General features: G+C 37.6%; 3 protein-coding genes across 16 annotated transcripts; 2 read left to right on the plus strand and 1 right to left on the minus strand.

Annotated features, from left to right (window-relative positions):
- The first annotated feature begins 7,876 nt into the window (after positions 1-7,876).
- On the plus strand, positions 7,877-115,975 carry EPB41L2 (erythrocyte membrane protein band 4.1 like 2). 12 transcript variants are annotated; one of them, XM_068677429.1, is made up of 25 exons: positions 7,877-8,010; positions 10,945-11,026; positions 25,178-25,251; positions 52,681-53,156; positions 54,294-54,491; positions 64,581-64,685; positions 70,329-70,371; positions 77,672-77,747; positions 79,271-79,489; positions 79,958-80,045; positions 81,725-81,877; positions 83,500-83,597; positions 87,417-87,589; positions 91,380-91,561; positions 95,882-95,944; positions 98,169-98,315; positions 99,461-99,565; positions 102,271-102,462; positions 103,596-103,649; positions 103,853-104,413; positions 105,962-106,084; positions 106,611-106,709; positions 108,791-108,871; positions 110,821-110,959; positions 114,712-115,975. In XM_068677429.1, the coding sequence occupies exons 4-24, from the start codon at positions 52,695-52,697 to the stop codon at positions 110,926-110,928; spliced, it is 3,330 nt and encodes a 1,109-aa protein (XP_068533530.1). In that variant the 5' UTR covers positions 7,877-8,010; positions 10,945-11,026; positions 25,178-25,251; positions 52,681-52,694; the 3' UTR covers positions 110,929-110,959; positions 114,712-115,975. The 12 variants fall into 12 exon arrangements, with proteins under 12 accessions (XP_068533530.1, XP_068533529.1, XP_068533534.1 ...); XM_068677431.1 differs by lacking the exon at positions 7,877-8,010 and adding an exon at positions 8,179-8,197; XM_068677428.1 differs by lacking the exon at positions 25,178-25,251 and having other exon boundaries at positions 7,883-8,010.
- Positions 93,005-94,765, plus strand: LOC137854256 (uncharacterized; the record flags this gene model as incomplete). Its single annotated transcript, XM_068677444.1, has 1 exon — positions 93,005-94,765. A coding segment is annotated over one exon (756 nt), but the record flags the coding sequence as incomplete, so codon positions are not given.
- A 4,596-nt stretch (positions 115,976-120,571) lies between the features above and the next one.
- Positions 120,572-127,637, minus strand: SMLR1 (small leucine rich protein 1). Of its 3 annotated transcripts, none has more exons than XM_068677440.1 (3): positions 127,356-127,637; positions 125,443-125,490; positions 120,572-122,551 (listed from the first exon to the last, which is right to left on the minus strand). In XM_068677440.1, exons 1-3 carry the CDS (start codon positions 127,486-127,488, stop codon positions 122,439-122,441), a joined length of 294 nt encoding a protein of 97 aa, XP_068533541.1. In that variant the 5' UTR covers positions 127,489-127,637; the 3' UTR covers positions 120,572-122,438. The 3 variants fall into 3 exon arrangements, with proteins under 3 accessions (XP_068533541.1, XP_068533544.1, XP_068533542.1); XM_068677443.1 differs by lacking the exon at positions 127,356-127,637 and adding an exon at positions 126,990-127,348; XM_068677441.1 differs by lacking the exon at positions 125,443-125,490 and having other exon boundaries at positions 127,356-127,625.
- Between the last annotated feature and the right edge of the window lie 16,542 nt (positions 127,638-144,179).

Raw genomic sequence — 144,179 nt, forward strand, 5'->3', positions numbered from 1 at the left:
TAGAAGCAGGAAAAAAAAATGTTAATTTGCTTGCTCAACTTATTTTTATCTAAGCTCTCACAAGTAAGGGGATGCTTTGTCCTGCTTGGTCATTTTTCGATAAAAAATATAAAATTCAGGCCCCAGTGGTGTCAAGAGAGGTTGTTTTTTAGTGATGAAGTGGAGCCATAATTTGACTTTTGTTTCTTTTACAACAATTAGCGTCTTATGTGGAACAACAAGAATTAGAGACAATGATGTAAGTAACAATTTTTTCTTTAAAATATATTTTTCTGACACCTTTTCTGGCAATAGCGCACATGACCTTTTCTCAGGGAGTTTCCTATCAAGGTGTCTAGGACTAACTGGCTGCACAGGAAATCTCTTGTGGGCAAAACTAGCTTCTAGCTCTGCAAACAGACAAAAAAATATGAACTATGTACCTAAAGGTCTGCAGCACTGTGAGGTCTTAGCAGCCCTGGGCCAATCAATACAAATGTTAAAACCCAGTTATAGGGTAACTTGTCAACAACCGGGTTCCCCAAATCCGCTGCGGTTGTAATACAGATGGGACCCTACAAGCTATTCAAAGAAAACATTGCAAAAGCTGCTTGCCATTTCATGATTGCATTAGCACCATTATTTACCACCTAATCGATGCTGTGATTGACAACTTTGCAAATCAGATTAGCTTTCAGTCTGTGTGTAAGAGCAGCATGGCTAGGCATGGAAAATTTTGTGGGCCCCGATTTATGGCAGATGAACAAGAGTTGAAGATATAAAACAGTAAGTGGGTGATATTGCAAATTAGTCTAACAAAAAGCCAGAATATGTTCAAACGGCCCCCAGGATTTATTCACGACTAGCCCCGCATCCCTCCTGCGCTGCCTGCATGCAGCGAGGGGAAGTTCCCACCCAATGACATCATGGCCTGTCTTTGGCCACAGCCAGCTACATATTTTTAAAGGAGTCCTGTTTGTTTCATAACTGAACTCTTCACCTTTTGATTATATGTTTTGTTGGGGGGGTAAAGGGAAAAAGCCTGCTAGTAAATGGACTTAACTTGGCGTTCACAGGCTCAGACTTGGGTGGGCTGCGTTCCCTCCTCTGGGCACACCCTACCTGAACCCGTGTGTGTTAAATCACTTGACTGCTTCACCCCTAACGCTTGGGACACATCCTGGGAAGAAAGTTCAGAGATGCTGGAAGTGTGTGCTTACAGAAACACACAGAACTGTAGAAAAATATGTGGATAAACTATGGGAGGAGCACCGAGACTGCACCGAGAAAAAGGCAGTAACTTGGAAGAAAAAAAAATCTCTTAGTTGTGATGAAGTGTCACTAAATACACAGAACATGCTGTGATTCCAGTGGCATGTTTTGATGGAAAACAAAACAAAACAAAAACGACAACAAAAACCAACAACAAAAAATCTTGCTAATCAAGAAACTTTACATTATTTTCACATACAAACTCCAACCTGAATTTTCTTTGTCATCTGCTACAAATGCACTCCCTATTAATTACCCCTATGAAAAGCTTACACAAATGTGGGACAGCCGTCACATCGTGAGGACTACAGTGCAGAAGGAGCCAGGTTGCCCTACTAATACTATGAAAAAAAAAAAGGAAAAAAAAAAGAAAGGAAATTTCCAGAAATATCTGGATCTTTATCACAATGGAGTTAGATATCGATAAGCTTGAACTATTGGAGAAGTGCTATGTCATGACCAAGTGAAGTGGACTCACTACAGCTACAGAAACGCAGCCTCGCAATGTTTTCTGTAGTAGCAATCTCCAAGATGGGATCTGCAGGCAATTTTCTAATGGTCTGTAGATAATTGATAGGATGCCTAATGCTGCCTTCTTGCTTCCAGATATTATGAGGAGTAGCCAGGAAAAGAAAAATCGGGAATATTGTCTAAGCGCTTGGAACAGGACAGAAACATGTATCTTAATAGCCTCTTGTATGCACTGTTCTCCGGGTGCAAATGAAGGCCAGAACCACAGCTGCAATGGTTAGGAGTGACTCAGTATCTTCTTACGGTTACTTTTCCATTGGAGCAGTTATGTGGTTGTCCCTGCTTGTTCCACGAATGAAATGGGAGGTGACCCACACCAAAATACTCTGTGGCTTGGGAAATCTTGCTGCAGAAGATCCTCAGCACACATCCTGAAGAAGAGTAGCAGAGAGAAAGCAAAAAGGTTTTATTATTATTGTTATATGTATATATATATATATTTAACTTTAGCTCTCAGGAAACAGGTAAGTGGTTGGGTAAGGTATCAAATTTGTATTTTTCCTTCTTTACTATAACTGTGAGGAGAAGAAACATAGAGGTACTATTGCTGTTTGCTTTTTTTTTTTTTTTTACATGGTGTTTTGTTTGTTTCTTCGATTTTTTTTTATTATTTTTTTTTAAGAGGGATCGAATTTGATTTTGAGCTGTTTTTAACTTTTTTGGAAAGTTTCGTAAACTTTGCAGGAAGATAAAGCCAGTGAGTTATAGAAACTTAAAACATTTTAGAAAGCAATAGGAAATGTAAAGAAATATTCTACTCAAAACTCTTGCAGGGACTTGGCTTTATTCCTGCACAAATATTGATATGTGTACTCTGATTTGTTTCTTTGTTGGAATAATGGGGTCAAGACTCCTGTGAAGAGTTGTGGGTTTAAAATGCAACTCATCCAATTAACGTCACTTTCTGCCCTTGCGTGATGTCATGTTGCACTACGCTCTTTTGAAAGCATTCTTTGTCTTCCTAGCATAGGATACAGATCACAAGAACTTCTTTAAAGACTCCTGGGGAGTCCGTTCCTATGAGGTGATTTACACTGAGTTATAATTAGCCTCATTTTTTCAAATTTAGTTGAGTGGTAAGGTTGCCCACAGCTTGGTCACAGATTCTTTAACTCGATGATTTTAGGAATAGGTATAATAGGTACTACGCTGGTGACATCAATTTCTGAGCCTATTTGGTACAGCTCTCATGGGGCTCCAATATAAATAAAAAATCAGACTTTCCAGCATACATTTTTTCCAAGATACCATTTATCAGCCGCATTACATTTTCCTTCAGTTGTAATAATTATCCATAGCTTTTGTCAGCAAAGTGAGAGCTCTCTCACTCACTCTGAAATTGCAAAGTCAAATCAAGAAAATCTTTACCCTCAGGAGGAGAACAGATTAGCACGGTCTGCACGCTTTTACAGCAAAGTACTCTTAAAGCAGGAGTGGAGATCAGAGGCCGTACAGGCACACAGAGATCTGATGAGGCAATAGCAGCTATGCACATCCCTGCACAGAGAACACAGAGGCTGCTTCCTTCTGTTACCTTAATGAGATAACTGTGGGACGTATAGGAAGTCAGAACATTATTATTGTTAACGCACATATATCCATTTCATCTAATCCTTTCCACGTGAACATTGAAGTCTCAAGCAGGCAGCATTTTTTTCCAACTCTCTCTTTTATGTTCAGCTCCTTTCTTCTCCAGTGTAGGACCGAGCTGGCTGTTTTGCCCTCTTTGTGCAGTGGTCATTCACTCATGCCAAATGCCTTTCACTTTATGGCTTTACACCTAATAGCTGCAGCTAGTGTGTATGTGCCAAATGGATCTATCACGGCTTTTCATGTTCTGAAGACAGGCTCTCTCCAGCCAGAGTCCAGAAGTTTTCAGAAGTACTTAAATAAATTAGGTACAATTAGAAGCATTTTAGAACTGTGAGGTGTTAACAGAGATTGTATTTGAACTGAGAATTATCAGGTTTGCCATAGAAACTCCAGATCAGCAGCAATATTTTTACTGAACTACAAAAGACACACATCCCTTGCTTTTATTATTTCATTTATTTATTTATTTTCTGGAGTTCCCATTGTTTGTAATGGTTCGGCTGTGAAATAATTCTTTTCTTTCTTAATGATTTTTCTCCTCTACTTCATTACCACACAAAAATGTTTCAACTACATTTCTTTTGGCGTAGCTGATTCCGAGGCCCAGTTTGCCTGCCAGGTTGGATCTTTCTGTGTGTTGTGGATGTTTGCTTGCAGAACAAAATCTAGGTCTTCAGCGACACTTGCCACTTACCCATGCCAATATTTGTTATCCGCTTCACTACCCGGTCTGTAGCAATGCCAAGCAGCAACATCAAGAGAACACAGGCTTTTCACATCAGCAGTCACTTTGAACTATTACTTGGCTTTTTTACCGTTTGGGGGAATTCATGTCGTAGGGTTGATTTTGACACTTAACAACACTGCTGAATCAAACAAATGGGAAGTCTAGAGATAAAAGACAAATATCACCTACGGGTACCAATTTCACTGACAACATTCAGTTCAGCAAAGGGTTTAAATTAATTGTGTTTAGCTTGCATCACGCGTTGCTCATCTTTTGGATTATTTATTTTATTTTATTTTACTTTATTTTACTTTATTTTATTTTATTTTTCATTTAACACTCGTAACTAACAATTTCTACTGCAGTAAAACACACGGAGTCCCTTACGCTGTGCCAGAGATAAAAGTAAGCTTTTTTTTCCTTAATGGTAGGGTCTGACATTCAACGTCTCCCTTGACAGAGGCAACATGTCCTAACTTGAGGACAGTCCTCAAGGCAGGGTAGCAGTAACCAAAAAGAATCCTAGCAATTCAGAAGGTGCATTCGCAGCAGTGAGTCCTTTAACCAGTCGCGCCTGCAAGATTGGAATCTTAATCACTTCAAAACCCTTCAATTATATTTATCAGTTTCCAATCATCATGTAAGAACTGTCAGGGTGGGATTATTGTATTTGTCCCTCCTGTCAGCACCGCGGCTGGGGAGTGAGAAAAGTCATGCCTTCACAGTAGAGCAATATAATCTGTCTCTTGTTTTGGGCTCTATCTGATGTGTCAAAATCTGAGGCCAGAGTTAATCCACTGCACTGTTCTACTGCCAGAAACGCAAAGCAAGAATCACACGTTTGGAAGCGACATTCCTTGACCAGCAATCAAACGCAGTGGCAACATCCACTCCTGTGATGCTGACGCGTGCCTTTCACATCACTGTGTGAGCGCACATAGATTGTGTAACCCTGAGACACTGCACACACCTCGCGTTGCTGCGCACACAAACCCTCCTGTGCCAATAGGTCTGTCCATGAAGAGCGGCTTCATCAGGAATGCAGGTTTATCACTGTAAAGTTTCAAGTACAATGAACTTCTTTTCCTAGAGCACATTTTGTATGTCGTAGCATGTTTTCTATTAATCACGGAAGATATTTTCACTCAGTTTTATTCATTAAAAAACACTGAATAATGGTGGTGCTGAATAATTAAATTTAAAATAATTAAAAATCAACAGTAGTTACATTATCATCCTAGGAATAGATTATGCAATTTTACTGCTAGTATGTTTACTTGCTTCAGCCATTACTTGGAATATTTTTTCATTTGTTCCGTCTTCAAAATCTCTAAAATGGAGAAATCCCTACATACAACTAAGGCAACATGACTATTTTTCCTTATGTTTTGTTTTCTTTTGACATCATAAAGTTTATAATTGGAAATGAATATTTTTTCCTCATTTATTTTCCCTTGTAACAGATGCTGCTGATGGCTGTGCCGCCAGGCTAATGTGAAGTCTTCGCAGGACAAACATTATAAAGGCGAAGTTAAATTAGTATCATCGAGGTAGAGCTGAGAAGCCTACTGGCAAGAGTTGAGCAAACAGCCTTTTTACTACAGAGCTCTCATCTGTACAAACAGCAGCTCCGATGTGAGGTTCAGAATTTGCTGTTTGCATTCACTTGTATTGCTGCCGTCTTTATTTCTGTTAAATGGTGCTTTGGTTGTATCAGCACTTCCAAGAAATTTTGCATACTGAATGCAACAACAGAGTACTCTTTTCACTGCAGCACCTACACAAAATTTAGATAAAAACTCAAAAGAGTGGAGAGAGGGTAGTGGAGAATATTTAAGATGGTATTACTGACATTTCTCTGGTGCTAGAACTGCAGCAATGCATCTAAAAGTTAGCAGCCTAGGAAAATGACCACCTGTCACGTAGATGGAATGACATTTGACTACCCAGATGTTTCATTACTGTGCTTATGAAATTGCCTACATCCTCTACTCCTTAGGCCATATCCATCCCATAATAAAAGAGCAGACATTGAAAATTGTATTCCATTTTTTCTATGCTGTAAATAAAATCAACATAGCTTTTAAAACCAATGAAGCTGCCAGGCTATTTACTTTCCTAAACTTATGCACCAGAGAAGAAGGAAGTTTGTTATAAGGCAGCAGATTTTTCCAGAAACAAACGGCCTAAAACCAGCGTGAGAATAAACATCAGAGTACATAAACCTCTCTGGGGGGTGTTCCTGACTGGGCTTCTCAAGAGCAGTGTCTGAGGCTGTCTGAGGAAAGCAGCAAAAAGAGGCAAGTCAGAAGCTGTTTCTTTTACAGTCTTCCTGAATTTTCTAATCGGGGCGAATTTCACTACAGGCATTTCCATTAGTTTTAGCAGCACTGGGAACCTTGCTGAAGATGAGATCGTTGCAGGCACAGCTGTTTTTAGTCCTGTGCCAATTAAACTTGCTCAGGCCAATGGTATTAAACGCTGGCAGCCAAACAATTGCTAGCAATAGCGAGAAAAAGCAAACTGGATCATGGAAACTCAGGTAGCCTTAGAAGGCTGCACAGACCAAGAGTCTCCAATTGCATCTGTAAATTAAGCCTCCAAAGGTAGCAGTTGCTGTTTTTATGAAGGCACCTGAAGCTGCCGTGTTACTTTCTTGAGGAACTGGACCATATTCTGCTGTCATTCCTTCATGCTCAGAGATATTAAAGCACGTCAGGAACAGGTCAGAGAAGATCACATATACAGTTTTGGAGACCATTCCGAATATAAAAAGCCTTTAGGAGCGCAAACCTAACCCAGCTGGTGCTATGGTAATTTCAGCACCTGCCATATCAAAGAAAGAACCACAGTGACTGCTTCTCTTGAAACGTTATGCTTTGTCCCCTCTTTGGAAGAGTCAAAGGCTTTTTCAAATTCTGTTTCTGAGTGTGGACCCAGAGATATTGAAAAATCTGAATTTAGCTTTATTTCAATTGTACAGTCTAATAAAATATGAAGATTACAACATCAAGCATCACACCTAGTAATTGCCACAATTCATATTGCTTGTGCACATGCATTAATGAAGCACAGACACCCCATGCTGCTTCCTCTCTGATCATCGGTGGCTCACTGCTCCTCTGTGTGCTCACATTAATTCCCTTTAATAGCAGTCCCATGGGCTGCGGGGTTGCCTTTACTTCTGAAACACCAAGGTTAAAGACAGGGTGCTCATCAGTCCTAGGTGTCTAATTGATTTCTCCATCTTAAGCATTGCAAAACGCCCAGAATTTTTATGGTACATTGCCCATCGACTTAATTTTCAGTAAGCTACTCTAAATGAGATCCTGGCATCCTAAGACTGTCATTGTGAAGACAAATCCCTTTGCAGAGTATGATTCAGGCGATGCGGCGCACAGCACCACACAGAAATCTCCCATAAAGTTGAGTTATGGGGAGTCCTTAGCAGTCCTCAAACAACACTCGGCAGCCTTAGCCGTGATCCTGCTTTCCCTTCCCATCTAATTCTAGTTTCCCCAGCAATGCCACGGGGATGACACAGAGCATGGCTCGTATTTCTGCCCGGCTCTCCCCAGACCAGGGCATCTCCTGTGCACCACAGAGGCAGCCCCAGCCCCGCCCCGCCCCGCCCCTCAGCGGCTTGCAGCCGTTGGGATGGGGCGCGGGATGCTGGGCGGGGCACCTCCCATGATTGACGGTCCCCGCAGCCAATAGAAGCAAGGCACAGGGCGCGGGGCGGCCCCTCCAGCGAGTAGGCGCGGCCGAGGCGTGGCGGGAGGCGTGGCGTGGGCGCTGATTGGCCGGGGGGCGGGGCGCGCGGGGTTTTCTCCCGGGCTGCGCCGCCGGCCGCGGCCGGGGGGATTCTGTGCGGCAGCGCGAACGTTGGGCGGCCGTTGGGCCGGCAGGTAACGGCTGCGCGGGGCGGGGGCGCCTCGGTGAGGCGCGGGGGCGGCGGGAGGGGGGCGCTGCCCGCTCCTCGCTCCCTGCCCCTCCCCGAGCCGCCGGCACGGCCCGGCCGGGCGCTGTCAGAGCCGGGGGAGCAGCGGGGACGGCAGGGGGCGGCAGCGGCCCCGGGGAAGCGCGTCCGGAGCGGTGGGGAGGGGGGGTTTAGCGCGCAGGGGCCGGCTGGAGGGGCTCGGGGGGTTAGGGACGGGAGCGGGGTGGAGGTGGGGGCTGCGGGGTCCTGGTGGCCTGCCCCGGGACACGGGGAGTCGCGGTGAGAGGCTGGGGGGGCTGGGGGCTGCTTTTGGGTGATCCCCGGGAAGGAGTCAGTCAGCGGGGCTGTCAGCCGAGTGGTTGCGGGTTCCAGCAACGGCTGCCGAAATGGGCACTGGCAGGGAGCAGTTAGCGGCCAGCAAGGGAGTAAATTCAGGTTGAGGCGCTTTGATATTAGTGACGGCGAGCAAACAGCTCAATTAGGATGCTCTTTCTGCTTGTAAAGCTGTCCGAGACCCATTTTTAATTTAAAATATGTAATTTATAGCTTTTTCATTGGCATGTGGTGCTTTATTGCCTTGTTTTCCTGCCTGCTAGCATGTGTGCTACCAACCAGAGTGTGAGTACCATGCTACAAGCACGTAGTCCTCCAAAGCCTAGCCTTCAGCAAGCTCTCAAAAACTTCCAGACCTGGAGGGTTTGAAATGATAAAATGCTTCTTCACTTTTTGGCTATTTACTATTAAAGTTGCTTCCTTTGGTGTGATGTTTTAAAGTTTTGAATGGGAGATGGACTCGGCCCTTAAGCCAGCCTGTCGCAGAGCGGGCGCTGTGTGGTGCCGTCCTCCGTTACTCCAGAATGGCCCCAGAAGGGTGCTCAACTGAGGGGCTCTGTTTCACTCACTGCTCTCCCCCTCTCCAACAAGTTTGTTTCTGCTTACCATGCTGTTTTCTGTCTGGTGTTAACCTCCATGGTGAGAAGCTGAGCTGCTTTCTCTTGCTTGAATTGCAGCTTCTGCTGAGTTTGATTCCCTTTGAGCCTAGAATAGACCTTCCCTTCCTGGTTCTCAGAGGCTGTGGATCTCTGTTTACATCAGCAGCTTGTACCTGTGGCGGAGGAGTTTGTGCTGTAGTAACTTCATTTAGAAAGGTCTAGGCAAGACTTTCAAAAGTATGTGTGCTGTGTGTATGCATGCTGGAAGTGAAGGAGTTCAAACTTAAGATATGGAATAGACTTAGAGACTTCATTTCTTTGGAAATATACATTTTGTTCCACCTCTAATTTCATAAGTCTCCAGCAAGTGCAGTTAATCTTGATGTGGCTTTAAAAGTAGGTGCAAATAAATGTGGCTCTTTGTAGCCAGTCTGATCTGTTGATGTCTTCCTGGGGATAAGCTATGGAGAGGGTGGTCGGGCACTGGCACAGGCTCCCCACGGGAGTGGTCACGGCACTGAGCCTGACAGAGTTCAAGAAGTATTTGGACAACGCTCTTGGACAAGTGATTGGATTTTTTGGGTGGTCCTTTTGGGATCCAGGAGTTGGACTCGATCCTTGTGGATCCCTTCCAACTCAGATGCTCTATGAATACTGTGGAGTTAAATCATTCTTATTCAGGGGGATAACCTGGAGAATGATCGTATTACTGTATTCAATATGGTGTAAATCATTTAGTGATTGTGGTAGATATAGACAAAACATGCATTTTTCATGTGGCCCATTCCTGAGTCATACCTTTAAAGATGATGAGCACAGGTCACGGGGAAGAACAGGAAAGCATTCTGGGAACATTTAAAGACTTTCAAAGGTGTTTTTGTGGATTGTTGCTGATAGTCATTTAAGCGTAAGCTCTTTGTAAGGCATTGTTTTTAAAAAAATCAAACTTTTTTTTTTTTAAACAGCATATAAGATATATGACAAAGTAATATAATCTTTCTACTCTGAATTTGGTGCTTATGGGATTACTTTTTGAATTCTGCATTCACTTGTGGCATCAAACTTTTGCAATGTGTTAATATTGTAAGAAAAATTGGAAAGATTTTAAAGTGTTGCAAGAACTGGGAAGCATGTCTCAGTACAGAAGATTGATTTATTCAAGTGTTAATAGGGGAGGGAACAAAATAAAAGACTGATAGACACAGCTAGTAGTGGCTATGAAAGGATTCACTATCTAGAAAGAGAATCTAAACAGCTTATGCTCCTTACAGTTATGTCTATAGTATACAGTATTCCTCTATTAAGAGAGGACAAGTTTTCTACATTTCAGTTTATTGCTTTAGATTTCAGTAGGGCAGAACTGTTATCAAAGGTTGTGTATAGTGTATTCACTACTGTTAGGTATTTTAAAAGTAAGGTTTAATACTGCCTGAGAAAGATGTACCAATTCAAATGGTGGTTTCATTCTGGAAGTGATCTTATGTTGTTGAGGGTAGATGAGGAGGGTAAAGGTGGGTTTTTGTTCTCACTATAAGCAGAATGAACCCAGAAAAAGCTGTACTGGAAAACTGCTCATTGTATGCTTGCACAATTGCCTGACATAAAAAAAAGGGAATGGAAGCAAGAAAAGGGGATGTGGGAATGTGTGATTGTGTTATAGTGTGGATTATACAAGAAGTCAAACTGCATCGTAAGGGCTTATATCCATCTTTCTAAATAGAAGGAAATGTCTCTTGACTTCAAGAGTTAGACTTTATTATTAACTGCCACACTCATACATTTTTGAAAACAGATAAAATGACAGTTCAAGTTGAGTTACCGTTTTTAACCCTCTTAGTATTTGTAGGGGTGTTAACATCTTAGTTATTTCTCATTTAAGCACAACTTCACTTTTCTGGTTTTCGAAATTGGTTAGTGGGGTGATAGTTGGTGTAATTTGACTACAAATCTAATTCCAGATTCTCTTACAGATAAAGAAGATATTGGGCTGTTATCCAGTTGTCATAGTTGATTGTATTTTGCCAGTCTTCAAGGCTTTTATTGGAGTTAAAGGTAACTTGCGACTTTTTTGTTGCTTTTGTTTTTAATGTGAGAAAATTCACTATAGGAATTTTCTGAGTAGCAGATGTTCTGTGTTCTTTTTCAAGTTCCTATAAATGTTTTTGCTGTAAATGTGATAAATTTAAATGGTTAAATGTGTCAACTTTGTAGTATTTCACAGACAAGAACATATTAATGATACAGTAAGATTTTTGACTTTTAGCAAACCTTAATTTCTTAATTATCACAAATGTCTAAACTGCTGCATGAATATAATTTTACTCATGACTGCTTTCTGCCTTAGAGTTCATCATGTCTTGAGAACTTTGTAAAGATTTACAGGCTATGTGAACACTGTATCAACAGGGCATTGATTAATTACTATAGACTAACCTAAAAACTCTGTTTGGCTAGTGAGAGGCAAAAAGCATATTCTGTGTGTAGCAGCTTTTTCCTAGTTCTGGAGGAAAGCTGGGTCTGGATCTGTTCTCATTCTTATCAGAGTAGATGACTGGATTGTAGGTAATCTTTGAGGTCTTGTAAAGGATAGTTTCAGATGCCTACCTTCTGATCTGCATTTCATGAGTTCCTTTGGTGGTGGCATGAGAGTTGCTGACTGGGCTGGAGTATGAGATGCTCTGAAGGCCTGACCTCTGTTAAGTTGGCCTCTTCCATAGAATACCAATCGTCTGTCTCTGAATGTTCTCAGAAGCAGGTAGTATTTTTTAATGTTGGTTTCTTTGTGTTTTTTTGTATTTTTTTCTGTGGAGATAAGATAGCACTGCTGTTCATCTGTGTAGTGCCTTCATTAACAGTAGCTTGGCTCTTCAGAGACCTTGTGCATTGCAGGAGGATCTTTGTAAAACTGTAGACTTCTGACAGTGTCCAGGAGCCTAACCACAAGTGTTTTACTTGATCTAATAACTACCATGGTGCTGATACTCTTCTGTGTCTGTTTCCTCCCTGGATGCTTTCAGAAGGGTGTGATATAGCTTCCCTTTGATTTGCCTAATGGTTATTAAGTGATGCAGCTTATGTGCTCTGTAATGTCATTCGTTGTTAGACTTTGGCATTGAATAGTAAAATAGGGTTAGCTAAGGACAGTTTAAAAGGAACTATGAATTGCCTTGCTAGGTTTGAATCTTCTCTTTTACTTCTAACATTGTCTGTGTGGTTTTCTGTTTGCAAAGCACTATTTCTAGAGAAATGTTCTGTAGGAAAAGATGTTCAGTTACCAGAAAATAAAAATAGTCTCCAAAAGAGAAGTTTGGACTCTCTGAAAGATCAGTTTCAGCTTAAATTGCTTTCACTGATGACAAAGCAGAGTTTAACCAAATATTTATTGTTGAAATTATCCTGTAATTAGTAGTGTTGTACAGCTAAATGTAACACCAGATTTTACTGTAAATTACTGCTATCCCGTTTCTGTGGCTTGAGAAGTATAGAGTGTAAATGCGGTATTCTTTTTAGTGGCCTGGATAAGAATTTGACTACAACATCTTAAGAACATAGTTTTTGTATTTTTAATAACATTCTTCAGTGCATATTTAAAATGCATGATGCGATCTCTTACCACAATGGAAAAATGGAAGATTAGAACAGCTTTTTCTAATTTCAAATGCTCTGTTATCCCGTATATGCGATTTAAAGTATATATTCTTATTGCAAGTTTTTGAATTGGATCATAGGTGGAGCTTTAAATTTTGACTGTTGAATCAGCATGTATACTGCTTCTGAAAATCAAAACAAAATTCAAAAGTGATTATAAATATGAACAGTTGGGGTTCACATTTGTTTAGACATTTTTATTGCTTTCTGTTACTCACAAGGAGGATTTATTAATAAAATATTTTAGAATATATGGACTTTATCCTGCAAAAATTAAAAACACAATACAAGACCACTTCAGTTTGAAGATTTCAGTTTAGGATCTGAAAGTTCTTTTTCAATTTCTGAATACAGCACTTTCTACTTTGCAGACCCTATTTGGAAATGAAAATTTTCTTCCGTTGTTGAAAGTAGCTCTTTTTTGTACTTTTATTCCCTGTTCTGTTACTTCCTTTTGAAGCTGTACTAAGTTAATACTGTAACTGCTGCTCTTCTCCCATCAATCAAATGAAAGTGTGGCAAAATAGTAAGCCTGTATATTATTCATTTTCTTGATTGTTTTTCTTGTATGGCTTTTTGAGTACTCTTCTTGGTAGGATGTTGCATTATCAGACCATGAATCTGAAGCAAATCATGTCTGGAGGGGGTGGGGTTGGAACCACAAAGAATGTCTCAGTATAAATTTTTTATTTCAGGCAGCATTTGGTGTTAAGGCTGCTTTGTCCCCTCTCTAGTCAATGCTTCTGTATTGCAGTAATTTTTGATGAGAGGTTATCTACATAATGGTGAGAGGCAGCTGCTCAGGTCCAGCCTGAGGTTGCTACATATCAATGTTACTACTCCTTTTTTTTTTTTTTTTTTCAAATAAGCACAGAATCATAGAATGGTTTGGGTTGGAAGTGACCCTTACAGATCATCTAGTTCCAATCCCCCTGCCATGGGTAGGGACACCTCCCACCAGACCAGGTTGCCCACAGCCTCATCCAGCCTGGCCTTGAACACCTCCAGGGATGGAGCATCCACAGCTCCTCTGGGCAGCCTGTGCCAGTGCCTCACCATCCTCTGAGTGAAGAATTTCCTCCTAACATCCAATCTAAACCTACTCTCTTCTACTTCATAGCCATTACCCTTGTCCACACTCCCTGACAAAGTTCCTCCCCATGTTTCTTGTAGGTCCCCTTAGGCACTGAACGGCCTCTATAAGGTCTTCCCAGAGCCTCTTCTCCAGGCTGAACAACCCCACCTCCCTCAGCCTTTCCTCGTAGGAGAGGTGCTCCAGCCCTTGAATAACCTTTGTGGAGGCTGAGGCAACAAAGACATATTGCAAGTGTTTAATATTAAAAATAGTATTAAACCTCTTGTGGATCTCATGCTAATTAACTAAAGCTGTTGGACTTACTTTCACACTATTTGTTCTTTGCTTAAGGATATGTTTTACAGAAAGCAGCTAATGTTTATGGAGGTGTTTAAGAACTGTACACTGATGGTTTGCTGTTACTTTTTTTTCTTTCCTCATGCCTAAGTATGATGTACTTGTTTTTGATGAGTATGACGTACTCTAACTTTTTTTTCCCCAAATTTGTTCAAACATTGGTGCTTTTTTAATTCAAAGAAGATGCACACTTCTGAGACTGAAATCCGTACTCAGTCTTCACCTAGTAATTCTTTTCAGGAGGAAAGGTGAAATAAACACCTAGACATATTAAAACATTTTTGTTATGTTTGATCTTAGTGTAGTACCATCCCAGAAACTCAGATGTTGTTTATGGTATTTACTCATGTTGACCTTTGGCTAACTTGATCTACTGTGTAGCATCCCAGCTTATAGCAGAGGGGTTGAAGTTAGATAATTTTGAAGGTCTCTTCCAACCCTGGCCATTGTATGATTTAACTTCCAAGGGAGGAGTTTACAGTATTACCAGCACTTTGTTCTTGCACTGTAGCAAAAATGAAACTCTATACAGAAGTGAATCTGGGAGCACTTCAATCCTGTGTTGTAGATGAGAAAATGCTTGGAAAAAAGGTGTGTTTTGATGACTTAGTGTTATAGATTTATGTTCAAAAACTTCATCCAAATACAAAATGAAATCTTAAAATGAAACATGTTAGTAAACCACAGTGCTCTGACTTGGGAAGAGTATGCATATGATTTATTAAATTAAGCAAGTCTTAAGCAGCCATATGTAACAGATACAACTTGGTATTCCACCTTCTTGAATTGGATGATCTGTTGGGGCTGAAGCCAGAAATGTATTTACCACTGCACCCCTGTATACACATGCACGTGCACTTCTTATACCAAGAGATACATAACCCCATGTTTTACTTTCATCCTTAGAACATGCAAGCTCAGTTATCCTGACAGAAAATTTCAGTCTCAAATAGAGACTAGGTATTAAATATGGGACAAATCTTTCTGAAGGAAAAGTTTGTGCAATTCTAGCTCTGATACAAAAGGATGCCAGAGTTTGCATTGTTTCTGGTCTCCATATGTATCACGGAGTTCTGTTTTGTGTATATTCTATGAATATATTCTGACCTTTGGTTATGTAAAGAAGGTAAAAGCAGAGGCTTTTTGAGGGGGAAGAATGCTGTCTTATCAGCTGATCTTTTTTTTTTTCCTGACTGAAGCTTTGTTTCAGATAACTCAGGAAGCATGTCCATAGATGTGTGTTGGTAGAATGATTGTATAGTTATGATAGCAAGTCAAATTAAAAGAACCTAGTGTACATGCTCTTGGAGATCTTATTCAATGCAACTTTTTCTCTTTAAAAAACAAAAACACCAACCAACCAAAAATAAACAAAAAACAGCTTCATCTGGAGCAGTCAGCACTGTAGAGTTAAGTGTTGGCTAGAGCTGTTCTTGGCTACTGACTTCTAGCAGATGCTGTTCTTGAGGTTCACTTTTTTAAACTTTGCAAGAAATATCAGGGCTCAGGGTTTCAGGAAGTTGTTTTGTCATTCGAGGAAAATCTGTAGTGGAGAGAGTTGTCATCTAGATGTAGGGTAGACAAATTGCATTTCAGAGTGAACAGGCACCTAACAAAAGTAAGTTGGTTAAGGGATTGTATATTATTGCATATTTTATGGTTTGTTATTAGAAGAGATGCTTGTATTCAAGAACTTACAGGTAGTCTGGTTGGTGTGAAGTTAGTGTTGATTTAAAAGCTTTTTATAGAAGATAAATAGGAGGCTTTATACAGACTTTTTTTAATACTTCGCATGTTCGTGTTGGAGGTCAATTCCTTGCTCTGACTGTATTCTTTCAATATTAGACTGTGCTTTTGATGAGCTATCACTTGAAAGCTGGAGTTGCGGTATTTTGAGCAATGATAAAAGTTGGAGCAGGGCTCAAGTACTCCTGTGTTACTGCACATTATATGAAGAAGTTATTCCGATTTTTATAGTAGGCAAAATGCTTTGTTTTAACCATCACAAGATGGTTTAAGGCAGTACTGTGAAACATATTGATGTCCTCATGTGTTTTTTTATTGTTTCTAACTTTACTAAATACATAAATATTTATATTTACATTAAGGATTCATTGTGTTCTTCAGTGTGCATTTTGCTTGTGTTTTTTAATGGCCTCTGCCATGTTTATTATTGGAAGTTCTCTATTTCAATGTGAATTCATTTTGAATTAGTTTTCCTCTTTCAGAGAACTTACTAGTAGAAAATGTATTTTCCTTTAAAATTTAGTGTCCTTGGATTATTTTAATAGGTAATTAGTTGAGCTGTAACTTAGAGCAGTAGGCACCTAGATTTTATTTAGAGGAACATACTGCTTTATCTACCTTTTGAACTAAACTTTGTGTTAGGTAGTACTTTTTTGCCCATGTTTTCTGCAGCTTGTTAAATCTTGTTTGTTCTTACCTCACCCTCGTTTCCAATATAAACTGCAATAAAGAATATCCCTTTTACTTGGGGAAACAAAGTTTTTCTCTTTCTTGGGTATGGCGTTCTTTATTGTTATTACTGAGAAGACAGCTTCTGTTAACTAGTTTCAGGTTCTTCCTCCAGTTAATTCAAAGTCTATATCTGCTGAGCATCTGTTGGAATCAGGGGCAGCACTGTGTTGTGATGGCATTAGCCTGCTGTCAGATGGGATACTTTCAGGAATTCAAGTGCCACCTTGATTTGAGGGAGAGGGCTTCTATATACTGAAGCATTGTTAGGATGTTCCATGATAGATATGACTCATTGTCTAATAGTGTTACACAGATACGAAAATGTCTGATTTCATGCATTTGTTTTTTTGCCAAATGTATTCAGTTATGGGGGGATTCTCTGGCAATTCAAGAATGTCACTGGTACTTGAGTATTTGTGTGGAAATTCTCTTATCAAGTTTCTTGATGTTGTAAAGATTTGAGTAACTTTCACACATGAACAATGCGTAGTTTCTCTGCAAAGTTGGAAAGTTCTGCAGTTTATCTCTTTTGTGAAAGGTAGGAGAAACAGATTTATGAAATTTTACCTGTCAATGCAAAGCTTCTTAAGTACTAAATATTCTAATTAAAAAAGCAAGATGCTGCTCTAATGGAAATCTTACCTATCATCTTTTCAGTTGCTTGTTTCCTAATATTTTTAGAGTATTAGCAGTTACCTAATTTATGTAAAATCAACCATGTTTTGCCACGGATTTTTAAGGCTTAAAGTTATAATTGTTTCTGCTTTTCAGTAGTGTAAAGTAGAATTGTGGATTATTTTTTTAAAGCATATTTTTGCTGAGCTTTATCAGTCTGAGATGATACATGAACTGTGATGGTACAGAGGGGAAAAGTGTGCTCCTGTGTAGGGGTGAATTGGAGATGGAGATACTAGAGGCATTCCTGACTGCGATGTGTTATTCCTTTGTCTGCTGTGTTAAGCTTAAAGAATAGCGTGCCTCTTGTGAAACTTTGTTCATATCTGTCTTGCATGTGCAAATATTTGAACAGCAAGTTTGGCTACTCACAGATGTAATTTTTTTCCCTCAATACTAAACTTGAGCTTTTTATGGTAGTGATATGTGTCCATAGGTAGGTATGGTAGTTTTGAACTGTTTGTCCTATCATGGGCCCTTGAAAATAAGGGTAGAGAGAGAAACCTTTAAAGTAGGAGGATGAGTATCTGTAGTCTGTATGGAGGTTAAGCCAGAAGGTTTTTAAGCAGCTGATTTTTTTATTTTTTTTATTTACAGCAGTAGATGTACTCCTTTGAGTTGGATTTCTTTTCTCACCCCTCCATTTCAATTTATCCTCCAAAGGTCTATTTCCTTGTTTTCTCTCCCCTTCATTCTTTCAGTGCAAGGCCTTCATAATGTTCTTCTCCCCACTTCACTGCTGTTTGTGTTCTCCCCTTGAATTAGCTCTGAAGTAACACTACTGTTGTTTGCAAAGGCCTGAGCTACTGGAGAATTGAAGACAGCTTTTGCTCTGCTAGTCTTAGCTAAAGAAACATTTGTAATGAATTGAGAGTGGTCTGATGTAAAGGTGGGCATAACTTTGTCTCTGCTGAGAGCAGTAAAAAGTTACCTGGCCCACAGCTGGGATTTTTAAGTGCTACACTATTCAAGTATGAAAGGCTTCTTGTTTCTTTATTTGAAGGTGAATGCATTCAGGTCTCTAGCTGGACTTGTAACAGCCAGCTCAGAATTATTTAAGAATGGACAACATAACTATTGCTGCAAATGAGATGATCTAAAATAGGCCTTATATCATCAGGATTACAATTTAAAGGTTCTTCTTTTGCAATATCAAATTAAGCTGAATGTGCTCCAACCCAGTGCTTCTCACCTTTTGTTTTGAAAGGAGTTATTCCTTTTATTGTGCTAGAGGAAAGGGAGATGTGTTATCATTTGAGGTATGTCTTCCTTTCCGTTTAATGACCTATCTCTGTGTTTGAAAAGTACTGCCATAGGCTATGCTTCTTTCTCAAGAGTAAGCAGTTGTTCACATGACAAAACTGTCTTTGATGCTGATACCCCGAAGGGCTGGTAATTCTGCAAAGGGCTAAAATATTCTGATAGAGGTTTCTCAGATATTCGGTGCTTTTCAACCAAAAGAGCATGTGTACTATATTGAGTTCTCAAGATTTGGTTGTAGTTACTTGTTTCAACCTATTGTATGCTTTGTTTTCTATTACTCTTCAAAACACTCCTACAGATTTTAGTGTGCAAATTTGATCTTTCTGTTTGGTTCCTCAAAACGTGTCTTCAAATTCTCAGCTTGCTGCTGCATAGGGAGAGGTGGTAGTAAGAGAAGTAATTAACGCATGTGTGGAGCATACTCAAATACAAGCTCCCCAGCTTTGACTTCCACTAGCTTTCCATTTTTGATTCTCAAATTAAAGAAGGCATAACTTCTGGGGTAGAAGATAGGAATAGGAGGAATCTGAAGTTGCACGATGCCTCCCTCCCCTGTTCTCTAGTCACTTATGTCTTCTGTTCTGCAGTTGTTACTTAATTGTACTTTTTCTACTTCTAGCATAAAAGCTGGAACTCTGTCTTTAGATAGTAGTCTTTGTGGCTATTTGATCAATGTCATAGTGCAAATAGTGATATTCAAAGGTATGACTAGCAGCTACTTTTTGAATAGCATAACTCAGAAGAAGTTGGAAGTCAAAGGGACTTACAGTCTGATGTACTGCAATGACTGCATTATTGTGGTTTTCTGCTCACAAGACAGTTGAGTCAGCAAGCAATGTATGATCTGATGATGCTTTTTTTCCTGTAGATAGTTTTATTTCCTCTTCTTATGTAGGGTATTTTGACTGTTAAACATTTAACTCTGTCTATAAAGCTAAGACATCCTGATGTTTTTGCTGACTGTTGCTGCTGACTTAAAGAATGTGTAAGAAATGCAGGAATATTAACTAGAACTAATTTATTCCTCTTCTTATCATATGTTTCAGCTGTTTGACTTCTCAGTTCAAGAAAGCTCTTTCATCAAATGGTTTAGTGATGTACTGAAATCCCTACCAGCAATTCACATGAGGATGTTGAAATATAGTAGTTGGCAGACAGGTAGAAAGTAGCCTTTTGGGGAGGGGTTTTCTTGTAGTGAAAATTATTTCTCTCCCCCCCCCCCCCCCCCCCCCCCCAATGCTAAGATGAATGCATTAAGAGATTTCTGAAGGTGTTTTATTTTGTGATGTTTTGTTATGTTTTTGTGATATATTTTGATGTGGTCTTATGACTATTATATCTGTTTTGTTTTTTTCTGTAGCTTATGTGAGTGTTAGGAGAGTAGGGTGTCATTAAATATGAGGTATCTCTTGACCTTTCAGAAAAGGTTGAGATGCCATTATGAGAGTCCTAAATCAGATCTGCTGAGTTCTTGTAATAAGATGCCAAAGACGCTTTCCTTTTTTTCCTCTTTCCCTTCGAAAGTCAAGAGAACTGTAACTTGATTTACTCTTTTGTTTCTTCTCCCTTTAAATCAAGAAAATGAATTCAGTAATGTGTTCTATACAGGCTGCAAATGAACTCCTCTGAAGTGTTTTATGATAGAAACAGCTCTAACATAGCCTACTGAACTTTGTATGTTCAAGAGAAAGATAGGTGAAAGTCGGTATAGTCAGTCAGTCTAAGTGAGACCGAAGTGCTTTGGGCACAGGCAGAGGTGTATGTTCACATGTAGACAAAACTATTATTGCAGCTTTAAAATGGCTCATTTGTTCTCAGATTAGATGCAGATGGGGTACCCAGCTGTGAGTAAAGGTCACCTTTTGATTCAGGACGTGATACTTTCTTGTTTCCATGCACGGTGGTTATGATCTCTGCTTCCTGTCTAACATGTCGCCATGCCCAATAAAGTAAACTGCAACAAATTCTGTTGCCCTTGTGATAGTGTGAGGATGAGAAATGATGCCATGGGTTATTTGTAACCTGATGAATTGCTGCTGCTAAAATACCAGAAGGACTGTCTGAAGTTGTCTTCTCAGGTTTGTCAGCTGCAACGTTTGAGGTACATTGATAATCAGTGTGAACTTAAGTCAGTTGGAGTACTTGAAAAAACATCACAAATACTTGACCAAAATGATCAAACTTCCAATTTGGAGAACTGTTGTTTTTTATATATCTTCCTGTAGTACCAGTTCAAATGCCTGCAGCAGTCAGAGCTTCACATCCCTTTGTTTTTGCTTCTATGGTCAGCTGTCTGCATATTTCTGAGTTCAGAAGATTCAGGGGTTAAAGGCATGAATCAGTGTGTATCTTGAGTGTAACAGTGGCAGGGAGACAAGAAAACCAGAAGGCAAAACTCGTGAGTCATTCAAGCTGAATAAACTGGGTTAGAGACCCTATCTATTTAATATCTAATGTTGAAGTTGGCTTATGTTGCTAGATTTGTTTCTGCTAACTTATTTTCGGCAGCTTTCTAATAAATTTAGTAGTGTGAAAAACAATCTGATGATGGTTGGTATCATGGTCTTAATTTGATTAGATTCTTAACTTATTTGAAGTAGGGATTCTAATTTTTTCTTTTGTTTCTGAACTTCACATATTCTTTCTGCTTCCCTTGGAGAACAGATCAGTTATTTTATTTGTGCCAGGAAATTATAGAATCATTGAAGCTGGAAGAGACCTATGGAGATCATCCTGTCCAATCCCCCTGCCTGTTCAAGGTATCAAAGTAGGGTCATGGAAACTTGTCCAGTCAGATTTCAAATGTTTCTGAGGATAGTAACTGCACAGTTTCTCTGGACGGTCTATTCCCAGTTCTTGACCTTTAGAATTTTAAACAAAAAAAAAAAGGGGGGGGGGGGAAGATTCACCTCCCCCTCCCTATTTAAGTAGAATCTTAGAATCTTGAATTTTGATTTGTGCCCACTATTGCTATTTCACTAGGTACCACTGATCCTGACTGTTTTCTTGGCTACCCCCATCAGGTATTAATACACTGTGGGTAAGGTTCCCAGCCTTTGAACATTCTCATTCCCAGGCTAAACAATTGCACCTTTCTCGACCTCTCCTCGTATGCCAGATGCTGCAGACCTTTAAGTATCTTTGCTGGACATGCTTCAGTAAATCCGTGTCTCCTCTGTACAGAGGACCCTAAAACTGGATGAACCTGTGAACCGTGCACGATGCCAGAATTCAATATACAGTGAATCCATTGGTGTATGTTAGAATGAGAGAGGGTCCTACAACTTTGTTTAATGCTCTGCCATGTGTGGTCTGTGTATATTTTGCCAGTGATTACTTTGGCACTCCTCCTAAGAATATAGAGTACATATTTGGTTCTAAAGTCCAGCTTCCAGGCTTGTATAAGGTATTTCAGATGGTAGCAATAGGGTAAGGGAGGATTAGTCAAAAGAGTCAATAAGGAAAATGGGTTTTGCCCTAAGTGTGCATGTGTATGTATGTGTATATTTGTACATACATATAAAATTTATCTAGCATGTGATTTATAAGTCTGTGGTTAAAAGTAAAAGGTTATATGATTTAGTTTCTAAAACGAAGGTAAGAGATTTTCTGTTTTGTTTCACTTTGATCACTATTTATACAGATATGTCCTGAGGAGATGTCAGGTGGAGCTTAAGCTCTGTATGTGATGTATAGTTGCTAGACTTAGGCAGTTTTGGACCAGAAGACAGAAGTTAATGTTTCCAGTTTCAGCTAGGATTTCTGAAGTACTTCAGCAGGTGTTTTTTTTGTTTTTTTTTTTACTTTCGATGAAATTGTTTATCTTTTTTTTTTCTTTTGCTTCAAGAATGGTTAACATTTTTGCTAAAACTGACTACTTTTGAGCTGTGTTTTGCTGTCAGGCAGAATCTCACTGCTGTGCAAACTCTACATTGTTGACTTTTGTTCCAAAAAGCACGTCAACTGTTTTGCTATATCCTTTTGTAAGCTTTTAAGTTCACTCAGCTGAATATATCTTATTTAGCAACTGAAATCTGTGACAGCTTGTAATGACTAAAAGGTCTTATTTCCTCCTTTTTTTCTTTTTTTTTTTTCCAAATAGGAAAAGATGTTAAGTAGCAGAAGGATGTTAGGGAAAACACAGTCATGATCATTACCTTAGTAACACTTAAGCTGAGCATATTTCAGTATGTGGACAACTGTTTGTTTGAGTACCATGACTCCAATACAAAACCCATAGTCCTTCACTGGTATTCCTTTACTGTTTCAGACCAGGAGAGAGCCTAGTAATAGACAACAAAGTAGAGGGGGCCAGGCAGCAACTGGGGCCACATTCACCAAACAAACTTAACAGTCAAGTGTGTTTCCAAGTGTTTCATGAATACTGGGAGACAGACTCCTTATGTTTCAAAGCCTATTCTGGTGGTCATCATCCAAATTGGTAAGAAAATATGAAATATGATTGATCAAGTGAAGCTGAGTACTCCAGGCAGAGAACTAACGGTACTTCTAAGTGTGGAAGCTGTGCTGTTTCTTTTTCTCTGACTTTAAGCATGTGGGAAAGAAGATAGCTTCTAAGCAAAGGGAAAAGGAAATTGTCTCATATTTATTAAATCCTTTTCCTATCAGGAAGTTTGCATCAGGATTATATGTTTGGCAAGCTAGAGTACATATTTTGGCACATGCTTTTCTCTTTGTAACTTTAACAGCCTGCCAACATTGCAGGCAACACTAGCAGCGGTCTGTGTCCCAGACAGTTTTGATTATAAATCCCAGTGCCTGCAGCAGGGGAGAAAGCTCCATGGGGATGGGTATTATTTGGTCTCTTTGGCTTCTTTTCCCTTTCTAGTGCAGTGGGGAAAGAGGGTTGCAAAAAGATGATTACAGCGGCAATCATGTGCTCTGCATCCTAGTTGAATATCCGGTGAATATTTACCTAAATTTGAGAACACTCCAAGCTAGTTATGATGGAACCAATGGTCTGCAATCAAATTGGAGCTGAAAAATACTCTACAAGCCATTGTTTGAGTGCACTGGCCCCCAGAAATACAAATGACATTGCGCACCCAAGCATTCCAGAAGCTTTGTACACAGTCTTTCCTTGCTTATCAAATGCAAGCTTGATCCTTATTCTCTAGTTTTTAAGCATATGGTTAATCTTTTTCTAAGGTTTCTATGGGGTCAAATGTAGTATCACGAATTTTAGTCTTCAGTGACCAGGTGCCTAGTGATAACTGCCACTTGACATCACATTTGACAAGAACAGGTATGAAAATGCAGTCAAGCATAGCTATGTTTTCTGTTATGACTGTGTGATAGTGATGAGCATGCTATTAAAATAGCTTAGGTATTTTAAAGGAAGTAAAACTTCTGAAGTGTGAAGAAAAGCAAATGAAGAGAGTAGCTACACCTGTTTAGGAAAGCTTCTGATGGAAAGACTGGATGTCTTCGGGGAGGTGAATTCCTCTTTTATGCACAATTTTTTAGAAACTCCAAAATATAAATACATTTAATAAAGGTTTAGCTATGTGGATAATTGGTATAAAGACAGCTTATTTTATATGAACTCAAATATTTGGGTAGCTAAAGTGTTATATAAGATACTCAAACTGTAGAAGTAAGCTTGTTCTTCTAAATCATTAGACTAGAATACTGAAGTTTTACAAGAATATTCCATTTACAGAACTGTATTTTATGATAAAATTCATCTGAAATTTTACAGCAGTTTTCTGTTTACACATACATTTTTATCATTCTGTGGAATGAAGTGTATGAGGTCACAGAATTGCATATATCTTTACAACTTCTGGTTTTAAACACTTTTTTTAAAACTTGCTTTAAAATGTCTGATTACATCTTTAGTATTAAAGGGAACATATTTTAGGTTGATTGTTTTGGAGTAGTGGAGACAAATGTGTAAGGAACACTTTGAATAACTCCTTTGACTGGATTTTATGGAGCAGTTGCATGTATTCTGTTTTCGATTAAAATGTGTGTTTTTAAGGCAGATTTTTTATTTAAAGACAGTAATTTTCCTCAAATAATGAGGGGATATTTAGGATGAACTGTATCTTGAAGTGAAATGAAAACTTGTCTACTGACATCCTTCTTAATTTTATATCAGGTATATATTGTGCTATATCTTTTTTTCTGGCATGTAAATTCCAGTTTTCATATCTGCGTGAAGTGCCTGACAATAACAAATTGTTGGTGCTCTTAGTTCAATTTTATCACACCTGTCAGTCTGCATTTTGATCCAAAATGTAGCTTTAAGTTTGTAATAAAGAAAACTGTAGCTGCAAGGAGGAAAAACTCTGATTACTGTGCATGTAGAAGCTACTTTCCATCATGCAAAAGAATAGGATTAACAGAACAATGTATTTGTTTTTCTTTGGAGGGAGCACTGAAGTACTGCCAATAGAACTCGTGAAATAACTGCATAGTCTTCCCTAGACTCAATTATATCTGCTAAATGCAAAGTGTTTTATATCTTACAAGAGTTGAGGGATTGAATAGTTCATTGTGAAGATGAAGTCTTTTTTTTCTTTTCATCTATTGTGAAGTCTGAAAATTAACTTTGTAACATTGCTATGTTTTTGCTGCTCTCTGAAGATATTCATAAGCCTAGAGTTTCTTTGTATAGAGAGATGAGAAGTGGATTACCAAACCCAGTACCACAGCTTGTAAAACTTGATCTTTACCTCTAGGTATCTCCCTTGAGTCAAGAATCCTGCATCTTATTCCTGAGGACTTGGTATTTCACAAGAGATTGTAGTTATAGGTAAGAAAAAAATACACTACTATGATATGGTCAAGGCAAGTAATACAGTTAATTCTGATAAAATGATATTAATTAGCAGAACAGGGCTATTTCTTAATGCTGTAAATGCAATAGAGGCTAAATCTGCAAAAACAACTAAAAGGCTTGGTTGCTTGTTACAATGCTTTTGGCATCAGTTCTCACTTAAGCTTCTGTAGCTATACACACCTTCCCTGTCTTTCCCTTCCCTTCTACTACAAAAGAGACTGCTGCATTATTGTTCTCCACATGTCCTAAGACAGATGTTGTCCCTTCTCTATTTTAGTTAGTAGTTTAGTTGTCTTTTCCCTAAACCTGGTATGTGAAATATTATATTTTAGGCATCAGCTGGGGAGACCCTTTTTAATATAAAATAGTAATGAATGTAGGCAGCCTTACTAGGTAGCAACCTAACACCATTCCTCATTTAATTCAAACCATATTTGTGAAATTTTAACTTGGTTAAGAATGGGTGCAGTAATGTGCACTGCAATGAAAAGATGAATGAAAGCATTTTATTGTATTTTTTCCCCTAGAGGTGGTGCTAATGCTGAATTGGTTGGATATCATAGTTTGAAAGGTAGTCCCATCCTATCTATTAGTGCTATTTACACCTGCTTGGTAGTCCTGAATTAAAGTAACAATGTGTTGCTTTAACAAGGCACAAAAATAAGTTTTTGCAATTACAACTGAAAATACTTTGTCTATGACATAATTGTCATACTTAACCTTGAAAGCATTTGCTTTTTGTCTTTATGCATTTGAAGACCATTGAAACAGATACATTGCTTTTAGTGTTGAATTTATAAAGTATATGCAAATATGTTTTTTCCCCCTTGTATAGTTAAGAAATCATACTGTTAGGGCTGTTTAGATGAGTGGTAATAAGCTTTTGTAGTCATGCAACATTGTTTCTTTTGCAAGTACATGATAAAGTTAGGTAGCCTCTGTGTCCAATAATTATTTTCAAGTTATACCTTTGAATATATGTATTTCTTTACCTTTGTAGAAGGATGAAGTCTTTCATTTCCACAAACTAAAAATGATATGGTGATCCTTGAAAACTAAATGCTCATTATATTAACGCTTAAGAAAAAAATCACCTGGATTTTCATGGGGGGACGATAGTATTTCAGGCTTTCAGTGTTTTCCCCTACTCTGTTGTGTAACTGAGGATTTTTTTACAATTATTTTTAAGCCGTAAACAAAAACAAAATGTCAGACTAAATAGATGTTTTTTCTTTTTAAACTCATGGCCATAAACCATTCTCCTTAGTTTCCATTGAATATCTGGATATGTCTTTCCAATGATCTTGAGTAGAGTTCCAGCAAGGCTAGAAATAAACCAGACTTCTGAATGTGACAGCTACTGACTTGTAGAATTTATTAGTATTTAATTTTTACTGGTGTACAGTGTTGTTAGTTGAAGTACCTGTGCTCTTAATTAGGAAAGTGGGAAAAAAAGTCCTGTTTCGTTCTCAAACCTGGTATTCATATCTTCTGAATTATCTGGGTTTCTAGACAACAGTGTTTAACTGGGAGTACTCTTGTTCTTGTTTCACTCCCTTTTGTGATAATAAACTGTTACGATCTTCTGCTTGAAGGAAAAATCCAGATTCTCATTCATTTTCATTTGTACAGTGGTCTTGCTGGCTGTAAAAACATCATTTTCCAAAGCGACATACTGTTGTCTTTTACATTCCTTTCGCTGATCTCAGATGAAAAAAATGGCAGTACTGCATACTGACCTCTGGATTTTGTGGCATGATAGCTGACCATAGCAGTAAGTAGGGAGGGTACTCTTATTTTTTTTCTGTTGAAAGAAGGTATCAGATTTAAGGGGTAACACTTCCTAGAACATGAATATGCTAATTGAGAGTAAAATGTTAGAATATAAATTGCCATCAACACCTTAAAACCACCATAAATAACAAGTCAAATGAATAGCCTTTGAATTTTAGTCAACATATGAAGTCTTCTCTTCCTACAGGTGCTAAGTCACCTCTGTCCTTAGTTTGGAGTTCAGTTTTGATCAGTTTAGTTTACCCTACCATCACATAAGCTGTCATATACTGAATCTTCATGTTAATCCACAACCAAGATAGGCTTTATTACTAGAAAACTATGTTAGTCATCTAGATAGCATGCAAATATTTTAGTCTTTAGTCCAGAATATCTAGTGCACCTGTTATTTACCTGAGGAAACACATGTGACAATCTAAAGAAGCTGGTAGCCTGTTAGGAACGGATCTGTAGCACGCTTGAAAGTTGTTCTGTTATTTCTTTTATCGTCAGTCGTTCATAAGAGTGTAGATTTCTACAACAGGTTGCTGTTAAGATAGTTTATAAATCCTGTGTAGCTTCTTCGGCTGGGAGAAACTAGTGCTTGTGAATACTGTGAATGGTAATAGGGAGAGTTTATTTTTGTCTTCCTTATGATTATCAATAACTCAGGTGCTTTAAAAGTACGTGCATGAAGGTAATGTTTTGTGTAAATTGTGAAGCTATTAATGACTGACAGATTATGGAGAATAGCTTTTAAACACTTAAGAATGAGTCTCTGGCTGAGGAGACTGTCAATTTACAGAACTGCTGATGCCAAGAGCAATACTGAAGATGTCAAAAGTGCAGATGTTATACAATAACTTTTAAAATACATGTAGCCTGAGTCTGTAGAATACAGGTAGCTGATGGCAGCAAGTGAAGCATAGCTCTAAACAGACAGCTGTAAAGGGATGAAGAATTTACAGGGTAGGTTTGTATAGTAATCCCAAGCCAAACACAGAGGAATGCCTCCTGAGGCAGTTCAGGAGGTTCCAGTGAGATAATTCACATTGAATTTAGCTGTAACTGGAAACAAACTTTTTCAGTAGTAGTAGTGTACTGACTTTTTATTTTCCCTCTTCTCCCCTCTCTCAGTGAAAAGTAAAGTTTACCTTAAATGCCTAAAGTAAACTCATCTGAGAGCTGATAAGAATGACTATACCGAAGTTTGTCAGACAGCTGCTCGTTCTTTTTACCTTATGTTAAAACTGTGGGCAAAGTAATAACTTTTTTTTTTTTTTGAAAAGTGAAAGTATAGACCAAGGCTGCCCTTGTTATATGCTTTTCTTGAGCATCTTGGCATTAATTTGTACATTGGAGGGCCTGTAAGGTCAGTGAAGTCACAGCCTAGAACAGGAGCAGATTCTCTGGGTAGAGGTTCTGGCCCTGACGTACTTTGGCATGAGGGCTGCTGAAATGGCCCAGGGTGCTGCGACTGAACAAGGCTTGTACCCCACTCTGTCTATGCATCTTGCCCCATCCTGTACTTGTATTTATTATAGTAGCAGTGGGTCAAACAGTGGCATGTCTTTGCAATAGCTCCATATTGTGAGAGGCAGAGGCAAGCTAGAAAAGCTTGGCTCTTGCAGCATCCTCATCTGTTTCTTCTGGTTGAGACTGGGCAGGTTTATGGTAGGCTGATACAGGTTGGAAAACGGAGCACAGAGGAACCAGGAGCACACTATGAAGGCGGCAGGACAAGAGTCACTGTGCAATGAGGCTCTTGAGGTCACTGGGACTTCTGAACTAAGCGAGGAAGGACGGAACTGAGAGCTGTTGCTGTGGTACAAATGAATGGGACTGGAAAAAGTTACATCTTGTCTGTCCTGCTGAGTCCCTAAATTGCTCTCTGTCCTCTGCTGTGTATCTGTGTGCTGTTCTGTCCTTGAACTTGAAAATGAATTGAATCACTAATGGTCTTACTAAGTCACATGACTGGTGCCTCTTAATAGACAAATCATGAAAATCTAAGTATCAGCTGCATTTGAAAGTGTCTTTGTGATTTGCTTTTGAAAAATATGTTTATAGTAATGATATCATGCATCTCTTCAGAGAAGCTCACTTTTCTTTAAATAAGCCTCCTTTTAATTCTTTGGTATATTAAGATCCTAGAAATAAGAGAAAAAGTTGGAGGAATATTGAAAGCTTTGTTTCAATAGTGTGTACGAAACGTACCGCTAAGGTAATTTGAGAAATGCGGTGCTTGATCTGTGATACTGCTCTAGCTTGCTGTTGGAATCGGATGAACTAACCAGACCAGTAAATCCACTGTGCAGGAAACAATATTCTGGAAAATCCTCCTTCAACAAATACTTTATAAATCAAATATGTTAACTAGCATGGAACTCTTTGAAAAAACTGGAAGCAAAATAACTTATTTAATGAAGCAAAATAACTTGTTTAATACAAGAATGAAGATGGATGTATCTCAATAACAGGAAAACCTTTTACTACTAAAAATTCCACTCATCAAATTTGCAGTTTTCCTAGTATTGCTTGAGGCCCTAAATGTTCATCTTCAAAAACAGTTTTCTACTTGTTCTATAGTTCAACCATTTGAAGAGAACTTATTAGTATTTTTTGTGCATGATGTATTACTAGGATGTAAACCTTGAGGTGGCCCTGACAGTACAGTCAAAAGTGATCAAATGCATCCTGTTTCATGCATGTGGTGCCATAAAAAAAATTCTCACTTTTAGCCATACCGCATATCTCAAACTTCAATTATATACTGACAGTATATTAAAAAGGCATACTAAGGTTAGGGATATTGCAAATTTGGTCTCTGTGAAGTAAGGTGCTGTGTGATCCAAGGTAGAATACCATTTCCTTGAGTAATTTACTTCCGTGGAATAACTTTTTCACTGCCTTGTGGAGTCCAATACAAACATTTGCATTGCACTGGTCAATTAGAATTCTGAAAAGTAGATTAGGAGACTCTCATTTGTGAAAACAAAGTTCTAGTCAAATTCTTTTCTTTCCCTTACTATCAGAATTCCTTCAGTTATTTTGAAAATTTCAGAACTACGCGGTATGTTAAATAGAACAGACCCATTTCAGTGTCCAACAGGTAAAACTAGAATTGTTTATAGTTGTCTAGGACCATCTTAAAGTAGCACTGCTGTTGAAGCAGCAGTACACTTCTGTGCCCTTTGAGTTCACACCAAAACCTCTGTATGGCTGAGGATCTAGGAGCTGCACATCCCTTCTCAGAGGGAGAGGGAGGCTTCAGCAGTGCCAAATGGATGGGAGAGTGCTGAGTGCAGTGGATCCTCATGGACCCACTCCGCTATTGCTGAGTATCAGGGTGATGCTGTGATGCCCTGTGACTAGCTGGGATTCAGATGGCTGTGTTTGACCCTCTGATAGCACGGTAAATGATGCATTCAGAAAGAGAGCTACTCATTGGCTCCCAGAAGATGCATGGCTGTGACCATGTTGCTGCTCAAGCAGTACAGTGGAGTTAGACTTCTGTTCTTACAAGAATGTTTCTCTGTAGACTTGAGTGCAAGACATTTCTGAAGAACAATGTTAAAATTAAGATTTAATTCTGTAACCTGAGAAATCTGTAGAAGCCAAAACTGCCAGTTTGTGGTAATTTATAGATAATATATATTTAACATCTGTATAAGGGGTATATAGTGAGGTATAAAGACTCATTGCTGGCATTTCTTTCCAACATAAAACCACTTCTAGATCAGGGATCTTTTGCAAGGGTGCAAAACGAAGGATTATTCTATTTTTATTAGAGGCTCTGTTTTTGTAGATAAATCTGATAGCTTAGTTTTGTGGATTATTGCTGCTTGATTTTATTTGTCTGGCTTTTTTTGCATTGCTTTGTTCTGTTCAGAACTTCCATCTATTAGTCTACAAGTGGCAGAACTGCTCTTTCAGTTCACGAGTCTCAAATGTTTCTGAATTAGAGGCTCTAGCCATAGCAAAGGCTTAGTGTATTTGCTAGTGTTGGGTTATTGAGGCACTAGTGTGTCTGACCTAATTGGATAGTAAATTCCAGCTTTTGTTCTCAGCCTTTTCTGAGTTCTCAGCAGACTTTTAAAATTGAATACTGCTTGAAAAATTACTTCTCATTGTTGAACTTTCCAAAGGAGTCAGTAGTAACCTTTGAAGCCTGAAAAGGTTTCCTGTAAAGTATCGGCTTGAATTCAAGTGACTTCATGTAGTGGTGTAACTGCTCTATTGCATTAAAATTTTGACACCTAAAGATCGGACATTATGGTGATTTGTAGTTATACCCATCTTTTTGCTTTGTCAGTCTTTTTCACTTGGAAAAAAAGGAAGTATGTAATTTGCAGTTAATGGGAAAAAGTCATATTTCATGGTACCGAACACGTCTAGAGGATGAATTAAACATTGTAAAATGGGAGAATTGGCATGATGCTATTGATACCAGTTTTTATGCATATATACTTTGTTAGACATGTCAGGTACACTGAATTTATTGTGGAAGCCACTGATTAACTTTCATTGTGAAAGTTGTTACATTCAATGCAGGTTTTCTTCACATAGCCACAACTCTACTCCAAGACAACAGCTGCCCTGTATGTTGGGCCTATTAACTAACTGGATTGTGTTGTATTAAGCCTCCTCTTGGAGTATTAATTATACTAACTCATATTTTCACCTTATTGGACTAAAGATTTGTCCGGGAATATTTTCTGGCCACATTCTGTGCATTGTGAGAATTGCATTGCTGTTTTTGTCCAGTAAATTGTAGAATAAAGCTTAATACAAACCAGAGAGCATTCCAAATTGTTAGCATCTGCAATTTTTCTCCAGAGAAATATGTGGGGCTTTGGCAGAATGTGCAGTGAAATTTGCCATGTCTCTGTTGTGCTGTACCCTATAGCATCAAAGTGCTGCCAGGAGGATGGATGGGTTTGTTCTGTAGCTTGCCAAGGCTCCTCAGTGGCTGAGTGCTCTTCACTTAGATTTCTTTTTGAACTTAGTGGCAGACCACTTCTAGATTTAGTTGCATGCCCTGACTGAAAATGTTAATGCTGGATGTTAGAGCTTTTTTATCCTTTTTTCTAACTGCAAGGAGTAGCGTATTGTACAGGTGTTTTGCATGCAGCACAAAAAGAGGCAGGATTCAATGATTTACTGTATGTGGAGTATTACTTTTCTTCAGCAATTATCAGATGAAAATTCCTACAGAGTTCAAGGATTTATGATAATCTGAACGACTTCCTGTCTAATCTTTGCTAAAATAGACAGGAATTTTTATGAAATCTCATGTAGGAGGGTATTTCCTGTGTAACCATGGGCTGGATGAGACAGCACTATAGTATACATACGTATGTGTGCAAACACACGTTTTAATTAAAAAGTGCGTGCACGTTTCTGTTGTGTATGTATCTTACAGAAATCTTCAGTCTGTTGGCATCTACTCATACATGAAGTTGATTTTTGGATTAGCAAAGTCTGGTTCGCTTAGTACTATGTCATAGCCACTATTGATACTGCTCGCATGATTTCCTTAACTTGATTGTGTAGGTAGGGCTTGTTAAGTGCATGCACGTGTATCTGTCTGGCTTGCTCTTTGTCACCTTTGACAGTTACATAGCCTTACAGCTCCAAGCCTTACTGTAGCTTCTGCTTTTCCAAACAACTCCTACATTTCCAATGACAGCTATGCTTTTGGTGTCTCAGAATGAACAGCTGTGCTGCTTGGATCGGAAAACCTGTGTCCTGTGAGTTACTGTGGAGATACCAGGATGACATTTTCTTCCATGAGCACATGATTTGAAGGACATAGTAACAATAATTGTAACTGTAATTTGATGTTAAAACCTGAAGTTGTAATTAGCCTACTGTCTGTGTAAGCATGTGTCGAACAGTAGGACTGTGGCTTAAAGGCCTTCCTTTATTTCTACTGTGAGAATGACATGAAAGACTGAGAGACTTCTAGATTCAGCCTGTGGATGATGGGAGTAAAGCAACTTGCTTGTGAACAAACTTTCCAGCAGCTCTGTAATGGATCTCTCGTGGCTGATGCATGTGACTGCTGCTCGTAAATTGACCATGCCTGAGTGCACTGATGATAAAATAAATGAGTGGATTATTTTTTCACAATAGCCTATTATGACTGACAGTGATTAAATTATGAAAGATTGCAGAACACATTCTTTGAGTGGCTACAAATAAAGTTGTCTGTTCAAAGCAGCAGAGAAAGTACATTGTGTTTTTGTGTTCCTATTCTGAAAGTAAAACGATGCATGCAGGAGATGCTGAGCAGTAGTGACAGCAGTGGAAGTTGACAGAGGGCTGGTTTCAGTTTTGGTGAGAGAAAGGATGTTTAAATTGTTACCTCTTGGAGTTTGAATAAGTTCCTGGGTCATCAAGTATTTAAGTAAGCACATCACCTGTTTCAAGATCTTTGCAAGTGCCATTGTAAGGTGAGTTTGTTTTTTCATCTTCTTGGAAAATGGCCCAAAATCTCAATCATGTGTTGCATGGAAAAACATTCTATTTCTGGACTGAGTATATTACACAAATTTATACTCATTTGTTTTTGTATCAGAATTTCTCAAGTTGTTTACAACTTCTTCCCACTGTTGGTGCTGTACAGTGTTACTGTATGGTTTGTGGGGAGGGGAGGACATGTGGAGAAGAGGATTGCTCATCCAGTGCTATGGGAACTCTGAGCTAAGGTGTTATTTTGTGCAATAGAACTTGTATTTTAGTTTGGTTACAACATATGATCTTCTACTCAATACTTTTTCTGTGGTGGTAGCTAGTAGAAAAATAACTCTTCTTGACTGATAGGTTACTAGAGGCTTTTTTTTTGAACTACAGAATATGGCAATTCTTTGTTTAACAACCACGGTTTTTATAGTAACCTATACTGTTCTTTAACAACTAATGCTTTGTCAATAAATAAAGTTGGACTTGCCAGTAAAACTTCTCTACAGATCTTGACTGGTGAAGTCAAATAATGAATGGTTCTGAAGAACCTGACCACACTGTAATTTTGTTATGTAAGCAGCAAAATGCGAACTCTTACAAAATGTCTGCGTAGACTCCTTCTGTGAATGCTGCTAGCCAAAAGTTAGCCTGGTCCACCTAGTAAGTATCTCTCGGCATAATATTCAGTATTACAATATGTAATCACCTTCGTGGTTTCCTTCAGCAGACGCATGACAGCTACCATTCATTCTTTACTTCTAGATTTTTATTCTTGTTTGTCTTGTTTTCATAAGTTCCATGGCAAAAGGAGTCCTGCAAAAAGTAGAGAAATACTGTACTGTTATTACTGAGTATCGTATGAGCTAGGGAGTAGATGTTTAGTTGGTTGATACAGTACACCTAGAGTATCATTGCTGGTACAGATATGACTTAAGTTGTCTTTTCAATAAGCAGTTGTAAATGCCTGTCTGTCTTTTGCATGTGTTTTTCTTCTACCATGTCTGCTTTTTTAACCTAGGAAGTGGAGAGAGGTGTCTTGTAGAGACTGATACGAGATGTCTCTTCTAAAGTGATATTTTCTAATGTATAGCTCTATGCTAAATTCAGACTTGTCCAAATTAAGCGGCTCATGAAAGTATACAATACAAAACAATACTGCTGGTTGCTACATGGGGTCTGGCACAGCATGCCGTGTGCTGGCTTCTTCTGAGTGCCAGCCTCTGTCCCCTGGTGAGAGTTGGCCTTTCAATTCCTGTAGCAAAAATGAAGCAAGAGGTAGGCTGTGTGTACATTGCTACCCTTCCCATTTGTCAAGTTCCTTAAAAGTAGTACATGTGGTGTTTTTTGGTATTCTTTTTTTTTACCTTGTTCTCTAGCAAAGTGCTGGAGCAGAGCTCTATGTGTGGAGGGTCTGCCAGCATTGTGAAGGGCTGAGTTGGAGTCAGTATCTCAAGATACTGAAATAGGTAACATAAACACAGGAAGGGTGTAGTAAGGAGAAAGGAGGATTCACCTTGACTAATACTTCTTTGTCTAAAATGTTTAATGTTACTGATCTAATCGTCTTGAAATACATTTGGATACAGCTGTTGGGAAGGTTTACATTGTATTGTGCATCCCTAGTAAATAGGGAATATGTAGTGGCCTGCACTATGCAGAGCACTAGAACAGCTGGGTTGGTTCTTCTAGCTGCAACTGTGAGTTGGGGGGAAAAAAAAAAGGGAGTAGGGGAGAAATCTTTATGGGTGTTGCAAGTTGAGAAAACACCAGCTCATAACAAAGGGTTGTTTGGTAGTATTCAAAGTGAGTTTGTCCTATCCAAAGGGAGTTGCTTGTTAATGAAGTTCATGGGCAAGGTGGAACTACCTTATACTCTTTGAAATGCTCATGGACAAAACCATTCCTGTTTTACTTATGTGGTATTCAGCTACAGACTTGCTATGAAAAGTTTCTTTAGAGGGCATAATATCCTGAAATAGCAAAATCCAATGAGTTTTTGCATGCAGGGCATGAACTAGGAAATAAGAGTAAAAAGTTGTTGAAACTCTGCCCTGCTCACTGAGAAAGTTTCAGAACTGAGAATCTGGTTTAGTTAGTCATAATTTTTTCTTACGTACTTAGTACATCAAAAGTATGTACATGACTTAAGTATGAAAAGTAATTCCTGTATTTAAGGAAAAAAAATCCATGTTGCTGCTAAGCTTATTACATTTATCCAAGGTATGAATAGCGTAATATGAACAGTGCAATGTATACTAGAGCCCTGTTATGTTAAAAGCTTGGGTTAGAATGAGATTTGATAAATTCTGATCCCTATAGGACACATTACTGTATGAGTTTTGGTGTGTGTAATTTGCGATTGGTGATATCTAGGATAAAGCTGGGGAGGGTGTGTTACATATATATATATATATTGGGCCTCTGCTTGTTCGTGCTGGAAGCAAATCTGTTGGTTCACTAATGGCATGTTCTACTTAAATCTTGAGTAAAAATATTCTTTCTTCTTAGAGTTAGTCTTACTGCCTGTTTGCAGATTGCATGTTTGTAATTTCACAAGGTTAAGGAACACAGTTGTGTAAGGGGAAAAATATTTGTCAGAGAACCTCTTTCCAGTGGCCATGTCTACACTATTTTTGGATGTTTTTAGAATGTGCTTTTCCATAGACCAAAACTGCAGCTGCTATCAATGTAGCTAGGTGAACTGGTTGAAATAACAAAAATACTGCAACTTAAGCTACCCACTTCAAAATGTAACTTTGATATCATTCTTATAGTTTTTCCTCTTATCTGCTATCTTCTGAAGTATTTTGGATATGTACAGAGGAATATTTGCTGCTTTGAGATGTTGGAGAAGGGCTATGAGAACATCTTTTAAAGAAAACATTTTAAATAAATCTTTTGATAAGAAATACTTGATTTTAAGTTATTTTCAGCAATAGCATTATTTGAGATATGTTTAGAGCAATGAATTATGTCAAGAATTGCTACTGTTCATTAGGTACTAATCCACACGAGTTAAGTTGTGTGTTCCAAGAAGCATTGTGGATTATGATACAGAATCTTCTGCCTTACGCTGTTCAGAGCTGGGTTTGGGAACTAAATACTTGTGAAGTATTGATGTGAATATCAGATATTTGGGCACAAAACTTAAATTCAGAAGTGATAGCTCAAAATTCTGTTGGTACATCTGTACTAGTAAAACAAATCCCATGTCAAGCTTTCACTAATCCTGGTAGAATCTATAATGCTACATCTTCTTACCCTTCCAAATACTGTGACCTTCTGTTGGGGCACTGCCAAAGCAGTAGAGAACCAATGGAATTGCCTGATGGATGTGCAAGAGACTAGGCAGTAGAAGGGAAAGGAACTTGCTGCTTTGTGCACTGTAAATGACAGTATATTAAAATGCCATTAGCAAATGTGTTGACAGTTTAAAAACATACTGAAAAGCAGAGAAAACTAAAAGCTGTTGCATAATAGTTCTTAAAGATTTTGACCTGTTGAGTTTATCAAAACTAGTTTATCAACAGGAGATTGAGGTGAGAAGATCTAATACATGAATACTAAACAGGGGAAAAAAATACTGTGGACCTATGGACCGCCTCCTTCCTGAAAAGGAACATTGTCCTCAGTCTGGTAAGAAGCTGGGTCTGACACAATTAAGAAACAATGACCAACTTTTTAATTTAGTGAGGACTATTACTTCTGAAATCAGATTTGAGGATAGTGATATATTCTCAGCACATCATGTCTGTAATCAAAATAGGTATATTTCAAAAATTTTATCTCAGTGATGTGGTATTCTATACTGTGCTTTGAAAAAACAAATTTCAACTTTGAAATTTCAATCTAAATAGCATGATGCATAATAACAGATGATGTTCAATAAGTCATTTTTCATTAAGGGAAATAAAGCATCCAAAATTAAGGTATACAATAATTTCAGTATGCGTGAAAAACTTTTTAATTAACACAAAAGAAATAGCAAATGCAATATTAATGTTGCATTGTATTGAAACAAATCTATTTTATCTACTGAACAAAAGGAAGTTCATGATTTTTCTCAAGAAACATTAAACATTTATATGCAGGCATATGTACATGTTTGATAGAACTCTACTGCCAACTGACTGAAATCAGGGAACAGATATTTATATATTTTTAATAGTCTTACCTCTAAACCAGCCTGTGTGCTTAGTCAGTCCTGAGGAATAATGCCCTTCCACAGAATGTGCTGGCCGTAAAGATATCAAGTCTTTCATCTCCCTTATTGATGAATGTGCTCAATGAATACAGGCTGCAGGGCAAGGAACTTAAAAGCAAGGTGTGTAATGTACTGTAATACCTTTTGTAGTTCTTTAAGTTAAGAAACACCACAATAAATTCTGTTTCAGTCAATAAAGTAGTCAGTTCTAGTTCTATTTAGAACATAAAGTTGGCTTCTAACCTTGAGGCTCTTGTTGCTTTGCTATGCATTGAACTCCAGGTTTTGGTGGTTATCCTTATCAAGGCATGGGAGGGATGGTGGGGAGAAAAGTATTCATGAAAGATCAGACAGAATACTTTGGAAGGGTCCCAGACTTCTTAAATGACAACCTTGAACGTTTTTAGAAAGTGGCAAGTGGCTTTATGGAATTTTATGGTCATTTCATTAATAAGCTTGGAGATTATAATTTAAAAGTAGCTGTCAGATCTGTTTGAGGGTCTGCCACTGAAGCAAACTAAAAGAGTTTAAAAAACAGTGATAGCTATTTCTTTACAAAATTACTTTTTTTTTTTCCTAAACAGCATGTGTAAATATTAGCCTTTTTCCCATCAACTTAGTTTTTAAACATTAAGAAGCTTCTCTTGGATCACTGTCAACAAAGCACTCAAAACTAGAGGAAGAAAAACTTGTTCCAGCACAGCTTCTTAAAATTTGTTTGCATTCCTCTTATTCTTGCTGAGTTTCCTGGAGGGATTAAACACTAAGATGTGGAAATATTACAGCTTCCAAGAGACTTGAGTATTCTTTTTTTCACAGGCCCATGATACTAGTGAAAAGACAAATGGTATCTCTCCTTTTGCAGTTTTTCTTTTGAGAATTGATTTTTGTTCCTGCCTGGCTTATTTTCTTTTACTGAAGGATATAGTAAGGATTAGACAGAGCCAATTCATAAGATAGTGTCATGGTCAAAAGTGAGAGAGAAAGAATGTGATGATACCACCTCTGCATGAGGTCTGCAAACAAAGTCAGCTCTGAGTTGAGTAATGCAGAATATATATTTTTCCTGAAACTTCTAAAATCACTCTTTGAACTGGAAATATTTTTCCTCAAATAAAGGTAGTCTTCAATTAGCATGAAGATGAGGGATATTCTTTGCTGGACATGAGCAGATTGCAGCTCTCCGTGTGTCTTATCTTGTAGACAGATTAACATAGCCTGTGCAGCACAGCATGCTGCTTAAAACCTGGCTCAGATTGAGCAGTCATAAAATGGATTGGTGACTTACGCTGGTCATCCCATCTATGACAGTTAAAAGGAGGTCACTGACAACGTCAACAGAGCGTAGAATCCTTTTCTTCTAGATAAGCTTTGTTGTTGCCTTTGGCGTTTGTTGTTTTTTTTGGCAGGTAGATTGTTTCAGAAGCATTGTCCTTCCACTTTCTTCTCTGCTCATCAGGGGTTGTTCTGGAGGAGATTTCCTATGAAAGTAGCTCTGGTTTTTGCCCGCGATCTCTTCAGTTCTGGAGCGTGGAGATCTGTAGAAAATAATATCAATCCATGTATTTTCAGAACAAGAGACGTGGTTGCGAGTTCAGAGCAGAAAAATCTGTTGATTTATACCATTCTCAGATTTGAGTATCTCTGTTTTAAGAGAATTTGTCGTTTTCTTCCAATTATTGGGCACATTGAGAAGGCTAACTGGAACGTGTCATGATACACAGAAAAGAAAACTGAATTCCCTTTGCTTCAGCCTTCCTGGAAATCTGATAGATTAGCTATACTGGTTTCCAGTTGCTTTGGGTAGAAACAAAATCCCTGTACTAGACAGTAGTATAACTGTGTTTAAAAAAAAATTAGCTGTGGAAATGCTTTCTGTATTTCTGAAGCTCTGATTCATATTAAGTATTTGGCTGTGATACAAGTTGTGATTAGTTGTACAACTTTCAAGTACTGTATATGGATTTAACTGTGAGTTAGCAAATGAAAACATTCAGGTAATTTCACAAACAGCTCATTTTGCTTGTTTTCTTATGAATACAATTCAAAAGCAAAATGAAGATTGCATATTGAATCAGTTATTTTCTTATTGTTCAGGTGAGATGATCTAAACTGCTTGGATGAAACCCAGGCTTCTGATATAGTTTGGCTTCATGGCTTTTTAGCAATGTTTATGGAATCAAGAGTAGAAGAATGCTTAATTGATAATTAGGAAGATTCTAAAAAAAGTAAATAAGATTAAGTGAAGGTACAAGAGGAGGGAGAAGAAAAGAAGATGAAAGAGGTGTTCATACACAAAACTAAAATGAAGTAAGAAAGATCTGTTTTGCAAATTGTGAAGCCCAGACCTCACAGTTTAAAACAGCCTTGTTTCTATGTTTTGGGAATTTTAGCGAATCTGTTTCCCATTACTTGACTCTGGAATGCTGTGCTCCAACACAATTATTTTCATCATTTTCCTCTAAGCGTCTCTATCATATGGCTATATATATTTATCTTTTTAGGAGGCTCATCTATGAATCTTAGCATAGAGTAACACAAGCTAGTAATAATACTTATTCAGAGTAAATTATATAAATAACTTCTCAAATATCCAAGTCTTGGAAATCTTTTTGGATACATTGGCATACTTTACACTTTATGTCAACTTTGGTATTATATTTTGGTTCCTATAACCTACAGGGAATGAGAAAATATTTTGCCTCTTCAGCAAGTCAACACTGATTTAGAAGTTGCACCCAAGCATGTTATATTTTATATTAGTATATATTAAAAGGAAGACCTTTATCCTCTGTTTCTCTTTTCCAATAAGCTTATGTTAATCTGCACAATTGTTAGCTTGAGAGTTGCAGTATATTTTGTAGATGTATGCAGTCTAAAATCCATTATCCTTTGTCAGAAAAGACAATGCAACATTGTTTTAATTGACTAAGAAATGCAGGAAAACTGCATATTTTGCCTCAAGTACTGAATTGTGTAAATGTAGTCATGATAATCAATGAAATTGCAGGGAATCTCTTGATGATGGTAGTACCTCATGAAAGGAATTTGCCAAAACAATTCATTTTTTCACTTGATGTAGCTGAGAATCTGGTTCATTTGTGCATAACCCAGGTGAATTTCTATTCTAGTGTATTCTAATATATAGTTAAATAATGGTGTCTGTCTCCTAGATGTGAATTTGACCTCCAGTTTCTAGTGATGTCATACAAGCATGAATTAGCTTGGCTTGTTCAACAGGAAAATGTTATGTTGTGCCCCTCATGAGAACAGGCTTTTAGGTTGTATAATCGTCACTGCAGTGGAAACTGAGCTGGGAATCCCTTCGCTCCAGGTTAGAACTTCAGAACAGAGTAGTTCACTTGGAAGGGACCTACAAGTTGGACCTAGAGTCCAACTGCCTGACTACTTCAGGGCTAAGCACAAGTTAAATGATGTTATTGAAGGCATTATCCACATGCCTCTTGAACACTGACAGACATGGGCATCAGTCACCTCCCTAGGAAGCCTGTCCCAGTGTTTGACCACCCTCATGGTAAGAATAAAGCTACAGTAAAGAATTTTTTCCTTTCTTGTCTGAACCTCGCCTAGTACAGCTTTGTGCCATTCCCATGCAATGTATCGTTGGCACCAGGAGGAAGAGACCAGTACCTCCCTCTCCGTGTCACCTCCTGAGAAAATTGCAGAGAGCAATGAGGTAGCCTCTAAGCCTCCTTTTCTCCAAACTAGACAACTCAAATATCCTTAGCCTTTCCTCACAATACATGTCTTCCAACCCTGTAATAAGCTTTGTTGTGTCTTCTGGATGCTTTCAGATATCTTAACATTATTGTATTGTGGAGTCCAGAACTGTGGAGATGAGTATTTAAGGTGAGGTGGCATCAACTGCTAAATACAGTGACAGAATTGCCTCTTTTGACCTGTCTGTGCCTGTGCTTAATGTACCATAAAACACTGTTTGCTGTCTTGGCTGCCAAGGCACACTGCTGGCTCGTGTTGAGCCTGCTGTCAACCAGCACACTCAGGTTGCTTTCTGCCGAGATGTTGACCAGCCGCTTGTCTCTCAGTCACGTGTCTGGCATTACTCTGTCCCAGATACAACACCCAGCAGTTACCTTTGTTGAATTTCGTGCCACTGATGGTTGCCCAATGCTCCAATGCCTTTTGATCCTTCTGCAATGCCTCTTGTCCCTTCAGGGAGTCAACAGCACCTTCCAGTTTAGTGTCATCAGCAAACTTCCTAAAGATGTGTTCCACTCCTGCATCCAGATCATCTATAAAAATGTAGAATGGATCTGGACCTAAAACTGGGCCCTGGGGAGCACTGTTAGTGACTGCCTGCCAGCCAGATACAGCCCCATTCACTGCAACGTTATGAGCTCTGCTGTCAGCCAGTTCATCACCCGGTGAAGGGGCAGTGAGGGATGATATCAAAGACCTTTCTAAAATCCAAAAATGACATCTGCTGCCTTTCCTTCATCCACGAGGTGGTTGATCTTATCATAGAAGGAGACTGTTTTACTAAGGCAGGACTTCCCTTCATGAGCCCATGTTGACTATGCCAAATAATAGCTTTTATTCTTTAATAAATAAAGCCTTTCAGTATTCCTCGGGGTAATCTTAGTTCCTTGGAAAATTTATGCAGAAGACTGAGATTAAGACAAATAGGTCTGTAGTTCCCTAGGTCTTTTCCCTACCTGTTTTGTAGATGATAACACTGATAACACTGGCTAGCTTCTAGTCCAGCAGGCACCTCTGCAGACTCCTATGACCTTTGATAAATTGTTGTGGGGGTCCAGCTATAATGTCATCTAACTTCAGTACTTTGGGGTGAATCCCATCAGGCCCCATGGATTTATGAATATTCAGTGGATTGCTTACAATTTTGGTGACCACAAATGAAAAGTCACCATTGCCCCAGTTATGGTCCTCCAACAAAAGACTGGGCAACCCAAGATCTATCATAATGGTAAAAAAAAAAAAAAAAAGTGAAAATGGCATTAAATGCTGTTTCTGCATCCTTACTTGTTAGGTGACCATCACTAAATATCAGTCCAATGTTTTCCTTAGACCTCTTCTGGCTGTTAACATGCTTAAAGCCTTTTTTTTTGTTGTTTGACACCACCTTTGTCAACTCAAGGTGAGCTTTGGGTTTTCTTTTCTCCCTACAAATGCAAACTGCAGCTCTGTGTTCTCCCTGAAAAGCCAGACCTTGCTTATATTTTCTTTGTCTAAGTTCCAAGAGGTATTCCCTGTCCAGCAAAAAGGTTTGTTTCATAACTACTCGTAGTTTTCTTGACTTCCATGTAACCCAGGACTGACATTTTATATATCTAACACAATATTTCTGTATGCCTAGATCTAATAACGTAAACATTCCAAATACTTGTCTCCCCTTTTTCTGTACTGGATTGGGAAGTATTGCTATCGTGTGAGGAAAACTATACTTCTGTAGAATGTCACCCTTAAATTCTTGGATTGAAGTGACCTCACATGGAACATCTGGAAGTACTTGATAGGATGTAAGGGAGGAGACCTTGAGACATTTCATTTTGGTTCTACTGCTAGACTAGTGAATGTCTCATGTATCACTTTCTCCTCAGCGTGCCCATGTTTCTCTATCTGTAAAATTATTTTTTGCCAAAGTCTTTTTATAGATTAATGAATCTTATAATTACCACAAAACGTTTAGCTAGTGTCTTTAGATATCTGTTTTAGATCGGTTTTCAATCTTTGAGCTTTTCAACAAAAAGTAAATGAGAATTCATGACCATATATCAGCTTTTAAAAACAGGAAGAAGGTTGTTCTTTAGGAACTGGAGAGCTGAAGATGCAGTTAAATTATTGAAATGTTACACATCAAATCTTGTTATTGAATGGAATTTAAACACTTATGTCCATATCTATATGCCTTGAAAAAAAAAGTTAACTAATCAAAATTCTGTCACCTCAGAGTTTTGGGAGTATAGTAGCCCTATTTTCTTCCAGAAAGTGCTGCTTTTCACTTAATCCATTAGACAATACAAAGCAAGCATTCACTGTTTAAAAACAAATAAATGTCATTACAAGTGTAGTTTAAGGAGCACTCTATTTAAACTTTACACAAGTGGAACAGGTCTTGAGACTTGTCATGAAAATAAGATACTGGGGCTGGGGGGGAGGAGGGGAGGGTAAGTTAGTGATTTCTTTTTTTAAGATTGTATTGCCACTTACGAGGTTGCATAGGAAAGATTTTTAGGCTTCTGAAAACAAATGGTTCTGTGGAAACTCATAAGGGCAGAAATCTTACAAATTCTCTTTTCCTACTCTTTTAGCTGTTCAGTGGCCCTAACTCTTTTTTTGTGCTAATGCACCTTTTACTAGGCAATTTTTTATATGTGAGGGTGAAATCACTGTTGCTATATCCACTGTGGCTGTTCACTCCAGAAGTTGGAGACCTGCACTTGGCGATGTGTTCTGTCCAGTAGTCTCCACAGTGTAATTTCAGCCTTATTTGGTGTCTTCCTCCCCTACCCCCTTTCTGGCCTCACTGAAGTTTTTTGGCTATTACACAAATCATGACCTTTTTTCCTGTTTTGTCTTCAGTGCCTGTTTCCTGTTTTCTTTCCCTCCCCCACCCCATTTTTTACTCCTGGCTCTATCTCCAGTGTTGTCTTAGCTTTGTCTCTTACCATTTATATATTTTTCCCAATTATTTTTTTGTTGAGAATTGAGAGCTATAACATCACTTCTTCCCTTTGCTGTGTGTTTGTATCTGTAGTTGCTGCTGAATGCATGTTGAGCACTAATTTGTGTCATTCCTAATGTTTCCCAAAAGTCAAATCTATCATAACGTAGTTTCAAAGCAGTGAAAAATGTTTCTTATCTTTACGTAAGTATGGATGAACATGTTTTCTAAGTGATCAGTTTCTTTTATTTGTTGACAATCGTATGCCTCAGACTTCTTCAATGTGTGTGTCCCAGACTCATCTGCACCTGAGCTCCAGTTTTTGGTCTTAGACATCGCTCTTTGGGATTTATTGCTCTAGTGGTCTTGATTTGAGAGAATGTGATGTTCTCAGAATTTTATGCAAGTGTCTGAGGCTCTTGTCCGTTTTGTTAGTATATACCAATTTTCCATTTCTCATTACTCTATATTTCTCAAGGTATTTTAGAGGTGAATCCATAGTTAAGGAAAGGCTAGATAAGATGGATATCTACAACTGTAAGCTTAAATATGGTCTTAGATTCAGGATAAGCATACCCATAGAGAATAGCGGTACACTTAAATATGCTTTCAAACGCTTGTTCTGTCAACACCTAAACTGTTGAGCCTAAAAAGAGGAAAAGAAACTCACAAACCTGTGCTGACTGGGAGTTTCATTCAAACAAGTATGTCTTTTTGGCATGTAGCTCGGAATGTCTTGCTATGTCTTTTTGTAATTAAACTACTATCTAATAAGTTGCTGTCATCTCGGGTTTGTGTATGCCTACAATTGTTTCTAAGCTTTCAAGTTTTCTTGCTGTATAAAATGTGGACTGAAAATGTGGCCCAAGAAAGCTGAATAAAGCCTTTACTTAATTTGTTCTGAAAGCTTCTTGTAATAGCATGCCATCTGTATCTGTACATGTTCATTAAAAAGCTTTTCTGCAGTGGGTGAGTCTGCTTTGGTAAACTGTACTTTGTGATGTGTATTTATATGGGAACGTCATTGCAAGTCACCAGCTTTTTTTTCCTTGTCTGAATACTCAGAATACAGTTCTGAATACTCCTCCCCATCCTTTCCTTGGTGTTCACAAATGAATTATTCTTTTAAATTTTTATCTGTCGTCTTTCCCTAACTCTTCAAAAAAAAAAAAAAAAAAGCCACTTTGTTTAAATAGCTGCTCCCTTGAGGCTTTCCTGCATATCCTGTTATCTGTTTTATATTATAATCTTTCATGCTGTGAATGTCCTTCCAAAAAGCACAAAACAGCTAAAGCACTTAGATGACTAACAAATATGTTAAGTGCTAAAGTCCAGGCTCAAAACCACCCCTATTAGCATAAAGCTCTTCTGCAGTTTTTGTTAGTGTTATTAGACTTATTTCTGAATTTTAGAGGGTCATTTTACTTTATGTAGCCCAGAGACATTGCAGTAGTTGAAATATTGTTAATGGTGAAGCAGTTGCCACAAGAAGTGGGAACCTTTTACAAAACTGCTGATATTTTCACTCTGCTAATCAAATACCAGCATTCAAAAGAGCCTATGGGAACGATAAAGTTTTGGCTGCCAATTTTATTTGCTCAGCTAAGAGGTATTTCTCTTTCTTTCCTTCACTGGTTTTTGTTGCTTGGGGTTGGAAACATTATGTTCCCCCAGGAGCAGTAGATACATGCTTTCCTGAAGAGCAGTATTATCTGTATTTTCAATACTTTGTTATATACTGCAGTCAATACAAGCATCTAAGAGAAAGCTTGCAGAGTCCCACTTTAAATATATCATTTTAGGTGCATTATAGCTATTCAGGGAAAAAGAACACTGAGCAGATCAGCCCTGATCTTTCAAGAGAATAACTGTTCCAGGAGTAGCTAGCTTGCGCTAGCTGCAAAATAGAAATTAAAATGTCAGTACAAGACATCTTGGATGGCTTAACTTTGAGGTTTGAAGAAGATAGGATAGCTGGGGAGGGGATATGGGAACAGCATTTACTCAGTGCAGCAGCGATTGTGAATCATTTTAAACTATCCTGTTTGTCTTTATTTTTGATTTGCTATTCTATTAATAGGCTAGGTTTATTTCCTTGAATGTTGTGTCAATATCTCTGAAGGTCTGTCAAGAGTTAAACCACATATTGGCAACAGCATAGCCAGCAGAGAGCTGCAGCTTACCTGCGGAGATCTAGGATTATTTCACTGTATAGTTTGAGGCTTTGTATTTATTTGGAGTTTGGATTAAGATTGCTTAAGGTTAATTGCCAGGGATGCCAAGTGTAAAACAAGTATTTGAAACTGGCTGCTTCCTTCCTATTGGTAGGAATTGGTGGTAGTATCAGTTTTGTATTTCAATTTGCATCCTGATTTGGGGGGAGGGGGGAAATTAGATAATTTTACACCTGTCACCTATTTAAAATCATTTATAATTTTAATGTCATTTATTAAGTTCTTATTTCCCTCAGTTTAACAATACCGATAGAGTTTTACACATTTCTGGCTTGCCAAAGAGAGCTGTTATTTCTATAGTGCACATATTTGACAACAGAAAAAATCTTGAAGCGTATGTTAAAGCTGAAATATAGAACCGATGCTGCCACCTCAGAAAAGGCCCTTCTGTAGTGATGCTTACACCCTGAAGCTTTGTAAATGTTTGTTCGTTGAACTCGGGTCTTGTACATGGCAGAGCAGACTGCCTTAATGTGTTCTCAGTTGGTTTCTGCCATTGCTTATAAGCTGAATAACCAAAAATAAAAATCCAACAGGTGTTTTTAATGTGATCTCAGTAACATCTGCAACTTTGACACTCAACTTTGACATACTGGTGAAATAAAGACAATGGCTGTATCTGTTTAGGAAAGTTGTGCACAAATGTTCTGCTTGTAAGGTCTGTCAGTAGCGTTCTACCAAAAGCACAGGTTGGTCACTTGTCACTTCTTTTTCCTGAGCTTGAATTCTGGTATTATGGCTATTTCCCTTTTTTCTGTGCTTTTATATATTTCCTCAACATGTGAGATAGTAATAATTCTCTATATGACTTCCACTAAAGAGGAAATAGATACTTGTCAAAACAATTGTGCGTGTCTGGGATTCCAGCATCCAGAAGCTTTATTATGCTGGGGCCTCTCAGTTTGCTTGGGGGTGGGAGGGGAAGTCTTGGGTCCTAGTACATCATTTTTCAACCTGAGTTGGCAAGTGCTTTGATCAACTATGTTATTGTGAGTGCCCTGAAAGCATACTTTATGCAAGAGTAGGTTTAATGTCACATGTATAAAATGAAACTGTTTTTAATCTTGCTGATTCATTGCAAATGCAAAGAATAAAAGTTGAAAATTAAAAATTTGTCACGGCATTTAGAGAGAAATCGTCTCTAAATCAGAACAAGCTAGAATAATTTACAGGACCTAAATGGATTTTTTTTCAATTTTCTTTAATCAGAATTGGGAAAACTGAAATACTGCCCGTGCTTCAGTGGAATTGTTGCACTGTCACAGAAACAAAGCCCTTTGGTATGGGATGGGGTTGAAGGAAGGATATGGAGCCAGCAGAGAAAGCGTTGCTCAGAACAAATGATCGCTTACTACTGTCTTTAATCTTTAAAATTGTGGTTCCCATGAGGGGTTAATGTGAATGGTCAAAAACCACTGTAAACTTGCAACTTTGGTTTCTAAGATAGGGAGAGATTTTTTTCTCAAACTGTTGCTTTTAGTTTGTTGGACAGACAACAGGAAAACAGAGCTGTCTCTTGACCCATGTGCGTTTTCTGGCTGCTGGAATGAAAAGATTTGGAACTAAATCCTGGTTTTCCACTGAACGTGCCCTTCTCTAGCAGTGTCAGGGCTTGGGTGGGGTCATTCTTGTTCAATAAAGCTTTTCAAAAGTGTTGGATTCTCATCAGCTTGCAATTTTTTTTTTTCAGCTCTGGGGAACAGCACAAAGCTAACTTGATAAGCAGATTGTATATGTGTGTATGTACTCTGGCAGAGAGATTGCTTGATTTGAATTAAGTTGCTTTCTGAGACTTCTTAGCCTTGATACATCAAAATGTCCATAGATTGTAAAGGCAGAATTGATAGACTCCTGTTGTCTCTGCATGGGAAATGGATAACATCAGCATAGGTGAAAGGCTGTATATTTGCTTAAATTTAATCCCAAAGATGTTCTGATGTTGGCTTCAGAACTTGGCTTTGTGTAGCACTTGGAATGTAGTTACGTTCTGGTTTTATTGAAAACTTTCCTGTTGTTATGAGCTTTGCATATTGTATTGATGCTGTGACATAAATGATGCAGTCTTCAAAGATTTTTATTCCATTTGGGAAGCAACACTTTTCTAAATGTTTTATTATATGTTTTTAGGGCACTAGCTGCTGTCAGTGGACGAATTTTATCAAAATAGTGTTTAAAGAATTTTCATTTGCGTGTTCCATAGTAGCATCTTTCCTTTCTGAGGAGTTATACCCCTTAAACTGCATTATCCTTTAAAATGAATTCTATTAAGATGTACATGTATTGCAGTAAATGACTTATGCACTAGAAAAAAATGATGTTCTGCAAAAGGTTCCTTATGAAAAGCTGGGAGCACTTAAATGGTAGGGAATAGATATGTACTGTTGAGTTGCTTTAACTGGAAAAAGATACTGAAGAAGTCATAAAAACAATTGGGTTGGAAGGGACCTTAAAGACCATCTAGTTCCACCCCCCTGCCATGGGCAGGGACACTTCCCACCAGACCAGGTTGCCCAAAGCCCCATCCAGCCTGGCCTTGAACACCTCCAGGGATGGGGCATCCACAGCTTCTCTGGGCAGCCTGTGCCAGGGCCTCACCACCCTCTGAGTGAAGGATTTCCTCAGTCATATTCACTGATTCCCTCTTGACTTTACGAAGAGGATTTGAGGTAGCTTTAAGTTGTTTTCTAGAAATTTGTCAACATAAGTTTTATTGTGAAAGTCTATCTAGACCGCAGGTACTCACTGTTCAGTTTTTGGCAGAAGTAACTTTCTCTGTCACATTTCACTTATTATCTATATCTTTGTTTTTGTCTTCAGAATAACTCTAATGCCATATTTAGATCATAGATTCAGAAGTATTTCTTAAGCTCACATCTTCTGTAAGGAGTAATCAATCTTTTTCTGATGAGTCTTGGTATTTTGTGTGTTGCAAGAAATGATAACACGCTTGGAATATTTTTCTCATGCTACAAATCTTAGTTCTACAGGCTTAATGTTTATGTTGGGATAAAAAATGTTTTCCTGGCAATACACATAGGCTACTATATTTAGAAGCATTGTATGCTTGCAGATACTCAGCTGTGTGGTGGCATAGATGTGAACGTGAAGGCTGACAAAAATATCTGGTCTTTTGAATAGCGACTTTGCTTATGATGATCATTCCCGTTAACTCTGGGGCTGCTAGCCATCATGCATGTGCCAGGATGTCTTTGGAAACTGGCTTTTATAGACCTAATAACACTGGGAAGGTGCTGTTTTGTGCCTTTTCTGATCTTGAAGATGAGTGTGGAGGCTATATGTATATAATTAGACACACATGCTCATGTGTCCTTAGATATATGATAATTTTTTAGTATCACAGAGTAGTAATTCAGTGTCTGGTCCTGAAGTCCTATATATTTTTGAAAAGTCATGTTAACACTTGTGGGAAAACATACAATTACATGTACTTGCTATAACTTGAACTATGCTTCACACTGAAATATTGTTGCTGTTTTCAGTGTGGTGTTTGAATTGTGCTGGGGATTTTTAGAACTATTATGGCACCATCTGCTGACCGATGTCAAGACTGGCAATGACAGTTTGCTCACCTGGCTGCTACACTGAAAATCCGCTGCAGGTGAAGAATTAAGAGGCAGTTTATGCAGAATCATAAGAAAGGGCAATTTTTAGCTGGCTCGTGTTTGGGATAAATATTTTTATCGGGAGATACTATTGCAAAGGCCGGATGATAACACAGCTTTAGTTGTCCAGTCATCTGGACTATTGCAGAAGGCTTTTCAGAACAGCTATGAAGCTTCAAAAGAAATCAATTTTTTTGTCTATGTGTAGTAAAGGATTGTTCTTGTTACTCTGCCCTTTAGTACTTTATCTTCTGAGTTTGCAGAGGAGAGATTTGAGAGCATTAGATCAGTTTAGGCTCCAGCTCTGGTGGTCTTGTCATAACATGGGAAACTGCTTGACTCTGACTTGATTGTTGCTTAAGTTTAAAAAGCTTTAAGTTTAATAAAAAAATAAGGAAGAAAACTTGTGTTCTCTGGTAGTCAATTCACTTCTTGAAGTCCAAGAACTTCTTCAATCTTAGATTATGTACATGGATTAACACAATGACCAACAAGTGCAAAATCTGCTGAGACTTCTCCTTTTTCAGATGTCAGTAAGCCTGCCACTTGAGTGTCTGCCTAGGGTTTCTTCTCTGTTTGTCACTCTTGCTGCAGGATTCTTACGCTCGTTCACGTTTGTCATTTCAAAATGAAGTCTTACGAATGGTTTAATGCCATCTTGCAATATGAAGGAGGGGAGATGAGAAATTTGTCCTGCTGTAGATGTTTAGAGGGCTTAAGAAATGAAGAAGGGGAGAAAATACTTGATGTGATTGTTCTGTTTAGTAGGAGCCAACCTGAGTTTATGATGCCTTCTTGGAGACAGGAGAGCAAGAAAAGATAAAATTAAAGCTTCAGACCTGTCCGTTTTAAGCCTAAATGGGTTTGTTTTTGTCGATATCTTCTGAGAGAAATGTTACCTGCTTGCTTCTGTTTTCTGTTTTGTTTTTTTCTTAGCTGTTACATTGCAGGGCTGGATGAGACTTATAGAAACCCTTTTTAGCTACTTAGAGATGCATGGGGGGAAAAAAAAGTCATCTGTAACAATGAAACCTCTAATTTGATTTTACTAAGCAGAGTGGATCATTCTGGGAGTATTCTTTGATCAGCAGATGCTTGGACTTTTCTCTCGGGAAAATTAATCTGTATTAGTCATTTTGATTTGGAAAATAAGCTTGTATGGTATTTTATTGAGATTGATACCTGCCACTAGGAAAGAACAGCAACAGTTGAGTTCTCTGTAAGATCTGAGGACGTAAGCAAAATGTAGCATGGCTAGTAGCAACTTCCAAACTGGCATACTAATACGTGGTTTTAAATAGCAAATTCTCAACAGCTAGTCAAATGGAAACCTCCCTTTCAGAGGCTTATTAACTCTGAGAAATAGTGTAATACATAAATGTTAAGACTTTAATGCTATTTATGAAGAATGTTAGATAAAACACAAAGGACTTTTGAAGAAAATGGCTACATAACTAATATTTAAGCTTTAATTATATTCAGAAATTGCTAATGCAGCAGTAGATATACTACCTTTTAATTTCCTCATTACTGAATGCTTTTGTTTGTTATTTTAATAGCCTTCACTATCTAAAACAAGGAAACACCTACCACATGTAGCTAGACATTTGGTCTTTAGATGCTTGCTTAGTATGAATTTGCCTATGGATAGATATATGAAGGCTCCTGTGTCTCTAAGATAATCATCAAGTTTGCTGCCTTTAGCTGAATGTTGTCCATCCTCTTTTGCCAGAAGGGCTTCTCTTGTGTGTTTGGGTATCTATTTCGGGCATCTATTAGCTTCTGTATCTTTTTTTCCTGTATCTGGGAATGGTCTAGATTAAGTGGTATTATTTCTGACTATTCATGAATGTGCTTGGGAATTTTGGAGGTGATTTGTTTTCATACCTTCTTGTGATCTCTACTGGTTTCTAATCAACTTCAAGTGCAGTTTAAGCTGTCACCTCCTGACTGTAATGGCAGGGACTGATAGCAGTTGATTTTAATGCAGAGATTCCAAGTTATGAAGTTGATTGTAACTAATCTGCCAGTCTCAAGGCCAAACAAGTATACCATTAATTTAAAAAGAATTGTTTGAAGAAAGTTGTAAATCAGTGATTTCTGATAGAATCCAGCAACTTTAAACTTTTATTGTTGGACCCTTGGGGCTTATTTTTACTGGTCCACTTCAATAAATTTGAAAGTGTAATGTGATTACTTTTTCTAAGTATCAAAGCAGCAAAATCTAGTGATACACATTAGGGTGGTTGGGGGGGGGTATGAAAAACCAGCTAGAATTAACTATCAACAAATAACGTTGCTACTAAAGATTATTAGTTCATGTCTAATTATAGTATTTAATTTGAGCATTACTACAAATTACTGCAAATAATACGAGAATCAGTAAAAAGGGGTGATGCTACATAACTATTTTTCTTGATACCTTTTTTTTAGCAAAAGCTGTGACAATGACAACTGAAGTTGGCTCAGAAACTGAAGTAAAGAAAGATCCTGAGCAGGTGGGACCAGACAAAGCCAAGGACAAGCCTGAAGAAGCATCAGAGACTGTAGAAAATGAGAAGTCCGGGAAAACATCCTCTGAAGAACCTCAAGATTCTTCCTCTGTCCCAGCACCAGCTAGCCATAGTAGCCCAAGTAGCCAGAAGAAGGAAAAAGATTCATCTGAAAGCAAGGGTATTTCTCGCTTCCTTCCTCCCTGGCTTAAGAAACAAAAATCCTATACGCTGGCAGAGCCCAAAGATGAGGCCAAGAAAAGAGCAGCAGGGGAAGAACAAGTAGTTGAAGAAAGTGAATGCCATCCACCAGAGGGGATGGCTCAGCCAAAAAGGATTTTAGAAGTGGTGGCTGAGAATAATGCTAAAGCAGATGACAAAGAAGAAAAACACTCTGTTAGTAGTGCTGAAACACAGGTATGTGTGAGGCTACTGATCGCTTTGGAGCGATTCCAAGGGGACTTGGTTGATTTGTGTAATTCATGTAAGGCTTTGTTGGCGTCATCATGGAAAGATAGCAGTTATTATCTGGCATTTTGTGCGATTGGATTGATACAGTTATGAGTAATGTAGCTGACTTAAATAGTTCCTGTTCTGTGGCACTATTTATTTATTTTTAACTGAAGTTGTTTCAGCTGTGACTTGAGTGTAACCTTATCATTTGGCGTAGTCAAAAGGGATAGTGAACTGTGCTATTGAGGTAGAAATGAGCAGGGATAAGAGGAGAAGCTTCTTAACCAGCTTTGCCTCTGAAGCCATTGTATTGCACAAATACCTCCTTAGTGACTTAATCTGTTATCTGTTGTAGAGTCCTTAGATGTTAATTTCTGTGTTATGCTTTTGTCGTGGTTCTGCTCGAGTGGAAGCCAACTTTGAAACTATGATTGTAGCTTGTAGCTACTGCTCTTACTGATTTGCTCTGGAGATTGATGCTGAGTTCCAAAGCAAACGCCACATTCTGCAGTGCTCTCGAGTCTTCTCTTTTTTTTTTGATGTGCAAAGTTGCACATCAGGTCTTAAAACTCAAGCCTCATGTTCTAGGGCCACAATGATGATTAAGGGCATGGAGAATCATCTCATAGGAGGAGATGCTGAGAGAGCTGGCACACTCCAGCCCGGAGAAGAGGAGAGTCTGGGGGAATCTTATCAATGTGTATAAATACATGAAGGGAGGGAATGAAAAAGGAGGAGTCAGACTCGTCTCATTGGCATGCAGTGAAATGACAAATTGTCATGACAAAAAGGCAGTGGGGACAAATAAAGAACTCCAATTTGGTGCACGCATCTTTTTTCTCCAATATCTGGTCCACAATGGAAGATTTTAATGCTTAACTTATAGAGGTAAGCATTAAGCTTTACCTTATAAGCATTACCTTATAGAGGTAAGCATTAATCTTTACCTTACAGAGGTTATTGTACTTCAGTTATGTGCATAAATTACATCGAAACTTAATGTCTTTATAAGTGGCTTATAAAAGAAATGAACAGGGTAAAAACATCTAAATGCGGGACTTTGAGTCATTTAACAGAATTGTTTGACTGTATTTTATATAGCCTGCCAAAGAAGATGGTAAAGAAACAGAAGTAGAAAAGGTTGCAGAGGAAAAGGAAGAAAAACAAGAAAAAGAAAAAAGGGAGACAAAAGAAGTGCAGACAGCTGAAGTTATTTCCCAAAAATCTCCCAAGAAAATTAAAACTGTGCAGAGTAAAGTGGTTCTCTTGGATGGCACGGAATACACCTGCGATCTAGAGGTAAGGCATCAATTATTTATGTACAACTTTAATAGAGAAGAAAAAACCTTTCATTGCATTGAGAGTTTAACAAGTATGTTATTGTATATCTAATGAGCTGATTACAAAGTTACATTCCCATTACTGTCATTAAGGCTCAGATAACTTTTCATTTTAAAATTCCATCTCTAAGTATATAACATTAAAAATGCACTGTGAGGTACACAAACAAATGCAATAAAGAAAACTGTTCAAAGGTGCTTTCTCTTGCAGCTCAAACCTTTTTTCCTGCAAAAGATAAAGGTAGTGTCATGTATATTAATACAAGTTGTCTTGAGATAATTAATTTCATTTAAAAATAATCTCAGCTGGAGATGCACACTTCTAAGTTTGCTTCAAAACAAAATTGTTATAGTTACAAAATCCATGTTACAAAAATACAATTAATATTTTTCCTCAAAATTTCATCAAATCTGCCATTCATTTTTGGTGTGCTGGTGCTCATGACTAAGTCCTAATAAAGTTCTTTTTTTTTCCAGCTTATTCCTTAACTTTTCACTTACAGAGTAGCGAATGAGAATTATAGGTACTGTTGATGAATTATTAGGTGGCAGTTTCAAACTAAAATTCACATTTTACATGTAACATGGATTCCGGAAAATGCATTTTTATGAGACTTAAAGCTTCCATGTTTTCAAAAAGGGATTAGATAAATATTTGTAGGAAAAGTCTGTAAGGAGATGTTAAACAGAAAAGCACTTGGGCTCAGGAAACCCTAGAGCTGAGGATTCTAGAAATGTAGGGACAATATAGGGCTTTCTTGTGTCATGTTTCTACTTTCAAATTTCCCCTGGCCTTCTGTTAGATACAGTACTTGTCTAGAGTACTTTTTGAGTTTTTTTTATTTTGAGAATTGGTGTGTGAGGCAGTAAGTAGACCTACCTGATCAGCAGATTACTTCAGGTGATTCTAAGAGTAGCTCCCGGAATGTCTCTTGTTGACTCTGGGGTGTACAGTATTGTGCACCCCTGCATTGTGTGAATAGGTCACAGGCTTATCCCTGACCCAATGAATTAAAGCCACCATAATTAACATATAAAGAAACTAAGTAAATTTAATGTGTTTGCCTGCTGTTGTGTCTGAGCAAGCCCTTGTTCTAGTAGGACTAGTATTAGGCAAGATGATGCTTAGTCAAGTTAGCATACTTCTTTCAAAGGAGGTTCTTAAATTTTCGTTCTGCTTACTGTGGTGTCCCCAGTCTGCCGGATGCCTATTTCTAATTTCTCTACCTTGCTTTTAGCTTTGCGTCAGTCTCAGACTCTCCCTTGCAGTACTGCTATAGTAGTACTGTGGGCCTGAGTTGTGTTGCAATATCCTCGCTAGGTAGGAGATGCTCAGCAGACTTGTGGCTGCTTCCCATACAGGAAAGAGAACACAGCTTCTGTTTGCTAGGTGTTCATTGCCTACTGGCATTGGTAAATCAGCATACTATTGAATTATCCAAAACAACTCTTATAGCTTAAATCAGACGAGAGAGTGTCATTTGTATTGATCATGCAACCTAAAGGTCTGTTGCAGTGGTTTAGTATTATGTATGAAAGTTCCTATGTGCACAGAGAACAACAACAAAAAACAAATTATGAATGTGTTATGAGTGCAATTGGAAAACAAAAATCCCCTGGTTAGGGTGACATGGGAAATTTCTTTGTTGGAAGCTCTGTCATCAAGAATTGATTGATAACTTTTTTGCAACCTTCTTAGTAAAGGTAAAAGAACCAGGTATTTACTCAAGGACATAATGTTAAGTAGCTTGTAAGAATAGCTTTCATTTACCCATTGAAGTGTTTTTTCTAGTTTCCTGTTATAATCTTTAAACCGATGGACAGGATATCCAGGGGTACTTAAAGATCAATTAAAAGTAAATGTTAGGAGGGCACTGCAATCTTCTCCCTCACCTGACCTCTAATTTTAAAGACTTCCGAGGGAAGCCCAGTTTATTCTGACTTATATAAATGTGCTATTAAAACATTACCCTATATACTGAATTTGCAAGATCTTAGCAGGGTGCAGAAGGCTAGGATCAGTGGGATCTCTGAAGAATTAATAATGAGATTGTTTATGGAAATTCGTGAGATTATACTGTTATCAAAACTGATTTTCAGAATAGCATAGAAATGTAGTTTGAGCAGATACTGCATAAAGTTTCTGGATATTATTTCTAAAGCTGAACGTTGAGGACATGGAGAAGCATGTTTTATTGCCTGTTCTCTATTTTGATAGGACAAGGAAACAATTTTTAAAACCCTGTAAGAAGTCAAATATGAAGAAATCTGATTTTAACACTTTCAGGACTGTCATGGTGGCTTAAGTTTTATTTCATTTCTTAGTATATCTTTTTCTTCAAATGTATATTCAGGTAGCTCAGAAAGGCTTATTCATTGTTTGACAATATGAAATGCTCCCTGGGATTACTTGGCTGTAGTTCGCTGGAATTTCTAAAGAGTGTATTTTATAGTTGGTAGTGGTGCAAACTTTCTGGAGCCTTCATTTGTCAAACAGGTCCTATTCCTGATGTTAAAACCAAACAGTTTCAGTGTATGTTTCTTCAAGTACAATATTTCAGCTGTCCAGGGGTTTCTACCTGATGGTCTCAAATGTATGCCACTTAACCATAAGCTAAGTCCAGCTGTGGAAAAGCAATAGGGAAGCCATTGTTGCTGTTATTTGTCTATGTGCTTTTTGAGCTGTGTCAGCAGAAGAAAAGGTTTTATCACAATAAACAAAACACAAACATGAAAAATACTCTACAGAATAATTGTTCTCCAGAACAAATTGTGTAGGGTTTTGCATACCAATGTTATGAAGTTGCCTCTAAAAGCTCTTGAAAAATGTTTATACATATGTTTGTATTTATAGGCAGATAGGGTGTGTGTGTGTATATATTACATTTTTCAACAGATTTCTAAAAGTAAATACAGAAAATTGACACAGATGGTGTAATAACTGCAGAGTTCTTCTTTTGCTTCCACTGAAGCCAGGACGTTTAAGTCTGTTTAAATCTGAATGGTATCTCTGTACTAATCGAAGACTATGAATTTGATCATCCTGGGTTTTTTCACCAGCCAAAAGTGAGACATAATGCATAATGTGATGAGGTTCATCATGATACGTTTAAAATGGTAAACAAGATTTCTAATGACTTTCTAATTCACTTTCACAACTGAAAAAATATTAATTTGCATATTAATCTTGTTTCCTAATTATTGTAATAAATCTTTGCTATAAGAACAGAAGTAAAGATCAAGGAGGGTGGGGGGAATGACGAAGTGGAATAGGAACAACCTGGTTTCTATATTCATTTGAATCATGTTTTATAGGACATGAGGACTGCTGATTGCAATTTTACAAAATATTTTTCTTACATACAAATAGCTTTTATACTTGACTACTGTACCAAAATATTAAAATTCTCAGAAAACTGCTTCAACTTATAACTGAAACTTCAATTTCCACTCTGTGCAGTAGATCTTATTAGATGAGTTTCTGGTACAGATCTTTTCTTTAGTCTTCTTTTAATGTTTTGTGTTTGAGTGAATGATGATTCATTTCTGCTTTACAGAGTAACAGTGTGTAATCATACAAGATTTAAAAAGCAAGTAAAAAAAACTCTGCAGTCTAAATACAAACTGCAAAGTTCAGTTTTCATTTGTTGCTTCTTTATTAAATCAAATTTCAGGATGATTTTCAGAGTTAGGACATTCCATATGCCTCTTCTATTTCTTGCTCTGTACTGTACACAAACTTTAGTATATTTTATTGTTAGAGATGTTTCTATAAATATATTTACTTGCTAAAAGGGAAATAAAACTGGAAAAGTACATTGCTTTTGCTACTCTTGTTTCACAGTCAGAAACCTGTCTTTTTCTAATTGACGTCTCTTCGTAAGCACATTGATAGCATGATGATTAACAATCGGGCTTAAGCTAGCTTGTAGTTGGTGATACAACTGGGAGAAGTGGCTGATACATCAGAGGAGCTGTGATCAGAGGGACCTGGACAGTCTCTAGGACTGGGCAAAGAAGGATCTCAGTACTGTAAATGCAGAATCCTGCATCTGAGAGGAGTAACTATGGGCTGACTGGCTAGAAAGCAGCTCTGCAGAGAGAGCCATGGGGTCCTAGTGGACAAGGGAAGGGACAAAGGGCACTGACAGGTTCCCGGACTTGCAGCAGGAAGAACTTCGCTCAAAAGAAGGTGGTCCTTCCCCTCTGACCGAGTTCTCTAATTGTGCTATAGAAAAAGCCAAAAACATTAGGGTCCTTGGTGGGAAAAGACTCAGCAACCGTGTGGGTTTGTATCACAATACATTGAGTTAATGGTACTCTTAAAAAGCTCTCTCATCTCCCATTGAATAGTTTGTCCCTTTATAGTTTTTTCTGGTGTATTTGAATTGAAAAATATCATGGCTTTTTATACACATATAAAAATACATGTATACAAGTGGTCGCTTATATACATATACAAGTGATAATTCCTTTTCAAAGGATGAGAAAAGTGAAAGGCATCAGCTATGCATAAAGATTGTCTAAGGAAAAGCTACGTTCTCAGCTAAATGAATATTATTGCTTGTCCTGTGACCTCCTATGGGAGAAAAAGCAAGGTTGAATTTTCAATTTTTTTTATTTGCAAGAAAAAAAGTCCAGACTTCATCTTTTTGTTTCCACCTAGACAATAGCTATTACTCACACAATATTTGAAGAAATATGCTTTCCAGTTCAAAGTCTATGCGTTTTGCTGCATCTATGGCTTTGATTTCCATGTAGCCTTCTTTCTTCTGTTATTCTATATGTGTACTTGAGTTCCATCCTTCTCTATGAACTTGGTAAATTCAGAAGTGAAAACTCTTGAGAGTTTTCTCACTTGGGACTCCCAAGAATGCACATATTAGATGTGATATGTGGGGATGAGTGGGAAATAAATTCATCTATTCCAGGTCTCGGTTACAGAGAAAGGAACTCAAATCCTCTTTTTGCGATGCTAGAGACCTGGAAGTTCTGAATCTGGAATCTACATCCCTTAAAAGTTTTCATAGAGTTTTGTGATACCATAATTTGGAGAGAATAACGAAGAAGCCCAGGAACTCTTAAGCTTTGTTTTCAGCCTGTTGCATAGTTATCTGTTATGATTAGCTGCATAACATGCTATATGAGATGCCTTTATGCCTCTATTAGCTTACACTTCTTATAGCGGCTGGTATTACTTATTTCAGCTTGTTAGACTATAACCCATAAGTAATGGCAAATCGCAAAGATATTCCTTCAAAGATTATGTCCAGTATTGAAGTATTTAGCACTTGAGTGGTTGAGACTGACACATCTGTCACTTTCTCCAAATGCTTCTTAAATTACTTTATGTGTGGAAGATTTAATTATATGCTGCAGAAATGTTATTTCTGTATAATGTGTATTTATGTGACATGAAGGATACATTGAGAGATTTCTGAGTAAACAAAATCCTAATGACCTGTTTCTGCATTTAAATGCTTCTGAAAGCTAATTTCTGTATGTCATCTCTCTGTGTTATGTCATTTGCTGGTGAGTACCACAGAATAGAAACTGATATGAGGTGCTCTGTTAGAAAATGTTAGCTGCCTCTGTGTTAAAGCTAACTTATGTTTGAAATTGCTTATGGAGAGGGATGGAGGGAACGGTTCACTTACAGCAAATCAGAGTATTTTTATTATGATACAGAGACTTTGCAAATGACTGTATAATTTGATTCTGTTATATCATAGTTCAGAATTTATCACAAAATGTTGCTCTTGGAGTACACATTTGTACCCTTCATGTTTCTTTGCCACTTTGTACACTTTGTGTATTGATAATTGCTGTAAGTTTTTTTTGCAGCTGCATCGTGTTTAACTAGGGAGTTATTTCTTTTGGCTTGTTTTTGCATGTCTTTCCCATTGCCCAGGGCATACCTGACATGGTAGACGTTTGGCTTCTAACATAAAGCACATCTCAGATATTTCTTTTATTGAGGGTTACTTTGTAAATTAATTTATCATCTTTGAGAATTATCTGTTTGTTCTTTTGCCCTTAGAACTCTTTATTTTGCTGTAGTAGATCTTCTGACTGGTGTCAACTTGCCAGTCTGAACTTAGTTAAGTCAATAATTCTTTCTATAAAGAACTTCTTAAGCAGATATTTCAGCTTCTTTGGTGACACTTTCCTTTAATTTTTTTTCTTTCTATATTCTTTCATTATTCTGCTTTTTTAGATGCAAAATGGAAAGACGTGGTTTATAGCCTGTTTCTTCAGTAAAGCTTCTAGAAACTGGCTTGTCTGAATGCCAGTTCTGACAATCTTTAAGGCTGCTGTCCTCCAGAAAAGTTGGTGTAGTGAAGCTAAGCCTTGTAGCAAGTGAAAACTATTCCTCAGTTCGTTTAAACTTCATACTCTTACTCTTGTGGTGCTTTGTGGTCTTTGATTTTGCCAAAACTGAATAGTAGTTAATTCTAATGCCAGTGTCTCTGGTATTTGTTGGGAGAGATTAAAAACTCTAAGTGGGACCAATGTTCTAGTATTACAAACATTGATACCAGCAACTCTTCAAACTTGCTTAATTTGGGGGAACTAGAAAAGTTTCGTAAGGAAGCAAAGCAACCTCCATTGAAAGGTTATATTTAAGTCCTTTAACTTTTAGTCTAAAGCATATGAAATTGCTTATTAGGTTCCATGTTAATAAAATAGGTTGTTTTTCTGTGTCCTGTAACTTGAAAGTAAAAAATGTCCAAAGGTACTTATCTCTAGGAAATTAATGTAATATATAAGGGAATAATATTCTGTGGAAGCATTTCACTAAACAGAATGAGTTGTCTACACAGTATGTGCATGTGTAGAGAACATGAACAGTTTATTCAATTTATTTTAACCTTAAAACTATCGTAGCTTTTAAGGATAGCTTCCATGTGTCCTCAGATTCTTCATAGAAACCTGTAAATGACTAGAGAGGAAGAAAGGTAAAAACTGTTGTTTGAGTAGTTTTGGAGGAACATGAATTAAAACAATTTTCACAGGTTGTGAACTGCTAGTAACTTTCAGTTACCTTTTATGGCTTTCTTTCAAGTGAATTAAGTTCACTCACAGGAATGGCAACATGTAAGTGGGACAGAGACTTGTGAAAGCATGTGGGGATGAAAGATGTGGAGTTTGTCAAAGTTATAAATCACTGAATCATTGTATTTGAAATGACAAACATTCACTGTCACAGGTTCATGACTCAGTAGTGTAATATTTGTGGGAAGTAACGGCAGTTTAATAGCTTGAGTGAGCAGACTGGAATGCGCAAGATGAATTTTTAGGATGCAAATTTTATTTTTAGCATAGTGCAGATCGTGTAATTTTGATGAACTCCTTTCCTGATAATTGATGTCTATAAGAGCAGGTGTAAGTTCTCATTCTCTTACAGTGGTCTGAGTGTTTGTCTTGCTTTGAGGAGGAAGCTATTTTTGAAGCTTTTTTTCTTTTTTCTGTGGTTTCTTACTTGTAAGGAAACTTCTGTTATACTTGGGATCTGTGATAAAGGCTTGTTCAAATTTTCTTCTGTAAATGTAATCTTGGTTTTAGTAAAGGATAACAGTTCTACTTTCAAAAAAGAAAAGCTATCTGTATAATAACTGCTAGTTAAAAGCAAATGTAGATCATACTGGGTTTGTTTACTGCATTCAATCAGCGGTCTAATTAAATATTTATAACAAAAGGCATTTAAAGGATGCCAGCACTGACCACATTTTATGCACGTATGAGCAACTGAAATACATTGGAGATGACAGAAGGGTCCTATGGTTACTTAGTTTGCTTATACAAAATAAAATTGTGTTTGCTGAATGTACAGTTAAGATAATTTTTTAACCCTGAATTAAGGGAAGTATGACTGAACTTGATATGGATCAGATGTTTAATTGTAGTTGGGCTTTTATTTGCAAATCTTTATTTTTTGACTGTTCAGATGTGTAGACTAGTGTTTGGGTAAACTTAAATGATCTGCTGAAAGTACAAACTTTTTCTTACACAGAAAAAGTAAAACAGGGATGACATAAAATTTCACACATTTTGAGAACTTTGGTCCAGATTCAAGAGATACTACTAAAAGTAATGTTTTTGAGTGAAGTTGTCTCAAAGCCAAAGGAGAGACGTGCCTTGTGTGGAGATCAGTCATTAGTATGGCCTTTCAGGGCTGGCTACCTTGGCACAGGTCCTCCCGTCTTGCTGAGGAGAGAGTACGGCGGCGGGGACACCTGGCCTGCTGGGAGCTGACCACCACACTGACTTTTACGAAGCTGAAGGGGAGGCTGTTGAGCAAACTGGTTACTTCAAACTGCTAGGGGAAGGAGTTACCCGTATTTCTGGAGAGTAAAACCTGTGAGAGTACTGACCAGGCTTAAGATTCCCAGCTCCCTTTTTCAACTGATTTGGACTTTTAAGCCCCACTGACTCTCCGTGATGCTTTGGCAACTAATTGTGCTCATTTTATGAATGTGTCATTTGAAAGTTTTCTGATCTTCAAGACTGTAATGTCTGCTGAACAATGCAGTCCTGAAGAATCAGAGGTTTGGATTGTTGGAGAATAAAAACAATGCCTTCAGTATTTGCTCTGTGCATACCTTTTCTCCCCCTTCCTTCCCCTCCCAGCCTTTAACATTTTGTACAGTGCAATGGGGCTGCAGTGAGAGGCACGCTTGAGGCACTTGTGAGAGCTCTGTCACTGTCTGCAGGACACAATAACTGCAGTGTTGCCAGGGCCTACACAGAGGCAGTTGATGGCGTTTCCTTGGAATTGCAGCAGTGTGTGGCATCTACTGAAATCTGTGGGATAAGCAAATGCAGGAATTCCTCTGAGCTGCCAGGCCTTGGAAAATGCCATGTTGTGGCCTCGCTGGTAAATGCCACAAATAGCAGAACAGTCATGTAGGGCTTGGTTCAAAAGGCAAGACTGCGTGCTGTTCATGTTCAGATGTTCCACCAACAGGCTGTGTTTTAACTGTGGAAAGAAATTCTGATGTTCCCCACCCCTGGTCATGTATTGCAAGCCAAATGCTCTAAAATGTTTTGCCTCTTGTCAGCAGTCATCTCCAGTACAATTTTTCCCTAAAATCTGGCACACAGAAACAAATCATAGGCCTGTTTTTCATTACTAGCAATAGGAAGACAGGATAACCATGTTTATGTTCCCAGTTACTGGTGCGGGAAGGAAAGATAGAACTTCAGGACTAATTGCAACTTACTTAAGCGATGTTATTCAAAGCTGCAAAAAGCAGCCTTTTTAGGAGTGTGCTAAAACTTTTTTCATTGCTATTGTAAAATAGCACACTACAATATTGAAACTAATCTCAAATAAAATGATTTTCTTTTTTGTTACTACAACAGATTTTTTGAAGGGATTAACTTTAAGACTTGGTTTTGTTTTAAGACTTCGGTTTCTTTGAGTTGCCCCTCAGAATCTCTGCAATGTTGACAGACCTATTTGTGCTCTGCTTATGCTTGTATGGTGTTCCTACTGGCCTGATCAACTACTTTTAGTGGTCTGCTTCATCTTTTTTTGTTCCTTGAAGATAACATCCTTTGGTTTTCATACAGCTATAGAATGGTTTGGGTTGAAAGGGACCTTAAAAACCAGCTAGTTCCCACCCCCCTGCCATAGGCAGGGACACCTCCCAGTAGGCCAGGTTGCTCAAAGCCCCACCCATCCTGGCCTTTAGGTAAAACTATAGACCTATAAAAACAATTTCAGAACTATTTAGCTGCAATTAAAGGTGTGTAATACTTAAGTAAAAAATGGAAATGAATTTTTCTTGTACATGCAAGTCGACTTCTTTGAATTGGAAAAAAATTTAAATGTCTTCATTTTTAACTGTGATATGTATAGCTTGAAAATATGATAAAAATAATATCATAAGGAAGCTGACAGCTTTATAATCTTTTTTAATTGGTACTTTAAATTTTCCTGACTAATCCCATCTAATTACAGTACCTGTTGTGCAGCCTGTTTCATCAGCTGAATATGTTCATAAAATTAAATGTTTACTGATAGTAACTTACTTTTTTTCAGAAAAGAGCAAAAGGCCAAATACTATTTGACAAAGTGTGTGAGCATCTCAATTTACTGGAAAAGGACTATTTTGGGCTGTTGTTCTATGAGAATTCAGATCAGAAGGTAAGTCTGTATTAGACCTTTTGCTTTTCCCCTACATTGCTACTGACTTGAATAGTTTTGTACCGTGTGCAAGATATTGATGTGTATGTTAAGATAACTAACAAAGTTTCCATTTATTACTTCAGAGTGAAATATTTAAAATATACACGTTTCTGGAAAAATTGCATAGTTCCTAGGCTTTATTTTGGAATGGTAAAATAGTATGCCATACCTGCCAGTGAAGATAGGAAAATTTAACTAATATCATTCCCTTAATCTGCCAGGCTCCCCAAATTTAATTTGTAACCCTTTTAAAAATACAAAGACAAACAAAACTGATGATAAATAATACAGACAAATTTATCTTTAATCTGGCTTTCTAAAAATTTCACTCTTTTCTCACGTGTGCTTAATAATGCTTTGACAAGGAGCATGAAGGACATGTTGTCTCTGTTTGTAATTATTAGGCCTTAATTGTTTCTTTTCCTCTTAAAATTAAGTTTAAAAAAAGGTCATTTGAAAAGGTGAGACTGGGGCTAGCCTCTTACCAGCATTGGATGCTAGCTTTAGTAATGAAGAGGTTTTGGTATGACTACATTCAAGTAAGATCTCTTCAGTACCTTTTGGTAGCATATTTTGTAATCTTTTACACTTCTTTGTACATGGTGAGCACATCTAGATTGAGTGGAGGAAAAAATTTAAATCAGCTGTTGGTATTCATTCTACTAATTACTAAGAGCCAATTAGCTTCTCCCAGCATCTGAATGTTTGTGTCTAGTTATGGACTAGTTGTCACTGTGTCCACTAACTAAAGATAAACCTGCAGGCATCTTTTCCATCATAAAGAACAAACTAATAATTGCAAATTGAAATGAAAAAATGGAATTCTTATGATTTTGATCTCAATCTGTTTTTGTGTCAGGAAGCATCATTACATGAGTATATATACTATATACTCGTATATACGCATTATAATTAGTGAAGACTTTCTTGCTTTTTTCATGTTTTCTCATTCCACTTCTGCACTTGAAATGAAGTCTAATTTAGTGATCTGAATAAATTTGACTTTGACAACTTCTATTCAAATAGAGTTGTTTTCTGGACTTCCTTGCTGTGCTGGAGACCTTTTGTGAAGCAAAGAGCAGAATACTTGATTCCTCTCAGTTAAAGATTTCCATGCATAAAATGGTCTTGATGTATTTTTACTACTTGGATATTGTATTTTTGATCATGATTTATAAAGCATTTATAGAAATTGCACCTTGTTCAGTGTAACAATGAAAAGCATCCAAGTTGATCCTCAGAGTAATATCATAATCTAATTTATTTTTTGTTGTTGTCATTTTCAGTCCCTTTATTTGTGCTACTTAGTGTTCTTGGCAATACATGAGTGTACACACAGTAAAACAACATAGAACAGTCTCCTCACAGGAGAGGAAATACATAATAGCAGATGTGGGATCTGCTACTGATGTATATAGAGAATGATGTGAAGTTATTTGTCTAAATTAGCTAAGCTTTCAGTGAATCTAAAATATTTAAGCTTGTTCTGGCTTCCGTAGAAACTGTTGTCAACCAATGGATTTCTTAAAAAGATCTTCAGTTGGTGAAAGAACTCTAGGTAGTCTTTAGGCACTTGGTTTGCAAACAGATATTGAGCAGAGTTGAACTACTTAATTCCCCGGATTACTCACTCAGACATCTTTCAAAGTCTGAGAGCGAAGAGAAAAGAAAACTTGGTTTTGGACTGGCAAAAGGAGGTATTTTACCTAAATATCCCAATTTGAGTTTGTTTTATGATCTTTGAATCAGCATTTGATGCTTGTTCAGCAGCGATTGTCTGTTTTACCTATTGCTCTTCATTTGTAAGACCTTCATTTTAATTTGATTACCAAAGCTATTAGAGCAGTTCTTGTCTTGTGCAATTGGCCTGTATTTTACAAACTTAGGTACATGTGCAAGATGACTATTGTATTCTTTATTAGTGCTTTAATTGACACTTCTAAAACTACTGATCATCTGGTTTTGCTTTCTTTCCTCAACAATTAGCATTTTATGATCACTATATTGGAGATAAGGGAATCTGTGGTGATGTACAAGAGACTAAGGAAGACAAAAGGTTGTATAATAATTTAAAGCCACCCCCCCCCCCAAAAAATAATCCTCCCACCCCCAAAAAAGTAGGTGACCCATTCCATCTCCTGATGTGTAACTGGTGTGGATGTGGGACTCTGCCGCAGCTCTAAGTTGTAATTGCCAGATGAACAGGAATACCCAGGTTTCAAGACTTTGAAAGCCTGGGCTTCAGCATGAGAGAGTTGTGCCCCCCAACACCCAACTGCCATTTCCTTCATGCTTGTAAATATGAAATTGTATAACTACACAGAATGGGATCAGTAAGATAGATGCATGTATTTCTGTTATTAAATGTACCTTTTTATACATGGATGAAGACCTTTTATATTGTTTGTGGAATGTTAAATACTTGTGGTATGTCTTTTTAATAGATCCTGTGCTTCTGTCTTAGCACTTTCACATGTATCTCAACTTGCTTTCATTCTTTTCTAAGAAAAAATCATTTAACATCTCACATATTGATTTAATGGGGGTGTGAGGATGCTGATCAGTTGTGTTTAGCAGTATCTGCTACAGAAAGCCTAGAGACGTGGAGCTTTCACTGGTTTTAGGGGCTAGCCTTCTCTTTTGTTCACCTCACTGTATCAAGTTTGAATTCTTTTTTCATCTCAGTACCAGTTATTTCTGATACATATTTTCCAGTTATAACTATTGCCACTTGATTGAAATGGAACAAATCTCTGACCTCCATCCCAGTCAGTACTCAATGCTGAATGATGTTTTCTCATTCTTACGCAGTCATCACAGCCACTCATTTAGGAGCCAGCTGTTGAGCTAGACAGCAGCTGTGGGGTGTGGAAATTCAATGCCAGGCACTCTTTTGAATGAGAGCTGCTCCCTAATGCACCGTTGGGGTACCATTGGAGGAGGAGTCCCATTAACTTCTCTCTATGGGTGTTCTGTGCAGCTGGGAGAGATGTTATGTTTTCATATCAGACCAATTTTTGTTAGCTTTCATAGACATTTTAAAGCTATTTAAGTAAAGTTATGCATTAATGATTTTTTTGTGGCTTTTCAAATGTTATATTTATTAGTTGAAAGTTTAGTTAGTGATTTTATTGCATTACACCCTCAAAAGTTCATGAATGCTCGATTCATGCTGTAATTGGTCTGCAAAAGTGTTAGAAAGCTTGTGCTCTTATGTTCTGGGCACCAGCTGGAAACGCTGCTTTTCTGGATTTGTACAAAATACTTCTGTGCTGGTAGAGAACATTTTGTTGTTCTTTGACAATTCATTACTTTGTCTTATCTATAACCTTACCATTTATAAATTAAACAAATAGATTTTTGCCTACTGGAGCAACGTAGCGTGCATACACTTTGTCTTTTGTGTTGAAAGACAGACCTGCCTATTCTGTGCTGAGGTCTATTTCAGGGTAGATTCTTCAATAGCGTTTATTTTACTTATAACAAAAGGCACAGATGCAAACCCTTCCCCCCCCCCCCCAAAAAAAAAAAAAATTGCACATATAAAATGGAATACAAACATCTGATTTTATTTGATGGAACAGTAATGAAAGTTGGTGATGAAATCTGCTTCCAATAAGCCTGCTGCAGGTTTGGAAAATCAGAAAATGAGCTGTACTGAAAACAGTTTAATTTAAAGAAATGAATTCCTTTTTAAAAATATTATTCTCATTTTGCAACATATTCTGTTTTGTATGTTTCTTCTACTTTGTAAAAGTAGAGTTAAAAGATAAAGCACTGAAAATAACATACTCATGCATCCTAGTTTTCTGCTGTAATTGTCACACTATATAATTATTTGTTACTTTATACTACTTTTTGTCTAAAATTTAAGAATTTAAGATAGTTTTAGTCCTCTTTGTAATCAGAGGAATATGGCTTTGTATCATTTGGGAATGGAGTTAATACCAAAACTGAAAAACCAGGATGATAACTGTAGCTGAAATGAAGCTGAAAGTCTCTGCTAAAATTTTTGAAGACTTCTCATGTCTTCTGAGGCCTGTCCTTGTCAAGAGTCTTCCAGCAGGTAGTATTTTTTTCTGTTTTAAACAAAATGAATTTTATCCAGATTCTTTGGGAGGATTTTTTTCTTCCTTTATAACAATGTTATAGACTGTGTATCTCTGGAATCATTATAACAGTTATGAGATGTAGAGGTTGCAGGTTTCTTAAAGCAAGAAATTTGGAATTTGTGTTCCTGAGATGAACTTAATTTTGAGTTGGAAAGTCTGCAGTAAAGACTGATTTATATGGTTGTGGAAAACAATTATTTGTTTATACAGTTTGTCATCACAGACTGAACAGTGAGTCACAGTGTACTCAATACCTGGTACTTGGCTAGGTTGGGCAAGAAAAACTGACAGGTGCATGCTTAGCAACGTTTGTGCTGGCACTGAGGTCCTTCAGCAGACCTAGAGGTCCCTGCTATTACCTGCAGGGGACTGTTGAAATGCAAATGTTGACCTTGACCTTGCAAGTTAGTTTCTATCTCCTCATTACTATGCACACTTGTGCTAATGAAACATACTAATTTTGGCTGACAGACTGGCTGTGTGTGCATATGTGTGTATGTGTGTGTTCTTGCATATGTTTGTGTCTGTCTGTTTATGGGAAATAAATGTTCAAATGCTGTAAAAAAATCAATGCTCAGTAACTGCAGTTAAAAGGCTTATATTTCTAGTCTTACTTGATCTGCTTTGTAATGTCTATGGGTAAAATTTGTAAACAGGTTTGTTTGAATTACAGATGAATGCATTACTGATTTCTCATTCTCAATTTTCAAAGTTACGTTTTTAGATGATCAGTTACAAAAAAGTCTTTGTTACTTATGCAATAGTAATTGAAATGCTATAAGCTAACTTAATAGGTAGTACAAAATAGAGCAAAATATTCTTGGTGTTGAGGACAGAACAATGTTTAATAGTGAACCAGCTATATGGAATTTTTTCTTTATTTGCATTGCCTAAAATAGAGCAAAGCTTATAGTTTTGAACCTTGTGTATCCGCATTAACATCATACAAGTTAATAGAGAAATTTGCTTTGGGGAAGCTCTGAAAAAAAAAAAAATGAAATTTGATTATTTTTTTTCCAAAACCCTTTGAATGTTATCAGAGCTGAAATGTATGTAATTTAAGACAAGTAACAGGAATAGTAGATCTCTAGAGATTAAGAGAAATCTCATCTTGATGACTTTATATGGGAGTGTAAGTGCTGGCATGTAGAGATGACATAGTTGCTCATGAAGTCTGCTTATGCCAATAAAAGGAAAGAGACAATTGTATTTGTCAGATGTAATGTACTAGTAAATACTGTCCAATTCACAAAATTACAGGGCATAAATAGTCTAAAGCAATAAGAAAAGCCATGAAGGCAGTGGCATTACACAGTATCATTTATGTGCATAGATGGGGAGACTTGCTAGCAAATCACAAGTTCAATTTTAGAAATTTCTGAGAAATTTTAAAGTAGAACAGAAGTCTAAACAATATGGACTTCGACTGCATTGTATGAAATTACTTTATCTTCTCTCTGAAATTATTTTAAATGTTTATTTTTTTCAGAACTGGTTAGATCCTTCAAAGGAAATTAAGAGACAAATTCGAAGTAAGTACTTATGTATTTGGATGCGATGTTCCCTTCTTCTGCTCACCCAAACTTTCTTCCTAAACTCAGTAGTCTGGATGTTGATTTAATTGCTTACACCATTAAAAAATTTGTATCTGATGATGACATTCAGCCTTAGAACAAAAAGCAAAGCTTCTATTTCTGTCCACTGTCCAATAAGGAGAGAAAGGATCACTCAGACTTCTGCTGTAGAAGTCAATGACTGTAGTGGCTGCTGACCCAATTTTTTCTGTATTGCATTTGACTAATCAGTTAACGTCTTTTGCATCCCAAAACAGTAGATGTTATTCAAATTTTGATGCTGATATTTGGGTTATGAGATGGAAAAAGTTAACTTGCAGAAATGGTCATGGTTGTTGCTGTAAGGCTTTCAAACTACAAAATAAGAATCAGTATGTCTTACAGAAGGTGCGTATTTTTTAAACCTGATTACTCCAGTGCCATTTCCACAATGGAAATGGATTAGATAGAGAGCTTGGAACCTCAGACTACTCCCTGGAACGTTTGACTGGGAGTCGTTCGCAGTCAAGCCGTTCATATCTTTCTGCTTCCCTGATTAAGTATACACAGAATAACTTATTCTACTCTGTTTCCATAAGTCTGTCAAGTACTTCACTTGCATGTAGATTTTGTTGTAGACAGGAGCAAATGGTGAATATATTCAGGAAATAGTCTGAGTTTAAATGTCTCAAAATATGTAGCCACTACGAAAGGCTAGACAACTTTTAACTGACACTCTTCTCATTGTTTTATGTGCTTGGGGCCAATATGATTTCCTTTTAATGTTTTTGTTGTTGTTTTTTTTTGGTAGAAACATTATTTTTAAGCGGCTGACAGGAAATGTAAGTGGGGGGAGAATGCAAATTTTATGAAGAGGTGATAAGACTTGCATGTCTACATTTCCAACACAACAAGAATGTTACTTAAACTGACTTTGATCTCTTTTGGGGCATGTGATCCAGTGGGAGTACTTGCAATAAAGAACAGCATTGTGATAACTACAGTGGTTAACAAGAGGTTTCTTTACTATTTCTAACTTCTTTGTAAGGCAACGTTTGCATTTTCCAAAAATGGTAGTGGTGTTAATTCTGTTTCCTTTAGACCTTTCCCAATTGGTGAAATCCTTTACTATATTGAGGAAGGTATATTTTTCATTTCCAGTGAAGAAGTTAAAGTTACAGAAGCTTCATTGATGACTCTCTTTTGATCTAATATGCTGTTGTATAAACAAACTAGTCCAATTAAAATGGTGAATGTACTTGCATGCTTATGCAATTGCAGAAGCAATCTGCAATCGTCCTTTTAATAATGGAAAAGTTGCAATACTTATTCCATAGAAATGTGAGGTCTTCAGTTAATATATATATATATATATTAACTGATCAAAATATGTGGTTAATGGCTGATTTTAAGATTTTAATATTTGACAAAAGACTGAGGACTTTGTACTTTCCATGTTACTGTCTTCAGTAGTGATCTGCATGCTATAGAGCATCATTTACAAGTATCATGAATCTGAAACGCAAGGATTGTCCTGATATTTTTTTTGGATGTACTACATAGTTTTCTTAACTGTGTAGTATGTACTCCAAAAATATTTTAAGGGAATCTGATTTTTCATACAACATGAAGACCTGTTTCTATATTGGAGGTCAAGTCCAGTTTCTTCAATTAAGCATCACAATTGAAATTTTTTCTCTGGTCTGTAGCATTTCTGAGTCCATAGGCATACTGCATGAAGTAAACAACCAAGTGAATGCCATTTTGAAGGTTTCTATGATGAAACTTGCTTACACTGATTTACAAGTAATGAACACACTGTTAGTTGTGTTCTTTGTAATCACTGTATTAAAATTTCCAGTTATTGGAATGTACTGTGAAAGCAAATTTTCTCTCCCAGCTATGTGGGTATTGAGTAATGAGGTTTTTCTTTGTTTCAGGCTTAGTTCTAGTCAAGAATAGATATCTTATGTACAAAAAAATATTCAGTTAAAATATATTTAAGATATCTGTAAAACCTACTAGCCCATTCAGAATGAGGAAACTCATTTCCTTTTCTCATGTATAGCATAAACTGAAGCACTAACATGCTAGATGAGCATATCTGGACAAATACATCGATCTGAACACTCAAAGGTGTTGAATTTGGAAGTGGAGTTCAGCATGTCAGTTTTCAACCTAATATTTATAATTATCTGTCTCTCTTACATGTGAGCAATACCAATACTCCACATATGGGGCACTTGTGTACCACCCTGGGGAAGATGAAAATAGAATCCTGTAGTCCCCAGCAAGTCACGGTCTGCATCAGGCTGTCTGTTGCTGAGATTCAGGGTCCCCAGGCTTTGTGATCTGTCATTTATTCACACTGTCCTTTGGCTGGGCAATTATATTGGACCTCAGCAATTACCCATGTACCAATGTTGCTGTAGCTAATGAACTTGGTCCACAAATTACTGTCTCCTTTCTCAAGGCTATGAAGGTGGCAAAAAACTTGTTTGACTTCACTCAGCCTGATCTCTTCAGGCAAATTAATTCATGACCTTTTTTAAACTCATGTAATTGGATATCCACTGGCATATGATAAAACCTCTAATTAATTCAATTACGGACAGGTATGACATTTCTGTCACTAGCTTGGAAACTGATACATCCAAAGTGGATTCAGACTTGCACAAAACTTAGAGCTTCAGCCCTTGCATATAGCGAAGGGACAAACAGTAGCCACTGACTTTGGAAAAGCCAAATCCCAGATTTCGTGGAGGGTATGGTGTTTTACCTTTGTATGAAACTTAATATGAGGTTTTTATCTATGCAAGATGTGGTACATGCAGTTTGCGTATAGCACATTCAATTCAGTTTTGAGTTTTTCTGAACTTGTTCTCAGTGTAACAGAATTGAATAAGCCACATAAAGCTGGTTTTACTGTAGTATTAATTGCAATTGAAGATCAATCTCTTGTCTTCAGTTTAAATGTTCACAGTTATGTTGTGGGCAAAGATTAGAGATGTGAATATGTAAACCATCTGGCTTTTGTCATGAGAGTACTTACTTAGCCAGAAAGATTTTTAGGAACTTATTGCTGTACCCAGAATGTGATCTAATTTCACCTAAGGTAACAACACTAACAACACTTGTCTTCTGAAGGTATGGGCAATTTCAGGAGGTGAGGCATTGCATTCTGAAATAGGAACCTAAGAGGTGAACCAAACCAGTTTTTGTAAATGCCTATTTTCCTTCATTATAGATGCATAAATTTCAGCAGTCAAGGGTTGAATGAAACCGTGTCTACTAGCATCAAAAGAGATAAGCCATTGTGATACAAAAGTTGTTTTCCTTTTAGAAAGGAATGATTAGCTTGAAGACAAACTTGGCTTGCTTTTCCCTTGTTTCAATTTAACTGCTGAGGGGAGTGAGGGAAATTCCCTGTAATATTCTGGAAGTAGATTAGAACAGATACAATAATACAGCTACAATATTTAAGGTAGCTGGTGGCAAATCTTGGGCTTTAAATTTTGCTCTTTATTCATGTTGAAGATTGTTCTCAACATCTTTATTGTTTATGGGTATCCAGTCATTCACACTGGGGAACTTTCAAATAGACAAATGTGTTACTGACCTTGTCATTGAGATGTGTAGCCAACAATTAAAGTAGTTCTGGGAATGCCATGAAGTTGAAACAGAATTTTGACATTCTTGGTTCTGTAGCATATTCTGCAGTAAAAGGTAAACGTCTGAACTGCTCGGGAAAGAGGATAAGAAAAGATAATGATATGATTAAATGTGTGTATTTTTACAGTAGACCAAACAGTGATAAATTAATAAATAAAATTCTGTGAGAACAGTATGACACGAATTTAGAATTTTGCAACACTGTGTACTACCACATTTTACACTTTGTACTTACTGTGAAGGGAAGTTAAAATTCATTAAGGAAAAGGATTGCATTTTAAATATACAGCTCTGATTTTATTGCCAATAAAACATGGCAAGCTCAGGTTAAAAAAGTGTATAGATATGTGTATGCAAGGTCACTTTAAAGAAGTAGATATATATATAGTTATTTAGTTTATTTTATTATGTGTAAAACTTGTAGCTAACTTTGAAACTTATCACACTAGAATCTAGTAGAGAAGACCAATAAGCACTGTGCTCAGGGAAGTGTTGTCCTGTGGAAGTGTTCCTACATGTCTACTAGCCATAAAAATTGTTTTGCAGTTTAGAGATGTCTGAGTTTGTCAGCTGCATTTTGTTGGTCCAAAAAGGTTTGGCTGCACTCTGGTTTTGTTGATGCAACTTCGAAAATGTGGGCTAGTTGTACAGCTGCTATATTGCTTTGATTCCCTGCAAGGTAATTTAAGCTATGTTATAGAAATAATTTTCTTATCTTTATGGGGCATTGGACATCTGCCTGTGACTAGGACAGATGAACTGCTCACACAGTAACCTAAAAATGTTAGCTGAGAGACAGGAATCACGAGTAAAAGCTGTAAATGCCTTCACTAGACTAAAAACTCACTGATTTCCAGTGTGAATGGGATGAATCATGTTAATTGTATGTTGTTAGCTGGTTAGTTATTGCATTCTTTTCCTCAAAGAATGTGCCTAAAGCTGCCACAGAAGCATTTTTGAGGTAACAAACTGTCTAGAAAAGAATTTGACATTTCTGTAGCACATACTATTAAACATTAAGACAGAGAGCCTTATCAGGAACAGAATGCTAAATATCACTTTAATATCAGATTTTTTTGTTTTTGCTGTCAATTCAAAGTGCCAGTAATAGCACGTGTTGTTGTGTGAAGACAGTTGTTTGTGTGCCTCAGTTATGTGGCTACAAACAGTATGCTGTATTAAAGTATAAATATAGCCTGTATAGTACGCTTACTGGTCTGTGTTCCCAGGATAAATGTGTTTTCAGTAATCAGGTAAAATATCAGGTCATCAGCTGTTCAGAAATTACTTAGTAGCAAGTCAACTACAACACTTTTTCTATGGATTAGTTATAGGAATTAGTATGAGCATAAGATTTTTTTATGTAGCCTGTAGATTCAGAGGATTTGTGCTCTTAATAGCTTCTAGAAGATTTTTTCTCTTTTTTTTTCTTTTCCAGCAGTGTCTAGGTCTCCTTGTTACAGAGCTTTCTGAAAGCTAACAGTAAAAAAGCTGACAAAAAAAGAAATAGGTTAAGGCCAAATTCATCTGATTAGTTGAACTGTAGTCTTAGACCAGGAAAAATTGCTTCACATCAGGAAACTTTGCTCCATGCCAGGAAAACATTGTCTGGTTGCTACCTGTGAGAAAGGACACACATTCCTTTCATCTTTACTGCTCCAACCTCCTCCACAGCCCCTCTTAACATAACTCTCCCTAAACACTGTTTGCATAGGTATTTTTGGCCCAATTGCATCTTGTCATCAGTTTGGTTTACTTAATATTAGCATTAAATGATGCTAATATCCTTGAAAACAGATCAGTCCACTTTCATCATTTATTCCAGATTTAATTGTGTTTATTCATAGTATATGTATAAATCATTGTTAGAAATTTAATTTCTCTTCATTCTGTCTTGCATTAGACAGCAATAGATAATGGGCATATCTTAGCTAAATCAGTACTATGTGTACATCAGATAAATTAGGCTTTCTCATTCAAGGAGATGTGCCTTATTTTGTAAGCCAAGCTTTCATTGTCCTAGCAAATAATTGATAACTGGGAACATGTAGATGTATTAAATCCCTGCACTCACAAAAGGAAATAGTGACTTAGATGCCAGGGAGGATGAGGTTCACAGTTAAGCAGACTTACTTACGCAGAAGTTAAAATGCTACAGTGAATAGTCGCGTCTGAAAAGTAATTTTTTAAATGTTGAAATACATATTTTGACACAAAGCATCTTTTCACTTCTAACGGCTGTGAATTTATTATTCCTTTACTTTTAGGAAAACAACCTTAAGCAAAAATATCAGCACCTGCAGCATAATGTTGGAAATGGCATTTTGGTCGTTTATTTTTTTAAATAGACAATTTTTCTGAAGCATGATTTATCTGAGTATGGCAGATTTTTAAAATATTATCTAAGGTTCAAAAGTAATTGTTAACAAGGCTTATAGAATAATTACCTCTTTTTTTACCAACAGTTATTTTTAAGTCTTTCACCAGAAGTATTAGTTGCCTTAAGAGAAAAGGGTGAGAGGGAGACAAACATACTAGTTAATTTTACTGATAATAACTTCTATTTATTATCTGCCATTATTATTTTTGGCAAATCTACATTGTAGCTTTACCGTCCTTATGTCTGGCAAGATATGATAAAGCCCAACTGCTTTGAAGCAGCATAAAAAACAAACAATTCAGTTCTTTTTCTGGATTTCTATTTTAGGATTTTGTTTTGTGTGTCTGCATTACACTAAATAAAATGTTTGAATTTGGAAACTTCTATTTATGTTAAATTGTTATTACTTTCCAATTAACATACTTCTCTTGCACATAGTAGTATAACAGAGCAACATGCTTAGAATGAATTTTCATTATTTAAGTGACTTAAATGTTCAAGATTTGAAAGCTGTTTTAGAACTAGAGCTATGATTAAAAGCAGAATTTTATGCTTTGTCAAACTAGTTTAAGTGCTTTTGTATTTAAGATAGGCAATCACAATTTTCATATGTGAATTTAAAAAAATATAATTGCTATTATAGCTAAAGGTATTATTGTTTAAGAAAAATTATTTTAAAGGAGAAATGGCTAATATTTTTGTCTTCCGTGCATTCAGTATGAATATGAATAGTTTACTTATTGTCTTTGTATGCAATACAGTCTTCATATTGACATCTCAAGTTCATAGTTATTGTACAGTCTTTCAAACTACAATCAGTTTAAACAGGGAGATCACTAGCATTGAAAGAGTTGGAAATAAATGCAGATTTAGTGCGAACAGCTATTTATATTTGAACACATAATATCTGGTTATATGTTATGGTAGTTTTCAAATTAAAACTTCTGATGTTTACATAGCTTACTGTTAACATTTTAAAAATTAGTTTTTAACATGTTACATTTTTCTTTCACTCTGTTCACTCTGTGTATACCTGATAATGGAAAATAATATATGGTTCTTACTGATATACTCTAAAAAGAGGAGAAAGAACTTTCAAATATTTTCAAGGCTTCAGTGATCTAAAAATTTATACAACTGCCTTTTTTTTTTTTTTTTTCAGTAAAGTTCTTTGCTTGCTTGCTTCAACAGTTTTCAGATTACCAATCAGATGTTTTCCTTATTTAGGTTTACCTTGGCTGTTCACCTTTAATGTGAAATTTTATCCTCCTGATCCTTCACAACTGACTGAAGACATCACTAGGTACGTACAGTTCATAATATTAAACTTAAAAATTATTGCTATTTAATCAAAATAGGCTTCATAAGTTTCTGGATGCAGAACAGGTTCTATTACTGTACAATGCTCATATCAACTACTTTTTGGAGTGTGGGCACAAACTTGTCCTTTGGCATGGAAGGCATCTTGAGGAAGCAGGAGTACCTAGCAGCGTATTTCTTAAAAAGAACAAGAACATTTGTTTCTTCAGAAAGAAGAATTTAATGATAAGCTGAGATATAATTTGAGGGGAATGCAGGAGGGGAAGATGAGATCATGTATGGAGGTAGACAGTGGTTTATTCTTGGGCTGCCGATTTATTATAGAGTACATGACGGTATGGGGGTGTTGTTTTGGAGAGCAAAGCTTAAGGGACGTAAGGTAATTCAGTTACCTAAGATTGTTGAAAATGTAGCTTTTCTGGTATTAGTAAAACCATAAAACAAGTCAATAATTACATTGCTTAGATGGCAATGGAATAAAATCTAATGAGATGTAAGAACTAAATACTTTCTAAGCACCTAAAATACAGCATTGCAAGACTAACATAAGCAGTGTAGGCAATTGGTTCACTTTGTCAGGAGTTATGGCAAACCTAAGCACTTTGTTTTAATGTTTTTATCCCACTGGTGAGGTGGGATATGTCATTACATGCTGCATTTAATCAGTTCTCTACACAAAATAAGATAGCTATGTGAGTTTGTAGTTGATATATTACTACAAATAAGCTAAGACACTTAGTATGCAGTGCATTTCAACTGTGTCTGTTGAGTTTGAAAGTTTTCAGTGTCAATTGGCATTTGAATTGCATGTTCAACTGGTAAAGTGTTTTTATGATTATAGCTTAAAGTGAAATTTCTTAAAATTTGAACTTTACTTGTAAAACTTTTTTTTTAATTAAATATCTGTGCTAGGGCATGATGTCTCCTGATTGTTAACTTGTTATATTTGGTAGAAGACTATGTGCAGTACTAGAAATTATAAATTCTAATATATACTTGGTTTAAGGAAGGCAGTTATGGTTTCAGTAATGATACAGATTTCTTCTGTTACACTAATGATGAGCTAGTGACTGTAAGGTATATATAAAAGTTGGAATTTTGAAGCCAAAGGGAAATTCCAAAGGAAATGCATGGTTTTTAATTGTAAACCTTAGACACTTGCAGTCTAAAATACAAAATGAAGGAGCTTTTAAGTCTACTTTTGTTACAAACTAAATATTTTTTTATTCATTCATATATCGGTAATCAGAATTTTTCTTGCTCTTCCATTTTTAAAAGACAGCATTACTTTTCATAAAAAAAAACTGAAGTGAAATCAATTTACTATGTAGCAATGACCTTCAAAATAAGGTGTAACAAATTATTACTGTATTGGATTACTTTAAAAAATGCTTGTGATCACATGTATCAGAGAAATTGTGCTTTATCTTATATATATTTTAATTGGTAACTCTTCACCTGTTCACATTTTTCACCCCATTCCCCCTCCTTTTCTTTGTCTTGCAGATATTTCTTGTGCCTACAGCTTCGCCAGGATATTGCTTCTGGTCGACTGCCATGTTCATTTGTGACTCACGCCCTCCTTGGTTCATATATCCTGCAGGCTGAAATGGGTGATCATGACCCAGAGGAGCACCACGGTGATTACATCAGTGAATTCCAATTTGCACCCAATCAAACTCAAGAAATGGAGGAGAAAGTAGCTGAGCTACACAAAACACACAGGTCTGTCAGATACAGCGTGATGAAATTAAATCGTGCTGTCATATGTTACCATTTCTCTTAAGCTCTTAAGAGTTTATAAACTGCTAATCTGAAGCCTATTGTTGCTCTGTAAGTCTTTTGCTACATAACAGGAGCTTCTTAATCCCATGTGTTTCAAAATGTCAATTTGAAAATAATAGCTTCACTAAGATATCAGAAGAGATCATCTGGAGAAAATATTTTATACAAGCATATGAATTAGTTGTCCAGTTCATGACAAGGTAGACCTAAAAATATTTTGAAAGAGTGAATACGGAAACCTAAATTAAGGGAATATAACTGCTCTGAAAGAACAGTTTCACTTTATGTTGAAAATGCTATTGATACCTTACAAACGGACATTTTTCTGTGTGTCTGAATTGCAGGATTCTTCTGTTTTGATTCTTTGTTCTTTGGACAATAAACTCAAGGTTTGTTTTTTGGCTTTAGGGGCTTGACTCCAGCACAGGCAGATTCCCAGTTCCTAGAAAATGCTAAGAGACTTTCCATGTATGGAGTGGATTTACATCATGCCAAGGTATCGGGGTTTGATTTGGTTTTCAAATAGTGCTTGGTATTAAAGAGAGTAGTGTATTCTTGATTTGAAAGTGTTTGGATCCTCAGTGCTTTCATATGAGCCTTTTATCTCATGATAACTACTCTGTTAACAGCTTTGACATTCTTAAAATCTATTTTAAGTTGAGTTTTATTTAATGTGTAGACATGTGTGCATCCTAGATAGAATATTCTAGAATATTCTAAGAAGATCTTAAGCATCTGGTTTTTGGATCAAAGAGAGTTGGGGCTATAAAGTGAAGCCTAAAAGAATATGTAATTATTTCTGAAATTCCCCAAGACTTAGAAATGACAAGTATGGGTGGGAAGAGGTCTTGAGGGGGAGTTGCTTTTCAGAGGCTTTTCTTTTTCATCCCTTTGGATGAGTCAAATCAAAACTGCATTTCTATTAGGATTTTTAATGTAAAAATCCAACAAGCCAACTAACCTTCGCTCCCCTTTCAGTCCCTCCCACAAATCCAGAGTCTCAAATGAGGAAAAGTAATGTGTTGTAAGCATATCAGTCATATATATGACTGATTTTCTTCTTTATATATATATTTTTCTTCTTTATATATATACATACATATATATATATATATATATACATATATATAAAGAAGAAAACTTCTTTATATATATACATATTCTTCTTTATATATATACATATATATATATATATATATATATACATATATATAAAGAAGAAAACCAAGACTTTAAAATACTGGAGATGGACTCCTACAGAAATTTTATGCGCTTACATTTGCAATTTTCCACAGACTACATCTTGTGTTCTCTTAGAAACACTTGAAAAATATGCTTACATTTTTATTCATGTACATTAAATATGTCTGGAATATTTATTCATTTTCTAATACAAGTGCAGTATGGCAGTTCACTTGGTCTGAAGCACTTCAAGGAACTTGCATACATAAGAGTTTGAGCTTTCCTTTGCCATAGTGAAGCATCTGAACGAACTGCTGTTTGCCAGGGTCCACTTGCAGCTAATTGTTATGCTGGTGAAGCAACACTTAATGACAGTGTTGGCATTTGATGCAGTTGATTTGTTTTTTTGTGAGGACATATGCCATATTACTCTGCAGCAGTACAGTATATCCAGGCCTTATCAGTAAGTGGTTGTGTAGCTTGCTGAACTGGCATCAAATGCTGTCAGTAGCACAGAATGCTAAGAAACCCTGCGTGACAGCACTTTGATTGAAATGATTATGCTGATATTTCAGCTAGCTATCCATTGCTTCCTGCATCTTCTTTGGAATCGTAGGTGAATGTAAAAGATCACCGTCACCAACTTGCTCTGACTTTCTTGTTGGAGAGATCTGTTCTTACTCTCACTTCTTTCAGTATTAGAAATCAAATCATCGGTACACCCACCGTACTTCTCATAGTTGTTGACTTTGTCCTTATTGACAGAATACCTAAATTTCCCAGGACTGTGGTAAGTACAGATAGAGGAGTGCCAAATTACTGGAGTCCAAATCCTTTGTTATAAAATTGTTACACTTGGTCATTTCTTCTTTAACAATCTCAATGTCACGGTCTTTCAAATTTTAATGTGAAATGAGTCCCGTTTGCCTGAGATAATTACTTGTTTGGAATGTTAATAAAATGATTTTTATGAAATTGTCTCATACACAATAGGATTCTGAAGGTGTGGATATCATGCTGGGTGTGTGTGCTAATGGACTGCTCATTTACAAAGATAGACTCCGGATCAACCGCTTTGCTTGGCCAAAAATTCTGAAGATTTCCTATAAGCGAAGTAATTTCTACATCAAAATCAGACCAGCAGAAGTAAGTAATACCTTTGTCTTGCCTTTTTTTGTCTGATTATTTCTATACAGCAACAGAAAAAAGTGTCAGTTTTTACTAGGCATTCTGGAAGGCTTATGTTGGATTCGAGAAGAATTTCAGAGGGTTTTATTTTTGTCATCAGATTCTACCGCTTGTATTAAGCACTTCTGATGATTAATGAATGTGAGTCCAGCACTTTTTTTTGGAGGGGGAATGTAATAGATGCAATCCTGTAACTTATATTTAGTGCAGGTAAAGCTAGTTACACTGGCCACGTTTTTACAAAATTGCAGCCCCTAGGGAGAGTCAGCCTCTCTTCCTCTGTGGATATAATTGTTCACTAAATGTCAGTGCCGCTAGTTTTATGGATGTAAGCAAAGACCTGAGTTGTCCTGTAGAGAGCTCTAACTTCCTGTTAGCTGCTGCAGAAATATTGAATTCACCTTTTTTCACTTACCGTTGTAAGTTTATGGGAGTCAACGAAGGAGGGAGGTTTACATTTTGAGCACATTTTAACTGGAAAATCTTTGTAGAAAACAAAATGATGAACTCTTTAAAGTATATCCTAAAATGTTTAGGGTAGCTTTTGCTGTGTGAATAAATAAAATATGTTAATGACATTACAGAGCTAAATGGAGGAAAAGGTTTGAATTTATTCCTGAATTATTCTAGGCAAGATATGTACTGTCTGCTAATCTCAAATTGTAATCCATTAAAACTTTAAATGGCAAGTCACCTTCCCACAGCCTTGTATAAAAGCAGTATGATTACTTTATGCTGATACAAAATCAGCTGTAGTGCTTATAAATAATAGGCAAGTTTTAAAGATATATTTTTAAATCTGTCTTAATTTTGGTTCCCAGTTCTCTTAAGTGACCAAAAACAAATTAGCCTCTGCACAATCTTATAAAGCTAACTCATCATTTCTCAAAGCATTTATTTTGTTTGCACACACTTAAAAGTTCACAGAGCAATTCCCAGACCCTGTTTTGTTGAAAAGGGATTTAGTAAAGTATGGAACACTTTCAGTTTGAAATCTTTACAGTATTTTAGTGTAAATAGACTTCACGTGAAATGACAGGAACTGTGTTTAGCTTAAGTCTAATAGCCAGTAATGCAATACTTACATTGTACTTTTGTAAAACGTATAAATGTAAAACATGTAAAACTGGAAAACGTATGTATAAACAAATATATTTTTGCTAAAAAGAAAAAAGATATTTAATGAAATGGATCAGTAAGAGTGACACTGCAATATGGATTTCAGACTGGTATTGAATCCAAGAAAAATGTGCAGCACAACCTGCAGTACAATTTTTTCATTCAGTTAAAAAGTGTATTGGGCTGCTAATCAGAAAATTAGCAAGGAATGCTGAAGTATTTTTGAATTTCTCAGAAGTCATTAGTACAGATAGGAAGTGATAATGTGTTTATTACCTGTCATGATTAGCCCACCCAGTATAATTATATTAAAAGGCTAGAAACTGGTATTTTTGAAGTCTTACAAACTCTTACGACAGGAGAATTACTGCTTCTTACAGTAATGGAATTATCTGAACTCTGCCTTCCAGTTAATAGCCATGTTAAGGAAATGGGTTAATTTATTTGTGGATTCTTTCCAGCTGGAACAGTTTGAGAGCACTATTGGGTTCAAACTGCCAAACCACCGGGCTGCTAAAAGGTTATGGAAGGTTTGTGTGGAGCACCATACTTTCTTCAGGTAAATAAGTCTCTGCTTCCCCAGTTTTGCCAGGTATGCTCATATCTTTGAAAGGATATGAGGAAAGTTGAGAAGGTTTATCCCCTCTTTTCCCCTACTTACTCCCTGTATTAACACCTCTTAGACAGAAGACATCCTATGAGTCACTGACACAGAATTACCAGTTCTGAAGGTCTAAAGTACAAACAAGTGTCATTTAAACTTTCAGCATGCTACCAGTATTAAACTAAACTAATAATCATACAAAGTATTTACTGAGAGATCTACTTTTCAAAATGACAATCTAGAGAGCCAATAGACAAAATAAGCTGTGGGTTTGACAGTTAATCTTCATTCACTCCATTTTTTTCAGTATCTTCTGCTGTTTAAATGCTTACAGCTGAATTTTTGCTTGTTGATAAACTGGACTGAATTCACAGTCCATTCTTTAAAGAAAAGCATGCTATTTATTTATGTAATAAACCCTAACTTAGAATTATAGAATATCCCAAGCTAGGAGGGACCCACAAGGATCATTGAGTTGAACTCTTTGAGTCCCCTAAGGACCACCCAAAAAATTGGACCATATGTCTGAGAGTATTGTCGTTTCATAGAAGTGCTTAAAATTTTCTCTGCATTTTTTCTCAGTAACTGCCAAATGCACAATTCTGAATCAATTATTGAAACTACGGTCTATTTGTCAATGACTACTTCAACAGCAGAGTTGTTTCTTTCTACTTCCAGCATTGAGAAGTAATTTGAAAAATCTTTTTTTTTTTATAATAGCATAATCTCCATGAAGGAGTGCATGTTCTCATGCAGCCTCAGGAGTAATAGATTTAGGTTGAATCTCTCATGCATTGAATAGTCCTCGAATCTAGGTTTCTCATTGTAAAAAGGGCATGTAAAGGATTAAGCTTTCTCCTTCAGTAGAAGGAGAACTTCTCCTTACTAGACTTCTTAGTTAAGTTTATTAACCTAAATAGCTCATCATTCTATATTTCTTCAAAAGTTGAAGTCTGCTTTGGCTGTTGCTGTCTGTATGTCATTTGTGGTAACAGTTCTTTTCTGCAATGGAAAGAATGTTAATGCTCTTCAAATGAATCATGCAGTGGCCTGCATGAACTATATTTCCTATTTTTACAGTAATAAAATGGACCTAAATGGAGAATAAAATCTTATGGAAGTCAAAAATACTAAACTGAGAAATACCATTTTCAAATATAAAAGTTCTTAGGAGTATTAATATGTATCAGATAATCTTACTATAGAAATTCTGACATAATAAAAATAATTGGATTTCATTCCAATTGGAAGTGGCTTTTCCTAATCAGGCATGACACGATGACAAGAATTATGTAACATATACTTCAACCATTCTGTAAAATCCATATACTCCACTGATGTCATCAGACAAAATCCTCAAAACCTTTCATCCTGATTTAAAAACAGTAAAATAAATCCAGCTCTGTTTGTCTCCAAAGATAAACAGCAGAAGCAATTGCTACAGTGCAAGCTACAGTTTTTTTTTTTTCATTTCATGTGTATTGCTTGTGTATACCACAGTAAATTGTATTAAATCTAGATTTACGTTTTTGGTTTCCAGACCTCCTGGCATGCCCTATATAACATTTTAAGATTCCTTGTATTATTCGTTTTTCCAGAATTTCAGTTTTTTCAAATAATAAATGCATTAAGATCCACCTTCTTTGTAAATTATGGGAAATTCATTGAGCATGTGAAGTTATTTATAGAAATTTGAAATGAACTATATTGAAAATGACGACTAAAAGGCACTGGATTTGTTTGTATCAGCTCAGCCTTACAGAATTCCAGTAATGTTTTATTACATTTATAATACATTATAAATGTATGTACATACACATTTATATTACAGTTACATTAATCTTTTGAGATAAGCTTAGTTTGCAACTTTAGACCTTATCCAAAACATGTTTATAATTCTACTTTATGATGTTTTATTTGAACTTTTCAAGATAGTTTTAGTGTCCCCAGTATGTCTTAAAATGACGCAAACATAGTCTTTAGTTACTTTTATGTAATTAAACTTGTAATACCTAAATAAATAAATAAATCAAATGCCCTTAATCAGGAAGTAACTATTTATCTCGTGTTTTCCACATTCAAAGATTAAAAGTTTTTCTCAGCAGGGTGGAAAACAAAAATGGCAGTCAATGCTGTAGCTTTGCCAAGACTGGGAAATAAAGAACAGAAGGAACCTTGGAAAAACACTCTTAGCCTTTTTCCTCATAATGCCGAATATATTCTCTTTTGGAAATAATGTGGAGAAATATATTTGTGACAAAGATTGCATAAGGCTGTTTTATAGGTGCAAGAAAAGTGAAACTCCAGATCCTTGTGACTTTGTTATATATGGCCTTAGTGCAGAGGGGTAGACTAGTCTGTCCTGAGAATTGTTTTCTTTTAAAATATATTGGAACCCATTAGGATTCAGGTGCATGCGTTTGCATTGTAGGCATGTGTGATCAGATCCCTCTGGCTAGCACCCTGGCAAAGATATAAACTTCCTTTCTCTCTTAGAGAAAATGGTAGCCTTCTACCTCTTACCATTCTTTTTTGCAAAGTATCTGCAAACCCCCCAGTTTTGCTGAAATATCTTTAAAATGACTGTCAGTTTTCAGAACCCACTATTGGAAACTGCCTAAATATATTCTGGATCTGATTCTACTGTCACAGATACTCCATGTGCAAATGGTTCAAAAGAATAGAACAAAGTCAGCATCCTATGTCTTTCTGGCACATGTGTCATCATAAGTACAATAGGCATGGTAGTTGTTGGTCCTGCTTGAAAGAAGCTGATATTCAGAGAGAGAATAAGACACGGATACCCCATGCTGGATAAGCGTGTATTTGCAGCACTATGTTGATTCAGGGGAAACATCAAATACCTTTCTAGAGAAACTGAGGCTTGGAAGAGTTCTTACAGTGATGACTGTTGATCCATCAACAAGGACGGTACTGGGGGATACCCTTAAATTGATCCCTTAAATTCATGTGGTGTCAAAAACTGGTAGAAAATTGCAGGATATCTTGTAGCAATTCTGCCAAACTGCTACTAGGAATTTCTCTGAGGTTGACTCCAACACTTAAGAACAAAGGTATAAAGATAAACATCCAGCATTAATACTACTCATAACTGAATCTTTTTTTCACTCTTTTCATGATACTCCTTTTTTTCCCACTCTCCTTATGTACAGCAAGCATCAATTTACACAAATCTATAAACTGCAAAGTAAATACAGTGGGGTTTGAATCTAGCTTATTAAACTTCTTAGCGTTGAGTGACAGTTCTATATCCATCTGAGCCTTCCCCTCCCCGCCCCCCCCCCCACCTTCATTCAGTCTGCTATGCAGCTTTGGGACACCATTCCCTCCCTAACTGTGAGGAGTAGCAGCTGCCATATTGGTACCTCTGAATACGCGTTGTGTATGGTTTCCCCTGCAAGTAATGTTCTAAGGAGAAAGATCTGAGAGGTATGCCACATAAACCTGAACTTGCCTCAGCTATTCAGAAAAAAACACCATTTAATCTAGATAGTATGAGAAGATCAAGGTTTTGCTTAGTTATACTGTGGAAAACATGGTAATTATCAGCAGCACTTCAACTCTAAATGCAAATACTAAATAATACTCCTTGTTTTAGAAGTTCTTCTCAGATTTTGATAAAATCACTACTTGAAATGCACAAATCATGCCTAGTGAACTAAAGCTGCAATATAATAAGTACTGTTAAAAGTACCTCATTACATAGATAAAATAAAGCCTTTACAGTTGACTTTATCCATGTTTGCTTTTTAGACTTCTATCACCAGAACAGCCTCCAAAAGCAAAGTTTCTAACCTTGGGTTCTAAGTTTCGCTACAGCGGACGTACACAAGCACAGACACGACAGGCTAGCAACCTCATAGATAGACCAGCTCCGTACTTTGAACGCACTTCAAGCAAACGTGTTTCCAGAAGTCTTGATGGAGGTATGAAATATGACACATTTATCCAGTGTATATTGTGTTGTCACTCTGATCTGAGTGACATTTAAAATTGTTGACATTGTGAATGCCTAAAATATCAATTGGCAAGTTTGTCAATTTCTGTTTCTGATGGATTGAGTGAAGAGTAGTTACTTCTGTTACTTATATCAATAACATACTATATCAACTTTTTGGTTAAGCAGTAAGTTAAGGTACTGCCTAAATTGTATGGTACTGCAGTGAAAATATGGAGGATTCTAAATTGGACATATGCTTCAATACTCCAATCTGTTTTACTAGATAGGCGTGCATTGTATGCTGTTGATTAGAATTGTATGGTCAGTGGCATTTTTGGGACCCTGGATTGGCCTGGGTGTGTCTCTCTGTGCCAAAGTAGAAAAGGCAGAGCAAGTAGTTCCTTTTGGTTTTGTATAATTTTATTCAGTGTATTGCCATTCTGGTGTGCTCCTTAGTTACTTCTGTGTTCAGCCCACAAGCTTTCTGTTCAGCTTGTACGAATATCTAAAATGTGTGGTTACTGATATTTGGTCTCTGACTAAACAGAAATACCTTCTGATTTTCTTTAATGGAAACAGACAAAACAGACATACTTTGCAAAGGCAAATATATTATTAGTAGGATGTGCAGGAGACATAGAAGCACATGCTTTACTCTAAATTACTTTTGAAAGATACAACATTAAAAAATCTTTATAAAAATGAGTTTGACTTAAATTCAGGCATACACAGCTTTACTAGGATAAAAGTGAACTGTAACAATGATGTGAGTTTAGCTACAATTAAGCTGTTAACTTTGCATATTTCCTCCAGAAACGTATTAGACAGAATATTTTTTTTTCTCCAAATCTTCGTTCTCCCATACTGGGGCAAATGAGCAAAGGACTCTTATTTGGGAAACCTACAGTTTGTTACCATCTGGAGGCCTAAGCAAAAATAAGAGGGAAAAATGTGTGCTCTATTAGCTTGTGATGAGTTGCTAGCTTCTGATGAGTCCTTGTAGAAACCAAAAGACACTACATCAGTACAAACTGTCTGATTCAGTTTGTTTAATTTGGCTAGAAACAATTGCCCAACTCTCAGGGATTACTTCAGCAAGTCTTTCAGGGGATCTTTTGTGCTGTAATATTTTTTTAAACTATCATGCAAAATCAAGTCCTGTTCTTCCTTCAAGCAGTAGTCCAGATGTAGGTCATTCCTCGAGTGTATATTTGAAACTGGAGAAATCCTGGAAAGTGTACACTGAATCCCTGCCTCTTCTTTCTGAACATCAGCATGTCCAGTACCACTGTTCCTCCCAAGTATCTGCAGTTGAGTACTTCATCTCTCTGAGTTAGTCTTAATACCCTCACTGCACCCCTGCTTGAGGGACCTCAGCATGCTGGAGAAATGGGCTTAAAGAAACCATAATGAAATTCAATAAATATAAATGCAGAGCTTTGCATCTGAGGTGGAATTATACCATAAACCACTACATGCTGCAGGAGTGACTGCTTTGAAAGCAGCTTTGCAGAAAAAGATCTGGGGGCTCCCAGTGGACAAGCTGAATGCGAGAAAGCAGCGTGTGCTTATAGCAAAGAAGGCCAGCTGTCTATTGAACTGTATTAGCAAGAGCGTGGCCAGCCCATTAAAAGTAACAATTACTTACCTCTATTCAGTACATTGTGAGACCAAATGTGTAGTTCTGTGTCCACCATTGGGCTCCCCAGTACAGGATGGGCGTTGATGTACTGCAGTGAGCCCAGTGAAGGGCTACCAAGCTGATCATGGAGCTGGGGGAACGTGGTATATGTGGAGAGGCTGAGAGACATATAGTCCTTCAGCTTTAAGAAAAGGGTGTGGGGAAATATCCATGTAGACATACAGGGGAAGGTACAGAAAAGATGAAACCAGACTCTTCTCAGAGGTGCCCAGCAATAATACAATGGGGAGTGGATGCAAGTTTGAGACACAAGAAATTTCAGTTAGAAATTTCAGTTAGAAATATTTATTTGTTGAAATATTTATTTTCAAATACTTTGGAAATGCTCACAAGTCCCTGAGCAACCTGGTCTAATTAGACCTGCTTTGAACAGGGGGGAGGTCAGGCTAGTTGAACTCCAGGTGTTTTTTCCAACCTAAATTATTTTGTGATTTGTTAAGTTACTCTTGCCCTTGTGGAACTTGAGAGACATATGCCCAGGAAGTGCTCTATTTGCCATCCAAGAAGGGATCAGAAGCTTAAGTTGCAGACTTGCTAATTAGAGAATCCCCGAAAGCATAACGTTCAAAATTGAACATTTGCCATTAGGAGGCCTTGGCTTCTCAGCAGTTTAACTGAGAGCCTCTGATGTGAATCTGGCTGAGACTGTTATCAAAAACCATATTCCTCAAAGATTCTCAAAGAAAAGCTTTTTTGAACTTTCTGCGCTTTGGCTTTGTAAAGTCAAGACTTCAGGGGCATATGAATGTTCTACAGAAGATTGCTAAACAAATGAAGTTTATATCAAAGTTATACTTAGTAAGGCTGCTTAACTTAATGAACTCTCCTGTACTCCATTCCTACTATTTTGACCAAGCCAGCCATCCTTATTTGGAAAAGGAAAAAAAAGCCATCCTGCTCTGAGCTGAATCAAATAAGAGGGGATATCCTGGTTTTGGGTAGGATAGAATTAATTTTCCTCCTAGTAGCTGGTATGGTGCTGCTTTGGACTTACAAAGAGAATAATGTTGACAACGCACCAGTGTTTTAATTGTTGCAGAGCAGTGCTTCCACTAAACCAAGGACTTGTCAGCTTCTCACACTGTCCTGTCAGTGGGTCACCTGGGGGTGCAGCAGGAGCTGGGAGTGGACAGACCCAGGACAGCTGGCCCAAAGTGGCCAAAGGGATTTTCTGTACCATGTGGCATCATGCTCAGAAAATGTATGGTGTTGCTGGTTGGGATGGGAGGTACCAGCTGCTCAGGGTCAGGCTGGGTATTGCAGGCAGGGACAGTGGGTGGTGTGCATCACTTGCTTTTTACATATTATTATTTATTTTTCTGTCATATTATGTCTGTCATATGCCTTCATCTCAATCCACAAGTTGTTTTTTCCTCCTGATTCCCTTCCCCATCCCAGAGAGGGATGGGGTAGGGTGAGCGAATGGCTGTGTGGTGATTTGCTGCCTGCTGGGTTAAACCACAACAGGGGAAAAAACAAACACCATTCACTCTCTTGTTTGATTACATTGCATGAATATATTGAATATATATAAGTGAATTTTCCCCTTCTGTTTTTTGCAGTCATGTAGGGAGGAAAGGTCTTACTTTCATTAACCTGTTGTTCCCGTAGTACTAAAAAATGTGAAAAATGCTAAGATTCCACAACAAAAATACTGTGACAGCTATATGCATAGATATTTCTATGTTGTATTAACACAGTCCTTTCAGTATAGTGAATCTCCACAGTCACTTATTTCTATGTTTTGTTATAGTGATTAACACAGTCCCAAGAACAGTATCTTTAAACTGCTATCTATGAGTAATCAGAAACTTGATAATTAAATACCTACTTGATTTTGATTTTTTTCCCCCCTTGCATAGTAAGCACACATTATGCGACAAGGGGACATTGCTGTTCACATCACTGCAGTAAGAACAATAGACTTCATGTAAAGCCAAGAAGCTGAAAACTATTGTGTCACCAGTAACTAGCCTGTATTCCTCATTGCAGACATCACCATGAAATCATTTTAAGTCTTGAAAACAAAACGTTCTTATTTCCAATTAATGCAAATCATTTGATTCCCTACTAGCTCCTATGGGTATCTCAGACCAAAGCCTGCTAAGAGACTTCCCTACTACAGGAAGGCCGTCTGCAGGAGATAAAATCATTGACCTTGAAGCTGCTGGGCAGGGCAAGTTGAAAGAAGGTGGCAGAGAAGATGATGTGAGCCCGCTCAAAACTCCACAATTAGAGTTGACTCAGGATGGAAAGGTATGGCTTTCTTTCACACCAAGATTTGTTCATGTGGTGTGTGTGCATGTGCGGTTATTTAGTGCCTATCACTTCTAAGCATCTCACAAAACACCGTATTAAATATTCGAACAAAACTGTCAAGTATTTTGTGTAGGTTTAATGTGAGTATATATAAGGAAAAGTGAAGGCAACCTGAGTTTCTGGGCTTCTTTTAGTGCTATAAATATAACTTGAAATTTCAGGAAGCTTGACTGAGTTCTGGAAAAATGTTTCAAAGGGCAAATGGTACTTCATTCAATTCCTTGGTTTGTTTAGACGTAAAAATTGTTAGCATATCCACAGTTCTGTATGTTATATGAATCTGGGTATAATGGCTGCTTTTAAGTAATCATAAGTGACAATCTTCTTGTTTTAGTAGTAACTACAGAATTATTTCATCCTTTAAACACTCCAATGTTGATTTGAGGTATAGATTTATATGGAAAGTTGAGTATTTTGGTCTGTTTGTTGCAAACAACCATTTACTTGTGTGTTGGAGTTACTGTGGAAGTAGATCAAAAATTTGAACGTAGGTCATGTGGGATTTCATGTAAAAATTTCCTTCCAGAGTGTCGCCTAAAACCTTGGAGTTATGTGATATAATCTGCTGCTCTTCTTTCTGTGATATCACTTCTTTTTTTCTGGCAGTTCGTCAGAGATTTCTTCCATATTTAAAAAGTAATTTTGTTTTCACACATTTTTGGAAGTTAGCCATCCTTTTGATTCCTAGGGTGAAGTTTGGACTGCTGAGTTTATCCATGCATTTTACATGTTCCCACTACATTCAAGTGTAGGAAGGGAACAAATATGGTGCCATTTTTGTTGTTTGCTAGGTAGCTGAAATGATTTTGAATTAGTCTAGGAAAAGGCACACACAGATCTTTCTGATGGGAGAAAAGTGGTTAAATGACCAGTTTTTGACTTTGGGCTTGGTAAAATGATGTTTCTCCCTTGTTTCCAAAGTGGCAGTATCTTTTAATCAAGAAAAGGGAGGAAAAAAAAAAACATAGTATTTTGGGAAGTTGTTCCATGAAGCTGATCAGTAAGGTTTTGTTACACATGCCAACTCTGAACAGCTTTTTTTTCCCCCTAAAGCTCTCTTTAAGTCTTAGAGGAAATGGTTACAAACCTGAGAATCGGTGCCAGCTTGTCTTTCATGTACTGCACTGTCCCCTGACCTTTCTGCCAAAGCTTTCAATGTCTGTCTGCTTCCATCTGCTATAAGTGACTATTACAGTTCCAAAGTGCACAGTTCTTTACAGCAGGAGAACAAAACGTTCATAATGGGTTTGGTTTCATAATCCATAAAATAAACAAGTTGACTGTTTGTAAAACACAAAGGGATTTCTATTTTTATCTGGTATTTCTATTGCATTAGTAGAGCTATCCCAAAGTATAAAAAAAAATATATATTAATAATAATCACTAACAAATATTTTTTTTCTTTCTCCTTCTTTTTGTGCCTACAAACTTGCATTTTGTTGTGCTTTCGTTTTCCACTGTGCACAGAACTTGTTTCTTTGGCTCACTCACATACACCCACCATCGCTACCCATCCATTCTGTGTCATCCCATCTCACAAACCTGTCACCTATCCCTGAGATGGACATGCTTTCAGATATTTCAGAGGAAGATCCCCTTGGGGAACCCGTCCTTACCATTCCAGACATCTTGGAGTGTAATTCCATGAGAGAAACACCAGATCATAATAAAAATAGAATAGGCTCACCAAATAAAAACTTTGAATCTATGAGAACTCCTGCTAGTCAAGTCCCCCCTGCTATGGAGGGAAAAATCTTAAAAAGTGACTACAAAAACACTGAGTTGTGTGTCTCATTCAGCTTTATCAAATGCTTTTCTTTCAGTTTCCGCTCGCTGCTTGATGAGGATGGTTATATTAGTTTTCCTAGCCTTCCTGATGTTTGCATCTCTTTCCTCCCACCTGGCCTTCAGCACTATGTTCCTATAACCTCTCCTTCCTTCATCCCCTCTTTTCTCCTTATCTTTGTACTGCTTCTCTCTGCTTTCCAGTCTATTCCTCTTTCACTCACATTTTCCCTTCCTCTCGCTCTGTCCCTCTGCTACCTGGAGCCTAAGCTGACTTCATTCAGTGCCTCTTATGACAATGACCTGAATGACAAAGCAGAGGAAGAGGAGGTGTGTAATTCTGTTGCTTAAATGTTGACACTGTGCATAGCTAGTATGCTAGCTCTCCAAGAGGCTTCCTCAGTTTTATGCGCTGACAGGGATATATGTATGTGTGTGCCTGTATAAACGTAAGTAGGCACACACACAAACATGTATCTGTCTTTCTGACTTCTCTTGTTTGTGAAAAACTGCCATTAGGGGATTTTTAGGCAATAGATAGCTGGGGTTTTCTTGTTCGTTTGTTTTCCTGAATTCATACAGCATGCATAATTTCATTGTATTCTAATGATACTGAGCTACATATAGCGTAGCTTGTAGTTCAAAATGTTAAGGAACACATAAATCTGAATACTGGAATTGCTATTACTAGGTAGTCATTATTAGGTAGTAACAGTAAAAATTTGTGCTATTTGCACTATCAGTTTGTGTGTTAAAATGCATGTCTCCTGAGCGCATTGATTTCGTAATGCGCATCTCAGAAGTTCTGTTAAGACATGAAAAGTGAAGTTCCTTAAAGCTGAATTAAAAAAAAAGTCAATGCTTAAAAATCAGCTTCTTGTTGTTCTCGATTTCAGATGTTTCTGCCCTACAAAAGGGTTTGTTCAGTTGTGTCTAAAACATTAAGTGCTTTCAGTAATCTCTAGCAGTAGTTAAGGTGGAGACTGATTTGATTCATTAGCTGGGATTGTTGGTTTTGTCTGACTAATCACCAAAGTCTGAACTTCCTTTGAAATACGCTTTTAAAATTGCTGTACAGGAGCCTCTTTCACGCTAATGCATTGCTCTGATCATCTGGAATAGTTTACAAAATGCTTCCTTTCCCTATATTTGCTGTGCATGTTAGAGCAACAACATCATGCTAGAAAAAGGTGGTTTATTTTGATCTTCAAAGGAAATACAAAAATATTATAGCACCAAAAAAGGGGAGGGCTTGTTCAATGTCACACTTAATAAAGTTGTTTAAACTGATTAAATCAATACAATGTATATATTACAAAGATGCTAAATATGACATCATTAAAAACATGAATCTAAGTTTTATAATGAAAAGACTAAAGACTTTCTTTTGTGACATAAATCAATCCATTCATAAAATAAACTTGCAGAAAATAGAATCACATGAAAGCGAGAAACAAATATATGGTATATATGATGGTATTTATGCATTCACACAATAGAAAATGCAACTGTACATGCAGTATGTAAACCACTCTTCAGATGTATGTACTTGCACAGTGTTGACTTCTCCCTAGATGAGCAGTTGGTATTTGTATGTTTGGGAAGGCTAAGTGGTGCTTTGCTTTTTAAAGAATGCCTTTCCGTAAGCTGCTGCCTACAATACTTGTAGGCAATGAAGGTTAGCTATCATTTCCAAGAGAGTTAATTCCAGTTTGAGGTAAAATATATTAACCTATAAGAGGGGAGTTGAGAGGCTCAAATAATCAAAACACAACAATTACGACAGATTGTAAATACATTTAGGTGTGTGAGTTGAATCCTAGACTGTTTAACCAAAATAAATCATGTATTAAATTCCATTTTACCATCAACTTGTTGTAGGTGTTAAGACTTTTTGCCATAGAAATTATACACATCATCTTTTTCCATTACACATTCTTAAATATCCATCTGAGATAACACTGAAAAGTACAGCAATGGAGGGACATAGCGTGAAACTTCCATTTTTCATGCCACATATTACTTCAGCCATTCTCCAACAACATAGGTGAAGGAAGACCCAAGTCGCTTAATAATTTCAACCTTTGGGGCCGAAATGGGAAAGGTCTGTAAATATAGCACGCTTTGCAGCATTTACAAAGAGATGAAGCCTCTTATTCTGTAATGTTATGTTTATTGATAATTTATAATGTTCTTACATTGGAAGAACCCAAAGAGGTGAAAGCACAGCAGAAGGTGCATGGTGTTTTTTTTGTTTAGTTTGCAATCAAATCTGGCTGTAGCTGACTGCCTAGTTAGCACCCTAACTACATTTCATTTCTATGGGTTTTTCTCTAAATACTGCCTTTTCACTGTATTGTTTTATTTCCTGTATTTGTCTGATTTTTTTAATTTATTTTTTGTATTTTCGTACTGGTACATTTTATGTTTATTTTGATTTGAATTTATTTTTTGTGTGACTTAATTTCGCAGAGCAATTCCTTGAGAGTAGACGGGGAAAATATTTATGTCAGACATAGCAATTTAATGTTGGAGGTTTGTATATAATATAAGAAACACTTTCCCTTTTCATGGGCTGCCAAGTTGCATGGGATGGGAGGTCACCTGCAGGCTGTAATGAACACAGTGCATGACATGCATGGGGAAAACCAGCTTGGAAGTGTTGCATGTTATGATTCTAGTTTGAGTTCTTAAAAGTTTTAGAAAACAAAACAAAACCCTCCGCTTGAATATTGAATGTGTATTTTTGCTAGATGCTTTAAATGTGGCAACTGGGAATAATAGCCCTATTTAGATAAATCAAACACATTAGACCCATTCATCATCCTAAACAGGGTTTTTTTTTTACACATTGCTATTTCATGTGTGTATCTTCTGTTGAGCAGGGTTTCTGGTTTTCACCAATTAAGTTTTATCAAATGTGTTACCTGAATGAACATAAGGCACAAGCAGTGGTAGAAGTATGGAAAAACTAATTCTGGTGCTGACATGCAAGGATTTTTTAGGAGCTTTGAGAAACATATGTAAGGATCAGATCTTTAAAGTGCAAACTTAAAAATGTTATTGTTTGTTTTTTTCCATTTTTTAAAAATGGAAGCATTTCTTGCTCCCTAAAAGTTCGTTCTTATTGACAATGAGCAAAAGCAAAGAGCTTTGAAGAGTACTTTAATGTGTATTACTATTATTTGCCACTGAAGTGGAGATTTTTATTTTAAGAATTTCCATATAGTCTGTAAATCTGGAGTAATCTGTAGATATAATCAGTATCATAACTTATCATTAATAACACAAGCTAGTAACTGAAGAAAATACAGAGAATATGTATCTGATGTCTTTAACTTAATTCATCCAAATGGGGCTATAAATAATTCCTTTTGTCACAAACTATCTTTAAAAAAAAATCATTGTTTTTGTTTGGTAATAAGGTGGTGTATGGATCACAGTAATCAAAACTAATACTTTTTTTTTTGGCTTTTCGCAGCTTTTGATAACTATTCAAACTTTGCTTGTGTATAACTTACTAAAGCACTGTAAGTGTACATTGCGTAACTTTGCTGTGATCAAGTCCAGGAAATGTGCCTTGTGTCAAGCCAAAGCAGTTTTTAAAATTGTGATATGAGAATTGTCACTAGCTTCAGTTGTATAATGGAATATCCTTTATATAATGCTTCAGTTTGCTCTAAAAACGACATTTTAGGGGGATGTATTTAGTATCCCTTGCTTATTAATCCAAATTTAAAAGTGAAACATTGGTCCTGTAAAAATACTAACCTAGTGAATTGCCAGAAGGTGGTAAGGTTCTTAATGTGCAAAGTGCATATCTGAAGATTCACAGAATTAAGAAATATTTGCAACACCAATAACAGCTGGTGTTGAATATACAAATTCAAAGACATCAGAAATTAAGTTTGTATTGGTTTAGGATTTTTTATGACTTGACAAGGGTTTTTTTGATCCAAATTGCTCTCTCTTAGCCTCAGTGGGTCATAATAAAATAGAATTTGACATTGATGGTCTGGTGTCCCCTTTGGTGCTTGCCTAAAAAGGTAAAAAAAGGTAAATTACCTGTTTGGTAATTATATGCACAAAACCCACCCATACTTAACAGCTGCATCTGTGGTTGGATTGCCAAATGTGGAAAAGACTGATAACAGTCTTTAAGTCTTTAAATCTGATTTTTCCAATGTGTCTAGGCCTATGTGATAGGCACAATGAGGCACAATGAAGTGAACCAGGTGTTAGTTGCTCACATATTTGGCCCTGTGGTATTGTCCTCACAGAAGTAAGTATTTTTCATGGAGCTTGTAGCATTAACAGAGATGCATTTTCATAATGCTCCTTATGTTATCTTTCTTACAGCTGCCTTCAGTAATGTTACTTTTGCAATATCAAAAATATCTGCTTAGAAATTAGATGAAAATTACTTAGAGTTCAGCCCAAAAGCACACAATCATTGGAAATGACTAGCCCTTTGAATCAGCAATAGTTTTGTATTTTGGATGAAATTAGTTCTCTCTTAAATAACCATACACAGCATTATCTTTCCTTAGCATTAAAATCTGGTAGTAGTAGTAGTGTATTAGTGGCCACAAACAAAACCTTATGGTCTTAAACTTCTGGATTTTAAGGTGCTCCAAAGAAGGCTAGCTCTCTAAACACAAGGCACTTTCCTTGATTTGGTTCTTTTTTCTTTTAAACTGTTAAGTTTGCCTTTGTTGTCGTGTTTTGTCCTACTTTGTTTTACGTTGCGGGTTGCTAGGACCTGGATAAGACCCAGGATGACTTACTGAAACATCAGGCTAGCATTAGTGAGCTCAAGCGCAATTTCATGGAATCCACACCTGAACCACGCCCAAATGAGTGGGAAAAGCGGCGTATCACACCTCTGTCCCTACAGACACAAGGGGTATGTCACTGCAGATGCTTGTCCGCATGCATTTTCATACAACCCTGTAGACAATAGAGTAAAAGCATGTTATCCTTTACATCCAATCTTTGTTTGGCTAATGTAATATTTGTTTATACTTGGTATACATTAACTTTTTAACACTTCCATTGGACCTGGCTTTAAATAATGTGTGGCATTTTGTTCTCCTACAACAGTTGGACTAGAATCACTAGAAAAAGTTGGAAGCACTGGCAACATTTTGCTGTTTTAAGGACAGCTTAAATTTCACTGATTTACACAGATGTATGGAGTTAATTTTTCAGTGACAGTATAACTTTTCACTCATTGTGTCTCCTTAACTCTTCTTAGCAGCCTCTACATAAAGAGCTGTCTGACCTGTGTCATTTGTGAAGGACTTTATGCAATCATTTAATTTACAGTGTTGACTTCCTCAGGACGTATTTAGTGTATTCATTAAAATTTACTCACCTTAATCTATAAAAGTCTGTAAAAATGAATTTACCTGTTTTTTCTCTATACTTCCTTTGTGACTGAACCTTGAAGCAGTAGTTTGGAAAACAGTTTTCCAAAAATATCATCCTAAATATTTGTCGGGAAAAAAAAAAAAAACACAAAATACCCAAATAAATTGCTCTGGCTGTTCTTACACTTTTAATTTTGTTACTTCATATACTTCTTTTGTAGAGTAGAACAGCAAATCAATCCTCAAAAGCAATTAGTTTATCTTCTATCATTATCCTCTTCTTTCACTGCTATACCTACCCTTCCCCACTGCAACAAAATTATTCCTCTCATCTTACAGTATTACATTAATATCTCTGTAGTGATATATGCATAGGTACAAATTTTCAAATATCTGAGATGCATTGTCTTGCTCAATAGTTACGAATATCTTTTTGGTTAAAACAGGCATTTATATAAAAACGTAACAATTTTTGTTTGTGTGCATTTTCTCCATTGATTTTTTTTTTGTGTTGAAGTTGAGGCACTTTGAAATAGCGTTCTTTTATCCTTGAATTTTTTTCCCCTCACCTAGTATGTTGTGTTGTTTTCAAATGGTTTAGTTTTATGTTGATATGTACTGTGTATCTGTCTCATTGCTTGTTGATTTACACTGGTTTTACAAAATGAAAACCAAATAGAAAAAAGGAGACCACATTTTCCAAGTGAAAACACTGCCTGGGAAGGAGAAGCAATGGACTGCAATGCCACGGATTGCTGGAACAAAACCAGAGGAAATTGATAAGGTGGCTGCCCTGAAATCTACTGCCTTCTTGCTGCATCTGCTGTGGGCTAGCTGGGGCACTTCTTTCTTTATCTATTTTTTTCTTCCTGATGTCAGTACTGAAAGGAGAAGCTTGAGTTGTAAAGCAAGATTTGTACACATGAATGCCAGCAGTGTTCTGCTTAAACGCTAAACTGGCCGTGAAGTTTTGAATGGCTCCTGTTTGAAAAAGAACACTTTTTTGGTGGAAAATTACTGCATTTTACGTGATTTAGATGACAGCAAAACATGTATTTCCATTTGAGATGGAATTGTTTTTGGTTATCTAACACTTCATACAAGAACTCTTGTTTCACATATTTATTATGTAATCAGTACTCAAGTCAATAATGCTGTAAAATGCAACCAGGTTCCAAGTACCTCCATGCTTCTGTACCTCATCTTTTACCCTGGAAAAGGGGGGAGTTTTTCTCCCTCCTAAGCTGCTTAACATCTATGCAGTGAAAAAGCACAATATAATTAGTAGGACTTCTAGCAGTAGGATAGTGATGTGCAGCAATTGTGATGTTGCTTTTTTACATTTCTTTTGGACTATTTTCTACCACCTAAGTAAAACAGATTGTAAAGCTGTCAGTCCTATTTCAGTAATATCTATAAAAGCAGTTTGGTATGCAGCATATTTTGATCCCAAATTATTCGTTGACAAGAAGTTTGGGGTTGAGTTCTTTGTTACCCCCAATTTTAAACTTCCTGGTATTGTTAGACATTTCTCAGCCTTATTCCTGGGAGGTATGTTTTCCTGCCTATCTTTAATGATAGCTGGACAGTAGATAAGAATAAAGCAAGGACACCACTGCTAATATTCTTTCTTTTTCTTCCTGCTTTTGCTCCAGTGCAAAATAATTGCAAATAAGTCATTTTCTGTGTATAAGAAATGCTACTTTGGATATAACTCATTTGTACCACTGTACTCCTGTATCACTGTACTCCCACAAATGCACAGCATCTGTGACTTAATTGCGATGCATTGATATGTATGTCACAAAACATACGGGCTACCTTATGAAGTTACGGTTATCTAGAATCATCACTTTTTAATCCCCATGCCCAGCCTCCTCTGCTTACAAACAGTATTTCATGTCAGAGTATGTGCCCATGTGCTAGAAGACTGTTTGCCAGGAAGTTATGCATCTTCAGAGGCTGATGCATTGTTGTAAATACAGTAGTTGATTCAAGAGTGCCAATTCTATCTATACGTTTAGTAATTTGTACTAAATGGCTCACCAGGAAACAGGGGCTACATTATGAAGCAAATTGCAATTGTTCTTTTCCTTTTAAAAGATTAGAAGACCTAAAAATGTGGTAAAACACAAGAAGATGAAGGCATGTGCCTGTCTTTAATTCTTATACATCTGTGGAGAGAGATTCATACAGTCTGACCACATACAAAAATAAAAGATGTTTTTCTTTACTGCCTTGAGTGCTTAGAAAACACATGGTGCCAGAGTATGGTAGAAGGAGCATCATGATCATAGGTTTTTTGATGCAAGCTATTAATAGATTAACATTACTGGGTGCAGTGAACTAGGGAAAGAAAGTGGGGATGAGAAGTAATACATTGCCCTGGTGGATATCAAATGTTGCATAAGGGAAGATTTAATCAACTTCGTTCCCATAAAATTTTCTTAGCCACCTTTGGAATATACTTTAAATTTTACTGTAGGGGAAAAAAAAGTTGAAGCTATTTTTCTATTCCTTTTCTGTTCTTCTGCGTGCCGTATGTGTAGTACTGTATGCACAGTAGCATGGTGTAACTTATATAAGTGTTTACATCCTACATTGCTAGTGCACATTAAGTCCACCCTACAGCAGTTATCTGCATGGCATTTTGGCTTTTCTCTGACGTGCTTCTCTACCTTGATTGTCTGTGTTCCCATTTTCTAAGATAGAAGTGTATGTTATTTAATGTGGGCAAAATGTATGTTGCGTCCATGTTAGGTATCTGTTGCATTATTGGCTTTGTATTTTAACTCTTTCTACATGTACGAGCTTGAGGAGAGGAAACTGAAATGAAGAAGAATTTTGCTTTTTCAGAGGCTTGTACCCATATGAATCTTAAAAGCTTGTTTTAATATATGGATTCATAGTACTACAGAAAATAGATCCAGCTATAAACCCAATTTACGCTTTAAAGCGATGTACTTTGTGTGTATTTTTGAGTAAGTTTTCCCACTAGAATGGGAAAGGCTTTTGAAAGCATTGTTTAATCAATGCACATTTGCTCAGTTTGTTTCTTTTAAGCACTTGAAAGCAGCCTTTAAAAGGTCTAATGTAGAAATTCCTCTTAGCGTTGTGGGTGTGTTGTTCAAAGCCGATGTACCTGGGTACCTGAAGCTCCAGAAATGGGAATTAGAATGTGCTAAGAGCAGTAAATACAGGACTGCTCAGGCAAACTGTTCTGGTTCAGAAATCTGTGGAAATGAGAAATGTTTTTAATGTTTATAGTGGGAAAAGAAGAGCAAAAATATCTATGAGAGCATGCCTGTGTGTTGCCATGTTCTGCCCGCAGCTGGAGCACCTGCGGTGCCTCCTGTGCTTGTGCGGGATTCTCTGAAGCAAGTCCTATTCTCTGCCGTGTCCTCTCGCATGCCTGCCCTGTCCTCCGTAGGTTCTGCCACTCTGTCCGCCGCTGGCTAATTCTTTCCTTTCCCTTCTCTAACTGTCTAGAGCCTAGAAGAAGAGATAACGTCCATTTTATTTAGCCAAGAGGGCTTTCGCTCCGGCCCGGCCCGGCCCTTCGCCGCAGCCCGCGCGGGGCCAGCAGAGGGCGCTGCGGGGGAAGAGACCGAGACCGGCTCCGACACCGCCGCCTCGGCACCGGCACCGGGCCCGGCCCAGCCCGCCCCGCCGCCGCCCCAGGTGCCTGCCCCGTCCCGTTCTTTCCCTCATGAAACTTAAACGTGCCGAGGGGCTGCACCCCGCTGCCCGGGGGGTGCGGAGGAGATGCAGCTGAGGAGCTTCGTGCTCCCCTCGCTGCGCTTTGGAGCAGCAGTGGGCTGGTGTTGGAACATCGCCAGGCACTCGTGTAGGTGCTGTGCTCCTGAACAGCCGTACAAGCTAGGATTAAGTCACAGATGGTGTGTTGATTTTGTCTTCCGCTACCTGAACTCGAATTTACATTTCTAAAAATACATGAGATCAAAAAACTGCGTAACGGTGGGCTTTCAGGTATATCCATCATAAATCATTTTGCTGTGGAACAAATACTAATACAGTTGCCTTAATCTCATCACTTGAATCCTAATGGGATCATCTTGGTAGTCACATACTGCTATTTTGACAACATACAAGCCTCAACAGTCTCCCTCCCAAAGGTGAATAACTAATAAAATCTTACAGTAAAGTGTTGTGGTTTTTTTTTTTTTGTGTGTGTGTTAATGATAAACCTATAGTGGAATGCAACTTTTTTTTTTTTTTTTTTTTTTTACTTACCCATAATATTATAATGCTACTTATTCCTAATTTAAGAGGAAATTCTTCACTTCACATGGTGAGGCCCTGGCACAGGTTGCCCAGAGAAGCTGTGGATGCTCCATCCCTGGAGGTGTTCAAGGCCAGGCTGGATGGGGCTTTGGGCAACCTGGTCTGGTGGGAGGTGTCCCTGCCCATGGCAGGGAGGTTGGAACAGGAACTTGATGGTTTTTAAGGTCCCTTCCAACCTGAGCCGTTCTATGATTCTAATTCCAAAATCAACTGAGATAAGTAATTGCCTCACTAGCATCACTGACCTGTCATTCATACTTTTATTTTTAGTCTTTCATAATTAAATTCTTATCCCCAATAATAACATGCATAATTCTTACCTATGCTTGAGGGATATATTTCAATGAAGTAGAAGGAAACGGGTATAGTTCTATGTGAGTCTTACAGTGAGTACACAGTACCTGTCTAGTGTTGTCTATATATGTTCCTAAAGCTTGCTTGGAGAATGTTATACTATTGAAAGGGGTTATGCATTGATTTTTGTTCTCTGATTGCTTTTTGTTTCACAGAGACATGCTTCCAGAACAGAAGGGCCTTGCACTGGAGTCAGCAATGCTGATAAGGTTCTACTGATTTTTCCATAGTTAAATTTGGCTCTAACTCTTAAAATCCATCTTCATTCTTTTCTTCCTTTTTCAGCTAACCATCACAACCATCTTTTGTCTTCTGTATGACATGAACCAGCCATCAGCTTATTTTGTTTCCGTCATTTTCATTTATTCATATGCTCTACTTTTGTTTTTCCTCATCCATGTTTTTTGTGCAGAGTTCACATGAGACTCTGGACATAGTGGAGGAGAAGAAGCAGGCAGAGGTTGGGATAGAAGAAACACTAGTCGTAGACGAAACCGACAAAGGGAAAATGCAAGTTGCAGCTGATGCTGGGGAAACATGTAAGGTGGAGCACCTATCAAAAAAGGACTCTTCTTCATTGCCATCATATAGTAGCAGCAGCAGCAGTAGTAGTGAGAGTGAGGATGAAGAGGTGGGAGAATACCAACCACATCATAGGGCAATTGAGGAAGTCATCAGGGAAGAACAGGAAGAAGAAGAAGATGTGAAAAGGAGAGAACTTGAAGAAAAAATACAGCATGTGGAAGACACACCACAAAGTAGTAAGCTAACTGTACCAGTCGAGAGCACACAAGTTACAGCTGAAGATTTGGTCCAGGAAAACGCAATTATCATACCTACAGAGGAAAAGAATTTGTCAGAGGAAATCAAGGAAGACTTAGGTGAAGAAAAGGAGGAAGAACAGCTCAAACTCAATGGAGATGTGTCTCATGTTGACATTGACGTTGCACCAGAAATAATTTGTTGTTCTGAGGTAAATGGTAGAACAGTTTGACAACTAGATTAAGCAGAGATATTTCTTTGGGTGAGAATGTACCTGCCTTTCTTCTTCTCCTATTCTTCCAGCCCTTCTGGCATCCAACAAGATTCAGATCATTTGGAAGGGGAAACCACTGATGAGCAGTGAAACTGTCTCGTTCAGTTATGGTTTCTTGCTTTTTGCTATAACTGGATGAGAATCACCAGTAAAGCAAACCTTCTGAAGACTGCCATCTCCTTTTTATCTCCCCCTTATTTTATACACATTTACATAACATATTTATTATTTATGTTTCTAATATTTTAAGTCCTGTCTTGTCTATTTGTCAATTGTTTTTGACACTTTGATGGCTTGTAATTGGAAACCTATTGTCAATTGGATTTAGAAAACATCTATTGCAATTTTTGTTCTTTTTAACGCATTATTTGCTGCTTTTCTTATCTTTGTTTCCTTTTGAAGAAATGTTACAAATGTGTAGACTAGACAGTATATGTATGTGTGTGTTTGTGTATGTGTTTATGTGTATTCATATATATCTCACAATCTTACTGGGGAGTCTTATAGTGCAATAGATTTTTAGGGAAGCATGGGTTGGTTACAGTCACAATCAACTGTTTTAAGCCAACAAAGGTTGAATGGTTCATTATTGCGTAAACTTTATAAAGAATCAGAAGAGAAAAATGCAGCGCAGGAATGCATGTCTTTGCAAAGTGGACATGATCTGCTGAATTTTTTGAACAGTTGGATATTTTTTCCTACTTGTCTTATTGTGGTGACTTTTTGTTCAATTAAACCCAAACAACTTTCTTTTGTTGTATTCTGCTTGCAGAATTCCAGGTGTTCTGATTGATTAATGTGAAAAAATCAGTCTACAAGACCTTTAGAAGCAGGCACCCACATTTCCTAAAGCATAGCCTGTTTGGAGGGAGGGCAAAAGGGCCTGTGTGCAACAGTATTTGAGGGAGGGAAAGGATTTTTTTTCCCACTAGGATTTCCCCTGCTTAAAATCCAATTGTAAAATTTGTTTTTCTGTTCCAGCAGTAGTGCACATTCAAAAGTTAGTTTTGCATTAGTTATTCTTAGAATTTCTTGGACTTATTTGCAATTTGACTAAGTAATTCTAATATGAATATCATTAATCTTGGAAATATCTATCTGAACTAGCTATCAGTTTCTTGCTTGATGGAACTTTACACAAACTAAGATTCTTTCTACTGATGCTCTTTTTTACATTTTGAATACCTATGTTGAAACTTGGTTGTAGCGATTACCTTCTGTGATATTTTCTGTTGGTGAAACACAGAACTTTGGCAAAGCTTGTTAGGAGACAGTTTTTTCCTATTGTGGATGTGTGTGGGTAGAGGGCTGGTTTATTAGTCATTATTTCATGGTGCTTTTTACATGCATTTCAACTGGAGAAAACAGTCTAATGCTTATCTTATTCTTATGCTTTTCACGTGTCTTTGATTTTACTTTCTAGCTCCACTTTACAAACTTTCCTCTTATGTCTTTTGAGCTGATTGTCTGTTTCTTGCACCATAGCCTCCAGTAGTGAAAACGGAGATGGTAACCATTTCAGACTCCACACAGAGAACTGAAATCTCCACAAAAGAAGTTCCAATTGTTCAAACAGAAACTAAAACCATCACATATGAATCTCCACAGGTACAATGGCAGGGTGATTTGTTATATTAAAGTTGGGCTTTATTCCAGTAATTTGTAGCCTCAAATGTGTAATGTCCAAGAAGTGCTTTTCAAAAACATCTACTTCTTGTAGCAGCTAAGATTATACATTGGCTATGAATTAGTTAAGTGAAATGTGTATAGACAAAGCAATATTACTCCTTATAGACAAAGCAATATTACTCCTAAGGTTCTGAAAGTCTTTTTTGATAACAATAATTTAGTTGCTTTAAATATTTAAGTTGTATTTAGGTTTGGAAACTTGGTTAAAATCATCTCATTAAAGCACTTAACTTTGATCATAAATTTTCCACGAGAATGAACTGTAACGGTTTACTGAGTCTATGTGATGTTGTGAACTTGGATGACTTCTACTTAAATTTCAGTTCTAACTTTTCCATTTAAACTAAATAATAAGTATGTGTTTAGTAATAAGACTTGCTTTGACTCCTATGAAAACACAGCTTTTAAATACCAAAATACAAAAATGCTATTTTTCATCTTACAGTTTGATGGCAGTGCTGATGGCAGTGCTGGTGTGTTGCTGAGTGCACAGACAATTACATCAGAGTCAATTTCTACTACCACAACTACACACATCACTAAGGTAAAATGGATAATCTCTCTCTGAAGGTTTTTTAATTAAAAAAGGGCAAAAAAAAGTCCAAGTCTTATGTGAAGTCTCTGATACCTATACATGTATATCTGCTAAATTATTGAAGAAAGCTGACTTCAAGTGGATTGGATTCATTCTAGGTACATGTGAATTCATTCTAGGTACATGTGAAAGTTGATTTTTCTGCATACAGTTTTTGAGCAGAAAACCCTTAATGAATAAACAGGAATATCTGGGGACAGGATGGGAAAAGGTAGAAAATGTGATTAGTTTTTTTCATCTTTCATGTTGGTCTTATTTCTGTGCTTGGCAAGGAGAACATACCTGTTTTTTGTTTCAGTTCTGTCATTGCTTGCTGGTATCTTAGAGAATCTTTGTTAACATTGCTGATGTGCCTGAGGTCCGCTGGAGCCCTGCTTATGGTGTCTCGTATAAGGATGTAATGAAACAATGTTTTCTCAGATTCTGTGTTGACCTTCCTTTGTGCCATTAGGTTTAGAATGTGTTTAAAAACAGATCATACCACTACATTACTTTCCAAGCATATTTTAGTGCTGAAGTATGTGCTCTGCATTCCATGCTTGAAAATAAAAGGAAAACTCAATGTTATCAGGGCATCACATTTATTTTGGTCTTGTGTAATGTTTAATGCCAGAGTATGTTAGAACTACTGAAGTGTTTTTATTCATCGTTTATGTAAATATCAAATTTTTGGAGTGCCCTGACAACAAAGTTTCCAGCTCTTGTCTTTAAACTCTTAAAATGCCTTTTTCAAGGTTACAGAAAGCACTGTTTACAGTGAAGCAAAAGGGAAGAAGGAAATGTAAAGTGTTAGTTTAGGATTTTTTTTTCTTCCCAAAACAAGATGTTTCACATCATCAGAGAAAGGAACAATAACCTGTTGCTGACTGTATAAATTAAGCAACCAGATATACTTAATATAGAAAGTTGTATTCATGGAATGACACTGGATGGGTAATGTTGGAAATTTATCAGATGAAAGCTGCATAAAATAAAATCAGCTCTGCATTTACAATGAGTACATTTCTTTAGATGGAATAGCAACCAGATTCTTTTCAGTCTCTTGATCCCTTTTGCATTCATTAAGTCATCACTGTTTTAAGAAAAATCTTTATTCAAAAAATTGTGATATCATGGATATAAATTTATTTTAAAATAGAAATTTCCATGTCAAGTCCACATGTGAATGCTTCTTTTTGGAGGGAAACATTATAGAAAATAGCTTCATTCTTGTCTTCTCAATTATGACAGCAATGACCATAACACAGTAGATCCTTATATTTTTGTGGACTGCTTATTGTTGATGAAGAGGCTTTGTGAGCTTTCTAAATCAACTTCATATTTTACATCCCAAACTGTTTTAGATAAAGGCACCTGTCAAAATAGATTTAATTTTCAAATGGTGTTCTTGACAGGATTATATTGCATCTTTTCTAATAACAGCCAGTGGATCTTGAGGAGTACTTTATTTTTTTCTATTATGCAGAATCATTAAAAAAAAAAAAAAAACATACAATTTTATTTCTGTGAAAATTTTTGTGTGCTAAAATTAGAGTGAGAAATTAAGAATCAAAGCATTAAATTATTTCCATCAACAATGAAATATGTTGAAAACTTGACACTATGGTATGTGAGTTGAGGAGAAAAAAAAAGATTGTGCTTGTATTTGATGGTATGGGATTATTTAGTGAGTATTTCTCATTAGAAGCCTATGCTGAATAGATTGAAATCAAAGACAAGGCTCCTGGAATTTTCCTTGTTGCCAGATTTATATCGTGGAAGAGCCTGGAATTCCTGTTGGTCTGCATATCGAGGTCTGTTCAGACCTGGGCTCCAATAGCAGGAGGAATTCTCCATTACTTGTTTTTTAATCAAAGTGTAGAGTGTGACTAACTGTATAACTGAAAAAGGATACTTGGCACCAAGAATACTTACTAACTGTAGTCCAGTGACAGAGAAGTTTACGTGCTTCAGTGCTGTACTGGGAAGCTTACTGCCATATAAAATAATTACACAAAGTTGTGTGTTTTTTTTTTTTGTGCCATCTATAGATGGTAAAAGGTGGAGTATCAGAAACAAGAATTGAGAAGCGAATTGTCATTACTGGAGATGGAGACATTGACCATGATGAGGTGAGTATGTAAGCTGTTAATACTTAGTGTGTTATCAATAGTCCAATGAGTTATAGAAGATTTTTCAAAAACCTGAAGTAGGACAAAGGTGGAGAACAGAAGGATGTAGAAAGATCCTAAGACTGTTGATTTCAGCAAATTTGTTAAAGTATGGTATTTAGCGAATAGAGAGCCTTTAGAGTAAAACTGAGAGTTATAAGCATTTTTAACTTCACATGTTAATCATGTGAATAGATTTCTTGCTATTTTTAACAGGGATTGCTATTTTGGAAGAGACACACCTAGTTTAGTGCTGCTTTTGCCATTTGGGAGGAAAAGCATTACTAAATCAATTTTGACACATTAATCTAGACAGATGGGAGTCTACTGCTTTGGGTCAGCAACATCTAAATGCAGAGATCATCTTGACTGAAAACTTTGAAATATGCTAAGACAAAAACTGAATGTGATAAATAGGTTTTGACTTGTATTTATGGAGTTCTATACAACAAAAATAATTGTTGATCAGCTGTAATCTTACATTAGTACCTTTGATCTCTATCAGCACCAAGGCGGTTGATTATATTTTGATACCTTAGCGACAAAGGTTAAAATTGCTTCTACCTGCCCAATTAAGAAAGGTGAATTGAAGAAGTACACAGAAAAATACATTGAGAAAGCGCTATTATCTGTTCTTTGTAGTGATGATCACACTTTTTTTTTTAATCTAAGAAACTATAGTGACAAAGTCAATCAACAGTCACTTCATAATATAAATAGAAAAGCCTACCTTACTAATAAAGATGCAGTGAATCCAATTCTAACTTCATGGAAACTACACAACTCGACAGGGTTTAATTTAGCTTCTTAGTGTAATATAGTGAGAGCTTTCAGGGAATTTAATTTCAGATTTTGATCTGCTGCTAGAAAGTGGTTCTTGACAAGTTCAATCTCTTCTTGAAACTTATAATTAAATGACGAGGTTGTTCAACATTAGGCATAGCTCTTGTCTGCCTTTACACATGCTCAGTGCACTTGGGACATCAGAAAAGGTCACATAATACCTTTAGCGTACAAGACAATGCTTTAGTAAAAACCATTCTCCAAGTCCTTCTTTGTTTTGAGATAAATGATTAGTGAAGTAGAAAATGAAATTATTAATTAAAATAAATCACTGAACTTCAAAGCAGTGAGCAGCTCTTAACAGATTTAAGAAAATTCTACCATAACTTCTTCATTTGATATGGAGCTCTATAGAAGCACAAACTATATGATGGATGTTCACTCTTGTCTTTTTGCTCCCTACATCGCTAAAACAGTTTTTCAATAGGAGAAAAATATTTTAATTTTGAATTTCAGAATTCAGGTGCTTTTAACATGTGTAATTTAGAGATTAGAGGCTTCTGTTTTTTCATTGTTAATCATTTGATGATCAACACTGGTTATTATATCTCAATAGCCACTATCTTTTAAATCTTCACTTAGACTACATAGCTTACATTTGTCCCATTATACAATTCAAACCAATAAAAAAATATAATTATTACATGAGTAAACACCAGTATTTTACCAAGGCATATGATGTATTCCCCTGTATGTGTTTCCTTAGTAGGACATCCTTGTTTTATCTTTATTTGTCAAATCTGTTACACAAATTCTAATTCTTCCAGTATAAAGTACTTTTCGTCTTCTAGGGTAAGCTAGAAAAGTTACAAGGTGACTTTAAGGTTATTTGCTACTTTGGAAATGTCGATACCTTTTTGAAGCCTTTCTTATAGTCCTGTTTTTTTGTTTTGTTTCTTTTGTGTTTTTTTTTCTAAGCCCTCTCAAGCTCAGGAACATAGACTTCTGAATATTTATTATCAAAACTGCCAATGCTACATACCTATTCCCTGGCCCTTTATTAATGCCCTTTTGTGTTTGTTTTTTTTTTACTGTTGTTGAGTTACATAATTTAAATATGGTTGCAGGCCCTGGCACAGGCAATCAAAGAAGCCAAAGAACAACACCCTGACATGTCTGTCACAAGAGTAGTGGTGCACAAAGAAACTGAACTTGCTGAGGAAGATGAGGACTAAAATCAGAAATGTCCTCAAGCAAATATTTCAGGTAAACTTATGTAATGATAAACTTATGCTACTTTTCCTGTCAGTACTTTCTGTTACGTTCTGTAATAAAAGGCTTGGAAAAATATGGGGGATCTTTTGGTATATGTTATCACAAAATAATGAATTGAAATAGGCACTAATAGAAGATTGTTAGTGTTGAGTAGTAACAGAATTGGTAATAGATGATTTTTAGGTTCTCATTTCAGATGGAAAATTATTGTACATTCTTTAGTTTTAGAACAATTGGATTTCTATCTGGACACTTTTTTTTTGTTGATAAAGGTCCAAAAAAAAAAATCCCATTCTTACTGAAAATCAGCAATCTGTTCTATATGCAGCTATCCAGTGGCGTAAAACTAAAAGCTAAGCTCAAATAGGTAAAATGCATTTTTCCTTATTGATGTTTGACTTACATGAAAAAACAATACTAGGAAATTGGTGGTAATTTAATATATCTCAAGATTCATTAAAATAAAACCTCAGAACAGGTGGTTTGGGCTGTGTCTTAAGTATGAATGAGATCAATATAGAAACTTCCTTTACTGATGAGTGTAATACTTGTCATTACCAATAATTGTACTTTTATTGGATGCTTTGAGTTTTATTACATTAAAGGATTTACTTTAGGAAACAAAAATATATGTGAAGTACTACCTGAAATTTATTTCTACTTGAGCAGTATAATCCATGCCTTGACCATCTAGTAACCTCAAACTATTACCAAAAATCTGTGACAGTCAATATAAACCAGAATGGCCCAGGTCAGATTGAAAAAAAAAAAAGTATATATTTTTATGTTTAAAAGAAGTTGCTGTGTTGATTGACAGAATCTACAGTGCCACAAAACAGCTCAGAATTTAGATATTCAAAAGGAAACAATATTTTTGTTGCTACTAGTAAAATTTATAGGAATAATAATTTTAAAAGTACTGCTGTTCTTGAAGTATTCACCAGAAAGATCACAAAGAACACTGAATAAAGTGCTGTCATAATTGATATAGGCTAATGTGAAGCCTGATATCAGCTTTGGTGTTTAAAGCTTCAGGTTTCTTCAGATTGTCATGCTGGCTGATGTCCTAAAACTGAAGCTTCAATATTTTCAAACTTGATTGTTTTGTTGACTTTAGATTCAGCTTCAAGGAAAATATATTGATTGTAAAGGTTAAATAACGGGAGAGATTTAAAAATAAGTGAAGTTTTAAACAGTGATGTTTTAAACCTTCTTTTTGGAGACTTCTTTTTCTACTGATGGATCTCAGTATTTGGCTAGCCGAGGTATTATTGGCTGCTATCAAGTGGGAAAACTCTTGTTAGTGTAGAGTTTGACGTAAAAGAAAATCATCTGAAGAAATAAAAATCATCTTTATCATGAAGAAAATTATCTTGTATTATTTTACAGCAGTTAATGGTCTCAATTCTTATTTCCCCAGTAATGTGTAGAATGGTTGCAGCCCCTCCAGGTTTTTTGTGTGCAGGCGTACCCTAAGTATTGAATGAGAGAGGGTTCCAGTTGCTTTTCCTGGCCTCACACAGATTGTGCTAGAATTAATAGTGTTTACTTTTTTAATTCATAAATTACCTTTTGGTTGGCTCTCCTTTGAGAGCTTGCTGAGAAACTGGAGCCTTTAAGTCAGAATGGAGCTATGTTTGAGCTGCCCTCTGAAAATTTCTTCAGTGTTAGTCAGGTTATTGTGTGTTTGAAAAAGGAAGGAATAAGTTTTGCTCGTAACTTATACAAACCAAAAACAATATGGATCAGATTTGGAAGTGCTAGGTCAACACTTCTTCTCTTGGATGTTAATGTTATAAACTGGAAATAACAAAGGGCTGTCTTTGGTGGAGGTAGCAGAGTTCTGACATTTTAAAAATATATTTTAAAAAGTTGCAGGCACTCTCAGACAACTTCAGCTGTCAGTAACTTAAAACACAGTGCTGTGCCTCCAACCCTTTGTTTGCATGTGCTGTATATGTAAAAGCGATTTAGACAGGAAAGATTTATTTTATAAAGCAATAGGCTGAAGGGCCACAGAACTGGTGTGTGCGTGTAATGGAATTTATTTGGGGGGAATAGGAGCATGTGTTTGTTTTGTTGAGGATTTTTGTTTGCTTTGTTGGGGGTCAGGGAGACGTTTGCTCGTGGGGAAGGAGGGATGGGAACAAGTCAGCAAAAATGAAGAACTGTGCAGGAAGCTCTGTCTGTGTTAACTTTTTTCTGACGTTCAACTGGTTTTGTATTGTAGCTTTGTTGCTTAGTGACACTGAAAACAGGTATAGCACGTATGCTCCAGATTTATTTTGAAAACGCAGGAGAGGATGTGCACTTGCACGAACTGTGAGATAGGAATGTTATAGGAATGTTACTTGTGTTCCAGAAGAGCTTGGAAAAATCCACACCACCTTTGAGAAAGCTGTTTGTAGCAAAGGAGAATGCCCTTGTTTTACGTAACTTCACTAGCCCCTTGGTACACAGCAACACTAAGCATGCACACTCATACCATCCTTCTCGTATTTTCAGGATTTACACAAAAGGATCTGAGGTAGAAAGACACACTTAGGAAGCAGAACAAATCGTTTTGATTTGTAAGGATTTGCTGTTATAGTGTGTGCTATCATTGAAATACTCATTTACTATTATTAAGCGTGCATTTAAAGGTCTTGGGAGCCAAGTTTGGTTCTTTTGTTATATTTGTGCAGAACATGACAGTTTCTTCATGCTATCTCAGTCCAGAAAAGTATGTTTCGAATCATTGCTCAGCGTAATCTGTCCCATGTAAGTAACTGTAACATCTCTCTTGGAGGGACTCTGACATGGGAGGAAGAAAATCTTGGCAGGTTTGCACCATGTTTCTACATTAGTAACTAACTGCAAAATTGATTCTTTCATCAAATATTCTACTACTTGGTTAAAAAAAAAATGTAATTCTTTCCATCTGAGGGTGTGTTTTGCTTTTTTTAGAAATATATACATTGTAGAATGGTGTTTGCAATATATTGGAAGGCATTATTTTTGTCTGGGTTTGCTTTACAGTTCTTAAACTAAAATGCTTATTAGAAAGTGAAAGAGGACCACGTTACTCTTGTATTTGAGATGGGGTGACTGAGCAATGCCTTTTATTTAAAACAGGAACAAATTCAGTTGTCCAGATATAGGCCATGTGAAATGTCTTGAATATCTGTCTGCAGCATGGACCATCTGGAGACCCGTGCCCTCCTGTAGCACCAACTGAAAGCCATGTGCCTGTAGAAATGTCTCTAGACGGTTGTGTTTAGGCAATAGCAATACACAATGAATTTGGATTATTTGTTTCTGAGGTGATGAAAGCTCTGCCCTGACCACAACTATGGCAGTGTTTTTTATGTATCTTTGCTTTCCCTAATGAAAGGGAAAGATGCTGTACTCTGATTCTCAGGGATTATTAACTGAGCAATTATCTTCATTTCTTTTTATGCACTAGACTATGGTTCAGTAAACTGTGCAGGAGGTGACTATTTAAAACACCATGAGAATTTTGGGGAGGGAAAAATATTCTAAAGCAGGAAAAGCGTTGATAGAAACTGAATTGCTGTTTACCTCAGGATTGAAGGAGACTTAGTTCATACAACACTTTTTTTTTTTTTTTGAAATAACCCTCCCTCAAAATAACTGATATCGTTTAAAAAAAAAAAAAAAGTCTCCTTGAATCTGATGATGTGACATTCACACAGCATCTGCTATGAATGCTTATGTAATCTTCCCCCTCCGTTTTCTTCCAGAAATGAAAATGATACTGACCATGTTCATAACCACGAAGAACTGTGATCATTCCAAGTCATCACTACTCAACCGAATTCACCGAGCCTAGCAATGATGACCAGATGTTTAAGACTGAAATGCCAATACCAAACTCCATGTTAACATCTTTGGTCTATATTCCCTTACAATCTTTCTTGTTTATTTTTTATAACCACTTCTTAACAAACTTAGACTTTTTAAAATGAAGTTTTAGAGGGCAAGATCTTCTTTTTCACAAATATTTGCATTTTTGAAGCTGATTCTTGGTTATATGAAAGTGAACACAAAAGAAGTCTGGAAGGTATTGTTCACTGGAGCAGGTAGTTATTGTGCAAAAAGGGGGATCTTAACTAATTTAGATAGTGTTTTTTTTTTTCCAAATATTTCAAACGAAATCTTTCTGGAATAATTTACATTTTTTCAGATTATTCAGGTAAATATATAGTATCACATAACAAAGATTTTTATAAAAATACAACATTTCCTAAAATTTGAAAAAAAATATTTTTCTTTGGATAAATTTTATACTGATATCTACTGTAACTCTTTCTGTTCTAAGGTTCTCCTCTCTGTGGGGCAGAGATGGTGCCGTAGTCTGTAGAGGAGGAAGAGTTACAAAGAAAATTCTTCTGACTGAGCACTGTGTTCTTTTTGCACTTTGGTGCCAATGCTCATCTTTTTGTAGACATTTTGCGGTCTGCAACATTCCAGATAAGGAAAGAAGGAATAACAAAATATCTTTCTCTTCTTCCAACAAGAGATGATCTAGGCAGCTTAAAACCGTAGTGCTTTTTTTTTTTGTTACTGTGTCTGAACTTCAACACTTCCATTGTTTGAACACACCTGTAGAATGCTTGCTTTCTATTAAACCTCACTGCCTACATGTTAGAACTGACATTTCTTGCTATTGAGAAGGTATATGTTTCAGATGCTTTGTCTAATGGCTAATGCAGGTTTTTGGGATACTGAGTAAAAAGTGCGTGATGGATTCCATTCATAAATGAGACAGTACCATCATTTGAAACTGCCATTTAAGACTGAGAAAACCTGTTAATTATTTTGGATTTTATTTTTTTGTTGTTCTTTGGGGGTTGTTTGTTTTGGGGTTTGTTTTGGTTTTGTTTTGCTGTTGACTCTGTGTATAGTTAAAATGCCAAATTAGATTTATAGCAGCTTGAAGTTGTATTAAGTGTTATTTTTGCTTTCTGTAATTCTATTATAAAATAAAGTTGTTTATTCTCTGTATGACTATTGGCACTCAGACATAAATTTGATAATACTTAAAATGAGCAAATCAATTTTGAGAAATGCAGTTGTAGGAGCCACAGGACCTTGAGAATTTGGGAGTAGTACAAATAGTCTCCAGAGTTACCTGAAGGGTGGTACAATTATTGGTTGTCTTCTAATATATTAGTGTATTTTTTAGGTGTCTTGCAATAAGCATCCTGTTTTCTGTGGTTCAGAGAAGAAGAAATCTTAAAGACTCCAAAAAAAGATTTGGACAGTACTACACAAGTTAAAATGCCCCAGTTGACAAGTCATTCTACGGAGTTCATTGAATTAGAGGTACTATGATTTTAAAGTAACAAATCATACTACCTCTCAGTACATTTCTTTCTCACTTCTGAGTGATGTATTTTTGGTGCTGTTCTCAGTTTAGATTGCTGCCATCTGTCAGCATGCTTGGTTAACAGAAATTCCTTTTAGTTTTGGCTTTGTGTAATTTGGACACTGTAATACAACAGTAACCAAGATGTTCGTTTATATGCATACAGGTGTTCTTAATTACATCCCACATTAGCCTGAAAAATACCAGATTTTTTTTTTAAAAAAAAGAACCCCACCCAACCTAATAACCTAAAATAACTACTACAACGCTGTGCATGAGCAAGGAGGTGGTCAAGAAAGTCGTAAATCCTGGATATATAAGAGAAAGTCATAATGGAGATGTATTCATTTAAGGGATTCATTTTATGGATTTACATAAGAAGTGTGTAAGAAAAAGCTCTACAAAGAGGTATTTTTGATGTTGTGTGGTATTGGTTACAGAACTTGTTGGGTGTGAAGAAAGTAAATTCCTTACTGAGTTGGATCTTTGATTTGTTAGGCACTAGATCGATTCTGGTTTTTATTGCAATTGTATTTAATCCTTAAAACTGCAAATATAATATTTTTGAAAACAATGACTTTCACCGAGAGATGTATTTCTTCAAATCCTAATCAGAACCATCTATTGAAGGAAAATTTATACTTTCAGCTCAGCATAGCTTGTGCATAGATATTGCTTTAATGGATTAAACATGTGCTAATTAAACAGCCTTTGTCATGCAGAAAAACTTAGTCCCCAAGTGTGATTAGTCCTAAAAATAGACGAGTTTTAGAGATTCTGGTTGAAATTATTCACCTGTTCTAGAATATTGTGCAATTCTGAGTTTTCATTGTTACTTTTTTTATACATCTATAGCAAAAACTGCAAAATGCAACAAATTGTTCTTGAGACATTTCACAAGTTGACTTTACAATACTTATGCAATTAACTTCAAACACAATTACAGACCTATTTAATGAAAATCTGGAGAAGGTATTTGAGTAATTCTGCTTAAATGCTGTTTGAGAGCAGTGAGTCATGTGGATCCTATATAAAAAAATACTTAATGCATCTTTCTTTTCTATCTTGATCACCTGAGGGTTCATAATGCTGGAGTTGTTCAGATTGCTTCCTTGATTAAGGCTTCATAAAGGACAAGCAAGCAACTCTGGAGACTGTTGGTTTTAAGAAGAAAAAAAAATGTATTGGTCAGATCTATAAGCAACTGCAGTACAAAGCGTTTCTTGAAATATGGACATTCTACTGGACAACTCAGACTGAATGGCAACTTTTAGGTTGTCCACTGAAATCAGGTAGATAGAATAAGATAAATGAAATATTATGACAGAAGTCAGAGTTCGTGAAATTTGATAGAGGCCAGAGTGACAATTAACTGTACCCTTGGCCAGGAAGCAGTGGCAGCTTCTTAGCTTTTTACAATGTTTACAATGGAATTGGGCTACTTGGAGGAGCTGGTATCCCATGTGGTTGACCTGATTACACCTCTAGAAGGTTTGAAACTGTTTTGATTTTCAGGCTGCTTTGCTGTGGTTTTGTTTCATTCTGTGTTTTTTTTTTTTCTTACACTGCACTTGGAAAGCATACTTGGATTATTAATATTAGTACAAGTTACAATTGTTAACAGTGCTACTAATGATTACAGTGTTAATTTATTTAATTTATTCTGTTAGCATGAAGGAACTCCAAAGATTTTGGAGGTAAGTACATATGAATGGCTGCACTGGGCCAGGCTAAATGACTAACACTTAGAAGTGTTAGTCATTTGCTGCTTCTGACGTAGGCTACTGACCTAGGCTACTGATCGTTGCCTGGGGATGCGTATAAAACAGAATAAGTACTGTACTAGAAAGTAGTACTGCCTCAAATACTCTCACAGCTTTCAGCAATTTTCAGAGACTTATATTTATCTTCCTCAGATTTATTCTTACACATTTGCTATTTGCTTTTTAAAAACCTTTTGTTCTATAGTGTTAATTAAATGTATATTTTTTCCTTGTCCAAGGAACAATGTAAGATGTACGTTTTTAATGCCAGTAGCATGAAAACAGATGTTTCTTGGCACTACTCAGTAACAGAACTGAAAACAGCAAGGCCTGAGGATTTTCATGACATAGTAGAGAGTCCTGAATGTCAGATCGTCCTGCACATTACCAATTACAGCTCAGTAAGCAGTTATGGCAAAGGCACCCAGTGTTTTTCTGTTATAATTCTTATCTAATACCTACATTGTATTCTACTCAGTAGCTGTAATACTATTTTACAGTAAAGAAGTCTTTAAGAGTGATTAAAAAAAATAACATTTTAGATCTCTATTCTCAGACATTTCATGAAATAACATTAATGCTAGGTTGTAGTAAGGCTTGTTAAACTTTACTTCTATATCTTTACATGTGGTCCAGGCGAATCTTTCCATGGATGATGGAGGAATGGGTGTTGGAAACTGAGGGAGTTAGAATGGAGTGGAAAGGGGAACAATTACTGTAACTTATGACCAATATCCAAAATTATGGATTTTTCTACTGGCAGCATGTTTCTTAAATGTAAAAAGTCAATACTGCTTAGAATGGAAATACACAGATTGATGAAGAACTTGATCTCTAAGAGTATCCTAATGCAGAAGACAGTGAGCAATCTATTTCTAAATGTCCCTTATATTCCTTACATCTTAAGCGTGATCGTGCTCTGCCAAAGATAAATATCATAAATATTTCAGGAGTTCTTAAACTATTGGGCAGAGGCATTGAACAAGGACACCAACCAGAATATGATTCTTAATATTCATCCAGATGCTGAACAAAACCAGGACTGTTCCTGACCCAAAAAATTTACAGTCCGAGTGAGATCTCCAGAGTGGTTTGTGTGCTCAGTCAGACCTATGAATTGCTTCTACCTGGCTGACCACCATTCTCTGCCAAGAAAGACACCGAGTGAGTGTTACAGCAGGGACCAGTCCCCAAAAGCTGGAGGGCTTGCTCTCTGCTTGAAGGTGTGATCATTTCTGGATGTTTTCTGTTTGTGTGAGACAACTGTAGGCAGAGGTAGATCATTAGAATCAAACTTTCATATCTCTTTCCTTAGACACCGTATTATACCTCGCTCTAACTTTAGCATCTCTCCTGTTCGAGGTGTTTGATCGTTAGCTTACACGAACTGTGGATAATGGCTTTAAGCTGAAAAAGGGTAGATTTAGATTAGATCTAAGGAAGAAGTTCTTGACTGCGAGGGTGGTGTGAGGCATTGGCACAGGCTGCCCAGAGAAGCTTTGGATGTCCCATCCCTGGGGGTTTTCAAGGCCAGGTTGGATCACGTTTTGGCATCTTGCTCTAGTAGAAGGTGTCCCTGCCAATTGCAGGGGGGTTGGAACTGGATGGTCTTTAAGGTCCCTTCCAACCTAAACCATTTAATGATTTTATGATCAATGCTGAAGAAGTCATTATCTATGTGACCAGGAGAACAGGCTTTCTATGTAGGTTCTTTCAGTTGAATACATTCTTTGTGTGGTCAGTAATAGCTCTGTGCATTAAGAGCACTTTTTTAAGAATCTTTATGCATTACATCTTAATCTCTCAAGCTCTGTATCCTGTAAGTATTCATAAATACTTTGCTGACACTGTAATAACTGACTTGGTATTTAGTGAACCTTAAATTCTTTACATAATGACATAAATCCAAGTTTAGAAGCCCTAAAGTTAAACAAAGTGTGGCATTTTTTTCACCATCTCTGCTTTTGTGGAATCATGATGAATCTTTCAATGAAAGCAAACTTATTCTGGTTGCTTAGTACCAACATTTAAGGTACAATTAATACAAGAATTGTATACAATATTATACAATACACGAGAATATACAAGAAATCACTAATTGTAGGAGCAGGCCAATATTACGAGCTTTTAATACTCTGCCTTTTTGGTCAAGTCTGGATGTACTAGATGTAAAGAAAGCATGCTCTGCTTCAGACTGTGTTGCACTAGGCCTGCAAGGTAATGTAAAAGCCAAGGTATGAGAGAGGAAAGGGAGCTCCCCAGTTTCCTAAGTATGTCAATTTGCTGTTGTGAATCTAAGCATACTTAACAACTGCATGATAAGGAGCATTTGTGATTTGAGAGCTGCCTTTAGAGTGTTTCTTTCCTTTTGCCCTCTGAAATGCATTTGTATGTGTTTTTTATTTGTATGTGTTGTTAATCAAATGAAATTTGTGGTATGAGGTCTGTAAGAACAAAAAGACTGCATACTTTGCTCTTACTGCAAAGAACAAGTTTATAGAAAGAATAAAATCAGAAGAAAACCATCTTAAACTTTTTGACTACAGGATATGGGAAAAACACTTCTGATGTGATATTACAAAGTTCAGGTAGGACATCTTGAAACACCCAGAGAGTGATAATGGGCACCTGGTGCGAGTTTCCAGCTGAGGGGTGGGAAACGCAGCAATCACACTGCAGATTCCTCTGGCAGATGACCAAGATCAGCTTGTTTCTACTGTTTTTGTTCTTCCATGCTTCGCTGTGTTTCTTTTACAAGTTGGCTCCTTTGAAGTCAAAGTCTAAGTATCTTTCCTGTATTTAACTTCTGCTGTTCATATCAATGCTATGGCTTCTGCATAAATGCCTGTTTGTTTTCCACCCAGAACCTTCTGCTGATTTCAAATGGAAGGAACTACAAAGTGCTTTGCACTTTTCAAGCATAGTTAATTAAACAGAAGTTAGAGACTACTAGATCTAACTAGAGGTACTTACATTTCAGCATCCTACCCTTTACTTTAAAAATACAGAGGTAGTTCTTTCTAAGTAACAAATAATTGGCTCTTCACCTGTTCAATGCAATGAATCTATTATTTGCATAGATAAATGTGTGGAAAAAGTTATACATTTTAAAAATAGGATAGTATTAAAATGCGATGGAGAACTGTTACGTATAGTAAAGGTAATTGATGTTTGACTCCTTTCTTCTCATAGCATTTGGTAAACTACACTGTTTCTTCTGGCCTCATTAATATTTACAAAATGATTCAAAGGAGTTCTCAGAAGGCTATGAAACCTACAGTTCTGCGAAAACACAGATAACTCATACAAAGCACATTACCCACCATGCAAGAACATAGTGGATAACAACAACCAACTGCAAGGAGAAGTAATTGCAGACAGTAATTGCTAGCAGGTAGGAACAGTCATGTCCCTGATAGTTATGAGGGACAGTAAGTACAGTCACTTCTTGTTCTTCATCAGTTTGGGCTTAAATTTTAATTAGAAATGGAAGATAAAAGTCAAGAGTATTTTTGAACAGTTTGAGTTGTATTTTTGTGGGCCTCAGCCAATCAGAAATACACTTAATCTCCCCCTCCCCAGTTAGCTGTAGATGTACAGGTTTGTGTGACAAGACACATCCATACTTAAGGGCTTTTTATTTGAAAAATCATCTGTTTATTCAAGGATGGTCCTCAATCTAAAATAACCATTTGGAAAAACATTGATTGCAATTTTCCATGGTTTCAAAATTTGGCATGGTCAATCAGCAAAGTCCTTTTGTTTCCCATCAACGTTATATTTTGTCTCCAAACTCTATGGGAAGTATACTTCAGAAGACCTACACTCTTTCCCAAAGTATACGTGTAATGAAAATAAGTCAGTTCCCCCTCATCACCCTTCTCAATTTCTAGATGTCACTGCTTGATATGAACTTGCTATTTTTGCATCTTCAATTTAATAAGACTGCCTGCCTTGTATGCGCAGCTCAGCTCTCTCAGGAGCTTGTTATATAGTTTTCTGCCTTGTAGGCTAGCGAAGGACTAGTGAGCAAGGTGCTTTCTCTCCCACCAAATCCTGCGTTATGTAAACAAACTGATACAATATATTGCAGGAGGTCTCTGGTGTCTGATGAGGGGAATAAAGTACTGCTCACCTGGCCTCATGGGACAGAGCAAAACTGCTACAAGGCCTTTTTGAATGGCAGTAGCTGTTTGTTTGTACAGTGCCGCACTTGCTTCTCTCCATTTTGTTCTCCTCCGTGGTATTTATCTACAGCTGGTTATTTTTAAACCTGCAGAGCTGAGCACTGGTTGTAAGCTTGCTTCCTGAGACATGAGACTCCCTTAAATGTCATTCAGTTCCTGCATTTGTTCACTTTTTTCCCAGATCTCCCCAGCTTCTGCCGCTCCGTGCGATAATCCAGGAGGGTGGTTCTGGGGTCATGCAGCATGGCCAGTTCCTTGTCAACTGGAAGATAAACCAAGCAACAGAAATATACATAAGAATGTGCAACTTTGAGGTGGTGAATTTTTGTATAGAAAAGGAGCTGGTGCTTATTAGTATGATTTTTATTAAACCGAAGGCACACGAGTGGTGCGATATTATCAGTTTCTATATGTTTTTAGAAAATCATCTGAGTGTGACAGAGGTCCCCTGCTCATGCCCAGTGAAGCCCTGATACAAACTCTGCTGTTACCAGCAGAAATGCCCTATCCTCATTACCTCTACCAGCTTTCAATCAGAATAAAATTCCTCAACAACCACAAGGAGAGCATAGAATCATAGACTAGTTTGGAAGAGACCCACAAGGCTGGCTCCACACAGAAACACAAAAAAAAAAAACAGATCCTGTGTCTGAGAGTGGTGTCCAAATACTTGTGTATTCTGTCAGGTCCAATGCTGTGACCACTGCCCTGGGCAGCCTGTCCCAGTGCCCGACCACCTCTGGGTGCAGAACCTTTCCCTAACCCCCAGCCTGACCCTCCCCTGTCCCAGCTCCATGCCATCCCCTCCGGTCCTGTCGCTGTCCCCAGAGAGCAGAGCTCAGCGCCTGCCCCTCCGCTCGCTCCCCTCGTGAGGAAGCTGCAGGCCGCCATGAGGCCTCCCCTCAGCCTGCTCTGCTCTGGGCTGAACAAAACAAGGTACCTCAGCTGCTCCTTATGTCTTGCCCTCCAGACCCTTTGTCATCTTCGTAGAGTTCCTTTAGACACTCTGTAATAGTTTTGTCTTTCTTAAACTGTGGTGCCCAAAACTACTTGCAGTACTTGAGGTGAAGCTGCACCAGCAGTAGTACAGCAGCAATTAGTGTTTATTAAAAATTAACTTTGTTTTACTGTGGCAGTGCCATGACAGCCCAGTCATCCCTGTGCTGCCTGTGGTACAAACGGAACAGGAACGTAAACCTACATCATCAAAATAGAAGAGATATCAGAGTCATCAGAGGCTTGGAGAATATTTGAAGAGGGATGGGGAAATGGAGGGAGGAAAAAAAGGTGAGGAGAAAAAAAAAAAAGAAAAAAGTCTAGTTAGGTTAAAAAAAAAAATCTTAAGACATTAGAGTCCCTTGTCATTGTCAGTTGTTCAGAGGAAAGTCCTGTGGTTTCGTGTGTTATTTTTAGGTTTATTTTTAAGAAACCCTGAGATAATACTGAAGTGGGTTTTGATATATTTATATGGACCTTTTCTCTTGCTTTATAGAGAAAAATGAAGAGTGCTTATTTGACAATGAAACAAGGCAGCCTTGCTTGTAGTAATGCAAATGTGTATTATTTATTTTTAATGGGATCTAAGGATTTTATTTTTTGGGGGGGAAGGAGTGGCTGACATGCCAGAAGGCTGTGCTGCTATTCAGCAAGACCTGGACTGGCTGGAGAGATGGGTAGGAAGAAACCGAATGAGATTTAATAAGAGCAAGTGAAGTGTAGAGTCCTGCACCTGGGAAGGAACAGCCACATGTGTCAGTACAGGCTGGGGGACGACCTGTTGGAGAGGAGCTCTGAGGAGAAGGACCTGGGGGTCCTGGTGGACGACAGGTTGGCCATGAGCCAGCAGTGTGCCCTTGTGGCCAAGAGGGCCAATGGGATCCTGGCATGCATTAAAAGGAGCGTGGCCAGCAGGTCAAGGGAGGTGATCCTCCCCCTCTACTCTGCCCTAGTCAGGCCTCAGCTGGAGTCCTGTGTCCAGTTCTGGGCTCCCCAGTATAAGAAAGACAAGTATCTCCTGGAAAGAGTCCAGTGGAGGGCCACAAAGATGAAATAGGGCCTGGAGCATCTTCCCTATGAAGAAAGGCCGAGACCTGGGTCTGTTCAGCCTGGAGAAGAGAAGACTGAGAGGGGTCTCCTCAATGTATATAAATATCTGAGGGGTTGGGGACAGAAGGATGTAGCCAACCTCTTCTCAGTGTTTTGTGGGGATAGGACAAGGGGCAATGGCTGCAAGTTAGAGCACAGGAAGTTCCACACTGACATGCAAAAGAACTTCTTCATGGTGAGGGTGACAAAGGACTGGAACAGGCTGCCTAGGGAGGTTGTGGAGTCTCCTTCCCTGGAAATTCAAGGCCTGTCTGGACACCTACCTGGGCAGCCTGCTCTGAGGAACCTGCTTTGGCAGGGGGGTTGGACCTGATGATCTTTCGAGGTCCCTTCCAACCCCTACAGTTCTGTGATTCTGTGAAATAGGTACCCAGAGCCTACTGAACTTCTATGGCTTTGTTGAGAGTGACTGTTAGCACTTAAAGAAGTCTGTTCCCAGGCTTATTTTTTAGTTGCAGGGCTTGCCTGATGATCTGAAGCTGCCTCAGATTGCCTGCTCAGGGAGAACTGCTCACCATGATTCATGAGTACTCTGGAGGCCTGGGTGGTGTGGGCTGGACTCTATCTCCCCCACATCAAGTGAAGGAAGGGCTTGGAGTTAGAGGTGGGACAGTGATGTCCAAAGTCTTAGACAATAATGAATATGCCATCCTCCTTAGAACCCCACCCAGGACAATTCTGCTGTGGAAATGGAGAATTTCCTTCCATGGGTCCCTGGAAAGTCAGGGTTTTCCCTTAGTTTATCCTTCTCAGCTAGGAAAGAAGTAAGGAAGCAATATTCCTTTGACAAATTCCCCTGCCATCCAGATCATCCACCTCTCAAAAAATCAATTGCTAGTCTTAGAAAATTTAGGAATTTATTACTTAAACTCCTTACAAATCCAAAGCTATAGCCCAGTCTGTTTCAGTGGTTGATCATGCAGCATAAACATGAATGTCTGTGTTGTTTTTTGTTGTTTTTTTTTTTTTTTTTTTTTTAAGGTGGGTTCTTTTGGTTTAATGAAAGTATTTTCTGAGCCTTAGCAAAATACCCATACCCTTGCATACCCTTGGGATCTGTAGCCCACCTCCTTTTCCTGTTTTGCTCAGTCTTAGCTGGAATAGAAAAGCAAGAGAAACACCATGTAAAAATGAGTTCAGTAGTATTATTTCATTCAGTTAGACAGCTGGTACTTATCACAGATGGACACTGATTATTTGCTGAAAGAGAGAACTCCTGTTTTTATCCAAAGACTAATGCAACAATTCCATTAGCTTCTATTCTGTTTTTCCTAAGACAATCTTTCTGAAAGTGATAGAGCTCTCAATGCTCAGGTTTCCTTCTCCCTCATAGATACTGAATTGTATGATGTTTTGGCACCAAACCGTTTTTTGTTGTTTGCCAGTGTGTGAAAAACTGTCAGCAGTTATAAATTATCCTTGGAGAGAGGTGAAGGCTGAGCTGAGTTAGTCATGCAGAGCAGGCTTTCCTAGTTGATTAATTCAGCATCTGAAAAGCACATCTTCAACAGGAAATGTCTGAGTTTTAGCAGCCTGGAGGTAGCTTGTGGTGTACACTTGTATGCAAACACCCTTCCTCCTTGTGAAAGCCTCAGTTCTAGATGCCTGGAGATATTATGCAAAATAAGAAATTAATTCATTCTACATTTGGGGATATTGTGGCCTTTCCTACATTTAGAACTGTGGTAAATTGCCCAATTTTCAAGTTTTCAGAAGATATATTCAGGACAGAACAAGTTTAAGGAATGTACAACTTGCAGTGCTTGATCTGGCACTCAGGCAAGGCTTCTTCCCTAACTTTGCACTGGTTGGGTAAATGTAGCTGTTTGCTGTCGGGTCAGCTCTGGGCAAATGTCTTGGTTTCCCTGCAGAGCCCTGCAGTCAGGATTGTCCTAGCCAAGTCTGCTTTTAAGATCATGGGTGAGCTGTTGGAGATGAAACCTGTAGTACAGTGCATTTGTCCCTCATGGGATTTGCAAGCTATACCAAGAAACATGTTGAAGTTTACTGAGGAAACCTAGGTTATCATTTTATCTTCTCCAGCACTCCTTAACAAGAAAAGATCAAAAGGCAGCTAATTTCAGGAACAAGCTTAGCCAAGGTCTGCAAGAGTGGGTTTTGGAAGGGCTGAAGTAAAAAACAGGATAAAAAATGATATGAATGCACTCTGGGACAGGCCTTGGCAGTTTTTGTTTAAGTTTGGAGGCTTAAAATGAGAGCAGCATGTCTCTGAGCCATCTCAGACTACATCTCAGACTCAGCCGCGACTCAAACCTGGAAGGCATGAAGACCATCCCATTAAAATGGGGTGGTCTGATATACAGGGATTCCTTTCCTGAAAGGAATCCCCTGCCTACTACAGCCATAGCCCTGTGTCTTTGTACAGGACGTGTCAGATCCTTTGAGGAGCCTGGTTTGCAACACTGGTGTAAGGTTTGTGTCACTTGCTGCGCATTCACCTGGGTAGGCAGGCTGCTTCTCCTTCTGCTTTTACTCCAAAGATAGATTTTGGAAGCAAATATAAGCTGATCTTAACATAGAAAATTTAAAATGGCAAATATACATTCACGTACCAAGTAAGAGTAAATACATACCTTCGAAAGCACACAGAGGCACGCTCAACAGCCAGCTATTGTGGGGCGTAGCTGCTGTCAGCTTCATGCTGAAGACTCACACAGAGAAGAACAATCTTTGCTCTAGCCACCCTATTCTTTTTCTCCATTTGGTTGTCTTTTTGTAGGTAAAACTACAGAATTTTCAGTGAGGATTCAATCTGAATTCCAAACATATTTTTATAATATTTTTTTTCAAATCAGAAAGTGGCTTAAAATGCAGTACAGCTTCAGAAGAGTAAGATCGTTGTTCTCTTCAGTTTAATTAAGGGTACAAGCCTGACAGCAGGCTGTTGAGTGAGGAGTTTTGTCTGCCTACCTACTCTTTCTGCCTGAATTGTGACTCACCTTCTGATAGTTGGATCCTGAAATAGGTGATGAGCATCAGCAGGAATAAAGCCACAGACATGAAGATCCAGCCAAAGAGAATGCAGCCGGGTAGCTCCCTTACAAACACTGAAATAATGTAAGTTACGCTCATTTCTTCTGCAGCAGCTTTGCTGAATAAGTTTCTTCAGATCTCTAAGTGTGCAGCTGATTTATCCTGCTTTCTTCCTTTTTTTTTCTTTTTTTTTTTTTTCTCTCTGCATCAACATTCTGCCCTTTGCTCAGACTATTATCACTTTTTGGACTTTGGCTTGTTTGTATAGGCCCGTGATTCCTAATAGGATTGGAGTTCACTCGTAAAGTTACTCAACCACGGAGTTTAAAAGTGCTTATTCAAGTAGTGTAGGGCTCTGAAACCTTTGGATATGTCGGGCTGGGCACAATTTGTAAAGCTGCTGCCTTTTGAGCAATACGGACTCTATCGTCTGCTAATATTCAGGTCATTCTGAATAATAAGCATACTCCTAGATAAATTCCTGATTTTATAATAGACCTAAATTGTTCACTCAAGGTGAAGACCCTGTTATACATACATGTTGAAACACAGGCATACACGTACTTCTCTGTTCTGAAGTTTTCAAAAACAAACCACTGCAGCAGGCACAAGTGAGAGAATGGTGTTGTAGCAACAGCATTTTTCCCAAAAAGTAGCTGCTGAACAGCAAAATTCAGGAAAGATTCTTTTTTAGAAAAATCAGAAATATTTTATTCTCAGAGACGTACATGCCAAGGAATTTAAGAACCTTTTAAATATTCAAGTAAGTAACTGGGTTTGGGGTGTTGACCGTGTTGAGTTTTTCCCCATCTGGTCACCAGTCCATAGCAGAACTATTTATAGGATGCACTGGTATGTTTAAAAAGAAGATTAGCCATAATATATCCCTCCCTTACACTTTCAGGTGTCTAAAACCGTTGGCACAGTATATGTGGCATCTTGACTTCACCTGGAGACAATGCAGAGTCTTGCCATTTGATCTGCCCGCATGCTTGAATCCCAGCAGAGACGTGCTTCAAGTTGTCAGAGATCGGGTTAGTCTGCCTGAACATCCAATCTGTGGAGTATCGCATCTGATGCCTAATGAAGGAAGGCACCAGCTAACATTAAGCATTATGGTTTTGTGGCTTCAGCAGGTTGTTATGACACGGACAAAAAATCTGGCCCATTTTATGAGCATTTGTTTAATACCTACCAAATTTGAAATGGGACTGTGAGCTCAAAATGGAAACTACCATTTTAATAGCAATTTTTTCTGAATGCCCAGCAGTGATTTAGAAGATTTGACTAATTAGGCAGGTGGATAGGCTGGAGTTAATGGAAAATGCAGTGGATTTGTAGTAAACAAATGTGTCGTGTCACTTGTAATGAACAAGTTATTTCTATGTTCACTTTGTATTCTTTATCTACTGTATTCAAAAGGCAACCAATCTCACCTAACAATTATTTTCTGGTTTTATTTGAGCTGTAACATATCTGGCATGAGATTGTCCCTTTGTGACAAAAAGTGATGGAGATTATCATGTTTGCAGACAAATTCCTGGTTACGTTATTCATCTGCTGTTTTGATTAGTAGAACAAATGGAGTGTGCATTATTTCCTTCTTATATTCATTTGGCTTCAACTTCTAACCATTACATCTGATTCTGGCTCTTCCCACTAGATGTTTGACCTCATTCATAAAGTGTTTTATGATCTATGATGAAAAGCATGGATTAAAAGTCAGGTGGTGAGGTTATTAATATTATTATAGGGCAATCTGTTGCCAGGTAATTCCCTCCTTGCATAGATACCTTCAGCTATGATCAACAAATTCCTTAAAGTCTTATTTTACATAAAGGTAACTCAGATTTTTTTTAGACTATTTTGTATGTTAGTGTGCCAGTCTGCAAAACAGTTGCAACACTTTGATGAACCCACTTCTGGATCCTTTTAAAAAGTCATCCCTAAATGATATTATTAATAATAGTAATAATTCTCGAGCAATCAGAAAGTTTTGGCTGAATAAGTGAAGTCTGTGACCTACTTCAAAGAGCTATGGCATTGCAGAAGGAGCCCAGGGAGTATTTCTCTTTGACACCTGTGCATGACTCACAGTGAAGTTAACAGAAACCACATACCCTTATAGAAGGGCAAAGAAGTTACTTGGATTTTTTTAAGTTGTTTTCTCCTTGTGTGCTTGAGAGATTAGTGCTTTCTATCAAATGAGAGATGCAGAGGATGATGGAGGGTGTTGTTACTTTGCTTGTCACACTTGATGGTCCTGGGGCTGAACAGATGATAGACTGCAGAGCAGACAGCTTTTGGCTGGTTAATCTGTCCCTAGGAAGAATGAGGAAGTTCTCAGCCTTCCACATATGTACAAACTCTCTGTCAAATGACAGCTATCGCCTCTGATCATAACAGTTATGGGAGGAACAAAACTTTGCCAGTGGGAAACAAGCACGTGAAACAAGCTTCCATACTGAGGCAGGACAAATGCAGATAGAAACCAGATTACATGTATTTTTACAATGAGGGCAGTTCATTTTCTACCTCAGGTTGTAGCAGGATTTCAGTCATTAGCAACTCTAAAATCTGGACCAGATGACTTCTTGAGATACAGGCTGTAGCCAAAAACAGAGTGGATTTGGGCAAGCCAGCAGCACAGCAGAGGTTGGACTAGCTAATTGCAAGCAATCTGTCAGACTGCCTGTGAAGGTCACAGCAGTAAAATTCACACCTCTGCTGTCAGCTGCCTCTGCCCTGCTAATGGACAGAAACCCTCTGTGTGTAAAGCCACGTGTTCCCTGGCAGTGGCAGCAAAAGCTCCACTGCTGCCATGGCAGCGCTGCTTCACCCAGCTGGGCTTTCCACCTGGGCAAATCCCATGCTGGAGTGGGAAATGCCCTGTGTGGCTTTGCGGGGTGCAAATATGAATGCATTCGCCTACCAGTCAGAGGATAACTGGAAAAAAAACAGCCCAGGCGTGGATTAGTTAGGCAGGAACATATGGTTTCCTTGATGACTAAGTGCATTTTGGAAAATAGACAGGTTCATGAGCATTGCTATAATGTCCCTCACCTCCCACAAGTCTGAAAGAAGCAACCGATTGCTCGTCACCCTGCTGGTGCTCCCAGCCCTGCAGCGCTGGAAAGCTCAACCTCTGGCTCATGGGAAATCCTGCCATTTCAAAATTCTCTTTTTGGCTTGAATCAGAACAAAAATTTAATTTCCTGTGAAATGGAATTTAGGGAACATTAATTTTAAAGCCACTAAAAGTCCTATTTCATCTGTGTCATTCTGATTATTTATAAAAAATATGAACACATTGAATTAATTCAAACTTTAAATGACTCCCGTCTCCAAAAACCTGCCAAATAACATTAAACGTAATGAACATCACATCTACCTTGTTTGAAGAAATTACTTCAGCTTCTCATCTTTGGAGGAGTGTGCATGTGTTAATCAACACTTCCTTGTTGAATATTTTGATTTAATCACAGTTTCCAGTGGAAAGCATTCTCTTAAAACTTCTCTATAGCTTTCCTCAGGAATATATAAAGGCAGTGTAATACCCACTGGAGCCCAGGGGAAGGAGTAAGATTTGCCTGTGAAGGCTCAAGTACAGTAAACAAAAGAAAGTAGTTATTGCAGGTGTCTGAGAGCCTTTTGGACAGCAACCAAAATGTTCATGTTCACTGAGGACAAACGGCCAACACACGTCAGCCAAGCGATGGCCAAACTTGAGGAGCTGAGATTGCTCTTTCCCAGGGAACACACTAAAAAGACTGCAGCAAAACTGAGACTTAAAAAAAAATAAAAAAAAAAATAAAATAAAGGGGCTTTAGTTTCTTGGGCTATCAAGCCCAAAAGTTCCCTGAAAAGTATATTAAATTTAAATTTTAATGCTAAATGAGCATTTGGATCTCATCTTTCTCCTGTATCTTGTTGTAACATCAAAACCCTCTTCAGCCTAAATTCAATCAGGTAGCTTGGTACCTTTATCATTACAGGCAATTTCACTTCTTTCCACATCCTTTGTAGGATCCAATAAATTGTTTGTTTAAGGCTGGTTTTCCCCAAAATGGCTAGCCTTGATTTGAAAACATCGGTGGAAGGAGAATCGTCTGCCCCTTCCCATAGCTTGTTCCTGGTTTAAAATGCCAGCCTCACATCAGGCTCAGAGCTGGTCACACTTCCACTTCTGGCTGCTCGTCCCAGTTGCCCGTGCCTCAGTGGGTAGGGAGGTTTGGGGACATGGTATCTTTCCCCTGTGAAAGTAGTTATGCCCTGCGGTGTCACTTCTCAATCTCTCTTCTGTTAACCTGAACACACTGATCTTTAAATTCCTTATAGTACGATATTTTTTTTCATCAGTCCTTGAAATGTGCTTGCAGCTCCCTCTGTATGCTCTCTGATTTTTAAAGTTACCTTTTACAATGTGAGCATATCAAAGGCTTCAATCTCTCTCACCTGGGATGCTCAAGCATAAAATCAGGCCTTTATTCCCGCATGCAGCTCTGCTGTTGGCTCACCAGAAGGGATTATTGGCCACAGCTGCTGGAGCAGTTTGGCGGCGGTGCTGCACTGCTTACCTGCTCTGCATCTCCATCCTCCAGGATCCGGTCCTCCAGTTGGTGGGGATGACCTCTTCATTGTATGTAAGTGTGTAAGACTTGGCTTTGGACACATGACAGTGCTTTTTCTTGTAACAAACTTAGTTTCTCACAAATGATCCAGATCACAGAGCCTAACTGCTTTGTTCTCCTTTCTGCTTAGCACTGAGCCTTTGTGGCCATCTGCACAGTTTAGGTGTGGGGACTTCACATCTACTTTGTTTTTTCTCTTCCTCCTACTTCATCTATTTCCACTTCATGTCTCCACATGGCAAGTTGGTTCAAGTTATTGATCCAGCTGATAAGCTGCAAGTTTCTGAGCTTTGAGGGAAGGTAGCAATGAGATGATTTTCAAAGTGGCCTCATTTTCTGATTGAGTTCCCTGCCTGGGCACCCATGAGGGGATGCTGGCACAGCCTGTAAGTCGTGCAGAGCCGGGCGAGCACCCGTTGAGTCCCTTCCCAAAACGAAGCGGTTGTGCTGCCAAATGCCTAATGGTAGCCTCGCTCAGAGCACGGCATGCAGCAAATCCCCCATGAATATGACTGCAGCAATTCCTAATTCATTGCTCCTGTGCGTTATTGATACAGAAAAGTGATTACCTTTGAATGAGCACATTGTGTGTTACTAATCCAAGCGCCTTAGGAAATCTAAGTATATTGAAGCTGTGGTTGCCTTTATCAAACAAACTTGTAATCTCATTAACAAAGTAACAGTTATTTTGCATAAACCATGCTAAGTAGCTTATTTATATTCCAATTCTCTATCTGTTTCAACAATCTTTTCATTCTCCCTGCCCTTGTGTTTATTTTTCCTACCTATAACTAGGCTAGATCATTTGAATGTTGGCATGACGATAATGGGTTTCTAGTCTCCTGGATATTATGCTTGAGATTTATGAAAAATTAGCATCAGAGAAATAAAGACCTGCTTGGCCGGCTTCTAGTTCTCTTCCAGGATTCCTGCTTGTCAAAGTGTTTCTGTCCGATACAGGTTATTTCAGTTTCTGTTTTGTTACTGATCCTCCTGTATGGCTGAATATTAACTACCATTGCAAAATCATCTGGCAGTGGTACCAGTGCATGAGACTTCTTTCCAATTACAAACCAAAATATTTACTGAGCAGTAATACTTTCTATCCATTATTTTTTAAACCATCTGGATATGGCCTCTTTTTAACAACTTGGAAAGAATGAAAAAAAAAATTGTTCCTAGTCCCTTGACCACAGCCTTTTCCATGGCAAAAGGAACTGGTAGTACCATTTTTCTGTCTTTATGGCTCAAGATGTACTGATTGCAATCTTTTCTTTTTCTTCTTTCTTGCTTGAGGGGGCAGAAAAAGCAGTTGTACCTGCTGCCTTTCCCATTTAACCAGTCAGGACTGTTGTTCAAGCCATGCTTCTCCTTGTCTGGCAATAGGACCTTACAAAGAGTCAGTAAATGTTTCCTTAAGAGCTTTTATTCAGGTTAATTTCATGTGTGTCTGTGTTCTTGCTGCCCACATGGCTCACCTCTAACAGGACTTGACCCTGATCTCTGCCCTGTGAACAGCTGCCCTTGGCCAGTGTGCTGGTTTTTCCCCTGTCCCCAGCACAACCCAGTCTGACGCAGTGGCTCCATACAGCTGAATCCCATTTCTGGCAAAGGACCAGAGATCTCCAGAAAACATATACTTTGTCTTCTCTGCCCAAGACTTCAAGCAGCAGCGTATTAAATGAAAGGGTGTGTGTATCTTTCTAAACAAGCACTGCAAAATAAACCCAACCTCTTTCCACCCCATCTCTTGGTTGGCTCACAGCTGCCTCCTGGTGTGCCCTTCTTCTTGATTAGCAAAGGGGAAATCAGTGTAACATGTAGACCGTGCAGATAACCGTGTAGTAAAAAGCTGTTCTGCTCTGATATTCCAGAAAGGCGGAGCAAGGTCGTAGTGGGAACAGTTGTGAGGTGGTAGCACGGTGTTGTCTCTGTCTTACCCATGACCCCTGTCCCCTGCTGCACTCGCAGTTTGCTGCATTAGCACTTGCTCACTGACAGGTCATTTTTCACCCAGCAACATACAAAGCAATGTGCTTGACAAAATGTACATCGAGAAACTGGGCCAGATGCAGCATTTATCTGGTGGCCCAGTTTGTAATTGATCCTGAAACTGCAAGTTAAGGAGTCTGTATTTGCAGAGCTAAATAGCGGAGCAAAAACTAAGTTGATTTTTTTTTTTTTTAACCTGCCTGATTTCAAATGTGCTATGCTATTTATTGCCTCTTGGTTAGCTAATGCTTCCTGATATTACTTTGCAACATCACTGCTGCCCTGGTACTGCTATAGCTCAATGCACTTTTCTCCTCCCTCCTCCCCAAAGTAGAAACAGACAGAGAGCAGGCTCCAGGTGTGCTCTGCAAGCCCAAAAGGCTGAACTAAACCAGACCTGGGTGTGCCACAGCCAGGAAGGTCTTACATGATGTCATCTGGATGTGGTCCTGGGCACCCTGCTCTAGGTGGCTCTGCTTGAACTCCAGGGGTCCCTGCCACCCTCTGCCATACTTTGACTCTGTGCCTCTCCTGGGCAGACTGACTTGGATAAAAAGCCCAGGTTCTCACAGAGGTGCTAGAGTTACAGGAAACTCAGGTCCACACTAGAAGTGTCTGTGTCACTGTTGTCAGTAACACACATCTTTTAAAGTTACTCATTAAAGGCGTGACAGACATTTTATGCATGTTTTCACGTTTCTTTGCAGCCAAACAGCAAGAAGATGCATTACTGGTTAAACACAGGTGAGCTCTGGCTTCATCAGAAACTTATCAGGGTACGACATAATGCAACCTCGCTGAAAATAATTCATGGTGAAGCAGATACTAGGGTGGGTAAGTCAGCAGTGCTGGAGAGCAGTGTACGGGGGTGTGTGCAGCTACCTCCTCTGTCAGCGGGTCTGCAAGGAAAGAAAACCTCGGAGAGAGAAATTTTCAGCTTAGCCACTACTGTTAGCAAAAGCCATGGTTAGTTTAACGCGTTTTGTCAGTTATCTAGTACTTGATTAATGTGACATGAAATAAAATGGCATGAGCACATATCACTCTCTGTTAGGAGTTCCCAGTGAATGCTAATTAATTTATCATTCCACTTTCCATGCTGTACATTTACACAGTAATGAGCTGTAGCCATCTGCTGGCATGAAATGATCTTTTTTTTTTTTTTTTTTTTTCCTTCCTTCTCTCTCCCCAGAAAGGAGAAGGGCAAACAGCCCTTCATGTTTTTCCTGACAGTGTAGCATATCCAGAAGACCTTATGCTTAACCCTGACACTGGCATCAACAAATGCTAATTTACACAGCAGACTTTCTGTAACTATGTAAGACCAAGGAAAGAGTTTTGAAGCTTGTGCTGCTTGATGATTTAAGCTAGTTACTGTGAGCATTTTGCCTTGGGGAAGTTCATGTAGTGTTTAAACAGAACAGTACTTTTTCTTGAATGAGGAATCCACCGTAAGGGTTTTTTCACTCATTAGAGTGATAAGGTAAATACCTTATTCATCTTCACCAGAAATCTGCCCTATAGGCAGCCGCTTCTCTAGCATGAATGTGCGAGTGCTCAGAGTTGTGACAGTGGCATAAGGGCACTGCAAACTGATAAAACAGAAAAAAAGGGAAATAATTCAGACAAATGTTTCCTGTTTGAAAAAGGTGCTGCTGCTTTGAAAATATGTAACCACAATTTTCCAATTTCTCATATTGTGGGTCCTATTCATATGGAAGATGCTGATGGGCCTTGCATGAGCTGATCTATATAAAAGCACATATGCCTGTAGTGGGGACCAGACTATATAGCTGGTTTGTATATGTACTTCAAGACGCTGATTGAGTCTGAAGGATGAGTAAGGGGAAATGAGACCTTTTTTGCTTTAAATTGCAATTAAAAGTTTAATGACTGAGGAGTAGAGGATGGTGAGAACATAGTTTGCTTATCTTGTAAAATCTGAAGCTCAAATGTGCTCTTTTTTTCCTTCCTTTTCAACGTTATTTAAGACTTGAATTAAGCAATAACCCAATGGTGATATAAGCATTCATTTGTGATAGAAGGGCGAAGCAATTTGGGTTTGACTAGAAACTCAGACTGCGTTTCAAAATCTATTGTGAAAACCTTTTGTTGAATTGCAATTGATTTTTTGGTAAATCAAAATGTTCAGTAAAAGAATGTTTTTACTACAAAATTACACTCCACCTCTATTTTAGTCCTTTTTCTTTCCCTTCATGACCTCTCTCAGTAACAACCTGGATGCTCAGACATTGACTTTTGCAGGTCAAGAAGAAAACACAAAAACTGCCCTTAAAATATTTGTTTAGCCACTTCAGAAGTTTGTAATAGAATACGTTCCTTTGTGCAAGCTATGCTTTCTCTTCAAAACCAGATTGTATTTACCCAGGAATTGAGTAATCCTATTCCTGTATTCTTTTATTAGAGTTTCTAATAATTTGCCTAGTGCAGACATCAGGTTTACCAGTTCTTTACTCTGGAGTTCCCAAGGTCCATCTTAAAAATCAGTATGTTTCTTGTGCCATCAAGCCCTGAGGTACCAAGGCAGTTTTAAATGAACAGTTGCCCACCAGTGTTGAAACCTCACCTATTTCATCATTGATTTCTTCAAGAACTTCTCAGGGGATAATGGCGATACGTTAGTGCTTGTTTTAACATTTTTTTTCAGTAATCTCTGCAGCCACTTAAACTTTTAGACATTTGCTGCCCCACTATTCTCCACCAAAGAGTTCCAGAACAAGAATCTCCCCAGCTTCTTCCACAGTGAATACATATAAAAGGAATTCATTTTGCTTCTACACAGTACCTTGGCCCAGGCTTGCCCTTCTAAAGATGTCTGATCTTTGTTTAAAAAGTACCTTGAGTACTTTGACTCCTTGGAGGAACAGAAGTCACAAATGTCAGGAAGATCAAACAGAAAGGATGGGCAGGAAGAGCTGCAGGTGTGTTTAATGTACTAAGACTCTAACACAGTGTGCTATCAAATAAACTTCAGTTCATATGGATTAAAAGGGTATGAACTCAGAGTTCATACTCTGGCTGCTCTCTGGGTTTGTGTGAATAGGCAAATTTTTATCTGTCCTGTCAACATGAGGTGGTTAATCGCTCTTCTGGTGGTCGTATGCCTGGGTAGTAATCAGAGAGCAGTTGTGCATTCAGAGCCTGCTCTACACAGTGACATTTTTTTGTGCATATGTGTATGCATGCATGGATCCAAAGACTATAATTTATCTGTCTTGAGTGTGGGGACAGTTTTATTGTTTATACCAACAGAAACAACATGGCATCTGCAGATCTACAATCATCTGTAATTATTGTTGTAGCATGTGTCTTCTCTTGTAGATTAAAATGCATGCAAGAAATTAGTGAAAAATACACATTTTAAAGTTTTCTGATTCATTTTCTTCCATTTCCTCTACAAATCTCTCTCCCACACAGTTTCTTCCAGTCCTGCTGCTTTTATCTTGGTAGCATTATCTGTTTTCACTTATCGTTAGTCGCGTGACAGCAACCTGCTGATTTTTCAATGGCTTCCAACAGCATTTATTATCTAGCCCTCTTCTTCAATCAGTAGATCTCAGAAGCACAGTGCACTCAGGGGTACTCAGATAATGGGTTACAATCAACGACATTACAGAGATGTGTTTTCCTATCTTTCTGTAGTACTTATTTGTGCATTTGGCAGAGAGTCATAATACCAACATTTGAAGTTGAAATGGGGTTTTCTATCTAAGGGTCCCCAAGTGCTTTGCAAAGCACTGATAGATTCACTCTCCTAGATGTGCTGGGGACTCCAGTGACTCCTGGGAGCACTGGGATTAGCAGTTCCCATTTTACAGCCATGGAAGTAGGATTTTACCTTGTCTTAATAAATCTGTAGTAAGAAAACAGCTTCTTTATTTTCTAAGATTTTCCCAAGGTTCCCTTGATGGAAGACAGACAGGACACCTGGAGCTGGCAAATTTCCCTGGAGCTGCCTGGAGGCAGAGGTGAATCCCGCGTAATGAGAGTGACAGGGTAACTTACTGCCTTTTTAGATGGTCATAGCTAAATAATAAAGAAATTTCTTCCGTATCACAAATCAGTGTGGAAAAGGTGGGATGGCACATTGACCAGAAAGTAACAGGGGTGTAGTTTAGTCGGACTGTTTGTCAGAGTATGGAAGAAGCAGATACAGGAGAGAGAAGGCAAGCTGAGGAGATGGAGCAGAAGTCTTTGTGACTCAGGCCTGAGAGAAATTGTGTTAATGGCAGTGCTGGATACTGAGAAGTTGGAAAAGCAATGAAATGTTTTGTTATCATTTGATTACTAAACAGAATCGTGTCTCTCAGACATAAATAGACAGTCCTCTCCCTAATTCACTTCTTTAAATAACACTGTAGGTCCAGTGTGTTCATTACCAGCTGGAGTGGAACAGGGGCAAAAGAGCAGAACCTACAGCCCCCTGGTAAAAGCGAGCAAGGAATCTGTATGCTGCTTCAGTTAAGCTAACTTCTTGCTTGCTAGGAGTAAGAAAACTGAGTCTGAACACTAGTAGTTAAAAGAATTAATAGAAAAATTATGCAAAGGCACTACTCTACATTAGGTATTGGCAGCATTCCAGTACAATTTAGGGAAATTTACCTAAATACCCAGTCTTCCGTCAAAGGTTAACAAAACCAAGTTAACATTGTCACGCAAAGAAAGAAAAAAAAAGTTGAAGTAATTTACCTTTTTAAAAGTTCACAGAGTACTGAGAAACTTTCAGGCTGGAAGTGTATTTGATGTGAAAATTTTACTTGGAAAAATTAGGCTTATTTTAACACACTTATAGAAGGTGATACCTTGTTGATGGCTTATCTCACTGAATATGGCATACTTTTTGTTTGTAAATGTATTATTTGGGCTGAGGCAAAAAGGAAGGACTCTTTCCCTCATTGCATTGACCATTTTATGCAAGTAACTGCTGAAGGAAAGCTGAGAAGGTAACTTGTTTCATTTGGACATCTGCTTGTTTCACTTGGTGAATTATTGTTTTTTCTCTGCCAAAACACATTTCTTCATTTAATTCCCCCTCCTGCAGGGCCTTGTGGCTTTCTCACTCGGTGCCGCTGCATTTGATGTTCATTTAGGTACAGTCTCTGGACAGCTATAATTCGCACCTTAAGCATTGTTGTCAGTGTTTGTGAGTTTTATTAAGAAATCAAAGAAACAGAGCAGGAAAAGTTTTCAGAAAGCTATCTAAACAATGCCTCTCCTCTGAGACAGGGTCATGGACACCTGCGTTTCTCAAACACATCAGAATAGCTTATCTGTAAAACCCTCTGACACTGATGTTCCCATATCCTCCTGAGGGTTCACCTTCCCGGATTACAGTATAATAAGAGGTATGCTGTGACTTTCCTACTATCTAGCCTAAATTTCTTTATTTCTTCTAGCCTTTCTTTCTTATAGCCTTACTACAAACTCACTGAATTATTGCTCTACCCTTCAACAACACTCAATCGCTATATTTTTTGACATACTCTATAACTTTGCAGCCTCCTTAATGCCTCCTCCTTTCATTCCAGTTTTTAAAAAGTGTTTTTGTTTTGTTTTCCATTTTTATACCTCATCTTTTAAATTTTTCTCTGAATTCTACCCAGTATTTCTATATCTTTCTGAACATGAGCTGCTCCAACTCCGCCTGAAGGCCTCAAGCCCTGTCCAGAGTACAGAAATGCTTTGTCGTGCAGTATAGGTCTCGGCCTGATCAGAACTGTTCATTTAATAACAGGTCTGCCTGCCTGCCACTTCTGGCAAGTGTCGGCCTGCTAAAGGAATAAGCCTTGTAGTGGAAAAGTGGCTAAGAAAGAGAACATGTGGGTTGATCCTATAAAAGGGAAGTGTCCTGGATACTAAGGAACTACTGTAAAGGGACTTAAACTGTCCAGGAAAATAAGTCAGGAAGCAACAAAAGAGGGTGTCTCTATCTTCAGAAAAGGCTCAGAAAGGGGAGATGTCTTAGTAACTGGGTTGTCCCATGCAAAATGGAAGAAAAACAGTATCTTCAAGAAGAGGGCATGTAGGAGACAGCCTAAGGAAATGTCAGAAGTCTTACAGAAGGCCAGACTTATATAAGAGGAGTCTTGCTGGGACTGGTAGGTCTGGGTTTCTCTACAACTCTTTGAGAAGGAGTTCCTCTAGAAGAATTACTATAGAGAGAAACAAGTGGAGAAATATGAAAAAAATATTATTTGGGAGAAATCTCATGGAGTTGTGCATGTGTTGGAGTGAAAATAACAGATGGGAAAAGGTAGGAGCAGATTTTCACTACCCCCAATAACTGAAGGAAGGGTCATGCTGGTGACTTTCAGAGGATCGGTGGTTTGGTGGTTTGTTTTTTTGTTTGTTTGTTTTTGATTTTTTGTTTGTTTGTTTTGTTTTGCTTTGATTTCCTTTGTTTTTGTTCTGTTTTGTTTTTTAGCAGTCTCTTTTTACTTTCTTTCAGTTTTCAGCCACACATACACACACAAACTCATAGACACAAACACCATGCTGGGCCACAGCTTTGCTGTTCCCCATTTTGTATGTGTACTTTTGAGTTTTGCTTCCTAGCATGGTCCTTTGTACTTTTAATTTTATCATCTTCAGACTAGTCCCCAATTTTTCAAATACCAGGACAGTCTACACTAGTCATTTCTTCCTTTACATGAGACTTGTCATCTTTTCAGAGAAAGAGATGAAAAGATTTCTCACAGCTTGCTCCTGACAAATGTGATATTGTTGAGGAAGGACCTGCTTCCAGAGGTGGAAACTCTGCAGTGACATCAGTCAAAATGGTGGAGCATAACCTTTCTGGATAAGAAGCTAGTAACTTTTATCCACTCTTATCTTCGGACAGATGCAGTTTTGACATCCTTTTTCTGCTTAATTTCTTGTCAGACACATATACTAGCTGAACTACAACCATTTTTTGAAGATGTTAGCTAGCCCATAGACATTAATGGGTAATTTTTCTATTACCTTAATTGGCCAGAACCCTAACTGACTGCAGCCAAGAGCAGCTGAAAGCATGTTTCCATGCCAGCAGGAAAGAATAATTACTCCCAGCAAATATTATATCCTGGCAGTTGCAACTGACATCCTCTGAACCCTGTAGCTCAAGTCTATTTTATCCTGTATTGATTCAGTTAACAGTTATTTTATCTTGCAGTAACTGAGGTGGATATAAAGCTATGCTGTCCATGGTGTTAAATTACATAAATGATACAAATGAGCTGAAAATATATTTTTATATTATAAACATTATAGCAATAAAAACAAATCAGCAAGGAATTAATGGATCTATACATGTTTTTCCTGTTTTCCATTAGCACATACTTCCTTCACACCACAGCACTTGCCATCTAATTCACATGGCAAGACGTAACATTAAAGCCCAGGCAGCTTTTGAATAATTTCCCAGTATGCTTTCTCACTTCTTTGCTATTCACCTTTCTGGATTGTTTTTGTTTGTTTCACTTTCCTGTTACTGTTTTCTCATCCTCTCTGTTTTCATGTAAATCGTCTGGTTATCACCCATTGCCAGTCTGGCAAAGGGGAAGGAAGGAGAACACCAGGATTTGGAGGAGTGGCTCTCCTGACAGTGAGGTAGATGTTTTTATGCTACGCCCAGCAGAGTCTGGAAAAGTCCCAGAGCTTTCTTACCTGCTGCTGGGGGGCAAGCTGCTCTGAAGGAGCTGGTGATTACCCTTACGCCTGTTCCTGGTGCAGGGGCTGGCTCCGAGCAGGGGCTTTCTCATTGATGGATACAGAAGCCAGCTGTGCAGGTGCCATGTGCTGTAAACATGGGTGAGTGAACTGGAAGTGTCTGATACAGGTCGTTTTGCACTAAAAGTCAATTGTAATTCTGCTCGAACTCTTTCTGAGGTAAAATATAAAGCTCACAGTGTGTTTGTGTGCTTTGGAGGGCAACAGCATGTGTTTTCAAGGTAGAAGTCTACAGGGTGAAGCTTGAATAGGTCAAGAGCTTTCCTTTGCAAGGCTGAAAGGTAGATATTTTCCAGTGCAAGCCTATATCCCTGCCAAATAGCACGCTGCTGCTTAGAGTAGCTTTCGTATAACTAGGTTTCTCCTTTCCCAATGGGCTGTGCTACTATTATGTCTTCCTGCATAATATTTACCCTATGTCTGTAATCACATCTGTTAAAAGGGACGTTACCCAGCCAACAGTACTTTTGATGGCATATGGTGCTCTTTAATTAAATGTAAGTATTCACAAAAGCATTGAGTGTGCTCTAGTTTTTAGGCCTCCAGCTATCCCCCATGGCTCCCTTTATTCATTTAAATGCATCATCAGAAAGTCAGAAGGCTTTTTCCCTAATACTCTAGGCATAAAAAATGGAACCTGAAAGCATAATAATAGAACTACATGGTGTAGCTTGCAAAGTTCAGTGTATTTAAATCTTGGAGTGGAAACTTGCCTTCCCTTGTAAATAAAGAAATCAATTATGTGCTTCCATATAGAGAGAAGGTTGCCTTCTACTAAAAAATGAGCATGAGATGGTTGTGAGATGAAACATGGCCATGATACAACATCTGGTAGATTTGTGAGCAGTGGAATAGTGCACTCATTTTTTATTGTTTAATTTTCTTTATTGGGCTGTTCTCTGTGCATGGAGTGATGCCCTTCTCAAGTCTTATTTTAATCTCTCTTTTTTTTTTTTTTTTTTTTTTTTGAAATACCTGCTGTGGAAAATGGAGTATTTTGGTTTTGCTATCTACTATTGCAAAGAAAAGAATTACTGAATAATAGCAAAGCTTTGGTTTTTAAAGTCTTCATTGGTGGGTGACGCTGCTTTTTTATACCAACACAGAAAGCAATAGTAGTTGAAAACATTTTGCTGTATTGCATTAATCTACTGCTCATCGTGGAGTACATAGGCAATGTTCTGGAAGCTTTAAATAGAGTTAATATAAAAGCTTGCCTCAGAGGCTGAACAACCCAAGTACACAACATGACAACCAACAGTTAGGTGTACACAAAGAAATAAAAGATCGCATTAGTCAATAAAATAGGCAACGGACTTAGCATGGTAACCATGACTTTTGGTAGTCATCACAGCAAGGAAAGATTTAAGAAATAGTCTGAATGAAGCTACTGAGGCAATTTTTAGTGTGCTACCTTCTGGGTTACCTTCATACTTAAAAGAACCTTTAACTGAAAACTTTATGGGTATGTGATGGAGGTTGGCACTATGGGACTATCAGTCTCTTGGTATTGATTAGGAAAAAAACTTCAACAAGTTGGGAAAGAATATGGGATACCCTGAAGGAGAAAAGAAATAGCCACAGATGAATGCTCTATAGGAAGGAGCAGTATGGGTAGATGCAAGATGAGATACCAAAATGATGGTCTAGAAAAGCACTCCTTGCAGATGCACTTTGGATAGACAAGAGCAGACGGGAGAGGACACGGCTGTGCCTGTCAGAGCCAGGGGGAGGATGTTAGGGAAGCAGATGCACAGAGATGAAAGCCTCTCATTTCAGTCCTGCACACACTCCCAGCTGCCTTGTTAGGTTTTCATGGTTTAAAATACAGGCTTCAGCTGTCTCAGTAATCTTTTACAGATTAAGCCACTGTCACTGGAGAGACCATTAAGGCCAAAATGAGCTCACAATGTTAGATTTACACTTTGCTGTTAAAGCATAAACAAGTTGAGATTTTATGGTAGGATGTTTTAGACTTTACCCTTAATCCTAAGGGATTCGCAAACAGAAATATCTCTTGAAAAATGTAAATTATAGGCTGTATTTAAATTGTTCTGCACAGAAAAGTGTGAAAACTACACTAGCTTTCTGTATTACAGACCTAGCTTTCTCTAGAAGGAAAAAACATTTTGTGGATGAAGTCCAGTAACAATACGGGTTCTGGGCCTTCCTGGGAATGAGAGAGGTCAAATCCTCATTGTACTTCTCCCATGAGAATTCACCAATGGCCCTGTGGCAGGAAGGAACAGGGCACTCTTTCTCTGCCTGTTCACTCTAGTTCTCCAGTCTGAGGAAACAGAATGTCTCCTTAAATGTTTTGGAAATTTAAGCCAGAGAACAAGAGTAAATTTTATGTTAGATATTCATATTTATTAAACTTCTATTTAATTACTTGTTTTCTTGTTTTTGTTTGGGTAAACTCATGACTTTATTTGT

Source organism: Anas acuta, chromosome 3 (assembly GCF_963932015.1).
Source record: "Anas acuta chromosome 3, bAnaAcu1.1, whole genome shotgun sequence".
NCBI lineage: Eukaryota > Metazoa > Chordata > Aves > Anseriformes > Anatidae > Anas > Anas acuta.

What these genes read in the sequence shown, in the direction of transcription:
- EPB41L2 (XM_068677429.1), top strand. Translation starts at nt 52,695, where the DNA reads ATGACAACTGAAGTTGGCTCAGAAACTGAAGTAAAGAAAGATCCTGAG. An exon ending in TCAAAATCAGACCAGCAGAA is followed by an intron (nt 81,878 to 83,499) that starts GTAAGTAATACC and finishes GATTCTTTCCAG; the next exon opens with CTGGAACAGTTTGAGAGCAC. An exon ending in AAATAATTTGTTGTTCTGAG is followed by an intron (nt 104,414 to 105,961) that starts GTAAATGGTAGA and finishes CTTGCACCATAG; the next exon opens with CCTCCAGTAGTGAAAACGGA.
- SMLR1 (XM_068677440.1), bottom strand. Translation starts at nt 127,488, where the DNA reads ATGAGCGTAACTTACATTATTTCAGTGTTTGTAAGGGAGCTACCCGGC. An exon ending in CAGGATCCAACTATCAGAAG is followed by an intron (nt 125,491 to 127,355) that starts GTGAGTCACAAT and finishes TTTCTATTCCAG; the next exon opens with CTAAGACTGAGCAAAACAGG. An exon ending in GTGGGCTACAGATCCCAAGG is followed by an intron (nt 122,552 to 125,442) that starts GTATGCAAGGGT and finishes TTTATCTTCCAG; the next exon opens with TTGACAAGGAACTGGCCATG.